General features: G+C 47.0%; 2 protein-coding genes, 2 long non-coding RNA genes, 1 other non-coding gene and 1 pseudogene across 7 annotated transcripts; 5 read left to right on the top strand and 1 right to left on the bottom strand.

Annotated features, from left to right (window-relative positions):
• Positions 1-306: 306 nt before the first annotated feature.
• Positions 307-58,697, bottom strand: B4GALT1 (beta-1,4-galactosyltransferase 1). The gene is made up of 6 exons (XM_003911605.5): positions 58,058-58,697; positions 25,772-26,007; positions 10,968-11,155; positions 5,688-5,810; positions 3,458-3,562; positions 307-3,258 (listed from the first exon to the last, which is right to left on the bottom strand). The coding sequence occupies exons 1-6, from the start codon at positions 58,467-58,469 to the stop codon at positions 3,126-3,128; spliced, it is 1,197 nt and encodes a 398-aa protein (XP_003911654.2). The 5' UTR covers positions 58,470-58,697; the 3' UTR covers positions 307-3,125.
• Positions 58,698-58,839: 142 nt separating this feature from the next.
• LOC116270034 lies at positions 58,840-60,552 on the top strand. 2 transcript variants are annotated; one of them, XR_004177909.1, is made up of 2 exons: positions 58,840-59,456; positions 59,572-60,552. It is a non-coding gene; the product is annotated as an uncharacterized LOC116270034 (long non-coding RNA). The 2 variants fall into 2 exon arrangements; XR_004177910.1 differs by having other exon boundaries at positions 58,840-59,328.
• A 3,869-nt stretch (positions 60,553-64,421) lies between these two features.
• On the top strand, positions 64,422-71,654 carry LOC103878246. Its single transcript, XR_004177908.1, has 2 exons — positions 64,422-64,774; positions 71,069-71,654. It is a non-coding gene; the product is annotated as an uncharacterized LOC103878246 (long non-coding RNA).
• Positions 65,844-65,969, top strand: LOC116270165. Its single transcript, XR_004178091.1, has one exon. It is a non-coding gene; the product is annotated as a U4atac minor spliceosomal RNA (small nuclear RNA).
• A 15,961-nt stretch (positions 71,655-87,615) lies between the features above and the next one.
• LOC101021934 lies at positions 87,616-89,951 on the top strand (annotated as a pseudogene). Its single transcript, XR_162636.5, has one exon. The product of XR_162636.5 is annotated as an echinoderm microtubule-associated protein-like 2 pseudogene (transcript).
• A 42,857-nt stretch (positions 89,952-132,808) lies between these two features.
• SPINK4 (serine peptidase inhibitor Kazal type 4) lies at positions 132,809-139,682 on the top strand. The gene is made up of 3 exons (XM_009188636.4): positions 132,809-132,869; positions 138,069-138,109; positions 139,566-139,682. Exons 1-3 carry the CDS (start codon positions 132,809-132,811, stop codon positions 139,680-139,682), a joined length of 219 nt encoding a protein of 72 aa, XP_009186900.1.
• Positions 139,683-143,721: the final 4,039 nt, after the last annotated feature.

The raw sequence follows: 143,721 nt of genomic DNA on the forward strand, positions 1-143,721 counted from the left end.
GAATGTGGCCTGAGAACTGCTAGGGGGAAAAAATTCTACTTTGAAATGGCACTAGCTACATGTAGTGAGTACTTGTGAGGCATCAGTCATTGTTTTAGAAATATCGTCACTTTTAAGCCTCAAAAAAGTTCCTATGTGTTATTATTCCCATTTTACAGATCAGAGAATGAAGTTCAGATGGGGAAATGTCTGATTCCAGGGAGGCATGTGTATTTGTGTGGGTCACAGGCCGGGGAAAGACCCTGACCCCACCCCATCCCACAGCCATGACACCCCTTACACCTGGCAAAGAGAAACCACCTGCAGTTACAAAGATAGGGTCATTTATTCACGTTATATTATTGAATTTTAAAGGCAAAAATACAGTTCTGTTTTGAACACCAAGGTCAGACACAGCCCCCTTCACAATGGTAAATACACACATTTGCATACACAGGAAATCAAAATACACAGCACAACAGGTTTCTGGGACATGAAAGCCACCATCCTGGCTATGCGGAGCCCCTGCCCCCAGCCTGGCAGTCAGCAGAGACCCTGTCCGGGCTGAGGGCCAGCACAGCATCTCCTTTACCCTCCTGTGCCACCTCTGCCCTCTCTGATCTTTCCCAAAGGCCAGTTCACACAGGGTCACCAGCAATAGCATGCACAGAAACAGAGAAGGGCGCAGTACACGACAACTTCATGATCATAACTCCCAGGAGAAGGAAATGCTCCCTGAACCCCCAGCCCTGGAATCCCCAGTAAGGAAACAGGACCCGCAGCATCTCACAGACCAGGCAAACGTCTAGGCCTCACTGGGCCCTGGCTGTGCCTTGGGCCCATGTGGGCCCATGAGAGCACTACGTCAGCAAATGGGGGGAGCAGTATTTCCCTTGGTTCTGAGAACGAACCACATACTTGACTACTTGACATAAATGAGAAGGTAACAAAAAAAAAAAGAAGAAGAAAAGGTAGATTTGGTTTTAAGAGTAAAGTAACACAGAAGTTACCACTCAGGGCATTTGTTTGTTTTCTTTTAAGGCACTTTGGAAAAGTCAGGATCTGTGGGCAGAAAGAGAGGCCTTCATTCTTTGTATTTCCCAAAACTCCCTCTCAGTGCGGTCATTTCTAGTTTTAATAACATCCTTGGTATAGAGTGGGGAACTGACAGAGAAACACTTTTTGCATAGTCCAACTGCTTCTGCAATGGAAAATAATTTTTAACCGATACAAAGGCTTCTGGAAAAAGAACCAAGTTAGCATCTGAGATGCTCAAAGCAGTAAAGGCACAGATAAGACTGGGGCCAGGCACCAGCACAGCCTCCACACTGAGGGCTGGTACCCAGGAGGGCAGTGGTTTGGGGTCTGCCACGAGCACAAGGCTCAACCCTGGGATTAGGCAGCTGAATCTTGGGAACTGAGCCCAGGCTGGACCTGGCAAAGGCACTCAGTGGTAGGAAGTGCCTTGCGCCATCTCATCCCAGGTGGCTCAATAGCTCCCAGCAGAGGTGGGTTTGTGACAGACAGCCCTGTGGGTGGGAGCCTCAACTGGGGTGGGAGCACCTGCTGAAAACCTGAGGTGGAACAGGAGGCTTTAGGCACCGAAGTTCTTGGGAGGGCATCAGGGTGTGGGTTCGGCTGAACTTCTTTCTAGATCACTAATTAAAAGGCACATTCATGCTGGGGAATGGATAGTCTGTTTGACCCTGAGTGCCACAGTCAAGTTTTAGGGGACAGGCAAGAGGCAAAGGAACAAAAAAGGGAGAGGAAGGAAGGAATGAGAAAGGCAGGGGAAAAGAGGAAGGAGGAAGGAGAACTGGTAACATAGGGTGGGCCAGAGAGTGTGGCTAGCAGAGCCTCTGAGGGAGGTGGCCCCCACCAGAACAGAGGCTCCCTCTGCCTGGGGAGTACAAAGGGCTGGTAAACAACCTGACTGCTGTTATTTACAACCCCCCAGCCTAGGGGCCTGAGGGGTCAGTCTAAGGAGGCTGAGGCTCCCTCTGCCCTGCCCACCTGGGGAGGGTTGGGGAAGTGGGGAGCTGCACAGTAGGGGCAGAGGCTCCTGTCTCCCAGGTATCCGCCCCGAGCTCTGGCGGGATAATGCTGACCGGGAGGCCTTGCCTGCCAAGGGGCCAGAGGGTGATTTTGCTCTTGAGAAGACCTGGCCTGCCAGCTAAATCATAGGCCTATTTGTGGCCACTACAGCATATATTTATTTATTTTTCCCTAAAAAATGCTCAATCCCCTCCCCATATTTAAAACACTACAATAAAAATACATAGGAAATTCAAGTTTACATAGCATGCCAAGAAAAATAAATGTCATGACTTAACATTAAACAGCTATGCAAATTTGGATCAACACAAAATCAAGCTAGATCATAATTAGAACTCGATCTGTTCTTTCTTTAAAATACTACAAACTGCTATTAAAAAAAAAAAAGAACAAAAAAACTTTACATTCAGAAATCAGACAATCTGGAGATCGGTCACTAAATGTGAGAACACCCAAGGCTTTTGCTCTGATGCTAGAGTTGCCTTGGAATCCACACATTAGTAGGACAAAAGGTCCAAGGCTCAAGTTTTAAAATCCTTTTGCTAAGAAAAGACATATGCACAGTGATTGTAATAGTTGCATACCACTGAAAGAAGTGGGTGAGGGGAGGACGTAACATTAAGAATGGTTGAAATTTTGTGTTTTTCTGTTAAATTACAACTACCAAAAATATCACACCAATCCAATTTTAGCAGCACTCTCCAAATTTTCACGAAGTAATAAGAACCATAATTTAAAGAAAAATTCTAACCTATTTCACAACAATTTAGCAGTTCTATCACCGGGAATGTATTCCACGGCCACCAAATTTTGGGATGTGTACAGTTCTGACTCTGGGGTGACACTGCGAACACACCAAGAAACCCCCAAAGGCACAAACATCTTGCAGAGCTAAGAAGTCACAAGCCGAGCCAAGTTGGGGGCAAAATGTCCCACTCGTCCTGGTCATCTGGAAAGCCATCTGAATGATGAGCGAAGGGGACCTGTCACTCAGACTGGTAAAAATGAGAGGGACCAGCCCAGCAGATTGGCAGAGACACACAGCAGAGGTCCCTGGCTAATTTCAGGTCTCTTATCCGTGTACTGAAACGCTAGCTCGGTGTCCCGATGTCCACTGTGATTTGGGTATACAATGGGTATCTCTGTACGTCCAGCACCTGGTAGGTGAGTGAGTTCAAACCATCAGAGAGCATTGTCTCCTTTGTGTGTGCAATTCGGTCAAACCTACAAGGAAAAGAGCACAAGGAGATTGTCTTAAAACAAAAATCTTAAGAAGAAACCATTACACGTACTTCCTCCTCCCTCTCCACTGTAACCTGACCACCTCAATTTCCCTCTAGGCCCAGAGCCCTCTGCAGAGCCTCAGACCTGCAGCCTACCTCATCCTAAAGGGGGAAGGAGTATGAATAAACACAGAACGCACCTCTGAGGATTGGGTTCATTTTTCTTGTCTCTTGAGTGGCGGATCATGCGACACCTCCCGACCACAGCATTTGGGCGAGATATAGACATGCCTCTAAAAACTAATCTGCAAAGAGTAAGGGGAAAGTCATTATCACAGAGCTGTCATACACTTGGCCTGATAGCCCTGGCTGCAAGACTGTTGCTCCATCCACCATCATCCTTGCTGTTCTCACTCAGCCCACAACCCAGCATCATGCCAGAACCCAGCCCAGCATGACCCTGGTTAAAACTCACATTCCTACTCCATGTCCTTTTACAACTGGTTCTGCAGTTTGTGGTGTTGACTATCATGTGCCAGATGCTGGGGGCGTCTACCCCACAGAACGTACAGGGTGAATGCCTCAAACATAGGGCCTTCAGGACCAGGATGGAGGTGAGAGGAGGAAGATGAGGTTGGAGACACAGGGGAAGAAGCACAGAGTTTGTAAACTCTGCCGGAGCAAGCCTAGGCAGAGTCCAGTTGAGGATGAACAGGTATCTGCCAGAGCATTTTGGGCAGCCAGGATGACACAGGCAAAGGCATGGAAGTGAGAGCAAGCCTAGTGCCCTCAGGGAGCAATATAAGGAGCAATATAAGCTCCTAGGTGACAAGGGTCTGGGGTAGGATGTGGCAGGTCATGGGCTGAAAAAGGCAAGGCTAAATCACAGAGGCCTTCTCAGAGCATCCCACAAACGGTTGCCAGTATCTGAAAGGGGCCTAATATACAATATTTCCAAAATGTTTTTAGTCATGGGGAAGTCTCCCTAAAAGTAGTATAAGAATGGAGGGCTTCAGAACATGTGGGAAAAGGCAGAAAAAAACAAATGGAGGGCTGAGAACAAGACTAGAGGCAGCCGGAACAGGGTGGAGGATTCTGTGTTGGTCCAAGGAAAAGGAATGAGGACCAAAATGAAAGCCTGGAGAGCAGGAACAGCAAAGTTAGTTAAGGGGCAGAACTGGTTGATTCCAGACCACTTAAACATTCCTGGCCTTGCCTGGCACACAGTAAGTAGGTGCATAGTAAGTGTTAGGTCCTTTATCTTTCAAGAAAGTTGCTCCACACACCACCCATCCTTCTAGTGCCACCGCCTTAGCATGGGACTAGATGCCTGTGGACACTCCCTCCCTCCCCCAGCTGTTCTGACTATTCAGCCCTGTGGTATCCTGTCAGCCCTGCACACTGTCATATCGGTCCAGACCGTCTGCCCAGGAGTGCCTCTGTGGAAGCAGGTTTGCTTCTGTCTGGACCCTATGTCCAGGTTTTCAGTGTCCTAGGCCTGCCTGGCACAGTGCTCTGTATGAAGCAGAGATTCAATATGCACACACTTGATACCCCATCTACATACTCTAAAACTGGAGTTTTCTTCAAGGTTTATATTGAAGATGTGGGTCTCTGTTAAGTTTGCACACAATGATAACTTGAATGACTTGGGTGTTGCTCTGACAGACACCTTCTGTTAACTGGTACTCCAATTCAGAAAGGCTGCACCAAGGTGTATTCTGATATTAAACTCAGTAATGAGTTCAGACTGGCTCCTGGAGGGAGAAGGTGCTCATCGGTGGCTGGTGGGGTTGAAGCCTCTACGGCCAGAGGACTGAGCAGAATGTTCTTTCAAATGCTACTGATAGATGTTTTTTAACACTGTAAATGACAACCCACATCATAAAGATTTACCAGCTTAAAATTCTGTCCCAGGATGTGGATGGGACAGAACTGACCAGGACATAATGGCTGCTGGGCTGGATGGGTCCTCAAAGGTTTATTATACTACAGTATCGCTTTTGTATATGTGAAAAATACTCCAAAATAAAAATATAACACAAAGCTTCTGTGAAGACAGTTAGGATTCTGCTCAAGGAAACTTGTTTCACAGTGAAAGGGGACCACAATGAGATAAGGGATTTTTACAAAGGACATTTGTTTACTCCTTGAGTATAAAACGGCATGTGGCAAGTCAAAGTAAACTTGCCCCGTCACTTGGTTCCCATTTGACATTTTTCCAGGCTGATACAAAAATCTCAGAAACTCATTTTCCTACAGATCCCGTTCAGCACCTACAGGACCTGTAGGAAGCCACACCTAAGAATCTGGGCTGAGTGGGGGTGCATCCCATCTGAGGGTCAGTCCTTGAGGAACAACCAAGCATTGATTCAAAAACTGGAAGTGAAGGTTGACAGAGGAGAAAGATATCTAAGTTATGACCATTACCTGTTAAAAATGTCATCATCTTCTCCTCCCCAGCCCCAATAATTATTAGGAAATCCATTGATGGTGAGAAACTGTTGTTTACTTAGAGCAGAGACACCTCCAAAATACTGAACATAAGGTAGGCTGGAGGAAAAACATACACACAGAAGAAGCAGTGGTTAGTTAAGTTCTGACATCCCCAAAATGAAGCTTGCTAAGAACATAAACACTTTTAAAGTTATTCTTTTTGCTTCTGTAGAGTTTTTTGTGTTTTTATTTTTTATTTATTTATTTATTTATTTTTTTGAGACGGTCTTGCTCTGTCGCCAGACTGGAGTGCAGGGACGCGATCTAGGCTCACTGCAACTTCCACCTCCCGGGTTCATCAAGTAATTCTCCTGCCTCAGCCTCCCGAGGAGCTGGGACTACAGGTGCCCACCACTACGCCCAGCTAATTTTTGTATTTTTAGTAGAGACGGGGTTTCACCATGTTGGCCAGGACGGTCTTGATCTCTTAAACTCATGATCCGCCTGCCTTGGCCTCCCAAGTGCTGGGATTACGGTTGTGAGACACCAAGCAGGGTCTTTTTTTTTTTTTTTTGAGAGAGAGTCTTGCTCTGTAGCCCAGGCTGGAGTTCAATGGCTTGATCTCCACTCACTGCAACCTCCACCTCCCAGGTTTTCTTTTTTTTTTTTTTTTTTGAGACGGAGTCTCGCTCTGTCGCCCGGGCTGGAGTGCAGTGGCCGGATCTCAGCTCACTGCAAGCTCCGCCTCCCGGGTTCCCGCCATTCTCCTGCCTCAGCCTCCCGAGTAGCTGGGACTACAGGCGCCCGCCACCTCGCCCGGCTAATTTTTTTTTATTTTTTAGTAGAGACGGGGTTTCACCGTGTTAGCCAGGATGGTCTCGATCTCCTGACCTCGTGATCCGCCCGTCTCGGCCTCCCAAAGTGCTGGGATTACAGGCTTGAGCCACCGCGCCCGGCCAACCTCCCAGGTTTTCAAGCGATTCTCCTGTCTCAGCCTCCCAAGTAGCTGGGACTACAGGCATGTGCCACCACGCCTGGCTAATTTTTGTATTTTTAGTAGAGACGGGGTTTCACCATATTAGTCAGGCAGGTCTCAAACTCCTGACCTCAGGTGATCCACCCACCTTAGCCTCCCAAAGCGCTGGGATCACAGGCAGGAGTCACCACGCCCAGCCTCTCTAGAGTTTTTTGATGGTGGGTAGGGTGGGAGGGAGCAGTTATGAGGGTTTTGTCTGTTTTGCTTTTTTTTTTTTTTTTTTTTTTTTTTTGAGACGGAGTCTTGCTGTGTCGCCCAGGCTGGAGTGCGGTGGCGCGATCTCGGCTCACTGCAAGCTCCGCCTCCGGGGTTCACGCCATTCTCCCGCCTCAGCCTCCGAGTAGCTGGGACTACAGGCGCCCGCCACCTCGCCCGGCTAGTTTTTTGTATTTTTAGTAGAGACAGGGTTTCACCATGTTAGCCAGGATGGTCTCGATCTCCTGACCTCGTGATCCACCCGCCTCGGCCTCCCAAAGTGCTGGGATTACAGGCTTGAGCCACCGCGCCCGGCCTCTGTTTTGCTTTTGTATCAGGGCTCAGATGACCTTATATTAGACACAGATATCAAAAAGTATGATCTTCCTCTTTCCACAACACAGCGCTGTTTCCGTGGTTATGTAGAAAGTCAGTCAGTGACAAGGGCGGGCCTAAGCCCAGTTCTTCCTGAGTGGCTCAGGCATCTGCTTCCCCTGGGCTCTGTTCCTGCACATGAAGTCCTTCTCCGGGAGCTCCTGGAATCTGAGATTGTTTTAGAGCCTCCCTGTACCCACCCAGTCACGGCCCCCCTTCCACACCCATCCTATCGACCAATCTAGCTTTCATGCTTGCGAAGGCATACTGACTAGAACACCAACCCTAACAGTTGAGGCAGCGTTTCTGGAAATTTGCTAAAATAAAAATTCTTTGAAACTTCGGACTTTATCCTGATTTGGCAAAATGTATAATGATGAACGTACGTTTTAACATATTTTCAAGTAGTAGAGCATCTGGGCTCTCATCCTTCCAAAACTTTTTGTATTTTAATAATTGTGAACTCCTAAGGGATACAAAGTCAGCACTGATGAGAAATGTCAAGAATCAGGACGTGCCCCAAAGTCTTCCTGTGGGTTCTCTAAAGGCTGTGGTTTTATGTGACTCTGAGTGTAGCTCCAAACCACACCCAGCTCTTTCTGGAATCCAAAAAGACCAAACCCATCACATAAATTAAGGAAAACTCTAACTCAGACTTTGAGGGGGATGTCAGCCAAACCATATAGAACATATGAAAATAAAGATGCAATTATTATTTTCAAATATATTCAGGAATTCTGACTGCAAGGATCCTCAAGCAAAGGTCCCTAGGGGGTCTGCTTTAATGAACCTATTCATAATTAGGTGTCATCACTTAGGTGCCGAGTCATCCACCTTTGGCACACCTCGTACTACTGTCCACATTATTAATGTGAGGGTTTGAACCAGAGGTGGCCAGGCCAGTAAGGTTTTTTGATAATCAGTGCTTTTACAGAAATGGCTTCTTAGCTATTTCAAGGGGAAGTACATGCCAAGCTGACATGATTTGGTTTTGCTGTCTCTGCTGCTTTCTCTTCCCTATCTGCCCCAGGCTCAAACCTGCCAGGCTCCTTGTGAAACAAACATGGTGCTGTGGCAAAGAATTAGGGCATCACGGCCCCTTCATGGTTCACCACCATGCTTCAAGGGAGGAATCAAGAGGGGTCAGGGTATATATCTGTGTGTTACAAGAGAAGAAGATACACACACAGAGAGGGAGGAAGGGTAGAAGCAGGGATGGAAGGGTATAGAAGGACTTCTGAAGAGCCTAAAAGTAAGGTTACATTCAAATTTTCCTCCCTTTAAGAATAAGACAACAAGTTAGGAACTTTGATCTGGGAGAAGGATTTCATACATTCCTATATTCCCATCACAGCTCTCACGCTCCCAGCAAGGGAGGACAGGAAGAAATGATGAGAATAAAATGAGTCTGACAGAAAGCTGTTGCATCTCAGTAGGTGCAGTAGTTCATGCCTGTCATCTCAGCACTTTGGGAGGTCAAGGCAGGAGGACTGCTTGAGCCCCCAGGAGTTCAAGACCAGCCTGGGTAACAGTGAGACATCTCTTGAAAAAAAAAAAAAAAATTTTTTTTTTTAGAGTGAGAGGATCACTTGAGCCAGGGAGTTTATGGCTATAGTGAGCCATGATCATGCCACTGCACTCCAGCCTGGGTGACAAGCAAGACTCTGTCTCAAAAAAATAAAAGAAAAAGAAAAAAAGTTGTATCTAAATAAAGGGTCTGCTGTCTACATGGGCCAACCACACTGTACTAGTCGGTCTAAACCAGGGGTACCCAACATAGAGGGTACCTGCAGCACAGCTCCTGGATCTTCAAATTCACTTAAAGCAAGGAAGGCAAGGGTTATGTTATTCAACTGATTAGGTTTTGTTTGTTTGTTTGTTTGCTTTTCCCGAGATGGAGTCTCGTTCTGTTGCCCAGGTTGGAGTGCAATGGCGTGATCTCGGCTCACTGCAACCTCCGCCTCCCGGGTTCAAGCAACTCTCCTGCCTCAGCTTCCCAAGTAGTTGGGATTACAGGCACCTGCCATCACACCCGGCTAATTTTTGTATTTTTAGTAGAGACAGGATTTCACCATGCTGGCCATGCTGGTCTCGAACTCCCAACCTCAGGTGATCTGCCTGCCTCGGCCTCCCAAAGTGCTGGGATTACAGGTGTGAGCCACTGCGCCCAGCCACTGACAGGCAATTTTTTTTTTTTTTGAGATGGAGTCTCACTCTGTCACCCAGACTGGAGTGCAGTGGCGCGATTTCGGCTCACTGCAAGCTCCGCCTTCCGGGTTCAGGCCATTCTCCGGCCTCAGCCTCCCGAGTAGCTGGGACTACAGGCACCTGCAACCACGCCTGGCTAATTTTTTGTATTTTTAGTAGAGATGGGGTTTCACCATGTTAGCCAGGATGGTCTCGATCTCCTGACTTCGTGATCTGCCCGCCTCGGTCTCCCAAAGTGCTGGGATTACAGGCGTGAGCCACCGCGCCCAGCACTAACAGGTAATTTATAACACTTTTATGTTAATATAAACATGGAATTAGGAAACAATATGCAAGTTTATTTATATATTTATTTTTAAGACGAAACAATGGACTATAAAGCCATTTTCCACCAATGACAATATGTTTTGGATAATACCCTACTTGGGCATCTGGGCTGGCCTCTTCACTAACGGCATTTTGGTGGAAAAATTTGGGCTTTGTATTTAAGCAGAAGTTTGTGCCCTGCTGGAAAACAGAATCACGTTCCTTCTTAAAGGGCCAAGGGCAGGAGCAGTCACACCTGTAATCCCAGTGCTTTGGGAGACTGAGGTGGGAGGATCACTTGAGCCCAGCCTGGTCAACATAGCCAGACTTCATCTCTACTAAAAATAAAAAATTAGCTGGATATGCTGGCTCATGCCTGTAGTCCCAGCAACTCAGGGGGCTGAGGCTGCCATGATTGTGTCACTGCACTTCAGCCTGGGTGACAGAGCAAGACCCTGTCTCGAAAACAAAACAGGCCGAGGAACATCTGCTGAGGTATACAAGCTAAATAATTCAGTGGGGAAAAACTATTCCAATTTGCTTTCCAAAACTTGTGGGGCAACAGAAAGAAAAAAGCAAGAAAATACAAAATCTGTTTGGAGCCTAAAGATGAGAGACCCTCCCAGATGCTAAAAACTGTTCTTAGGCCAGGCATGGTGCCACATGCCTGTAATCCAGCACTTCGAGAGGCCGAGGCAGATGGTTTGCTTGAGCTCAGGAGTTTGAGACCAGACTGGGCAATATAGCAAAACCCTGTCTCTATAAAATATACAAAAATTAGCTGGGCATGGTGGCACATGTCTATAGTCCCAGCTACTCGGGAGGCTGAGGTGAGAGGATGGCTTGAACCCTGGAGGCAGAGGTTGCAGTGAGCCAAGATCACGCCACTGCACTCCAGCCTGGGTGACAGAGCCAGATCCTGTCTCAAAAAAAAAAAAAAAAGAGAAAACTTGTTCTTGTCTGGATATGCAGAGACTACAGGCATTTCTGGTCTCCTCTTTCCATCTCAACTAATACAAAACACCCATTTCTCAGAGGAGGCATTCTGCTCCAGAGCTTAAAAAGGCCACTCCTAGGCTGCCAGGACTGCATTTCCTAGTCAACATATGACAGAGAAACATGGTTACCATGGACTCCGACTCAGTATTTCTTACCTGAATCCAAACTTATCCATTGCAACAGAAATGTGCCGTGGCTGTGAAAAACACCTGTAGGCATTACGGTCATTCATTGGAATGAGGTCCACATCACTAAACACAAAGCAGGTGTAGTCATAGTCCTTCAAGGCTTCTCGAAAGCCAACATTGAGGAGCTTAGCACGATTGAACATAGTGTCTCCGGCCTGGTGCAGAAACAAAAATAGTGTTATCAAATGCCTTAAAGCCTTTGGGCCAAACACTCACAGGGACTGGTGACTTATCCACTATACATGGTCACTAGTAAACCCTTGAGCCTCACTTTTCTGCCCTCACTTTACAATCAACACAGAGTACCAAAACCTCTGAGTCAGCAATTCCCCTCTAGGAATCTATCCTGCAGAAGGACTTGCATGTGTGTGAATGACTATGAACAACATTGTCACTGTGGAATGTTCCTCACAACAAAAGACTGCAAAAAACAGAATTAGTAGGGAACTGGTTCAATAAGTCATAGTACATCCACACAATGGAATGGAACTGTTAAAAAGAGGCAGCTCTAAAAGAAAGGTGAAAAAGGTATTTAAACACATACATCATTTATTTATATACACTACAAATAAACTCCAGGACAGGTATCCAGGAAACTGGTGACATTAGTTGGGTACCCATGGGACTTTTCAATTCTACCTTCCTTATATGGTTGACTGAGGTTTGATGACCACATTGTGTGCCTTCCATCTACCTGTCAAGCACAAACCTAGGCACCTGAGAAATACAGCAAACCCAACTCAACCTCTGTCCTCACAGTGCTCACCATGAAGTGTAGGAGGCCATCCCATACACACCAGGATAGAAGCAAGGTGCACAAGACAGAAGAGGGACACCTGCTTCAGGGTGCCAACCACGAGGTCCCCAGGCACCAAGTGTGCTGGTGCAAAGGGATTGCATATTTTTATTTTTTATTTTTGAGACGGAGTCTTGCTTTGTTGCTGAGGTTGGAGTATAGTGATATGATCTTGGGTCACTGCAACCTCTGCCTCCAGGATTCAAGCAATTCTCCTGCCTTAGCCTCCCGAGCAGCTAGGATTACAGGCAAGTGCCACCATGCCCAGCTAATTTTTTTTTTTAATTTTCAGTACAGATGGGGTATCAAGTTGGCCAGGCTGGTTTCAAACTCCTGACCTCAAGTGATCCGCCCACCTCGGCCTCCCAAAGTGCTGGGATTACACTGTATGTTTTATTTGTCTTCTTTCAGTAAGAATGTAAGCTCAATGAAGGCTGAGATGTTTTGGTTTTTTATTCTCCCAGTTCCTTGAATACTGCTTCTCATACAATAAGAGCTCAGTAAATAGTTGCTGGTTGGCTGAATGAATGAATGAATGAATGGGGTTCAACATACAATGGCAGATGGTAATCCCATCTGGGAAGCTCAACCAAAGAGCCCTGTGAGGGGTCACCACAGGGATCACATTGTGGTGGCGGGCGCCTGTAGTCCCAGCTACTCGGAGGCTGAGGCAGGAGAATGGCCTGAACCTGGGAGGCGGAGCTTGCAGTGAGCCGAGATCGCGCCACTGCACTCCAGCCTGGGTGACACAGCGCGAGACTCCGTCTCAAAAAAAAAAAAAAAAAAAAAAAGTTGGGATTCTGGTCTTATCAACTCCCATGGCCCCAGGTTAGTAAGGACAGACCCAGCACTGACATTGCCACCCCTCACTCTCAGCAATTCACAAAGCCTCCTGCACACACGCTGTCATCCTAAGGGAATCCTCACAACACCAACATGAGGAAACGAACCAAGGCCCGATACTTTGGAATCATTCAATGCTCTTTCCCATCTCTCTTGGGATCAACACAATCAGAGCCCTCTACTTTGGGGAAAAAGTGTGTCATAGGGGCTTCTGACTGGTACACAATCTCAAAAGTGGGATGCTCAAAGTCTTCTCTCCACGCCCTCAAAAGATGACCTGGGCTGGGTGTGGTGGCTCACACCTGTAATCCTAACACTTGAGAGGCCAAAGTGGGCAGATCACTTGAGTCCAGGAGTTCGAGATCAGCCTGAGCAACATGGTGAGACTCTGTCTCTACAAAAAATTACAAAAATTAGCCAGGCATGGTGGTGCACACCTGTAGTCCCTAGTACTCTGGAGGCTGAGGTAGGAGGCTCACCTGATCCCGGGGAAGTTGAGATTGCAGTGAGCCATGACAGCACCACTGCACTCCAGCTTGGGCGGCAGAGTGAGACCCCCATCTCACACACACATACACAAAACAAAAAAAACCCAAGACTTGGAAACTGGCACTCCACAAGGCTGCCTGTGTGCGTACAGAATGCACAGATGTGCCACAGCCACCCAGCCTCAGGTGGGGAACTCAGGGAAGCAAACTACTTAGAGGAAGAGAGGCACCAGGAAGAGGATTAAGGAAACATTTCACACACAAGAGCTCCTTTTTAAAAGCCCCTGACAAAGTTTTCTAGCCCCGCATGGTGAGTGAAAAAGGAGCCCAAAGGCACACTGTGTTCTTTGGCTGTCCCACAGGCTGAGTTGATTTGGAATTCTGCGTTCAGCTAATTCTGTGTAAGTCATGGGTTCAAAGAAATTCAAAGTTTAGGCTGGGCATGGTGGCTCACGCCTGTAACTCCAGCACTTGGGGAGGCTGAGGCGGGCGGATCACTTGAGGTCAGGAGTTCAAGACCAGTCTGGCCAACATGGTGAAACCCCATCTCTACTAAAAATACAAAAAATTGCTGGGCACAGTGGCTCACGTCTGTAATCCCAGCACTTTGGGAGACCAAGGCAGTGGATCACCTCAGGTCAGGAGTTTGAGACCAGCCTGGCCAACATGGCAAAACCCCATTTCTACTAAAAATACAAAAATTAGCTGGGCGTGGTGGTGGGCACCTCTAATCCCAGCTACTTGGGAGGCTGAGGCAGGAGAATCACTTGAACCTGGGAGGCGGAGGTTGCAGTGAGCCGAGATTGCACCATTGCACTCCAGCCTGGGCAACAGAGTGAGACACTGTCTCAAAAAAAAAAAAAAAAAGTTCAAAGTTTAGAAATTGCATATGAAAATTATGAAGTTGTTGGAATTATTATAATAGAGTATGAATATTCACTGGTGGGGATACCGTACACAAGGCACGGATAAGTGTTTCAAATGGCATTTCATTTAATCATCTTGACAATCTTATAACAACCCTAACCCCAACCCAGACTTACACTGTCCAACACAATTCAGCCCCATTGAGCACTTTCCAACAAGCAAAGGGAGGTATACCAATAGAGCCTTTCTACATCTGTGCACTAGACCCCCAGGGCTGGCTGCCCAGCTCAGGATAAGGCTCCCTTATCTTGGTACACTCCCCAATAACTGGGGCAGAGGGCTCTTTGAGGCCAGGTCTCTACCATAGGACTGGGCCTACTGCCTTGGCTGTTTGATCTAAGCAGAGGCCTGAGACTGAACTAAGCGTTTTTCCTCTCCCAGGAACTGGAATTTTGGAACCATGAATGAGCACCTCTAGAGCCAAGGCCCATGAGCAATGGCACCCTGGAGGAGAAGCCCAAGAAGCAGACCTGGTTCCAGCCCCTTTTACCATGGGGAGTGCCTCGGCCCTTTCAACACGGTGAGATGCCCCAGTGTCCGGCCCAGACAGTTTTCCAGAGTAATCTGAACTACATATCCCTCCCTTTCTCCCTCCTCCCAGCTTGGCCTCATCTGTGGGATGCAGCAAGACAGAAGGGCCTGGTGCACTTTAGCAGGTGCTCTCACCTATCGGGGGCTGTGGGAATACCAAGCCAGCAGAACGGTGGAGGAGGAAAGTGTCCTCCCCAGGAATGACAGAAAAGTCAAGCATTTTCTAGGCTTGTTTCGGTGAAATGCTGTAACACTGGGGCACACACCTTCTTTGATAAGAAAGACAGGCCCTGGCAAGCTCACCAAGCCCCACCACTCGCAGGAGGTGGGAAGATGCCCAGACTCACTCCTGCCCGCCTCACTGAGCACACTCGTCTGGTGCATCTGCCGCTCCATTTGCTCAAGTAAACATCGATCAAGCACCAAATACACCACGGTGACAGACACATGCAGTTTTAATCCCGGGAATGCTGGCTTCTTTACTTATTAGCTATGTGACTTGGGACATATCACACCTCCAGGCCTCAGTTTCCTCTTTTGTGTCATGGGGTAGACAATGTTGTCTACCAACATAAGATTAGGTCCACCCTTTAAAAGCTGGGTTTTTCAGAATTAAGAAGACCCAGCCCGAGGAGGCTGAGGTTGCAGTGAGCCATGACAGCACCACCGCACTCCATCGTGGGTGATAGAGTGAGACCCCATCTCAAAAATGGGGCCTGTGGCTGCCTCATTGCCTGGCAACAAATGTCGGCTACTATCATTATTACAGGAAGAGGCTTTCCCATCCGTCTTGAACAGTCAGACCACTCCAAATGTCTCTTAGCTATCCTACCTGGCAACTCTGCCTTCTGTAGTGTTTGCTTCAAAATTCCTCCCAAATCCTGCTTCTCTGATGAAGGGGAAATTACTAAAAACATTTAAGGTTCAAAGGAATTAGCCTGTGGCTTATATGATTAGAGTTTCTCACAGCAGAAGAGAGTCAGGGGGACCTCTGGAGGCCTGTGAAATGCGTAGGAAGTCACACTTGGTGAAGAGGAGCCAGCATGCTGGGTGCAGGTGTCCCTTTGAAAGACCCAGCTTTTAAAGGGCGGGCCTAATCTTATGTTGGTAGACAAGAGTTACAGTTATCCCTTCCTTCTAGGTCAACTGGCTGCTTTTAGAGGGAGAAGACAGGCCCCCTAAAGAAAGGCCAGAAAACATATAAAATCTCCAAATGATTGAGCAGAGACTGATACAGGACAGGGACTGGAGACAGCAGACAGAAGACACTCCAGAGACATAGACTCTGGAGGCGGTGGTGGGAGAGAAGGCAACTGTAGGAGTAGAGAAAAGCATGCATGGTGAGAGCATTTGTAAAGGCTGTTAAGGAACAGAGAACAGTCAAGGAACTAGAAGAAATTCCGAATAAGTGAAGCCAGAATGAGACACGAAGGCAGACATGAGCCAAATCACAGAGGCCGGGGAGGAGGGTTAGGTGCTTGTTAAGATACTTAAGCTTTATCTTTACTTAGGTCACAGGGAGCCTTAAACCATGGTTTGTATGTCAAGGAGGGATCTGTGCCCCAATCCAACTGAAGGCGAGGAGACCAGTTACAAAGCTGTTGTATGATTCCTGTGAGGCAACAACCGTGGGTAAGTAGATAGTGCCTCCCACAAGGGCTAAAGGCAGGGGCTCCACTTCCACTTCCCCTTCCACGCCTCACCTGCTCCCTGTGTATGTACACTACACTTGCAAGCAGCCTTTGTTGGGCCGGGTGAGGTTCAGGACAGGTGCTAGAATCTGGTCTAATCCCCAAGAAAATCCTAACTGTGGTTAAGGAAGGCAAGTGTGGCCTTTCCCTGATTGCAACAGGGGACAGATGACCAACTACAGAAAGTCACAGGCCCCTCTTGTCCAAGTCCCAACAGTTTCTGGAAGAACTGTTCTGTCCAATCTCCCTGCCTTCCTTGGATGTCAGGTCCATGTGTGTACATCAGCAGACACATCCCTTGTCCATAACAGCTGAGGGACCAACTGCACCCAGCCTCTCCTGCACCAAAAGACACAGCAGCAATGTGGTTGGAACCATCAACCCAAAGCCAAGACTCAGAATGAGTCAGAATTTCTACATGATAAGAGAGACACTGTTGCTCCCATACACGTGCCCTGGCTCTTCACAGAGACACACCCCTCCCCGCCACGCAAGAATATAGCACTAAGCTCTCAACACGACAGATCCGACAGATCCGGGGGCAGGTCTGCAACCAGTGGCAATGTTTGCTGAAACACCCTCTGTACGCTTTTCTGTGCCCACTGAGACAGTAAGAGGAAGGAACTAGGCCGAGTGGGTTGCATGAAACAGTAACAGATTAGCGGCAGCAGAAGCTCTGACTGGGCATTCCTACAGGCCTAAGTGTGGATCCTGGAACAGTGGACAGCCTGGGAGGTGATCCCCAGAGAATTACTGGAAAGAGCCTGGGATTATACAAATGCTGAGTTTGTGGAGGGCTAATAATATCTACTCACCCATGAGTTCACAGCAGTTGGGCTCTAGTTTTGCTTTTGTTGTTGTTGGTTTTTTGCAGGGGATACAGGATCTCGCTATGTTGCCCAGGCTGGCCTTGAGCTCCTGGGCTCCAGCAATCTTCTCACCTCAGCCTCTTGAGAAGCTGAGACTGTCAGCACATGCCACCATGCCCGGCTGGGCTCTAGTTGTTAACCATAACAATATGGTAGCTCAGAGTTCTCAACAAAACTTGGATCTGAGATTTAAACTCTTCACCCCAGTGAGTGAGAGAAATGGGCCTTCGAGGGTTAGGGACCAGGCTATGGGAGTGGTTCTCAGTCAACCAAAGTTACCACTCTCAAGAGTGAGCATACCCTTGGCCCCTGCCACACAGGAACACAGACTGGACTGAGCTATAAAGTTGCTTTCAGAGAGAACTGAGCTCCTGGAAGAGCCCAACAGGGATTCTGGGTGAAGTGAGCACAGAGGAGACTTTCTTTTTTTAAATGGAGTCTCGCCCTGTCACCCAGGCTGCAGCGCAGTGGCGTGATCTCGGCTCACTGCAAGCTCCGCCTCCCGGGTTCACACCATTCTCCTGCCTCAGCCTCGCGAGGAGCTGGGATTTTCAAGCACCCACCACCATGTTCGACTAATTTTTTTGTATTTTTAGTAGAGACAGGGTTTCACCATGTTAGCCAGGATGGTCTTGATCTCCTGATCTTGTGATCCACCCACCTTGGCCTCCCAAAGTACTGGGACTACAGGTGTGAGTCACCGTGCCCAGCCAGAGGAGACAGTTTTACACCAAGCTCCAAGGAGCCAGCACAGGATGCCTGCCTCTCCCAAGGGCCTGATACACTAAAAACTGGAGACATGGCTTTCCGCAGATACATCAGGACAGTGGTGCTAAGCACGTTCAGAATGTTTAAGATACAAGTTGAAGAAAAATACTTAAGAAAAGCTTCTCTTTCAGAAAGCAATTTGGCCATCTGTATTAAAACTATAAAAATGTGTAAACCATATCTGAACCCATAATCCCACATCTGAAAATCTAGCCTGGGAAAAAGATCCTAAATGTGGAACAAACCAACACAGAACAAACTTCAGACTCCAAGATGTTCATTATGGTATTATTTACGCTCATGGAAAATTGGACATTATCTAAAGGACTTCTAAGAGAAAAGACAAGTTAATTATGATGGAATTCTATGATCAACTACTATGAAGGTATGGAAAGTGATGATGATGAAGACTATGAAATAACATGGGAAGATGCTGATGATAAAAAATTTAAGGAAAAAGCAGGATACAAAAGTTTATACACACACAGCATGAGCTCAACTGTAGTTTAATTTAAAAGAAGTTAAACTCTCAGACCCTGTACGACAGGCTGGCTTCCAGTAACCTCGGCATTTCCAAGAGAGCCTACAGAGGCCCTGGTCTTGCCTAGGAGACCCCAGGGCCTGAGGATGACACACTCATGGGATTATTTACATAGCCTCCCCCTGACCAGTAGGGCCCTGGCTCTGGGTTGATTTGAGGACATGTGAACATTACCAGGGACTGGTGGTGGCAGCGGTGGTGGCAGCAGCAGTGGCAGCGGTAGTTAGGTCAGCATTCCTCTCTCTCTCTCTCTCTCTCTCTAGGAGGCGGAGAGTATGGAAGAGAAGGTAGGTGGAGAATAAGAAGCAGATCAGAGAGGAACTCCTCCTTCCACTTGTTTTTTTACAAACAGGATTAACAAGTAAAGGCAAAAGGCCCCTGCTAGAAGGAAAACAAAAAAGAAGAAAAAGAGAAAAGGGTGGATGCAAGGGAGAGAGGTGAGGAAAAGAGAAGCAAACGTCAAAGCTGCAAAGGAAAAGGGGCCCATTCTGATGACCAGTGTTCCAATGCAAAAGCAAATTCCTAATAAGCTGTCACTCCTTGTCACAGAGTCATGGGTGAGCAGAAAAAATGGCGTTTCCCAGAACAACATCCATGGAAGCAATTCACCAGCAAATCGAGTCCCCAGGAGAACAGAGAGACACACATCCTAGGTGGGGCACATAGCAAAGGGACAACACTCAAACAGTGATGGCGCAGAGACACTCCCTGGCCTTCCCACTCCCACTCCCACTCCCCACCCCCAGCAGGCTCCAAAGGGTCCAAGTGCCAGAAGGAAGGGGAGGCTGCAGGACAGGACCAACTCTACCCCACTCCTCCCGAGCCCTGTTCCCACACACATCAATCTGCGCACTGACAGCTCAGGTAGAAAATGGAAGGCAGGGATGGGGGGATGGTAGAGATGATCAAGATAGAAACCAAACCAATGGGGCCATAAGCCCAGGCAGCTGTCCTCACTAATGGGACAGACCCAGGGGTCTGCTTCTCCCCAGTTGATCTTGACCTTGTATAGGAATCAGCTGCTCGGACCAGTGACAGAGACAACTGCTGAGGTAGGGTGACAGATGCTCTTACTCACTGAGGGTACAAAGGACTATCTCCAAATTCATCCTCAACCAGCCTGGAACTATCACCCCATCATCCTAAAACAGTGCATAGAAGAAAAGGAAACAGGAGAAAACTTCAAAGCCAGACAGAGTCCTCCGGGCAGCTGGCTGAGCCCCCACTCCATTTCTCCACAGCCTTTCAGGCAGGCTCCGGCTCTGCTTCCCAGCCATCACCTTTGGAGCCTTCCCTCCGCAGGCACAACCAGAAGACCATTTGCCTCACTGGGGCGGGGGGCAGGTGTGTGTGTTAAAATTCAAAGTGAGACCCTAAAGGTGCTGAGTCCAAAGACCCTAAAGGAGTTTTGTGACCATTAACAATCACAAGGCTAAGGTATTAATAGGTTTTCTGCATTTTTCCTGATAAGGGAGGTCACCCCAAGGACTGTCACAGGCAGCCTGTGCTCTGGTCAGCATTGAGCCGGAAGCTTCGGGGGAGAAGTTTAAGGGAGGGGCCCTGCAAATTCCCAAGGGTGATGACCTGGGAACGGAGGCTTCACTTCCAAGAGGCACAGATCTAGGCAGAAGACCAGGAGTAGGGCTCCTGAGACTAGGTATAAACAAAGAAGCAGGAATCCCAGGAAAAAGCCCCATGCTCCACTCACTGACTACATCTGTACTGACTATGCACCAGCTGTGTGGTCAGGGAGAAGGAAGGGAGGCAGACATGAGGGACTGGGAGTCTGGGGGCTGGGTTGAGGCTGGAACTCAGATAATCATCCATTTCCAGAAAGTTCTGAGCAGCCTGGGAGCAGCAGGGAGGGAGAAGTCAGCTCTATTCCAGGGACTCCACAGAGCTAATGAGGTTGGGGAGGGAAGCTTAAAAGATGGCCAGAGACACACCAGGAACAGAAGGGACAGCATAAGCAAAGGCACAAGGAGGGGAGAAGAGAGGTATCTGGGTGGAGAGGGGGAGTCCAGTGAAGTGGAGAGGAGGAGGAAGTGGCTGGAGGTAGGTCGGGGTCTCAGAGGCTAAGCTTGGGCCTTCCAACCATTTAGACCCTTGCCTGTGCGCAGTCATGAAATGCTAACAGGTTTAATAGAGTAAGTAACATGGTCAGAACTAGAAAAATCCTGGGCAGCTGAAGAAGAACAGAGGTGCCAGAAGATATGCAATCAGAATTGGAGAGACCAGTTCCGTGTACTGGCTGTGGGGCAAAGGGCTGCCATGGTTGTGACAAACACACCTGGCCAGCTGTGCCTGCATTCCTTACTCATTTTGTAATTTTTATGATGGGCAACCCACAAACATCCTGCATTCCGTAATTTAGGGCTAGTGCTGCCAGGTGGCGAACTGCCCTCCCTTCACCTTGAGTGGCTTTACAGTCTCATTTCCGGGTTCGAGTATTAGGAAATGCAGCATACATCCCTGTTTGCTATGGTATCTTCTCCTCCTCCTTTTCTCGCTGCCGTTGAAGTTGGAATGCTGTATCTTGACATCCACATCTCAGAGTACAAGGAGCCAAATAGTATTTTCCCATGCTGGTGAGCTAAGGTCAGGGATGGGAGGAGAGGCCTTGAGGACAAAGAGAAACTCTTGTTCTTCTCTATCTCAACCAGGAAAGCCTCTCTCCACTCATTCCTTCAATATCCTTATTTTGAGATATAAGTTATTACGGTAATTACAGAGGCATAAGCCAAATGGGAGGGGTTAACAGCTTACTATAGACAGAGTATGAGTCATAACAACTTGTGAAAGTTCATGCCTGTGTGTGGAGCTTGATAAGTGGCCCCACTCTGAAGAGGCCTACAGGCCCAGGATGGCCTCTGAGTCCTCTGAGATTCTGCCACCTGGCTCGTTCCACTATCCGTTATCCTCTGACTCCAAGGAGTCCAAACCAATAGAAGGAAGGGTCCTGATGCCGGCCCTGAGTGGGGGTGCAGCAGGAGGTGGTGGGAGTCATGAAGAATTCACCACCACAGAAGCAGGCAGAGGAAACAGGCAGGACGAATGGAGAGTGCAGAGGCAGGAGTGGACCCTCCCAGTAACGGCTGGTATTTACTGAAGGTTTACCATGAGAAGAATGCCTCACAGCCCTCCCCACCAAGGAGGAAACTGAGGCCTGCAGAGCTTAAGTAGCCTGCCTGAGGTCACTGACTGGAAAATGGCAGTGCCAGGACTGAACCCAGGCAGTCTGAGCACACAACACACTCTTGGACCTGGATACTGGACTGTGAGCAACACTGAGGGCACCCTGGCCATGAGGAGCATCACTGACGCCCTGAGAAGGCACTAAACCTGGAATCAGATGCTGGGGTTTGAGCCGCAGCCCTGATGTTGTCTATGAGACTTTCAGAGCCTGTCCCTCTCTGAGACTGTTTTCTCACCTGTGACATGGAGCAGAAGTTTCTACATTGTCTGGCCTCAGGGGTCTGAGCAAATCCTAGAAGAGACTGAATGGGAAGCTAAGGAAGTGGAAATGGGACATGGCCCCTACTTCAAGTAGAATGAAACCCTTGTGACCTGCTATAAGCGGAAGGTTGTGTAGCATTTCAATGGGCAGAAAGAAATTCGATACTGAAAAGCCTGCTTGGGAACCCCTGTACTAAATGTCTTAGAAGCCACTGCTATTTTGAGCATTCTTTCTGTCTAATCTTAAATGGTGTGTGTGTGAGTGTGTGTGCATGTGTATGTGTGTGTGTGTGTGTGTGTGTGTGTGAATGAAGAGTCAAAATGACAGCAGGGTGTCTGGGCCAGGGAGAAGCTGAGAGGCTATAAAGAGGGCTAACAGCCCATAAGGTTTATTTGCTCAACAAACAGGGCAGAAAGGTCAAAACCAGGTGCTACAAAATCCCTTTCTTCTTCTAGAATATAACCATAAAACGGAGAACACAGGCAGTTCCTAATTTGTAGACAGGATGTGCTCCAAATGTTTCTCCTTCCACCTCTTTTTTTTCAGGGCTCAGGTTTCCCATTACCATTTTATTATTTATTAGGTAATATTCTTTACTGGAAAGGTAGGGCAAAGTTTAAGCATTTCTTGACTTAGTTATCTGGACTCTGACCATATTTTCCCAAAATGATCAATTAGGGTGAGATTGGAGCAGATGATAAGAGAGTAGCTGGGGAAGTGGGAGAAAAAGAGGAAAAGATTATCCTAAGGTAGAAAGTTAACCCTTGGAGGAGAAGGAAAGGATGAAGAGAAAAAAAAAGTATGAGGAAAAGAAAAGAAAAAGAAAAGATGATACTGACAAGATAAGAAAAAAGGAGGTATATATGTTTGAAAAACCAAAACTAAAATATTCCTGATGCTAAGTTGTGAAGTGGAAAGAGGAGGGAGGATGGGTAGTTCCTAGTGTTCCAGGGAAAGCAGAGAGGCAGTTGGGAGGAGACGCTAACTTAGGCCCGCTTTCCCCAAAGTGTGACTCACAAAACACTCATCACTTGAGACAGTTCTTGGAAAAGGTTTCTAGTCAGGCAAGCTCAGGAAACACTTCTGGGGTTACAGTGTACCCCGGGGTACCGAAGGCTCTGCAGGAATGAGACCTGCTTTACATGGTTCAACCCAGCAATCCTCAAGCATATTTGGCTCCATTTGGGGAAGCACACTTTTAGAGGAGCACTCTCTTAGGTGGTGTCCAGTGTTAGCCAGCACAGCTGTGCCACCGGTCTGAGCTGGCTTGGTTAGTTGTTCTGTCTACTTGGATTGAGGAGGGCAGGAGCATGTAGCTGGTAGAGGACATTCAGAAATCTACTGTGTTGAGCCTGAGGAGTATGTAAATTGTATTACAGGAATTTAAGCTGGTGGCCAGATTTTACTGGTCCAATATTTGTTTTGATTTCAAAATAGGGAAGTCTCACATTCACCTAAACTGCAACATATCTAGATGTAGCATCCCACGCTCCAGTCTTCACTGAAAACAGCTACCTCAGTTCAAAAATTCAGCATCATCACTAACTCTCTTTTACCCTCTTTACCCAAGTATGTATTTTATATATATATATATATATTTTTTTTTTTTTGAAACAGTCAGTCTCACTCTGTTGCCCAGGCTGGAGTGCAGTGGCACGATCTCGGTTCACTGCAACCTCCGCCTCCTGGGTTCAAGAGATTCTCCTGCCTCAGCCTCCCAAGTAGTTGAGATTACAGCCGCCCACCACTATGTCCAGCTAATTTTTGTATTTTTAGTAGAGAAGGGGTTTCGCCATGTTGGCCAGGCTGGTCTCAAACTCCTGACTTCAAGTGATCCGCCGGCCTTGGCCTCCCAAAGTGCTGGGATTACAGGCATGAGCCACTGCGCCTAGGCCCAAACATATATTTTAACCTACCTATATGGCACCCAGACCACAGCTGTCTGCCTTCTACTCAGGCAGATTTGTGGGATGCTGTCAGATGCCCTGCTGGATAAGATATGACAGCACTGTATCCACAATACATCCCTCATCTACTGGCATAGCAACTGTCAAAAGAGAGAAACGAGATGCAGCTGGCATGGCTTGTTATTAGTCATCTCTGCTGTCTCCTGGTGATGGTGGCCGCCTCTTCCAGGTGCTCGCTGCCACTGCTTTAATAATAGGCTCCTGAATCTTGCCGTCACTGGTATGTGCTCACTGGCATCAGACAAATGTTTCTCAATAACAGGGCTTTTCTTAAATGAATACTTGTTGGGTTACAGTGACCTGCACTTTGCAGGACATTTACCTATTCTCTCTTGCATTCTCCAATATTCTTTCAAGGTGACCCATAACTGCGTGGCTGACTTGCTTGCAGGTGTTCATAGGCCCCCGGTCTGTACCTCACTTGGTCAAATAATTCAAACAGCCTCAAGGGGTTTGCCCACCACCTGCTGTCCTGCTTCAGTTTCCTTATAACAGGGCTTGTTCTGCTCTCTCCTGCCTCACAGGCTTAGCTGTGACACCTGGCCTCAGAGCTTCTGGTGCTTTCCTACCTCAGCGGGCATCTCGATTTCCAGGAACATGCAAGGTTCCTTTCTGCCTTGAGGTCCCTGCTCACTGGCCCTAGCTGAGAAGCCCATCTCCCTGCAGACTTTAGAACCTAGTTTATATCCTGGTCCTTCCAAGCCATTGCTCTCTCTCCTTCCTCTGAGCTTCCAAAGCATTTGGCAGCCACCATCCAATTACAGGCTATTTGGGACTGTTAACAAATCGTTCCCTGGGAGGGTCCCACTTGCCAGAAGTGGGTTGGAGGCTTCGGGACAGGGCAGGACCAAGACCTTACACTTCTTCAGAATCTCCCTGCAGTGAGTGATGCAGCACAGTGCCACAGCAGTCCTCAAGGGCTTCCCCTGGGGTCCCAGGGAAGGTGCACAGAGTCCCTTGACTTTGATGGAAGCAGTAAACTGCCAACAATCCTCCCATGTAAAGCAGAGTTTATCTCAAAATGAAATGGACATTTGGCTTTGTAGAAATGGGCGTACTCAGACTCTTCAAATGAATTTCAATGAAATTGGGTGCCTAGATAAGTTAGATGTGTCATTGCACCTAGGAGGTTACAGTCTAAAGACATGAATTTTAGGGATAATCTTGAAATATCAAAGTTATACTCTTGGGAAAATAATGCTCCTCAAATACATTGAAAAATTTACTTCAATAAAGATGCCTCTTAGATCAATCTGATCCTCCATGCCATGGTGATGAAAGCTGGCCTATCCTTAGCATTACTTTCCTAAGCAGGGCTAAAGTCCAACACATATGGATCAGATGAGCAGTGAGAAACTTTTTCTCAGACTCGGCCCAGTCCACATGACTCTCAGATGGCCCACGAATCAGACTTCTCCAGATATTTCACCAGGGGCTGAACCAAGGGCACTGTCTCCAGGTGCCCCAGGAGACACAGTCTGACTGACTGGATAAACTTTGAAGTTACCTAAAAGTCTGATATCTAAATGATGGTTTTATTTTTAAAAGGAAAATACACAGCTACACAAACCCAGGGAATAATCAGTGTTTACTTTGGAATAATTAGGGTTGTCTTTTTTCCCAATTTTGCTAGAAGGCTACTTCCAGAAAACAAAAACAGAACAATGAAAACACTCCAGCATTTCCTGTGGCTAACAGAGTTGACAGCAATAGGCAAGCACACTGTTTGGCGTTTAGCTCATCTGCACTGGCGGTGATTGGGGGGCTGGCTCCTTGCTCTAAGTGCCAGGTGTCTGTGAAATCACTCCCCTTCCCCTGCTCTCATTACACACACATCTGATACGCAGATGCACGCACACACACCCTCTCTCATTCCACCTTCCCAGGCCTCACCTGGTTGATAACATAGATGCCGTAGTCCAGCTGCTGGCGCTGCAGGATGGGGTGCAAGTAATACAGCCAGTACTTGAGGTGCTCCTGCCGGTTGCGGAATGGAATGATGATGGCCACCTTGTGAGGAGAGACGCAGTCCCTGGGGGTGTAGCGGCCACCCATCTTCACATTTGGGTTCTGCTTCGCCACGAGCTCCAGGTCCACAGGCATGTTAAACTCAATCAGCATGGGGCCCACTAGAGAGGTGGAAGAAGGGAGAAGTTAGCAGGCCACAGGACTTGCCACTGCTCCACAGGCTGCATCAGACGGCCAGGCTGCAGCTGCAGAGGAAAAGTCTCCTCCTGGGAGGCAACGTGGCCACGGAGAGGGCCCTCTTGCCCAGCATCAGGCACCACATCCAGCACTAGGTGACCAACCATCCCCAGAAATCCCCTTCAGTGTGGGGCAAACCTAGATGGTTGGTCAATCTGTGAAGCACTCGCCTGCCCAGAACCCTCCCCGCTCCGACTCCACTGTAAAATAGAAATAATTTCTACCCAGAGTTCCTGATAGGCTGTTGTAGAAATCAGTGATCATGGATGAGAAGGCAGTTTCTCAAAACCCCTGAGATTGAGACTTAGCTCTGCCACCTCCCAGCTGCGTGGCCTTGAACAAATGACTGACATCATCTCTCTGATTCTAGCCTAAGAATGGGGAAGGATGTGTGTGTGTATGTGTGTGTGTGTGTGTGCACACACATGTGCACACATGTACGTTGGAGACATCAGCGTGGAGGGAGTTAGCTCCAAAGTGGAAGGTAGCAGGAGTGGCATGAGTGACCATGTCTCAGGAAGGGACTCGATGGAAGGTGAACCAAGCTCTGGGAGGGATGGAGGCAAACAGACCCCAGAGGAGACTGAGGGAAAAGAAAAGAAATAGCTGGAAAGAACACAGAAGAATGCTTAGTAACAGAGGGGATAAAGCAACAAAGAGGAAGAAGAAGTAACAAAGAGGGAGGGCTGACTCCCAAGTTTCTGGCCTAGAAGAACATGGATGCAGATGAGGGAAGTAAGTTAGTATGAGAGTGCTTCCCTCAGAAGAAAATTGGATGAGGTGCAGATTGTGGATTGTGAGGTAATGGCAGGTGGGAAGAGGGACGAGGAAAAGGTCACATACAAGGTATGTGGTACGCATGGTACAGTCCAGGCAACACAGGGAACCAAAGCTTTGCTGAGAGTCAAGAGCCAACACTTGAACCCAGGCTCCCCACACTCTCTGCAGACTAGACCTCCTCAAAACGAGTTCCAGAAAACATTAGACCCAGCAAGATGCTTAATGGAAAAACACGTCCTGTGGTCAAATAAGAATGGGAACGCTGCATTTTAAATCCTGCTTCTGCAAAGTCACGACACACACCAAAGGCTCTGAGAAGTTGTGCAGTCAAAAAAAACCCCTCCATTATATTTAACCCACCATTTCCCAAACTTATTTGGCTACAGAACCATTTTTCCAGGGAACACACTTTGGGAACTGTTACTCTAGTGTAACCGGCTTCACCTGTGAAGCAAATGAGCCACAAGAACAAAGGAAGGAACCCAGGGAACAGGTAGCAATACCAACCAGAAGCACAGATCAAAACCTGAAACCCGCCCAGGGCCAGTGAGCAGGCCTCAGCCTGCCCTGTTTATCAATAATGTGTGGCTCTCCGAGCACCCCCTACTCCCGGAATCACTCACCCTTCTGAATTGAACAGGCTGAGAAAAAAAGCTGTGGGCCTGGTTCCTCTCACCAGATAGCTGCCTCTTCCATCCCCTTCCCCAGTACACCACTCACATCTTCCCTCCCTCCACAGCTGACCCAGGTCCACCATCACAGGACCTGTTCCCATTAGTCCGTTTTCTTCTGAGATACAGCCCTGACCATGTTACTTTCCCACTAAAATCTCCAATGGCTCTAAGGCTGTGTGACCCTGCACAAGGGAAGGCCAAGGCCCACAGCTGAGCAACAGGCCCTTCAATGTCAGCTCTGTCTGTCTCCCTCCCCATCCCTTAAGCCATGCCTATCCACACTTTTCTCTTTGCCAGAAATGCTCTTCCCCCTCTCCTCTAACCAGCAAACTTTTGCATTGAGAGGCCTCAACCAAGCTTGGTCCTTTTACTCTCTGTGCTATCACAGAGCTCAGGCAGCAGACCCTCTGGGGCAGGGAATAAGATCCTCAGGGCTCCCTCTATGAAGCCCTGCTCCCTCTCTCTGGCCATGCACCTACCTCCTGGAGGGACAGAGGCCTTGAAGCTCAGTCCCTTGTAAGACTGCCTGCTGAGCCAGCTCCCACCTCCCAGGGTGCCCTGAAGTGAGCAGACATTGTGCTCTTCAGAGAAGACCAGGACTTAGCCAGCGATCACCCTGGACAGGTTTTTCCCAAACCTATCACCAGAATTGCTTGAGGAAGTTAGTACAAATACAGAATCTCGGGCCCTTCCCTTAGAGAGTCTGTGGATTTTGGGAAAGACCTAAATGGCTACCTAACAAGGAGTCCAGATGATTCTCACTGGGCAAGCTGGGTAGTAGGGCTCTGATGGGCCATGTGATGGGCATCTCTGATGTCAAGCTTTAGAGCTTTCGGGCAAAGTGGGCCTTCGGGGATTCCCACCATTCACACCCTTCCCCACAAGGTCGGCCAGGCCTGGGCTGCCCAACACCCAACCCTGGGCAAAGCCCCCTGGGGGGCCCTGCTGCACAGTGAACTTGTGAAAAACATGAAGAAAAGATCTGTCACAGGGCTCTTTTCACTTCAGAGGGCCCCCACAACATCTACAGCCCCCACCCCACCTTTGGTTCTGAGGATGCTGCTAAACATAACCCCATTTTGGGGAACCCAAGAAGCACCTGGGCTGTCACCCTGCCGACTTGCTTGTATCTTCTGAAACCCACCCAGGAAACAGGAATTCACACGTGGCCTGCCTCGCTTCCGCGGGACAGACACCTGCAGGCTGGAAAGTGTCCTGGTGTTGCCCCATCATGCGTTTCAGAAAGGTGGTCCTGAAGTCAAGAGCCCCGGACAGGAGAAGAGATGCCTGGGCCCTGGTCCAGCTCCACCAGTGACTTTCCAGATGATCTTTGGTATCCTGAAAGTGGAGAGTACAGCCACTCTCAGGGTACTGGTTTCCTCATTTGTAAACTGCAGGGATTGGATTGGATGATCTCTAAGGTCTCAGAACGCCCTGACGTGCCCAGTGACACTTGGTAAACCAGGAGGAGTGCAGGGATCCAAAGCGAGACCTTTAGACAAATCCTTGCTCTTACCTTCCCTGCCCTCAGCATGAATGTCCAGGCAGACAGGAGACGTAAGTGTCCCGCATAGGAGAGGTAGAAAGAAGCCTTGATCACCAAGCATCATATTTACCTATGCCTCCTCTTACCTCAATTCCCAGGCTTTCTCAGCCTCTTTCTAGGATGTCCATCTTTGCCCCCTTCTCTTCTCACTCTCCCTACACCCAGGTATTTAGTTTAAGCACATGACAGTTCCCAAACCTCTGTTTCCATCTCATGTCTCTCTCCTGACCTCACAGCCAACAGAACATGGCTAGCCATATGCCATGGGCACCTTAAACTCAACCTGCCCCAAATGGACTCTCATGCAACCCCATCACCATCGCCACCTACAGCCAGACCTGCTTCTCCTCAGGATTCCCTCAGCAACTGACACCACCGTCTCCCCAGGGCAGAAGCTGCTACCCTGGTGGTCCATCTTCTATTTTTCCTCCTCTCTCCCCAACCCCAACACACACACTAACACTCTCTCACCCTCACATACACACACACGCCCACTCACTCCCATGCCGGGGGTGTCCACAGCATGCTGACAATCCACAGAAGCTGATCGAGTACCAAGCCAGAGAGTCTTTACTCTGAAATGTCAGTTAAATACAAATTTGCCCAGTGATATGTGTCAAGACCACTTTCAATTTGTTTCAATTGATACTTTCTGGGTACCTACTGTGTGCCAGTCCAAGGAGGACTGGGTTGAGGTAGGGAGGGAGGATGAACAAGACAAATCCTGCCTTCCAGGAGCTCCCTGCTGAGTGTGTGGCAGAACCTAAATGAAAATTACCCTGGTTTAAGGATGGTCAAGGAGCTTACTCCTCTAATGGCTCTGTGCAGAGCTTTATCACTGAACAGCCTCTTCTCGCTCTCCTGTTCCCTTCTGAACTCGCTGTGCCTCTTGTATAACCCCCATCGTGCTTCCAACACATTGAGACACCTTGACTCCCAATTCTGCCCTTCTTGCCCAATCTGGTAAGTTTTTCTCCACCTTCTCTCTCTGAAGCCTCCACAATTCTAAGGATCTTGCAGCTTACACCTCTGAGACAACAGAGAGCAGCCCCAGACCTGGAATTGAATGACTAATTGGGTCGAGTGCCGGCCAGGAGGCCTTCTGAGTGCCCTGCACACCTCCTGCCACACTGCAGGGGCCATGCTCTGCTACACACCTGGCTCTGTCCCAGTGAGAAACTCCAGAGAGCTGAGACTCCAGGAGGGCAATGACTACCTCTGTTCAGAATCATGCAGACCTGCGACCAGGTTTCAGAGCCACTGCCTGGGGTCGCAAGGAGAGGCTCTGGGAGGAGGCAGAGGGCTGAGGACTTCATGACAGTCCTCAGGATGAGCCAAGGCGCCCTTGCTGTGTGGCGCATGGCGTGTGCTACCACAGGCTCTCGGCCCCGCTGGGCTGGCTTGTGTGTTTTCTTGGCTCTGGAAGCTGGGAGGCAGGGTTACGTAAGCAGATGAGCAGATGTAAGCTGTCCTCGGCTCCCCCAGCTCAAGCCCCGCCACGTGGGCCTCTCGGCTGGGAGTCCAGGTCATGGCCTTGCATGTAAGTCGCTCAATAACTTCAATGTGTGAGCTCAACTCAGACCAATTCCACTGCTCCCCTGCCTGGCACAGCAAACCCAAACACAAATATGCCCCTCCATCAAAGGCCCTGCTAATCTAAGCCAACACCAGCACAGACTCCTGACTGGTTTTCATGCTGGCTGAAGCACTAGTTCAATCCTTTAGCCTCAGCAAAACAGGCTGAAACATCTAGTCACTGCTTGTCAACTGATTGGCCAGTGGGTGGAAAGAAGCATTGGCCTGATGCTTTATTGTGACAATGTTTCACCAGCCCAGGAATGAAATCATAAAAGTAAAGACCATGAAGGTGTTTTTTCATTAAACTAAAGGTAATCAATGTATAGGAATGCCCTTTCTTCCAAGATTAAGTGCTTCTTACTCTTTGAATATTAAAATGTCCTTTCTCTTATGAAATCATCATGGTAGATTTTCATACTGGACTGATTTTTTAAATTTAATTTTAAAAAAATCCTTCCTTGGCAGCCATGGGGTCAGGACTCTAAGTTTCTTTTGAAAATTTCCTGGACAGGAAATTCAAGTATTCAGGAAACATTTGGGAACACGTGGAACTAGGCAGTGCCTAGAGCTCTGTGGTTCTGAGAGCTGGGATGTTGGAATTTCCTCCTGGGTCTCAGACCTGACAGTACACTGCACAGTCCCTCTTCACAAGCCAGCTCCCCCACCAGTGCTGCTCCACAGGCTCATGTGGGTGGGCCGCTTCTCTCTGTACCAATCTTCCAAAGGCCAGGTGCGCACCGCAAGCTGAGCCAGGCATTACCACCAAATTCACCAGCTTGAGAAAAGATTTGCTTGCAGCATTCTCGTGAAATCACGGTGCCCCTTGAGGCCCCTTGGGCTAGAAATGAGAAGCACCATTTACTGTACGTGGCTCACCCGTCATTCCGGGAAGAGTGCAAGCTCTCTAAGTCTCCAAGGGCTTCAATATCACCAAATCTAACAGCTGCCTGGCCTTAGCTCAAACATCACCTCCCCTAGGAAGCCTTCCCAGACCACTCAAGGTTCGTTCTTAAGCACTTCACCCACATCCCGTAAGCATTCACAGCACCACATTCATTCATATTCAAACATGTACCCAGTTAGTATGTATCACGTACCAGGTGATACAGGGCATGCGGGGCCGGGGGTGGGGGAGCGGGCAGGCGGCCGGGTGAGCAAGTAAAGAAGAGGTCTTTGAGGCTGGGTGTGGTGGCTCACGTTTGTAATCCCAGCACTTTAGGAGGCCGAGACAGGCAGGTCACCTTGAGATCAGGGGTTGGAGATCAGCCTGGCCAACATGGTGAAATCCCATCTCTACTAAACCCCATCTCTACTAAAAATACAAAAATTAACGGGGTGTGGTGTAGCTGTAATCTCAGCTACTTGGGAGGCTGAGGCAGGAGAATCTCTTGAACCTGGGAGGTGACAGCTGCAGTGAGCCGAAATCACACCATTGCACTCCAGCCTGGGCGACAGAGCAAGACTGTGTCTCAACAACAACAAAAAAAGGTCTTTGCCCCTAGCAGTCAAGGAGACCAGCAAAGCCAACAGTACTGGGTGAGTGTGACAGGTAACAAACAACAAGCTAAAACTAGCACAGAAGAAGGGGAATCAACCAGGGGTGAGGGAAGAGAGTCAAGGAAAGCTTTGCAAAGCAGCAGCCTCCATCAGGGCCCCTCAGTCCTCTTGGGAGGATTCATCACAGAGCTGTGTCCACTTGGCTGCCATGCACACGGGAGTACACCAACAAATCCTAGTTGTGTGGGTGACGCGCAGCTATCCTCTCCGCTTCTCTGCCACCAGCACAAGTAACAAAGGTGTCCATAAACCTACAAGAAAACTTGACAGAAGAGCAGGGGATGGAGAGTCACCAGAAGGGACTCTCGATTCTCATGTGAAGCATTTCTCACTGAGTTTCAAAATCTAACTCATGAAGGTTTCGAAGGTGCAGGAAATGATTTCTTTTTTTTTTCTTCTTTTTGAGACAGAGTCTCGCTCTGTCGCCAGGCTAGAATGCGGTGGCGCAATCTCGGCTCACTGCAACCTCTGCCTCCCGGGTTCAAGCGATTCTCCTGCCACAGCCTCCCGAGTAGCTGGGACTACAGGCATGCACCACCACGCCCAGTTAATTTTTGTATTTTTAGTAGAGACGGGGTTTCACCATGTTGGCCAGGATGGTCTCGATCTCTTGACCTCATGATCTGCCTGCCTTGGCCTCCCACAGTGCTGGGATTACAGGCACGAGCCACCGTGCTCGGCTGATTTGTTTCTTAAATCAGATGTTTGTGGTATTTTTCTTTATACATTAGGTTATATCTTTAAACTTGAACAATAAATATTTTAAAATATGACCCACAGATGGGAAAGGTGACCCCCTCCTTAGTCCCATTCCTAATAAGGAAGTATCTTCCAAAATAAGGATGTCAAAACACACAATTCAGTGACTAGAAAACAGAATTAGTTTATTCTTAATGCTGACATGATATCTCTTGGGTACACTACACACAAACACAAGTTCAACACCCCCAACACCCACTGTTCTTTCCACCAACTCACCATCCAAGCCACTATTAGGTCCCAGGGAAAGAAACACTTTTTCTTTTTTTTTTTTTTTTTTTTAAGAGACAGTGTCTCGCTCTGTCACCCAGACCGGAGTGCAACGGCACGATTATCGAACTCCTGGGCTCAAGCAATCCTCTCACCTCAGCCTCCCGTGGGACTACAGCACGTGCCACCACACCCAGCTAAGTGAGAAACGCTTTTTCAACAGGAAACAGAACACATCTGTGGTCTCAGTACCCTGCATTTGGGAACAGAGAGAAAAACAAAGAATTTGCTGCAAAAAAAATAGTCCAGGTGCAGTGGCTCACACCTGTAATCCCAGCATTTTGGGAGGCTGAGGTGGGCAGATCACCTGAGGTCAGGAGTTCGAGACCAGCCTGGCCAATATGGTGAAACCAAATCTCTATTAAAAATACAAAAGTTAGCTGGGTGTGGTGGCACTCGCCTGTAATCCCAGCTACCTGGGAGGCTGAGGCAGGAGAATCGCTGGAACCTGGGAGGTGGAGGCTGCAGTGAGCTGAGATCACACCTCTGCACTCCAGCCTGGGCAACAAAGCAAGACTCCGTCTCAAAAAGAAAAAAATAATAATAAATAAAAAAAAACTAAAGGAGACTGCCAGACAAGGTCCACACAGCAGAGCGTAGGTGACCAAGTGGGAAGCTGGACCAACTGGACACAGTGGGGCCAGCTGCTCATCCATTCATCTGTGCTCAGGAACAGTCCTGCCACACGCCTGAACTGCCACCCTTGGTAGTTCTTCTAAAACATGACTTAAAAGTGACCTCGTGCCGGGCGCGGTGGCTCAAGCCTGTAATCCCAGCACTTTGGGAGGCCGAGACGGGCGGATCACAAGGTCAGGAGATCGAGACCATCCTGGCTAACATGGTGAAACCCCGTCTCTACTAAAAATACAAAAAACTAGCTGGGCGAGGTGGCGGGCGCCTGTAGTCCCAGCTACTCGGGAGGCTGAGGCAGGAGAATGGCGTAAACCCGGGAGGCGGAGCTTGCAGTGAGCTGAGATCCGGCCACTGCACTCCAGCCTGGGCAACAGAGCGAGACTCCGTCTCAAAAAAAAAAAAAAAAAAAGTGACCTCGTCAGCAATGACCCACTGACTGACCTCAGTGGAACTGCCATTTCTCATGCCTTGCTCTCTCCCTCATTAAAGCCCCACTCAACCTTCAAAGGCCAAGCACTCAAGCTTGCTTTCAAATCGTGGTAGGTTCCCGTCTATTGCAGGGGCTTTCACACTGTGGAGTGCAGGAAGAATCATCTGCAGAAGTATGTGAATTTGCAGATTCTTGGGTCCTACTTACCAGATTGATTTGATAAGCCTGGGGGCAGGGGCCCAGGAATCTGCACTTTAAGAAGCACTCTAGGTAACTGTAATTTTGATGCAATTCCCTGGACTACATTTTGAGAAACACTGGTTTACAGGTTCACTTATTAACTACCACTTCCTTCCCACCCCCATGAAGCTATTTAAGAATGAGGTCAAGAAAAACAATTTACACTCAGGAACTACTGTGTATTTTCCTCTCTGACAATGTGTAACATGTTTTGCTTTAAGCTTTTGCAAACGGTCAAATACAGTAACTATGTTGGGACCCATGGTTTGAGTATCTTTTTTTTTTTTTGAAACTGGGTCTTGCTCAGTAACCTAGGCTGGATTGCAGTAGTACCAGCTCATTGCAGCCTCAAACTGCTGGGCCCAGGCGATCTCCTGGGCTGTGGTCTCGGCCTCCTGAGTAGCTGGATCACAGGCACGAGCCACACAGCTCAGCTAATTTTTAAATTTTTTGTAGAGATAAGGTCTCACTTGAGATGTTGCCAGGCAAGTCTCAAGCTCCTGGTCTCAAGAGATTTTCCTGTCTTGGTCTCCCAAAGTGTTGGGATTACAGGCACGAGCCACCGTGCCTGGCTAAACATCTATCTTTTCACTCTTCCTGTTAATTTTCTAAGTTCCATTTTCTCTTTATTTATTTATTTTTGAGGAGGAGTCTCACTCTGTCACCCAGGCTGGAGCACAGTGGTGCGATCTCGGCTCACTGCAACCTCTGCCTCCCACGTTTCAAGCGATTCTCCTGCCTCAGCCTCCCGAGTAGGTGACACTACAGGCACATGCCACCACACCTGGCTAATTTTTTGTATTTTTACCAGAGCCAGGGTTCCACCATGTTGGCCAGGATAGTCTTGATCTCCTGACCTCATGATCCACCCACCTTAGCCTCCCAAAGTGCTGGGATTACAGGCGTGAGCCACCTTGCCCAGCCCATTTTCTCTTTTTCTGACTTTAAGTTTATATTGGTCCTTTTTATGGTATGTGTTCTTATAAGCCACCTCAAAAACTTTGGGAAAGAGGTAAAGCAACAATTTTTTGAAGTTCAAACCAAATGTCATTCCCTCTTCAAAGCTTTTCCCAGTCCCCTCTTGGGACCAATCAGTCCCCATTCCATATGCCTGCAAAATCCTTCACAAACCTTGGCTGCAGCCCTGCAGTGATGAGGTACCAGTTGACCTGCCTGCTTCCTCCCTTAGACATCATGAGGGCAGGGGTTGTGTCCTATTCCTTTCTATGCTGGGACAGTTCCTGGCAGCAAGAGCAGCAATCGTGTGTTGAGCTACACTGCACCTGTTCAACTAAGAGATGAGAAGCTGAGCTCACAGAGCTGGGAGCCATCTTGCCTTTGATGTTTTAGAATCTAAGATTTTAGTCCTAAATTACAGTTAAGATCAAGGTGGGGCAAAAACACTGTCATTTCTGCCAGACGAGGTCTTCACAGCAAGCCTAGGTGGCCAAGTGGAAAGCTGGACCAACTGGGCAAAGTGGTGCCAGTTGCTCATCCATTCATCTGTGCTCAGAAACAGTCTGCCACATGAGGCCTTTTGTTTCCAGGTTTAGCACCTGATTCATGAGCTACAGCCACCACCCCCCAACCCCTCCAGCACCCCAACAATTTTAAAATAAGTTTTCTCCAGGCTCTAGGCCTAGAATCTGACACTTTGTGGCAATGGATGGCCTAACCTCCTAATAAAAATGTTGCATTTTTTTTGGCTAAGCCTCACATAGCCACAGCAAACAGGTTCTTCACCAAATGTCACTATTTCCTTGAGAGAATAACCCTAAAGCTCAAAGTCTTACATGGGTCACAAAATCACCAGAAAAACGTCAGGTGGTCACTCAGCCCAGGATGCTGTCACCAAGGGTATCAAGGCCTAAATCTAAGGAAACAGGGCCGTGATCAGATTCTGCCACCTCGAAGGGCCAGGATCCACCTCGAACCAGACCCTAGAGAATCCTGGAAGACCAGGTCAAAGGAGCCTTGGGAATTATGTGTTGGCCCCACGGTTTCACAGGAAAGAAACTGAAGGCCAGAGAGGAAGACAGACTTCCTCAAGAACACTCTTGGATTGGCAAAAAAGCTGTCCTAACTTCCCCTTGAATAATCTTCCAGGGTTCTGATATTCCTGGATGCACCCACACAGTGGACAGCAAATCACAGCACATGTGGCTTTACTGTCCCTGCACTGTACCCATGGGGATTCTGTCTCAGCATCTTTCCCAATTTAGGCACCTGGGAGGCCTCCAACTGATGAAGGTGACATAAAAGTGAATCTTATTTGACATCACTGATCTAAACCATTCTCAAGCATTACTTCTGTACCATATGTGGTCACAGATCCCCAAGTCTGTAGGGCATTAGAAGCAAGGAGAGGGCATGGGAAAACCTCTGGGAGACCCCAGAACAGGCAGCATGACAGTTCCACTTCTGTCCAGTGGGGAAGCCACGGATTGCAAAGCCTTGGGGTCAAGAAAGAGTGACTGGGGGTCACAAGCTTTTAAAGTCCAGTAAACAGTCTCCTAAGTGTTTGGTCTCCAGAGGAAAAAGTCCCAAGAGGAATTTCTGCTTTCTTTGGTCCTCACCCAAAGGCAGATTCCTCCTTCTCACTACTTCCGCTGGAATTTCTGGAAACTGTGGAAACTGTGCCTGCCCACAGATATCACTACCAGGAAAAGGCTCTGAGGCCTACTTGCCTGCAAACCCCATATTAGCCCCAGGAAGATCTTGCTGTGTATCTGTCCTTTTAGAACTACAGCACTTCCAGAAGGGGTAATTTCAGCTTCTCAGAAAGGATTAGAATAGTATAGTATAGGCATCTGGCATTTTATTTTAAGACTTTCACCTCCAGGCTGGGGCAGCCACCTGCCTCCTCTGGGCTCTCCTCTCCACCTGGAGCCAGCCACTGACAAGTAGCCCAGGGGCTGCCACTGGAGAACTCCAGAGTCACACTTACCACTACTCCCTCCAGGGTCCCACGCCTCACTGCCAACTCAGGATGCTGGTGAGGATGCTTTGCTTTGCACCTCCTTAGGCCATTTGTTAGAAGAGATTTAGACATTTGACACACAGTCTACAGGAACTAAATGCAATTTTTTCTTTTTTGAGACAGAGTCTCGCTCTGTAGCTCAGACTGGAGTGCAGTGGTGTAATCTCAGCTCACTGCAACCTCTACCTCCTGGGTTCAAGCGATTCTCTTGCCTCAGCCTACTGAGTAGCTGGGAACATAGGTGCATGCCACCACATCCAGCTAATTTTTGTATTTTTAGTAAAGATGGGGTTTCACCATGTTGGCCAGGCTGGTCTTGAACTCCTGACCTCAGGTGATCCACCCGCCTCAGCCTCCCAAAGTGCTGAGATTACAGGCGACAGCCCCCGCATATGGCCCCCAAATGCAATTTTCAAGGGAAGGCAACACAGTAGGAAGGAATCACAGGCTAGGTTTCGAATCACTCCTCCACCTCTAAAAAGCTACAGGCAAGTTTTATAACCTCTCTAAACTTTGTTGGTGACAGCATAGTTCCTAACACACAATAGGCCTATGACATACATTTGCTGAATAAATATAAGAATAATATTTGTATGTAGACCTCATACTCTAAGAGGAAGACAAGTCATTCTTTTTTTTTTCCCCCAAGATGGAGTCTGTCACCCAGTCTGGAGTGCAATGGTGCCATCCCAGCTCACTGCAACCTTCCTTTCAGGTTCAAGCGATTCTCCCGCCTCAGCCTCCCAAGTAGCTGGGATTACAGGCACCCGCCATCATGCCCAGCTAATTTTTGTATTTTCATAAAGACGGGGTTTTACCATGTTGGCCAGGCTGGTCTTGAACTCCTGACCTCAGATGATCTGCCCACCTTGGCCTCCCAAAATGCTGCGATTACAGGCGTGAGCCCCCATGCCTGGCCAAGTCATTCTTAATAGAGAGAATTCAGTAGAGGATAAGGTGTCATAAAAAGAGACTGTTTGCTGAGGAGGGTCAGCAGAGTTCAACTATACCAGCATACCTAACATATGGAAGAACAAGGGGCATTAACATAGTTACAGAAAAAGAAGAGTGCTGGTGAGAGATTGCACAAAACAATGGGGAAAATAGTTTTATGTTCCAACAAAATACAGCATGAGCAAAGTGAACATATATATAATAGATGCAGAAGGCTGAGGTGGAAAGATTGCTTGAGGTCAGGAGTTCAAGATTGACCTAAGCAACATATTAAGACTCCCATCTCTAAAAAATAAAATAAAATTAGCCAAGTCTGGTGGTGCACACCTGTAGTCCCAACTACTCAGGAGGCTGAGGTGGGAGGATCACTTAAGCCCAGGATTGTGAGGCCACAATGAGTCATGATCACACCACAGCACTCCAGTCTGGGTGACAGAACAAAACCCCAACTCTTTAAAAGAATTGTAAATAAATAAGTAAATAACAGATTCAGAAGATATGTGCAATGTCTGAGACCAGGAAGGGATTAATATCCAGGATGTATAAGGAATTTTCCTGCATATCTTCAAGAAAAATATAAGAACTCCAGGGAAAAACAGGCAAAGGATTATAATGAATAAGGAATTTACCTCAGCGGAATCCCAAAGACCATCAAGCATACGAAGAAATGCTCCAGTTCATTAGTAATCAGAGAAAAGCAAGTTAAAACAAAGAGTTATCCTAGCACATCTATTAGTTTGGCAAAAAATAGGAAGCTGGTTAATGCTGATTATTCACGGAGACACAGAGCCTGTTATGCTCTGCTGGTGGAAATGTAAACTGGGGCAGCCATTCTGGAGCTGTGTCTGGCACCCCTGAATCAACATAAACATGCTCACAGGTTGCCCACAAAGGAAATGTCTAAGGATGTTCCTCACAGCAATATTTGTGAAAGTAATGCTGGAGGCAGTCCAGGAGTCCCTCATTACAGAAGGGAAAAAGAAACACTGGGATGGATGACAATCATGAGGTATTATTCAGCAGTTAGAATCAACACGCTGGACATATACACGGCAACGTGGATGGACCTTAAAAACAAAGGTGCATTCTTGGCACCCAGTTCTTGTTTTCTAATTATGATTCTCTACTAAAAGGAACTAGAGCTCATTGGAGAAGTGACTGACTCTAGGACTGAGTTGGGGAAAGAACAAGAGGACCGTGGAACTTCTTGCTGTGCCTGAAAGTAAAAAAAAAAAAAAAGAAAAAAAAAAAAAGGCTCAAAGAATAATAGTGTATGTCAAAAGAAAACAGGAACCAGGAACCTCTAAAGAGGAATCCCAAGGACCGTCCCCCTGAAGGGGACCTTATTGGCTAAATCTGGGATAGTCCGAACATCAGAATACATAATGATAGTAAAGGATTATGATTTAATGAAGAATCCATAGGTCTGCATTAATATATGAATTAATTAATAGGGGAGAAGGGTAAGCTCTTCCTTACAGAAGAATGCCAATTAACAAACATAGAAGGAATAATGGAATCAGAAAACCATCAACTACCATAATAACTGATTCAAGCAAGAATCATTTGTAGATGCTAAAACCCAGTGGATATCAAGAAAACAATGAAAGGTAAGAAAAAGAATTTGTTTTTAAAGTGGATGAAAGTTTGAGGAATAACAGGATATTTACATAATCTCAAAGTATATGCCCATAAGATACTTTTTAAAGTTTTTTATTTATTTACTTTTTTTTTTTTTTGAGACAGAGTCTCAGTCTGTCACCCAGGCTAGAGTGCAGTGGCACCATCTCAGCTCACTGCAATCTCCGCCTCCCAAGCTCAAGCAAGTCTTGTGCCTCAGCCTCCTGAGTAGTGCACCACCACGCCAGGCTGATTTTTTGTATTCTTTATAGAGATGGCGTTTCACCATGTTATACTGGCCAGGATGGTTTCGAACTTCTGACCTCAAGCAATTCACCCACTTCAGCCTCCTAAAGCGCTGGGATTACAGACATGAGCCACTAGGCCAGGCCAGATAGTTTTAATTTAAAATGGTAAAATAGTAACTATAACGGAGTAATGGCAAATGCCACTATAATGAAATGCTCAACGTTCACACTGCCAATAAGGAACAAACTGACAGTGTGTGACTCTAGATCTGGTTACAGCGAGAAGAACTCAGCATCATTTCAGTGGTGTTCCTGTCAAAAGTGAATAACCTGAATCTGATCATAAGGAAACATCAGACAGATCTAAACTGAGAGACCTTCTACAAAATAACTGGCCTGTACTCTTCAACAATATCACTGTCATGAGATCCAAAGGACTTGGGAATTATTCCAGATTACAAGACACTAAGAGACATGACAACTGAATACAACACATGGTTTTCTTCTACAATAAAGGTTATTATTGGGGCACCTGACAAAGTCTTCCTAAGGCCTGTAGTAGAAATGTTTCAATGTTGATTTCCTGATTGTTTATTACACTATGTTTATATATATATTTTTTAATTATCTTGTTAGGAAATATATACTGAATATTTAAGGGTAAAAGGATATATATATATGAGAGATCTATATATATCTATCTAAAATCATATTAATATCTACCTATCTACAGGTAGATATATACACACACACATACACACACACACACACACACACACACACACACAGAGAGAGAGAGAGAGAGAGAGAGAAGGAAAAAGTAAATATAGCAAAATGTTAACATTTAGGGACTCCAGACGATATCCAGGAACTCTTTGTATTAGTCTAACAACTTTTCTGTAAGTCTGAAGTTACGTCAAACTTTAAAAAAAAAAAAACAAAAACAGAACTGGATGAAAAACATACAATCAAAATGAGCTATAAAATGCCATTTACATGTGTTTTAAAAATGTATATATACTGTGTGACTCCATTTATGTGACATCTTCAAAAAGACAAAACAATAGTAATGAAGATTAGATCAGTGGTTGCCTGGGATTAAGGGTGGGAGGAGAATGTGACTACATGAGGGATTCTTTTGGGGTGATGGAACTGTTCTGTAACCTGATTGTGGTGGTGGATATACAAAAATATATATGTGTTAAAATTTACAGACTATATGCCAAAAGGTCAATTTTATTGTAGCTTAATCTAAAAAAAAATTTTTTTAAAGAAGACATCTATATATAAAGCAGTGGCTTCCATTTTGGCAAGAGGAAAAACATACACAAACTATAAATACAATAGAATAGTTGCCTATGATACACCTGGGAAATAGAAGTGGGAATAAGGACAAAATAAAACAAATACATAAGGCAAGAGAGTCCATGAGTAGACCCCAATGATGATTACTGGCCATGAAAGGAAGCTTGATAGCTGGATGGAAAGGAAGAAAGAAGTAAGTAAGTAAGGGAGAGATGGCAGATGGAGCTGGATATGTCCTTCCAGGGCTGTACAAAGGACGGGGAACCCAACCCCTAGTCCAGACAAAGGTCCCTAAGGCAGGTATACAGTATTGTGGGGATGAATTCATCAACCAGACAGCCTGACCTATCTAATGTTAAATTCACTTCCCTGCTCTGACTGCTGACTCACCAGCTGTTAGCTTATCCTGTGGCTTCCCTTGTAGTGCTGCCTTCAGCCAGAGAATTCTAAGCTACTCAACAACAGTTCTAATCTTCCCAGTAAAGCAGCAATTTTGCATTCCAGCATGTAAGTAAGTCTCCTGGGAGTTTTATTACTGAGTCAGCTGCCCCTCTAATCAGTTTTGGAGCCCTGACAGATTTTCTGGAGCTGCAGTGCTGATTAGGAGTACATCCTTCTCTCTCCAGCTAGAACCAGACCTTGGGCTGTGGAGGGCCCACTGCCCCTATGGGCCATCTGGGCACTCAGCCAGCCATGTACTCCTAGCAATAACTCTCTGGTGTCAGGACTACTTTAAATGTAGCCAGCTCCAATTTCCTTCTCTAAGGAGTGGGGATAATTATGCCTTCCTTTCAGATGTAAGTGAGATAATACATATACATACTATTGCAGTGCTTGGCACTAATAGATGTTCAATAAATGTTACTTTCCCTTCTCCCGACTCCTCAGAACTTCAAAGCTTACAAATTACTACAGCTGCATCAGCACACATGGCTAAATTTTCACATTTCTACTCTTAGCCACTAGAATCAGTGACGGGTTTGGAGGAAAAGTCTGGGACCTTAAAGGGTCCCTGGAGTATTACATAAAGCTTCTTGCAGCATGAGAGTTGAACAGAAATTCTGTTCATCTTTTGCTGTCGAAGCCAAGTTGGTGGCTTTTAAAGAACCAACTTAGAAGAAAACTTAGGAGAAAAATTTTATTTTGGGATGGTGAAGACCTGCTTAAGTATGAAAGCAACCTGAAGTCATAAAGGAAAACATAGATTTAAACACATAAAAATTCAAAATTTCTGGCCGAGCGTGATGGCTCACGCCTGTAACCCCAGCACTTTGGGAGGATCATTTGAAGTCAGGAGTTTAAGACCAGCTTGACCTACATAGTGAAACCCCGTCTCTACTAAAATACAAAATTAGTCAGGCGTGGTGGTGGGTGCCTGTAAACACAGCTTCTCAGGAGGCTGAGGCAGGAGAATCACTCAAACCCAGGAGGCAGAGCTTGCAGTGAGCCGAGATTTCACCACTGCACTCCAGCCTGGGCGACAGAGCAAGACTCCCTCTCCAAAAAATAAAATAAAATAAAATAAAAACAAAACTTCTATATAGCTAAAGATATCAGAAATAAAGAAGAGTGACAGACCATATTTACAAATGATGTGTAATAAACAAGTAAAATCCACAATATAAAAAGCTACTGCAAACATATTTTTAAAACTAATAGAAAAATGGGTTAAAAGAAAAAGGGTGGGCCGGGCGCGGTGGCTCAAGCCTGTAATCCCAGCACTTTGGGAGGCCGAGGCGGGTGGATCACGAGGTCAGGAGATCGAGACTATCCTGGCTAACGTGGTGAAACCCCGTCTCTACTAAAAATACAAAAAACTAGCCAGGCGTGGTGGCGGGCGCCTGTAGTCTCAGCTACTTGGGAGGCTGAGGCGGGAGAATGGCGTGAACCCGGGAGGCGGAGCTTGCAGTGAGCCGAGATCATGCCACTGCACTCCAGCCTGGGAGCACAGCGAGACTCCATCTCAAAAAAAAAAAAAAAAAAAAAAAAGGGTGAAAAAAAAGGGGGGACAAAAAAAGGGTTAAAAAAAGAAAAAAAAAAGTCAGCTGGGCACAGTGGCTCATACCTGTATTCCCAGCACTTTGGGAGGCTGAGGCAGGTGAATCACTTGAGGCCAGTTTGAAACCAGCCTGGCCAACATGGCGAAACCCCATCTCTACTAAAAATACAAATATTAGCCAGGTGGTGGCACACACCTGTAGTCCCAGCTACTTGGGAGGCTGAGGTGTGAGAATCGCTTGAATCTGGGAGGCGGCTGTTGCAGTGAGCCAAGATCAGACGACTGCACTCTAGCCTGGGCGACAGAGTGAGACTCCGTTTAAAAAAGAAAAGAAAATTTATTCACATAAGAAATACAAATGGCCAAGCTAGGCATGGTGGCTCATGCCTGTAGTCCTAGCTACTCAGGAGGCTGAGGTGAGAAGATCATTTGAGTCCCGGAGTTCGAGTCCAGCCTGGGCAACATGGCAAAGACTCCCATTTTGAAAGAAAGAAGGAAAAAAGAAAGCCAATAAACACGTGAAAACTTGCTTAACTTCATCAGTAATCAGAGAAGCATATTGAAACAAGATACCATGTCTGAATACGATACTGGCAAATATATAAAGGTTAGTAACATCCAGGGCTGGTATGAGTGTGAGGAATAAGCACTCTTATACACTGCTAATGAGAAAAAGCCAGAGGGCAAACTGACAGTATCTATCAAAATGTTTAAAGTGCATGATCTTTAAATCTCAAATCAATAACCTAACCTTCTACCTTAAGACACCAGAAAAAGCAAACCTAACCAAAAGCAAGCAGAATGATAGAATTAATAAAGATTAGAGAAGTTAATGAAGCAAAAAAATTAGAACAAAGAGAACAAATAATGAACTCAAAGTTGGTCCTTTGAAAGATCGGCATGCATGCTGCGGCCTGCCTGTAATCCCAGCACTTTGGGAGGCTTAGACGGGAAGTGGATCACGGGTCAGATCGAGACTATCCTGGCTATTAACACGGGTGAAACCCCGCCTCTACTAAAAAAAAAATACAAAAAACTAGGCCGGTGGAGGCATGGCTTCGTAGTCCCAGCCACCGGGAGGCTGAGGCAGGAGGAATGGGCGAAACCCGGAGGCGGAGCTTGCAGTGAGCCGAGATCGCTACTTCACTGCACCTAAAAGCGTAAGATGGTTTCAGACTGGCCCCAAAAAAAAAAAAAGATCGAGAAAATGACGTAAGCTTTACTAGATCTAAGAAAAAAGAAAATAATCAGTAATGAAAAGGGGACTATCCCTACGCCAACTTTAACAGAAATAAAAAGGATCATATGGAATCACTATGACATGTGTGCCAACAAATTAGATGACTTAGATGAAGCAGACAAACTCCTTGGAAGACACAAACTATCAAAACTGACTTAAGAAAAAATAGAAGGTCTTAATAGACCTATAAGAAGAAACTGAATTAGGAATCAAAAAGTTTCCCATAAAGAAAAGAGCAGGCCCAGATGGCTTTACTGGTGAACTCTACCAGATATTTAAAGAAGAATTAATAAAAACCCACCACAAACTCTCTCAAAATACAAAAGAGGAAGGAACACTTCCCTCCTCATTTTTTGAGGCAGTATTACCCTGATACCAAAACCAGACAAAGATCTCACAAGGAAAGAAAACTAACAGACCTTTTCTGACAGTGGTAAACAACTATGAGAGAAGAAAGGGAAGGGGAGGGAAGGGTAGGGGAGGAGAAGAAAAAGAGAGGGAGGGAGGGAGGGAAGGAAGGAGAAGGAAGGAAGGAAGGAAGGCAGGCAGGCAGGCAGGAAGGCAGGCAGGCAGGCAGGCAGGCACCACAGACCACTATCTGTTATGAATAGAAATCAACGAAATACTAGCAAACTCAATTCAGCAACAAATAAGAAGAATTACACACCATGACCAAGTGGGATTTATCCCAGGTATGCAAGATTAATATCTGAAAAATCAATGTATAATATACCATATCAAAAGAATAAATGACACAAAACACACGATCATCTCAAAAGACACAGAAAAGTATTTGACAAAACCCATTATCTTTTCATGATAAAAATACTCAGCCAAACCAGGAATAGAAAGGAACTTCCTCAACCCGATAAAGGGCACCTAGGAAAAAACCACTGCTAACATCATTCTTAATAGTCAAAGACTGGATATTTTCCCCCTAAGAAGACAAGTATGTTGTCTCTCAGCGTATCTACTTAACACTGTACTAGAGGTTCTAACGGGGCATTTAGGAAGAAAAAGAGCTGCTGTGAGAGTTCATGAAAACAATGCATCTGAAGTATTTTTCCCATGGTTGGCAAGTAATAAGTGCTGAACAAGCACTATCTTTTGTAGGGTGATGTAGCTGGTTGTTGATGGAGCCTAGAACCCTGCATCTACAGTGACTCCCGCTGATTACTTTTTCACACTGACCAACTTATCTATTCATCTTGACTTCTGATTTCCTGTTTAGAGACTAGAATTGTTGGAAGGTCTAAAGCACGCGTGTCCAACCCATGGCCCATGGGCCATATGCGGCCAGGATGGCTTTGAATGCAGCTCAACACAAACTCGTGAACTCTCTTAAAATACTGAGAATTTTTTTTAAGCTCATTGGCTATCATTAGTGTATTTCACATGTGGCTCAAGACAATTCTTCTTCCAATGTGGCCTAGGGAAGCCAAAAGATTGGACACCCCTGGGTCTTAAGTTTAGGTGGTGTGGATTTCTCCAGTAAGACAAATCCTGGCTCTTAGGGCCCACTGACAGCCACCCCAGCATTACATAGCTGACCCTAATGGAGGCACTCAATGGTCCTACCACAAAGCCATTTAGCGATGCTGAGCAGGAGTACATGGCTACGTCAGAACTCCAGGCAGGAAGAGACTCCGGAGAGCATCCAAGTCAATCCTTCATCTCATTTTATACATGGGCAAACTGAGGCCCAGAGAGAAGACATGTTTTCTCTCGGATTATTCAATAGGTTGGAAAGAGAGCTAGACTTTAGGGTCTGGCATCCTGGATTCCAACACCAGCCCGGAGGGAGAATAAAGTAGGTTATCTACAGGCTTGTGCTTTAGTTTTTCTACCAACACACCAGGCACACAAGACTGAGCCCGCCTACATCCATCATTTTGTTTTAATGACATATTTTCTCACCTAAGACTCAATCAAACATCTAATGCTCCCTCTTCAGCTCCTTTTCCTAATCATTCAGCTGTCTATAGTTTATGATGGCCTCTTGCCCAGGATACTGATGAACAACGTCCACCTGAAGGGAAGAATGTGAGCAGCCATAAAATCCCAGCGTAACTGACACAGGGAAACACACACTGCAAGTTTCCAGTGCTGTGGATTCAACAAGATAGCCGCCTTCTCCTTGTGGCCTGGGGTACTTGTTTTGGGCTATACTGTCCCTAAGTTGTGGTCACAGCCTCACGCCTCTTCTTCTTCTTTCTCTTGACTCTGCCCCAAGGCAGATGAAAAATGTGCATTTGGACGAATTTTACTATGTGGCCTAAGGGTGCTGACTGCATGCCTTTTGTGCCCAACAGGATGAGTTAGCACTGATCAAAAGACATTCAGAGTACTGATATTACCACATAACTAATCTCATTCACTCCTCTTACCAACTCCTTGAGGTAAGAAATTATCTCCCTCATTTTAAGTAGTAAGAAAATCTTGCCCTATAGGTCTCTAGGAACAATATACTACTAGCAGCTCTGACCTAATTCAGTGGGCCCAGAGTGCCATATTAAGTCACAACTGACTGCTGCAGAATGCAGTCAAAGGAGAAGACGTATGACATAGCTATAAGGTGAAGGGGGTGCCTGTCACAAGTTGAATATGCCCCATCTGCTGGATCTGTAAACTTCTTTTTTTGAGGGGGCAGCCGGGGCGGGGGCTGGGGGGGGGGGGGGGGGGGAAACAGAGTCTCACTATGTCACCAGGCTAGAGTGCAGTGGCCTGATCTCGGCTCACTGCAACCTCCACCTCCCGGCTTCAAGCCATTCTTCCACCTCAATCCCGAGTAGCTGGGATTACAGGTGTGTGCCACCACACCTGGCTAATTTTTGTATTTTTAGTAGAGACGAGGTTTCACCATATTGGCCAGGCTGGTCTTGAACTCCTTGCCTCAGGTGATCCACCTGCCTTGGCCTCCCAAAATGTTGGGAGGACAGGTGTGAGCCACTGTGCCCGGTCAGGATCTGTAAACTTTTAGTCACTGAAATCACTAACTCTAAAATCATTCCATCATTTATGCAATTCAGTGGGCTTCTGAATCTACAAGAGTCTACAAAAGAGGCAAGTACATTGGAGATGACCACAAGGACAGAACTGGCAATTCATATTTGCAGACTTTGGGCTATTGTAACAACTTATTTTTATCCAACATAATTTAAAAGCCTTTCTTCATTAGGGCCCTGCTTCTTGATCCCATACACCAGGGCTATCACATAGAAGTTCATCCACATGAGTTACATGATCAGGCGCCCAGGCTAGCCCAACAGAATATAACAGTTTCTATGGACGGCTACATGCAGTGTTTCCAAAAACTGATCCACAAACTTTTTGATCAACACCATTATTTTTAAGTCAGGTTTTTAAAGCCAGAGCCTGCCTGCCCCATGCTATAGGTTTAGTGCCACATATCAAGGAAGAAGGAAAGAATGTTCTTACTTTCAGGTGGGGTGTTGAAAGAGCCACAGTAAGGCTTCTTTTGTGGACACAGAGTGAATTCAACAGGAACTGCCCTGAGGCAATCACTTACAGGAAAACTCTAATGTCCAGAAAGGCCACATGGTATCCAGCATAGGGAACTACACACACACACACACACACACACACAGGCTGGAAGTGTCAGTGTGAGGCTCCAGCTAGATCCAACTCGCCCTTAGAATCCACATACTTCAAAAGCCAGGAATTTCCAATTTAGAACCTGTGAATGATTCCAAACCTCTTGGAAAGCAATGCGGCAATGTGAATCAGTATTGTTAAGATGACCATATCCTCTGGCCTAGAAATTCTTCTCCAGGAATTTATCCCAGGAAAGTAATTCAACTGAAGCAAAGAGCTACGCACTACAAAAATGTTCATCTCTAGATTATCTACAATAGTGAAACCTGGAATAGTGTATACTAATGGAATATCTATAAGGATACTAGACAGCAACAAAAGATAATTAGGATAATTAAGAACATAACATTTTATAAGATAATGTTGGATAAAAATGGCTGCATGCAAACAGTTTCACTCTACAACTGCATTGGAATATATGCACTGGAATATGTATGCATTTGAAAAGTAATAGTAAGTTCTGTTACAGGAATGGGAGCATGTTCTGTTACAATGGTAAGTAGAATTTTTTTTTAACATTTAACATGGTAACATTGTATTTTCAACTAAAAAAAAAAAAAAAAAAAAAAGGTCCTATAAAGCAAAAGCCAAAATCTTCACAAATAAGTATTATACTACCAATAATAAATAACATATATTCACAACTTATTCTGTGTTAGGCACTGTTTTAAGCCCTTTCGTGGCTACTACCTATGAGGTGGATACTGTTATTGCCATTTTACAAGTGAGAACACCGAGGCACAGAGAGGATAACAACTTTCTTAAATACCATAGCATGATAGAAAGAAACATTCCTTGTGCCATTTCTATGGGTCATCCACCTGCTAAAATTTTTATGTCTGCTTAGACAGACATGAAATCCTTAGCAGAAGCCTCATGGGTAGTGAGCTTCAAAAGGAATTTCAGAGGCCTTTCATGTTGCAGATATAACCAGGTTTTCCCCTCACTCGCCAAACTGGAATCTAGGAGGTAGAGAAAGACAGAAGCTAAAGACCAGCAGGCCCAGCCCACTCAAATTTCAGAAAGACAACAGAGACCAAAGGAGTTAGGATTTGCCTAAAATGATGTCATGAATTAGAAAAAGAATGAAGACCAGAGCTCGGAATCCTCACTCCAGCGGCCTTCAAGGCTTGCTCCTACCCTCTGCAGACCACGAAATTCCTCTCTGCAGCTCTCTTCCCTTTCAACTGCCTCCCTTTGATCCCTCAGTCCAGCTACCCTCAGACTTCCTCTGTCCAGAACAGTCGCAACTGCACCTTCTCTTTCTTTCATCATCTTCAGCTCACTCTGCCTCCACTTCCTTTCCTCTCCTGCCCTGCTGGGTAACGGTATGCAACTTTTGGAATTTCAGCTATAGTGTTCTTCCCATATGACAGCAATGAGAGGAAACTGCAGGTTTCTTTTAGCAGTAGACCCCTGCCCTTCCAATAAGGGAGACTGTTCAAACATACTGAGAGACAGAGATGCTAAAATCAGTGTCTGGAAGAGAAGTCCTTCATTCTGACTCTGGCCCTGGCCCAGACCACCCATTTGGCTCCCTGTACCTCCTCAGTACCCTCAAAGCACCCAGGGTTGCTCCCTCTGACCACACCATATTGCCAGAGTCTGTCTACTACTACTAAGGGACTGCCCAAGAGTGGGGGCCTCTCTTGTTCATGTCTATCTCTCGCACTTCATATAGTGTAGTTACCAATAAAAGTTTGCTGAATGAGGAAATGAGTCCCTATTCTTTCTCTTCCTGGGGGGTCTCTCCTGACTTTAGTGTGAAGACTCAATTCTAGCTATTCTTGGGCAGGCAGAGACTCTGCCCAGAGTACTCCTCTAAATGTCAGGCGCTACCCAACACCTCAATGCCACGTCCCCACACTCCCATAACACAAATACCAGCTTCCCTAAGACACAGCCTTAACTCCACATCCTTTCCCTGTTTTTTTTTTTTGTTGTTGTTGTAGTTGATTTTTTTCAAACTGGCAGTGTCCTGCAACACCAACGACAGCTCTGCGGTTTCAGGATGTCAAAGGCAAAGGCCATTATGCAAAACAGGAAGAAACTTTGAAAGAAAAAAACTTAAGGCATTTTTAGAATATACCCTGTCATGGGGCCAAGCAATGATTGAATCTCCTGCCAGAGACCCTCCCCATGACCTCTAGGACCCCGTGGTGGGGCAGGAAGGAGCCTGACCTCATACCATATCCGTCACACTGCTGACATAATCCTGCCCCTTCCCTCAGTGCAACCTCGCCCTTCTACTCCAGGCTCTGTGCCAAATGAGCCCGGCAGGCAAAACTGCTCCTCAGAGAGAATTTAGCTCCAGTGAGGACATTCTAAAGGGAGTAACTTCAAAGTATACTCCTTGGGAATAGCCTGGCACATTGGCCTGGGGCTTTATTGATCTAACCCACCTGAACCAGCCCCAACTGACACTCACGCTCTGCCTCTCCCTAAGAGAGCTTCTCCCTAAGAGAATTCCTAGAAACCTGAAGTTTCTCACTATGGTCCCTCCCTAGATCTCAGGACCACCTGGAGGTGGGAGAGCTGTGTGCTGTATGTTTCAGAATCTGATTTGCAAGCTTGCTCCCACCTTCCTGTGCGTCACATCTCAATGATGTCAATAGCGCTGGCTTAGCTAGCTGTTGTTCACCCACCACCACAGCCCCAGAGCCATAGTCGTCACAGAAGTCCAGCAGAGGGACTTGGCTGCTAAGGAAACAAATAGAGAAGTTACTGAGAAAGTATCACCCCCACCGATTCTGTTCACAGCAGATTTCTGCTAAGCCAGATCCTAAGAGCCTATCCTGCAGCCTGGCCCTTTGCCCCTGCCCCCAGGCACTTCCTGGACCTAGTTTCTTTTTTAATCAGAATTCTAGACACATCATTCAGCAATAAGCGATACTCATCTGCCAGCACTAAGCAAATCTGGAATTTCCAGTGAGTCTATCCTTTTGTAAGACTGGCTTGAAAACCTAGCCCTTCTCAAAAAACTTCAACACTTTTTTTCCTTTTTTAGAAAGCTCTCCTACAGAAACAATCCAAAAAGTACATAAAGCTTTCTGCACAAGCATCATCACTACATCACTAAGAAAAAGCAAAAACTATATATGTGTGTGTTCAGCAACAGTTGAATGATTTTTTTTTAAGTTATACCATATTCAGGTAACAGAATATGATACTGCCTTTGTGATTTTTAAAGGTATAGGTCAAGTCTGTGACAGAATCTTAAGTGAAAAATGCTGAACACCAGGTTATCTACATGAATCTATTTCAATCTATCTGTCCATCTATAAAGAAAACAGCTATAACACTGGATGTGGTGACTGACACCTATAATCCCAGTGCTTTGGGAGGCCAAGGCAGGTGAATCACTTGAGCTCAGGAGTTTGAGACCAGCCTAGGCAACATGGCAAAACCCCATCTCTACAAAAAAATACAAAAATTAGTCAGACATGGTAGTATGCACCTGTGGTCCCAGCAACTAGGGAGACTGAAGTGGGAGAATCGCTTAGCCCAAGAGGTCGAGGCTGCAGTGAGCTGTGATCACTGCACTCCAGCCTGGGTGACAGAGCAAAAACCCTGTCTCAAAAAGAAAAAAAAAAAAAAAGATATTAGCTATATTCTTAAACATGAAAAAGACTGGTAGAAAATATGCCAGTATGTTTCTTTTGGGTGATAGGAATTTGGGTGTGCTTTTATGTCTCTTTCAACTTTTCAAATTATTTTCAATGAGCCTGCATTACTTTTTACTTTTAAAATGAAGGAAGAGATTATCCCCACTCAAAAGGCAAAGACCCATACCCCTATCCCCAACATCCCTGCGAGGCAAGTTGTTCTCTCTCTCTCTCCCCCTGGGCTTTGTGAAGGGCTCTGGAGAAGCAGCAGGTGGGGGCAGTGGATAGAGAAGCAGCTACATAACACACCCAGACCAGACTTTAAAATCACTGCCAAAGAATTCAGCAACAGCCAATTATATAGCCCCTAGCCTTCATTTGTGTAGGGAAGGGGCGGGCTGAGGTCGAGCTACAAAGTGGAACCTGAAACACTGAGTGTGTGACTCACCCCTCCGTCTTCTAAGGACAAATCCCTTTAGGCCACATTCACCCAGAATCAGCTCCCCACTGAACCCTGTCCCCTATCCCCAAGCCCCACTGTCCAACCTGGAGGTCTCTGACTTACAGAACAATGTCCTGAGATCACTCCTCGAGCTAGTGACCGCCTCACCTCACCCTGCAATGGCCCAGATCAACACAGAGGCCCCCACAACTCAGGTCTCAGGTCTCTACAGTCTCAGTCACAGTCTGGCTCCCAGGAACCCTCACCAAGTTTAGGGACAGGAGTGGACCCTGTGAGTCTAATCCCATGCCTTGTTAATTCCCCTAGGAGCCAGGCTCTGGCTGGTTGGCCTTACAGTGACCTCACTGCCCAGGGACCATACCAGTCTATACCAAAGCCAATTGTAAAATTGTCACCGTGCCAGGCCCTCAAAGGATTTAAGCTTCAAGGGCAGACCATTTGTCCTAAGACAACTGGATTGCTGCTCCACTGGATAAGAAAAACTGGAATTTCCAGGTAGATGTGGGTTCAAGCAGAATTCCAGTCTCTGCTTCTTCACAGTAAGAGCAGAGAACAAAGAGTAAGAAACAAGGTACAGGAGGCACTGGGTAAACAGAGAGCGGGGAAATCAGCAGGTATAACTATTGAATAACCTCTTTCACAAACACACACACATAGCCCAGCTGAGTGCAAAGGGGATGAGCCTGCCGGCCTTGTTCCCTAAGTCTGGATGGTCCCTAGGGTGGAATCTGTGGAAGGCTCAGACTGCCTTGCCATTAACTGCCCCATCATTCCCAACCCATAAATTAACTTAGTCTCAGCCTCGAAATCCCTACCCTGCTGCTACCCAAAGACCATAATACCCAGTGATATCTCATTATAATCATTATAAAGCAGCAAGTTAAAGATTACCCAGCAGAGCTAATGCATAGCTTCAGAAATTAGAGGAAAATTTTCACAAAACCAAATAAAACCAGGGCTGGAGAATTTTGATATGAACTTGGAGTTTCTGAAAGAAGAAAGGAAGAAATGAAGGAGGGAGGGGAGTGATAGGGAAAGGGATAAACACACACTTTGGTTCCCTTAGATGACGTCAGCACTGTTTAATTATGCCTCCCCTGCCTAAATTAAGAGTTCCTGAAGAGGAGGCATTTTGTTTTCTTCTTTGTAGCTCTAGTGCCCAGCATAATACAGGAACATTGCTGGAACTGAAGGAATGAAGTTATCAGACCCGCCTTAGCCATCATGAACATCTATACAAAACCACCATACAAGACCTTCAGAGGGACCCAGAGACACACCTTGCAGGGATCTTCCTCTGAAACTCTAGGGCATATCAGGTCACCTCTGAACCTGTGCACTAGCCAACTACTGAATAGTAACCTCCAGGAAGAGCACTAGAGAATCCCACCATGGGATGCTACAGTTCTAAGAAGCTGCAGTTTGAGACCAATCCCACATTTGGCTCTTGTTCCCCATTCCCCAAGGAGTTTCCACTTGGGCCATCAGAGGCTCCACTGCAGGTGGAGGAGGCTCCTTGCATTTGCTCGAAGTCTGGAATGAATTACAGCAGCCAGGGATCACTTTTATTGCCATAGGCTGTGTCTAAGAAAGCGACCAAGTTTCACCATGAAAGCAAACCAGATAGTCATGGAGGGTATTTCTCAATCTCAGACTGTTAGACAAGGAATGTCTGTGTGTATGTCAATACGTTATTTTCCACAAAAAACACAACAGGACAAAACTGGCTTACAAGACTAGTTATCTGAGCCTAAAGCTTCAATCCCCAGGAAGAAGCTCCACCCTAAGCCGGAAGGTGATGAGGTTCCAAGGCTCATCCCCAAAGGGGCGAGAAAGAGTCCTTTCCCAAGTCTCAAAGTGCACTCTGTCCTGGGCAGCCTGCTTGTGTCCACATGTGTGCGTATGAGGAAGGTGGAAATGTGCTGGTAGAGAAACACCTTAGAGCCCAGCAAAGACCAGCTAGGGCACAAACCCTGGCAGAGGCTCAGCGACAGCCCCCATAAAAGCCAGGGAAACTGGCTCATGGGCAAGTGCTCCTCAGGTGCCCTGGCTACCTGTAGCTGCTGTTTGCTGGTCCAAGTGCCCATCTCTAGATCAGAGTCTTCCCTTTTGAACAAATGAAGAGGATCTCCTCAAAGCATAGGTGGGCAAGAGCGGCCTCTGAGGCTTAAGCAGTCTAACACTCACTCCCCTGCCCGCTGAGGGGACTGCACCATCCATCCCAGGCCCCAGCTGAGCCTCCAGGCCAGCCATGCCTCTCTCACTAGTTCAGCCTCAGGTACTGCCCACCTCCCGCATCACCCAACTCATCTCCGGACTGGCCATGCCACAGCTGGTCAAGTCCCATTGAGCTGCTGCCCAATCTGAGTAGAGATAACCATGACGGGGGAAGAAACCCAAGGCCACTGTTCCTCCCATTTCAGCAGGCAAACACCCAGGTGGCCAGAAAAGAGGGCCTTGCTGCAGGGTTATAAGTAGATGCTGCATGGCCCCCCTGAGGACCTGAGACAGTGTTAGGAAAGAAGGACAGCATAGCATCTGCAGGCCTAAACTGCATGGGAGAATTCCCTGGAGAAAGCTGCAGAATCCTCAGGAAAGGCCCACCTTCCCACTGCATCACTCCCTCCTACAAGCCTCACATTAGCCCACAGCAGGGTGCCCAGTGTGAGGGCAGGGGATACTATGGCTCCAAACCTGCAGCCTGCCCCAGGTCACACTAACCCAAGTCTATCTGAAGACTATTCCAAGGCCTTGACAGCTCCAACGGCAACCTATCAGCCGTCCAATCTGGTGCCTTATGTCCTCCAGGGTAGGGCCTGCCCATAACCCACACCTGTCAGCCGAAAGGAATCTCAGCATCTGGCCCAGACCCCTGGACACCAGAAAGTAAAGCCAAGTCGGGGAAAGGAACTGCAAGTAGTGAAAAGGCCACAACTCTAAACCCCACGGATGCTTTCTCCCACCAACCTCAAAACCACCCGCAAGGGCTTTGGCTAACACCTGCCCATGAACAGATGGGCTCAACTCCCCCCACCAACACACTCCCAAGGAGACTTTCTGCTTTCTCAAGGCCTCATAGCCAGGAACCTCCACTCTGAGAACTGTACCTAACCATCCAAACCTACAGGCCCTATTAAAATGAAGAGAAGACCTCTCGACCCCCATTTCTGGGGCTGCCTCAGCAGCAGCCTAAACGTCATGGTCCCTTGCATGTCACACGAAAGCAGCCAAACTAGAGAAGGCACTCTCTCCTCGACCTCCAAAATGTTCTCTCTCAGGAGGTCCTTTCAACTAGGCAAATATAGTCCATTTAGAAACACCAGTAACTGGTGACAAGCCGATCACTAGCAACACCATTACAAAACAAAACTAAGCAGAGCTATGGTCACCACCTTGTCTCTTACGCTTCTGAGAGGAAGATGTGATACTCAAATACCAATCTAATCAACTCTGCAGTACTTTTCTTTAATTTGTTAATTATTTTTTCTTTCTGTGCAATATCCAGGCAACAACCAAAAACAAAAGCAAAAAACCTGGCCTTTTTCTGGCCTGGAGACTCAGTCTCTCTCCCACATCACTCTGCCCTTCAGAGCCATTTCCGTGGAAGTCTGAAAAAATGGAACTTTATAAAGGTCCTAAGCAAGTATTATTACTATATTATTATTATGCGGTGTATTGAGTGCCCGTACTTTTTTTTTTTTTGAGACAGAGTCTTGCTTTGTCACCCAGGCTGGAGTGTACTGGCATCATCTTGACTCACTGCAACCTCTGCCGCCCAGGTTCAAGCAATTCTCCTGCCTCGGCCTCCTGAGTAGCTGGGACTACAGGCGTGCGCCACTACCCCCAGCTAACTTTTTTGTCTTTTTGTAGAGATGGTGTTTCACCATATTGGCCAGGCTGGTCTTGAACTCCTAACCTCAAGTGATCCACTCCCCTCAGCCTCCCAAAGTGCTAGGATTACAGGCGTCAGCCACCGTGCCCGGCCTGAGTGCCTGCATTTAATGTACACAATCTCATTTAGTCTTAAAAATAACCCTGTAAGGTAATCATTGACAATCACATTTTACACATGAGGAAGAGATTTTGAGAAACTCGATAGCATGCCTCAAGTCAGACACTTAGCAGCAAGGCAGAGTCCATTTCATTTTATGGGACTAGTCTGCTTCCCAGAATCATCATCAAATGCAAAGGAATTTAATTATCTGCTTAAAAAAATAGGCCCCCATCATTACCACAGTTCATGTCTGACCGATTCCAAGATGTCCTTCCCAAACTTGACATGAACTCATTGACGCAATTATTGGCAAAATTGAGCAAGAGTATGTAGTAGCCAGGGCTCTGTGGGAAAGTGACAGAAAACTCCTGTCGACAAGATGTCATCCTGCCTGCCAGGGCCCCTCACTCACAACAATTCTCTAAAACCTGGCATTAGAAATGAGAGAGGACCTGTGTGGTAACCCTGGAAGCAACCGGTGGTTGCCTTGGGCCTGTGGGCCTGTAGGTTACAGGTCAAAGAGAAGTCCCGACTAGGCGCAGCCTCCTGCTATGACGAATGCAAACCCACCTACTCAAGCTATCTGCCTAAGCTGAAACAGAGGCTAGAGGTCAGAGTTCAGATCATCTGGGCAAAATAATTGAGACTCAGCCTGCTGCCGGAAGTACCAGAAATGGGCAAGGTGGTGTTGACTGGTTATATTTTAGCCCTCTAGCCCCTGGAGCACACAAGCTCTCTGCCCTTGGGAGAGATTCCTGCTCACCTAGGTTTTGGGTACCCATACCGGGAGGAGGCTAGAGGGAAGGGCTCTCGGTGACGATCCACACAGAGGAAGAAATGAACACACAGTGACAATTCACTGAGGGCTTACCCTCATTAATTAAGCCCTTATTTACATTGTTCACATAATCTTCCAAAACAACCCCTTGAAAGGGTGACCACTTATTATCCCAGAAGAGAAACCTGAGGTTCACAGAGAAGTCACTTGGCACAAACGATCAGGAGAAAACCCCACTCTCAGGAGAGTGGCTCTATGGCAAGACACGTGAACCGAGAGGTCAGTCTCCTTCCCCACCGGGAGCCTCACGTCAGTCCCCGAGTGGATTACTCGAGGTCCCTACCAGAGTTTTTAGTGCAAGGCTGCTCCAAGCCCTAAGCAGATCCAAACTCCGAAACTTCCTGAGCCTCGGGCCAGAGCAGGGAAGTCTCCAAGGCCTTCTCTGGTTCTGGGGCTAGAGGGGCCTCGGGACTTCCCTGGGCGGTCCCGGCCCCAAGCCGCCTACATGATTCCCCAGGGACCCACTTCCCAACCCTTCTCTCCCATCCAGTCCCGAGCCTCTGGGATTTAAAACTCTAATCCAGAACAGGGAGGCTGGCTCCCGTAGAAGAGCCAAAGAGCCAGCCTGAGGGAATGTCTGGGGGATCCTGTCGGGGAAATCCGGGGGAGTCTCAATCCTCAGACTGGCGCCGACCCGAGTCCTTACCGAGCAGCGGGGACTCCTCAGGGCAGGCGGGCAGCGGCAGCGAGGTGGTCTGGGGCACTGGGACCGAGGTCAAGTTGCTCGCGGGGCCGGGGCCAGAAGCCGCGACTGGGCTGGAGTCGCCAGCCGGGCGCGGCTGGGAGGAGGCGCCTAGAGGAGGCGGCGGCCGGGCCCCTCTGGTCCCGAGTTCCCCGGAGGGCTGCCCGATGGCGGCGGCACCGTTCGAGCCGCCCTGCAGCGATGTGGAGACTCCGACCAGCTGGGGCAGGCGGCTCAGGTCGCGGCCAGCCAGGTAGTAAACTAGGGTGACGCCAAGGTGCAGAGCGCAGACGGCCACGAGCAGGCGGCAGGCCCGCTGCAGCGACGCGCCAGGCATCGCGGCGCTGCCGCCCAGGAGCGGCTCCCGAAACCTCATCTTCCCGCCGCCGCTTTAAGAAGGGTGTGGGCTACAGGAGGGGAGGCGACCCGCCCGCGGGCCGCCAGCCAGGCGCTGCCCCACAGCGGCGACCGGGGGAGGGCCCGGAGGGAGGGCGGGCAAGCGCGGCGCCAGGGGGCGAGCGGCTGAGAGCTGAGACTCCTCCGGCCGGCCCGACCTGGGAGCTGCGAGAGGGCGCCCGAGGCGCGGGCGGGGAGGGGCGGGGCCCCGGCGGAGGCGGGGGCGGGGCCGGGCGCGGGGTTTTCGGGACGAGGGCGGGAAGGCGGGGCAGCCCGTGGCGGGACGGGCCCGCTGGGCGGGGCCTCGGGAGGGTGGGCAGCGGGCGGGGCGGCCTCGCGGGGTACCCGGAGTCTGACTCGAGCTCCGACGTTTGGCCGCGCACCGCCCTCTTCCTCTTGAGCCTTTGCGGCGGAGCTTCGGTCGCGTTGAGCCGCGCCTTCTCTTCCTCCTCCACGCTGCCCTCAACAGGCCGCGCCACTTCCTGGGGTGTGAAGGGACTCGGGTGCGAGCCTGGGCCTGCAGCGCGGCGGCGGAGAGAACGGAGAGGACAGCAGGCGGGTGGTTGGTTGTCTGGGGTGGTTGGGGCCGCGGCGGCGTTCCGGCCAGTGGGCCTTGGTGGGCAAGGAAGAGAGGCAGAAAAAGGTTACCCAGGAAACGGGCTTCGACGTCGGGCGAGAGGTGGCACGTTCGAAACCCCCTCCCTAACTCAGCCCGGCTGGACCCCGTTGCTTAACGAGGGGCCTGCGGCAAAGAAAGTGGACAGGTTGCCATTTCTGTGCCTCCCCATCAGGGAATCTGGGCGATAAGGGGTTCGCAGACCAGACCAGCTTGGTTTCAGGTGTGTGTGTGGTGGGAGTCCTGTATACTTTGAGGAGGAGAGCAGCAAGAAGCCTCTAACTCCCAGGCCAGCGTGCAGGAGAGCAGCCGGCGTTACAGTCTACACTGGGCTACACACGGTCCCATGAAGTAGGAGTTCTCCCCATGTCATAGAGTGGGGCCCCGGAAGATTAAGAAACTTGCCTAAGAGCCCACAGCTGGCAAGAGGCAGAATTGTGGCTCCAAAACCCGCATTTTTCCACAGGTTTACCCTTTGTTGATTTGCAAATAAGGGATGAAGGCTGTGTGGGTCAGAGACTTAAGCACTGAAGCCACTTGACCTCGATTTGACCCAGAGGCCTCAGACCCTGAGTGAGCAGAGACTCCTCACCCCGGAGAAAGACTCATGGAGGTGCTGTCAGTAATGTGGATAGGGAAGCTGTGGGCTCTGGCAGCCAACCAGCAGGGAATAATAGTAGCTACCTTATTTTGAGAGTTTACTATGTGCTAGTACTACGCGCCATGAAGTAGGTGGTGTTACGGTGTCCATTTCACAGATGAGAAAATGAAGGCATATGAGTTGACACTTTGGTTGTGATCATACAGAATCAACTTTCCTCACTTGACTTCCTGGACACCAGATCCTTCTGATCTTCCTCACTTCACTGGCCATTTCTGTCTCCTCTCTGGACTTCTTCCCAAGTTGTTGAAGGCCCTGGCCGTAGTCCATGATGTTCTTTTGTGTCTACACTCCCTCTGAGTGATTTATAATATCCATATGCTGATCACTGATCTGTCTCCAGCCCAAATCTCTTCCCTGACCTCCAAATTCAACTGCTTATTTTACTGGCATCTCAAACACAATACATCTTGCCCCCAGCAACCTACTCCTTACACTCCTTACGCTCCACTCCCATTCTTACCTCCTTCGGAGAGTGATACTCTTGTTCATTCAGTTCCCCAGAATCTAAAAGGTGTCCTTGATGTGCTTCTCTTACTCTCAAATGCCATTTGCAAGCCCTCAGCCAGCCTTGTCTGTGCTACCTTCAAAACATCAAAATTCACCAACTCTGATGTAACCATCCTCGATCAAGCCACCATCATCTTGCCCTGGATTATATAGCAGATACTAATTGGTCACCCTGTTTCCACCTCCTCCATTCCTCCTCCCTAGTCTGTTTTCCACAGAGCATCCAGGAAATCTTTGTAAGCATAAATCAGATCATGCCATTTGTTCAGAACCAAATCCGTAGAAGCCCTGTTCAATCTGGTTCCTATCTCCCTCCCCACCCACATCTATCACTACCATGCTGGACCTGCCTTAGCCACACTAGCCTGAGAGCTATTCCTTGAACTTGCCATATTTCTTCCTGCCTCAAGGCCTTTGTACTTGCTGTTCACTTTGCCTGAAACACTTGTCCCCAATATTTCATTCAATTCAGGTCTCTTAAATGTCACCTTATGACAGAGACCTTCTCAGACTACCTTATGCAGAATGGCCTCCTGCCTGAATCTGCTTAACCTGCTTGTTTTGTTTTTTTGTTTGTTTGTTTTGAGATGAAGTCTTGCTCTTGTCCCTCAGGCTGGAGTGCAATGGTGCAATCTTGGCTCACTGAAACCTCCGCCTCCCGGATTCAAGCAATTCTCCTGCCTCAGCCTCCCGAGTAGCTGGGATTACAGGCACCTGCCATCATGCTGGGCTAATCTTTTGTATTTTTAGTAGAGACGGGGTTTCATCGTTGGCCAGGCTGGTCTCGAACCTCAGGTGATCTGCCCGCCTCGGCCTCCCAAAGTGCTGGGATTACAGGTATGAGCCACCGTGCCCAGCCTTAACCTGCTTGATTTTTTTCAGAGTGGGTATCAACTACCCAACATTATGCATTTCTTTTCTGTTGTCTTGCCTCCCTCATTAGAAGATTAGCTTCATGAGAACGGGAAATTTCTCTCTTGTTCACTACTGTATCTTCAGCCCCTAAAACTGAGCCTGGCACGTACTTGGCGCTCAATCGATATTCTTTTGGGTTTTTTTCTTTGTTTGTTTGTTTTTTGAGGCAGAGTCTCACTCTGTCGCCCAGGCTGGAGTGCAGTGGTGTGATCTCAGCTTACTGTAAGCTCCGCCTCCCAGGTTCAAGCCATTCTCCTGCCTCAACCTCCCAAGTAGCTGGGACTACAGGCGCCTGCCACCATGCCCGGCTAATTTTTTTTTATTTTTAGTAAAGATGGGGTTTCACCGTGTTAGCCAGGATGGTCTCGATCTCCTGACCTCGTGATCCACCCGCCTCAGCCTCCCAAAGTGCTGGGATTACAGTTGTGAGCCACCGCACCTGGCTGATATTTGTTAAAATACTTTTTAAATACCATGATCATCTTGATGTGGGAAGGGGAAAAGGGAAAAAATATTGCTAACTTAGTTCAGAACATAAAGTGGAGTTCTCTAAGGAGTTGGTAAAGGTGAAGCTGACCCCAGCACCCTGTGTTTAGGGGTAAAGTCAGCCTGGCCCATGAGTGAGGGTGGGTCAGATTAGTTCCACAACTGAAAATTAAGTGGAAGGGGAAATGGGGATGTCTTCCACTGGTATAGATGATGGCCAGGAGATAGGACTGCAGGGGGTATTAGGAATCACAGACCTGTCCCAGGACACTCTGTGGCCAGAAATCGAGGAAAAGGAACAACACTTGCTGATTGCCTATCCCTCAGGAACTTGCAGAGTCCACTGAGGCCTGAGCACTAGTCTCAGCAGCCCCTGATCCACAGGCAACTAGAATTAGTAAATTACAAATAATACAGATGGCCCAGAAACCTTTGGGACAACATTATCTAGCAGTCCAGACATGAACTGGTGCTGGTGAGACAGACCCAGACAACCTTCCTCCCCACTGTCTCCAGCTCTTTTCCACTCGACTTCGTCAGGTGAAAAATTAATCCCATCCAGTGAGACAAATGGAGGAGGAAGTTGCAGTGCTGATTGGCCAAAAGCTGGCAAGGGGGCTTGGCTGTTGGCCCATCCATGTGCTCATCTGCCCAGAATCACCAGCTCCCTGCCTCTCCCTGCAGCTGGCCTTCCTCTGCCCTCCCCTGGCGCCCTCTTCTGCACCTGTCAGGTTACATTTCTGTTTTTACCCTCATGGATCAGAAGGGCATCAAATAGTGCCTGGCACATAGTAGACAGTTATTTCAGTCATCTATTGCAGTGTAACACCTACCCCAAAACTTAGTGTTTTAAAACAACACTTTCTTGCAGTTTTGCAGTTGACTGGGCAGCTTTGGTTCACATGGTGTCAGCTGAGGCACTGGTACAGTTGGAAGTTCCAAAATGGCTTCACTCATGTGCATGGTAGTTGGTGCTGGCTGGGGGCTGGAAGCTCAGAATGGGTTGGGTCATGGGGCTTTCATTCTCCACTTGGACCTCTCCACAAAGGACTCTCCATGTGGCTGCGTGGGTTTCCTCACAAACTAGAGGAAGCATTCCAAAAAGGAGCACGTCAAAAACACAGAAGATGCGGATCCCTTAAAGCCCAGCCGTAGCATCACTTCTAGGGCATTCTTTTGCTTAAAACAAGTTTATAGGGCAGTCCAGATTCAAGGGGAGTAAAACTGTCTCTGCCTCTTGTTTTTTCTTTTTTTTTGGATTAGATCTTCCTTTGTCAACCAGCCTGTAGTACAGTGGTGTGATCGTAGCTCACTGTAACCTCAAACTCCTGGGCTCAAGTGATTCTCCTGCCTCAGCCTCCCGAGTAGCTGGGACTACAGGGATGCGCCTCCATGTCAAGCTAATTTTTAAATTTTTAGTAGAGATGTGGTGTTGCGATATTGCTCAGGCTAGTCTCGAACTCCTGAGCTCACGCAGTCCTCCTGCTTTGGCCTCCCAAAGTGCTGAGATTACCAGCATGAGCCATTTCACCTGACCAACTCCATCTCTTGATGGGAGGAGGGGCAAAGAATTGTCAGGCACCTTTAATCCACAGTAGTTTGCCCAATGGCCACAAATTATGTAGATTCTTCCCACAGGTAAAATACATTAGTGTCTTCCTAAGATCCCCCAAAGGTTCGACTAATTAAGACTTCAGGTCCAAAGTATTATCTAAATCAGATCCAGGTGTTACTGACCAAAGAGCAAAAGCACTCACTGCCCACTGTTCTAGAAACCAATACTGTGACACCAGGTTTTTAAGAAAAGAAAAGCTTTATACTGCAGGTAGGCCAACAGGGAGATAGAAGAGTCCAGCTGAAATCTCCCTGTGGTGACTTTAGGTCTCCCTGGGCTGTCTCAAGTTTCCCTGGGCTGGCTTTAAGGTAGTGTTTTTATCAGAAAAATTTTTGGGGGTGGATTCTGAGATTAATAAGTAACTGGTGGAAGGAAAGGGGAGGTCTGGAACGTCCTCAGGCATGCACAATTATTTCTTCATGCCTCTTCATGAGTCACATGTGCAATTCAGGGGGATTTAGAATGTAACATGTGGTGGAAATTTGTGACACCAGAAAGCTCTTTCTGTGCAAGAGCCCAGTTGCCCTATTGGTTCCAACTAATTTCAGCCAGTTCTTTTATCTCAAGCAGAGGGAGTTTTGGCATTTCAGCACATTGATTCTTTTCTTATCTGCCATCCTGCAAACTCAGGAATTTGTTAGTCATTGGTTTCTTTAACTCTTTGGGACACAGTTTCACAGGTATATTCCTCAGGTTCAGGGACGGGAGGTATGGATAGCCGGGTGCAGTGGCTCACGCCTGTAATCCCAGCACTTTGGGAGGATGAGGTGGGAGGACCACTTGAGCCCAAGAGTTTGAGACCAGCCTGGGTAACATCTCTAAAAAATAAAGATAAGGCCGGGCGCGGTGGCTCACGCCTGTAATCCCAGCACTTTGGGAGGCCGAGGCAGGCGGATCATGAGGTCAGGAGATCGAGACCATTCTGGCTAACACGGTGAAACCCCGTCTCTACTAAAAATACAAAAAATTAGCCAGGCATGGTGGCGGGCGCCTGTAGTCCCAGCTACTCGGGAGGCTGAGGCAGGAGAATGGCGTAAACCCCCGGAGGCAGAGCTTGCAGTGAGCCGAGATCATGCCACTGCACTCCAACCTGGGCGACAGAGCGAGACTCTGTCTTAAAAAAAAAAAAAAAAAAAAGATAAAAGAGGGACCCGTGGATTATAAAGACAAATTACCTTATTCCTTTTTTTTTTCTCTCTCCCTTTTCCTGAGAAATTTAGTTAAAAAGTCACTAGGTAGGGTTGAGCAACATAAGAGTCCAAACAGCATAGACAGGGTGTCAAAGCCCAACCAGGATAGGGAGGGGTAAGGGAGTGGCGGGGAGGATAACAGCCCAGCAAAGAGGGTCAAAGCTTAGGAGAGTAAAAAGGTCCTCAGGACCTGAGCATGGTAGGAAGTCTCCTGTGAAGGGCAACTGAGTACGGGGTGTTGAAGCCAAGACGTGATGAAGAGAGTGTTGAACACAGGAACACTGATTAAAAAGTAAGTATATGGCCGGGCATGGTGGCTCACACCTGTAAACCCAGCACTTTGGGAGTCCAAGGCGGACAGATCACCTGAGGTCAGGAGTTAGAAACCAGCCTGGCCAACGTGGTGAAACTCCATCTCTACCAAAAATACAAAAAGTAGCTGGGCTGGGTGGCACATACCTGTAATCCACAGCTGCTTGGGAGGCTGAGGCAGAAGAATCACTTGAACCTGGGAGGCAGAGGTTGCAGTGAGCTGAGATTGTGCCATCGTACTCCAGCCTAGTCTACAGAATGAGACTCCGTCTCAAAAAAAAAAAAAAAAGTAACTATATATAGATGAGAGTTACCCAAGTTTCTGACAGTCAGAGGAGTTACAAATATAGACAGGGAAAAAACTAAACTGAATCCTTTGATACATTATTTAAAGTTGAGAAATTGGTGTGAATTCATGATTTTCGATATAGTGAAAAATGATGAAATAAGAATGGTGTGTGTGTGTGTGTGTGTATGCGTGTGTGTGTATTGTCTGGGAGCAGAAATTTTCCAAGGCCATGAGCACATCTAGCAGCCAAGTCTTGGTTTCTAAACACCATTCTCCAATAAAAGGACTTAGGTATTCTTGGAGAAAAGGCTGATTGCTGATTCCAGGGATTGGCTAGGAATATTACAAGATGAACTTGGAAAGTCTTGTGTCAGAAAGTGAGGAAGAACTCAAAGAATGATAAGATTATGTCAAAAAGGCACAGAAATCAGTTTGAAGGGGCTCCCATTGGCCAAATATAGAAAAATTTGATCATGAAAATAAATATTGATAGATACAATTTATTACCAGTTGAACAAAGTAAACCATGAGTCCATAGTGATATAAATAAGTGGAATTTGATGAGTAACAATATATTTACCTAATTGCAAATACTGCCTTAAGAAATACTAATAATTTTAATGGGAAACATTAGAGAAATCCAAATTGTGAGACATTCTAGAAAACAACCATCCTGAGGTCTTCCAGAATGTCAAGATAGTCAAAGATTGAGAAAATGTTCTCATTACAATTGAAGGAAAATAAAGAGAAATAACAACTAACTATCCTTTTCTTGGGGTTACACTACTGTCCAAAGAGCGTGTAGTGAGGGCAGTACTGCCAATGTCTACACAACACACCTGCATCAACTAGAGCTTTGCTTTAGCTTGGTGCAATTTTTGGAAAAATGAAAAACTGAAGGAAAAAAACTAAATGCAACATGTGATTCTAAAGTGGATCCTTCTATTATAAAGAATATTCTCTGGGCATGGTGGCTCACATCTGTAATCCTAGCACTTTGGGAGGCCGAGGCAGGCAGATCACCTGAGGTTAGGGGTTCAAGACCAGCCTGGCCAACATGGCGAAACACCGTCTCTACTAAAAATACAAAAATTAGCCAGGCGTGGTGGCATATGCCTGTAATCCTAGCTACTCAGGAGGCTGAGGCAGGATAATCACTTGAACCTGGGAGGTGGAGGTTGCAGTGAGCCGAGATTGTGCCACTGCCCTCCAGCCTGGGTAACAAGAATGTGACTCCGTCTCAAAAAAAAAAAAAAAATATATATATATATATATATGTATATTATTGGGGGCCAGGAGCAGTGGCTCATGCCTGTGATCCCAACACTTTGGGAGGCCCAGACAGGTGGACCACTTGAGGCTAGGAGTTCAAGACCAGTCTGACCAATGTGGTGAAACCCCATCTCTAGTAAAAATACAAAAATTAGCTGGGTATGGTGGTGTGCACCTGTAATCCCAGCTACTTGGGAAGCTGAGGCAGGAGAATCACTTGAACCTGGGAGGTGGAGGTTGCAGTGAGCCAATATCATGCCACTGCACTCCAGCCTGGACGACAGAGCAAGACTCTGTCCAAAAAAAAAAAAAAAATTATAATCTTATGGACCCATCATCCTATATGCTGTCCATTGTTGACTGAAATGTTGTTATGTGGCACATGATGGTATTTGAGAGTAAATTTCTCATGTATATAATTAAAGTCCTAGTGTGGTTCATGCCTCATGCCTATAATCCCAGCTCTTTGGGAGGCCAAGGCAGGAAGATCGCTTGAGGCCAGAAGTTTGAAACTAGCCTGGGTAACATAGCAAGACCCCTGTCTCTACGAAAATTTTAAAAAATTATCTAGACATGGTGGTGCATACCTGTAGTCCTAGCTATTCGGAAGGCTGAGGCAGGGAGATCATTTGAGCCCAGGAGTTTGAAGTTATAGTAAGCTATGATCAAGCCACTGTACTCCAGCCTGGATGACAGTAAGACCCTGTCACTAAAAAATAAAAATTAAGTTAAAAAAAGAATATTATTGGGATGACCAGTGAAACTGGGATGGGGACTAAGGATAAAATGATAATAATGTAGCCATGTTAACTTTCTGTGTTGATGATTATATTGTGGTTACACTGGAAATATACACAAAAGGGTTTTGGAGTAATAGGGCATCATATCAGAAATTTACTCTCAAGTACCATCATGTACCACATAACGCTTCAGTCAACAGTGGACAGCATATAGGATGATGGGTCCATAAGATGATAATAAAGCTGCCCTGTACAGGTATACTATTTTTTATATTTTACACTGTATTATTACTGTACCTTTTCTAGGTTTAGATATGTTTAGTTACACAGTTACCATTGTGTTACAGTTGCCTACAGTGTAGGCAGTAACAGTAACATGCTGTGCAGGTTTGTAGCCTAGGAGCAATAGGCCGTACCATATAACCTAGATGTATAGTGGGCTGTACTATCTAGATTTAGGCTCACTCTATGATGTTTGCACAATAACAAAATTGACTAACGACATATTTCTCAGAAAAAAATCCCCATGATTAAGCTGTATATGACTGTAGTCTAAAAAAATTATTTGTACTAAACTTGCAACTTCTCCTTAAGTGACTTTTTCCCCACACATCTAACATATAATGGAAATACAAGGACAAGAAAACCACAATAGACACTCCCATTTAGAATAGGAGATTAATAAGAGGCACATAGCAGTCATTAGCAAATCTGAGAACTAACCATGCACTTGTCACCAACTCCACCTGCTCCAGGGGCAGGGAATGTGATTCTCTGTGGCTCTTATCTCTACCCTTGGATGGAGCTCTTGGCTCCATCCTTTGAGTCATTCCTCCTTTTCCAAAAGAAATAGGCTTTGTTCACAGTCGTTAACTTGTTCAAGATGCTTCACTGGGTACCCAGTGTGCTCTTTTCATGTTGAACTATTGTCTGTTTTAGCTCAAGCCACTACTGCTTACACTGGTACAATTCTTGTAGGGGAAAAAACTGGACTTTCCATGAATTTTATTTTTAATCAAACCATACCCCCAAATCTCGAGATAAGCCCTTCCCTCCTTTAGGCTGTGAATTACAGTGCTGTGGACCAAACCTTTAAGACTCTTAGAAGCACTTTAGTCTACATGAGAGGTTTAGGAGGCACTGTTTTAAGTCTTTCTGAGATCTCAACAGTCTTACAACCATAAAAAAGAACAAAATTATGTCCTTTGCTGCAATATGGATGCAGCTGGAGGCCATTATCCTAAGCAAATTAATGCAGGAACAGAAAACCAAATACCACATGTTCTCACCAATAAGTGGGAGCTAAACATTGAGTACACACGACACAAAGGTGGGAACAATAGACTCTGGGGACTCCAACAGAGGTGGGGGGACAACAGTTGAAAAACTACCTATTGGGTACTACCTACTGGGTGATAGGATCAATAGAAGCCCAAACCTCAGCATCATGCAATATACTCATATAACAAACCTGAACCTGTACCCCTGAATCTAAATTTCTTTTTAAATTGCTACCCATATATTAGTATATGCCAATAATATACTAATAGAGTGCAAAAAATAACTAATATAACATTTGAGAAACAACAACAAAAGTCTTACAGCCACATCCTTGACCTTAAGTCCCCATTTTACAGGGAAGATCTTGGAATTAATATTCCCTCTAGGTTTTAATTTACTTTGAGCATTTTTTTTCTGGCTGTAGATAATGCCCTGGACCCTCTATAGTTTCTCAAAATTTTGCTTGAAACAAAATAGTTTCTTCTTCCTGTACTTTTTCACAGGCAGCTAAAGGGGATAAGTTGGCATTTTGAACATTTTGCCTAGAAATCTCCATACCAAGGCGGCAAGTTCAATTATTTTATCCGCGTTACTACGTTACCGCTATGTCACTTAGGTCCTGAATAACCTCCCAACAACTTCCTCACTGTGCTGTCATCCTCCTTCCTACACTTCAGGACTCTGAAGCTTCCTGATTCCAAAGTCAATGTTATATGTTTTAGTTTTTTGTTATGGAAGCTCCCCACTTCTGGGTGTTAATTTGTGTTAATTATCTATTGCAGGGGTTGGGAAACTAGTTTGCATGGCCAAACCTAGCCCACCATCTGTTTTGATAAGTGAAAATGCATTAGAACTCAGCCATGTTCTTTTGTTTGTGTATTTTCTATGGTAGTTTTCATACTGTGATGGCAAAGTTTAGTAGCAACAGAGATCATCTGGCCTGCAAAACCTAAAATATTGACTATGTGATCTTTTATGGAAAGTTTGCCAATGCCTGATTTATTGCTATGCAAAACAAAGCAACAAAAAAACTACTCAAAATGAATCTCTTAAAACAACAATTTATTATTTCTTACAATTATGTGTGTTACCCATTAACCCAATGGTTTTCTGCTTCACAGAGTGTTGGCTGGGGTGGTAGAAAGTCTGGAGGTACAAATGACCTCACCCACATGGCTGAAAGTTGGTGCTAGTTGCCAACTGGAAGCTCAGCTGGAACTGTTAGCCAGGTGTCTCACTTCTCCTCCTCTAGGTGGGCCCCCACAGAGTTGGTTGGGTCTCTTCACAGCTTTGCAGCTGGGTTCTCAGAAGGAGCATTCTGAATGCATAGGAGAGAACAGAATACTTTGTTGTTGTTGTTGTTGTTTTGAGACAGGGTCTCGCTCTGTTGCCCAGGCTGGAGTGCAGTGGTGTGTGATCTTGGCTCACTGCAACCTCCACCTCTTGGGCTCAGGTGATCCTCCTAACTCAGCCTCCTGACTAGTTGCTACTACAGGTGTGCACCACCCTGCCCAGCTAATTTTTGTATTTTTAGTAGATATGGGGTTTTGCCATGTTGCCCAGGCTGGTCTCAAACTCCTGGGGTCAAGTTTTCTACCCATCTCGGCCTCCCAACGTGCTGGGATTGCGGGCATGAGCCATTGTGCCTGGCCCAGAAGATCTCTTCAGGCCAAGCCTCAGAAGTTATACAGTGATACATAGCTACATTCTATTGGTCTGCATAAGTCACAGCACCAACCTAGGTTCAAGGGGAGAGGAAATAGACTCCACATATTGATAAGAGATGTAGGAAAGAATTTGTGGCTGTTTTTAATCCATCACAACACAAATAAACTGCCTGTCAGGATAGTATTACCATCTATATGAGTGCTCAACTATACTTGTTCTCATGACCCGAAGTGGGTCTGCTTCCTCCTCTCACCGCTTTATCCCAGCCTGTACAAAGGTGCCATAGCACTGGGTCCAGGCCCTGCTCAGTGACTTTGGTCATCCATTTCCAGCAACATCTATACCCAACATATATATCGAGACTGTAGACAGGATATATCTACAGTCTGCTGGGATGGGTTATTTGCCTCAAGGGCTGCTTTCTCAGATCCTAGAAAGGCCAACAGAAGCCTGGTAACTGCCTTCAATTGCTGTATCTTAAAATTGTTGGAATATCCCATAACTAATTGCTAATTAGTTATTGCCATAATAATGCTGCTTAGCAAATAACCACCAAATTGAAGTGCTGTACAATAATAAAGCATGTATTTCTCTCTCAGGTGTCCATGGATTGGCTGGGACAGCTCTGATTAAGGATGTAGTAGCTCTGTAGGTTGGCTAGGTTAGTCTATGCCATGTGTCTCTATGTCTTCTGTGATACCCACCAAGGGCATGTTTTTCACATGGCACAAGATGGGTGAGCAAAATGCCCCAATATTTCATAAGGCCTGTGGTTGGAGTGGTCACTTCCACCCACATTCTATCAACCAAAACAAGTTGGCCAACCCAACATTATCATCTTCTGCCTCTAGTGGGAGAAATTTCAAAGTTACATGGCAAAGGGACTGGATATAGGGAGTGGTAAAGAATTAGGAATAATGCAACCCTCCATGACTTTTTCTTTTTCTGGCGCTAGAATGGTGGTTGGGAATTGTGCTCCAGAACAATTCACAATTTGTAATATCTCTGGTCTCTTTTCCTCCAGTTTCCTGCTGTTCCCAGCCTGCACTATGGACTTCATCAGATTTCAGCATTAGAGAGAATATGGAAGGACATCAACCTAACTTCATCCAGTGAGGATTTCCACACACCATACACTCTCTGAGAGTTCTCCTGGCTTTGTGTGCACACCACCAGTGACAGGGAGCTCGCTATGTCATGAGGCTGCCTGCTCCCTTGTGGCTATCACTGACCCAACTATTAAGCCTTCTTATACAGACAGTCCCTGACTTGCCATTAGACTTACGACTTTTTGATTTTACAGTGGTGCAAAAACAATATGCATTCAGTAGAAACTGTATTTCAAATTTTGAATTTTGATCTTTTGCCAGGCTAGCAACATATGAAGGCCAACCTTTTGTTTTTAAAATAGGCTTTGTGTTAGATGCTTTTGCCCAACTATAGGTTAATGTAAATGTTCTGAGAATATTTAAGGAAGGCTAGGCTAAACTGTGATCTTTGGGAGCTTAGATATGTTAAGTGCATTTTCGACTTACAATATTTTCAACTTACGATGAGTTTATTGGGATGAAGCCCATTGTAAATAAAGGAACATCTGCATTAAGCTAAAATTCATGTCTATAACTTCGTCAGTAATATCAAGTCTGTTCCTCAGAGCCAGAGAATAAACTGAATCATTTTCCACATGATGGTCTTTCTGCTGTTTAAAGAGATCAGCCATGTACCTTCTCCCAAGCTGAAGACAACTCCTCACCAGGCTACCTATCAATTCTACCTTTTTTTAAAAAGAGATGGGGTCTCACTATGTTGCCTAGCCTGGTCTTGAACTCCGAGCTCAAGTGATCCTCCCACCTCAGCCTTCTGAGTAGCTGGGATTATAGCACACACCACCATGCCCAGCTCCATTTCCATTGTTCTTCATGCTTCCTTGTTAAGTTCCTTCCCTATCCTGATTATTATTCTTTGATTGAGCTTTGACTCCCTGGGCATTTAGTAGGGTCCATAACTGAATGCAGCATTCCAGCCAGGGTCTAAGCAACAGAATAGAGCAGGACCATCATCTCCGTAATGTCAAATATCATACTTTCATCAATGTCTTCTGAAACAATGGTTTTGACTATGAAAACAGTCAATTATAACACTGCTCTGCCATGGCCACCACTGCCCATGATTATTTAACACCACTGCTACAGGACCGTTCATGCTGCTGCTGCCTCCATGAATAATTTCTACACCACTCCTGCTCTTAGCATCGCTCCTAAGAATTCAGAGTCTTCAGTGGGAATGACTGAGCCAATTCACATGCTTGAGCCCTAGCTGCCAGGTAGGGGAGGAATGAATCTTCCCCTTTCTGCCTCCATGGTGGGAGCTAGGGCATTGCAGCCCTCCAGTACTACATACACTGGAAAATTCTTCCTAAATAAGATGGGGGATTGCATGCTGAGTGGACAAGTATAATGGCAAAGGTTCGCTCCAGTCATTTTAAAAAGTTCAATTTCCCTTTAATTGTACTATTATCCAACCCATATTTTCCTCTTTAGTCACAGGAATAATATGCCACAGATTGTAAAAGGCCGGCTCAGTTTGCCAACAGACTATCAAATGCAGCTCTGTGATCTGGCAGTTTAGGGACCTGTTAAAAAAGGAAATATGATAGTCTTTGCTCTGGCTTGTTCTGAGAAATCTCCACTTCCTTTACATCTTTAAAAGTCTATTCTTGGCCAGGCACAATGACTCACGCCTATAATCCCAGCACTCCAAGAGGTCGAGGCAGGAGGATTGCTTGAGCCCAGGAGTTCAAGATCAGCCTGGGCAACATAGTGAGACTTTGTCTCTATTAAAAATAAAAAAATTAGCCAGGCGTGGTGGTGGTATGTGTCTGTAGTCACAACTACTCATGAGGCTGAGGTGAGAGGATTGCCTAAGCCCAGGAGGTTGAGGTGGCAGTGAGATGTGATTGTACCACTGCATTCCAGCCTGGGGGGCAACAGAACAAGACCCTGTCTTACACATTACACACACACACACACACACACACACACACACACACACACTATTCTTAGATAAGAGTGTAGTTTGCAGAATCAACTTCTTCCTGTAATGGACAGGTATTGATTTTGTCTGCTTCCTCCTTAATATTACTCCTTCTCTTAGAGATTCCCACTCTTCCCTATGTGATTAGAAGAGGCTAACTATGGGGTCTCTATGGCCCAGGTGACTTATATCTGGCCAATCAGAACACTATACCCTTCTGGCCACAATTGATTGGTTCAGGGATCAACATATGGCCCAAGAAGGACTAATGAGCAATGTCCCTTCTTCTCCCAGGACTTCTGCTGCAAATGTTGAGTAAAAGACTTTTCCTTTCATCTGGAATGGCCAGTCTGGAGTTAGCAAGGGTGCTATATTAGTTTCCAAGGACTCCTCTAACAAATTGTTACAGACTTCGTGGCTTAAAACAACAGAAATTGATTCTCTTACAGTTCTGGAGGCTAAAAGTCCAAAATATCAAGGTGTCAGCAGGGACATGCTTCTTCTTTTTCTTTTCTTTTCTTTTCTTTTTTTTTTTTTTTTTTGAGATAGGGTCTCACTCTGTCACCCTTCCTAGTAGCTGGTATCACAGGCATATGCACCATGCCCAGCTAATTTTTTAAAAAAATGTTTGTGGAGACGAGGTCTTACTCTGTTGCCCAGGCTGGACATGCTCCTTCTGAAAGCTCTAAGGAAGAATTCTTTCTTGCCTCTTCTAGCTTCTGGTGGCTCGCAGCCATCCTTGACATTCCTTGGCTTGTAGTGGCATCATTCTAATCTCTGCCTCCATCTTCACATGGCCTTCTCTCTGCCTATGATTTTCTCCTGTTGATGTGTCCTCTCCTCTTGTAAGTAAACCAATCACTACACTTAGGGCTCACCCTAATCCAGTATGACCCCATCTTGACTTAACTAATTGCATCTGCAAAGACTGTTTCCAAATAAGCTCAATTCTGAGGTTTCGGATAGAAATGAATTTTGGAGGTACGCTATCTATCTCATTACAGCCATTATGTGGAAAGAGCCTGTCTGAGAATTAAGCCAACAAGGAAGCTAGAGGGTTGCGCCCTGGTGTGCTGTATCAGACTCCCCCTGGGCTGACCAGTTATGTGACCTGGTGAATTACTCCTCCCTTTTTCCCCCCATAAGCTGATTTGAAGTGACAGAAAGAAACTGATTACCACTCCTCCTTTTGCAAAATTAGAAAAGCATTTACACATGACTAATGTTCCAAACTTCTCCCCACTGTATTCATCCTCCAAAAGTCTCTGACAAGGATTGAGCAATTTCATTTGGAAATTCTCTTAGTGCCTTAGATTTACTTCATTTGGCTAGGAAACTAACTTATTTTGAGAAGCGAGATGATCTCTTACAATGTCTTCAACCATTCCTTTCTTATAATTTTTATTGTGGAAAATTTTAAAAATATACAAAAATAGAGAAAATAGTGTAAGTCTCCAAGTTCCCATCACCTCACTTCAAAAAAATCAGTATTTAGCCATGTTTATTTCATCTATACCCCCAACTTCCCTCCACCTCCTGCAGGATTAGTTTAAAGCAAAATTCAGATAACGTGTACAGTAGTACCTGCTTATCTGTTGCTTTCTGATGTCTCAGTTACTGGAGGTTAACCGTGGCCTAAAATATTAAATGGAAAATTTCAGAAATAAAAAATTCATAAGTTTTAAATTGCACACTGCTCTGAATGGTGTGATGAAATATTGCCCCATTCCTTGCCATCCTACCGAGGACATGAATCATCCCTTTTTCCAGCTTATCCATACTGTGTACCTTTCCTGCTTATTAGATAGTTACCCATTAGTAGCTATCTGTTTTGGTTATCAAACAGATAACCAAATTTTGGTTATCAAATAAAAAAACATAGGATGTATGTAGGGTTCAATACAATCTGCAGTTTCCAGCATCCACTGGGGGTCTGAGAACACATACCCAAGGATAAGGGTGGACTATTGTAATTAATTTACCCTCTTCAACCACTATCCTGAGCTTAAAATTCGCTCATAACTGCATTTGATAAGCTCTGTTGCCTGCAAGACAAAGCAAGGTACTTTACACATAGGAAGTGGACAATTGAGGTTTGCTAAATAGAGTCCTTGCTCTCAGAATTTTCAATCTAATAAGAGAGAAAAGACAAGAACCTCCTCCAGGTGCTCACCAAACTTTAATGTGAATCACCTGGGGAGCAGTTAAAAATGCAGATTCTGCTCAAGTAGGTAGGAACTGCATTCTGGAGTTCCAACAAGCTCTTGGGCAATACCAGTGCTGCTGATCCATGGATCACACTTTGAGCTGCAAGGCCCTAAACCATCATGCAAAGGAGATAATGATTGAGTGCTGTATAAGGTAGAGATAATGGGCCACACTGTTTAAGACCTGGCTTGTTAAGTAGCTTACCACAGTTATCCAAATTAATTTTTTAAATATTCCAGAGTGAAACTAACATCGAGCCAACCACCAGGGAGCCACAAAAGAAATTTTATAAACTCTGGGAAGAGAAGGCACAGTTACCTACCAGCTCAGGAAACATATATGACAGACAGCAAACATGTCTAGCCAACTCAGGGCGACTCCTTTCTCCACAAACTTGCCCCTCTTTAGGAAGGGTCCTGTGTAGCCATGTCGGTACTGCTTGCTCCCAGCACCCAGCCACAGCTGTCTGAGCCAGGGGTGAGCATCTGACCCAAGTTGGTCTAATCAGATGATTTCTCCTGAGAATTTAGATTTGAGATTCCGGAAAGCTAGTCGGCCCCTGGGTGTGGCTGGAATTGAGATGATGTAAACATTCCACCTTCTGCCAATGCACAGAGAAGCAAAGAAAGCTGAGAGAACGAAACAGACCACAGAAAGAGAAGTGGACATAGAAATGAAAGAGAAATGCCCACGTTCCTGAGGCTTCCTTGCCCCCATTCTGGTCTTTCCTGAAGCCTATTAGCATTTGGTTTCTGTGCCTTAGAACTCAATCCCCTTATATTAAAAATCTTCCAAGTGTTGCACCAGTGAGTTTCAGATCTTCAAAAGCAAAGAGACTGGCTGGGCGCAGTGACTCACGCCTGTAATCCCAGCACTTTGGGAAACTGAGATGGGCAGGTCACTTGAGGTAAGGAGTTCGAGACCAGCCTGGCTAACATGGTGAAACCCCGTCTCTACTAAAAGTACAGAAATTGGCCGGGGGCGGTGGTGGGCACCTGTAGTCCCAGCTACTCAGGAAGCTGAGGCATGAAGATCGCTTTAACCTGGGAGGTGGAGGTTGCGGTGAGCCGAGATTGGGCCACTGCACTCTCCAGCCTGGGCGACAGAGTGAGACTCTTTGTCTCAAACAAACAAACAAAAAGGAAAGAAACTGAGAAATAAACACAGTTCTACAACAAGCAGGACGAAGTCAGAGAGGAAGAGAAGGGTAAGAGCCTAGAAATGCAGGTCAGTGTGGGTCCCCCAGGTGGGTAGGTAGGAGACAGGCTATTCCTGATAGGAATGAAGTTTCAGGAACCAGCAAAGAAATGTCCTTTCTGCAGGCAGAGTGGAAGCCACCTGGTTCATGCTCCCTGCCTGTCTGGAGAGCCTTACCTGGGAATTCCCCTCAGCCTTCCTGTTTGTGTGGGATCAGCCATGCCAGAATGCACCTTGTTCCAGTCAAGCTCTGGGGCCATGGTAGCCCTGCTTTCCTGCCACCTGTGGTCACAGCCTGGCCCTCCCAAGTGACTTGGGGAGCTGTTCCCAGCTGGCTGCCACTCTGCCATTTCCCTAATCAGCATGCCACTCCCCAGGTCCCCAGCCTGGGGATGTGTGGCTTGGCTGAGCTGCAGGTGGGTCCTGAAGTCCATGGCGATGATCTGTGCCTGGTCCTTTTGTTCCAGGTAGACGACCAACTTGTCCTGCCTTTTCCAGGACCATCCTAGTTTTAAAACAAAAAGTCCCAAATCCCAAGAACCCTCTCAGTTCTGGGGAAACTGGTAGGGTTAGTCACTCTAATTATAGAGCCCCCAGGTCCTCAGTGGAAACTGCCTGAGCATTGTGCCCTGAAGATAGCATCCCAACCCTGAGGACCCCAGACCTCCAAACCCTACCCTCTTAAGGATTCCCACACAACTAGATATTCCTGAAACCCCCATATCTCTCCATAGGCCTGTGTGCAATATGAGTCAGATTAGATTCTGAAGCCTCCCAGTCTTGAACTGGGTGACCTGGGCATGTTGTCTAACTTCACAGTGTCTTATCTGGAAAGTAATACCAAAATAGCACATGTGCCTCATGGGATCATGGGAGTATTGCCTGGGAATTCCCCTTGGCTTCCTGATTGTATTAGGACCAGCCATATGCCAGAAGGCACCTTGTTCCCATCAAGCTCTGGGGCCACAGAGTCCCTGCCAGCTGAGGCTATAGTCTGGCCCTATAGAAAGTTTTATTCTCTCAGCTTTAATTTTTAAAATATTCTGACCATATAAAAGTCAGCAGTTACTTTCACACCCTTACCCTAATCTAGTCATTGCCTCCTCCTTCCCATGGCCCACCTCCCGCTCTGTTGGGTACATGTCAGAGCACCAGTGATATGACCCAGTTTCTGCACAGGCAGTGGGAGGACCCAGGCTGCCTGCAGAGGCTTCACCTAGTCCTTCCTCTCTCTGGCCGTAGATCAGGGCCCGACTTCTGTAATCTCCAGGCTGAATCCCTGCAGGGGAAAGCTCATGGAGCTAGTTTGAAGGGCCTAGCAGGAAAGGGGCTGTCAAAGGACTTCAGTCACTTGGCCAGCCCTCTGATATGAGCAGAGGACCCTGTGTCTCTGGTCCCCATGTTCTTACACCTGTCAGCAAGAAGTTCCAGGCCAGGAGGGACTGTCCCCTAAGAACCCTGCAAATACGGAAGAGGCATGAGCACGTTTTGTGCATGCACAGTGCGGGCAGCTGATGGAGTCCTTGCAGCCAGCTCTCCCACCTGACAATTGTCACATGGGGGTGAGGGCTGTCTGCTCACAAAGGCAACCTGGCCCACATAGATTTCTTAATCGCTGTTCACCACAGAGAGGTGTATACACTAATGCGGGCATTGTATGTCCCAATGACAGCAAATCCCAAAGCCCTGGTGCTGGGTTTCAGGCCCTCTACGGAGAAAACCCCAGGAGTGCATGGAAGTCTCACCACCTCTTCTATACCAGCCACACTGAGTTGGCTCTTAAAGGCCTCTTGTGACTGTACTTTCTCTCATCTTTCCCCACTTTGATAAACGTCCTGGGATTAGCCCTTCTGTGTTCATTAGATGCGCAATTTGTGTCTGTCTGAAAAGCTACGTCTGAATACTATTTGGCATGAACTGAAGAAATGTGATCTGCTGCGTTCCCCTCTAGCCAAATCTCTGGAGCTAGCCCGCCTCCTGCCAGCAGGGCCTACAGCTCTTCAGCGGGGTCTGGCAGCCTCACACGTTTGCTGAAGGGAGTGGTTGCACGCAGGAAGGTGGAGGAGGTGCCTGGGGTGGGACCAGGAACCCAGAGAAACAGAGGCAAAGCACCTTAGCAAATTGGCCAATAGATCTAGAGCCCCTATAATAATTTAGGGACATCACAGATGCCTGTAGTGGGCCCCAAACCCTAGGGACAGGAAAAGCAGGTCCCCCACGCAGCTCAGGAGCCTGACTGGTTACCTGAGCCCAGTGTCCTGGGTATAAACTGCAGCAGAGGTGATTCGAGAGAGTCCAGGGGGTAGCATTCCAGATCCCAGGTCTGGGAGGGATTCGTGTTGAGCTCTTGAGACGTGTGTGTTTCTGTATGATGAAATAGGAGAGAATGGGTAGTAGGGTTGGGGAGGGCGGTAGAATAAGCTATACTGAGGCTATTCAAATGTTTCCTGACTCCATCAGCACAGGTCCTGGAATTGGGAAGCCAGAGCTTGCAGCTATGGCAATCAAGGGCCCAGTTAAAATATGCTGAGGAGCGTAGGGGAAGATAGAATTTAGTTGGTATGGATGTGGGTGTGTCAACAACTTTCCCTAGCCCATATTCTCCAACCCAAGCCTTCTGCTGTGACCCCCTCAGCACTCTCCCTGCTCCTCTCTTAGGGCCACATCACTTCTCCTTGTATCTCATCACTCATGTCTTCGTCTTCTCTCCACCTCTTCCCGACCCTCCCCAAGTCAGGGATCCCAAGGCAGGACACCAACCTTTTGTTCCTGAGACTGAGCATTGAACTGGCCACCAATGAGGCATCAATAATGGTTTCCTGAATAAAGGAATAAATGAGAGAGGCTGGGAATTCAAACTTCAGTGGCCACAGGTTCACAAGAAGATGGCAAATGACAGATTAGACAGAGGTAACAATGCAGGAGATCAGCTCAGGAGTGAAAACACCATCCTCAGAGTGCACTGGGCAAAGGAGTAGGTAAAGCCAGCTCATGACAGGAACTCGGGCATTTCAGCAGCCAGAATCCATCTGATGAATGGCAAATGGTGTTTCACATTGTTCCAAATAGTCAGCAAACAGCTTTTGAATCCCTACTTTGTACCATACTCCATAGGATGCCATCTGTTTCCACAAACAGAAGAAAAATATGTGCACTCCTAAAAAGGTAGGAGCCATCTGTGCTCTAACAGAGGTGTACAGAGAGGGTTATACAGATTCAGAAAGGAAGAAGTTAATTTCACCTGGAGAAGCAAGAAAGGTTCCTGGGGATGGGGGTGATGTTAGACCTGAACCTGGAACAAGGTCTGCAAATGCATCCCAAGTGTGCTGTTTCCCCTACACACACACACAATCTGTGTGTCTATGGTGGATTTTTGCAAACTGATCCTTTTACTTTTTACTCTTTAGACTTGTGGGTGAGGTTTGTGAATGGAGAACAGTGGATGGTGTGGCTGAGAAAATAGGTTGAAGCAAACCTGGATTAGGATTTTGTCAGGCTAAGGAATGTGGGCTCAGGCCTGCAGAGGGAGAGGGACTTGCATAGCTGTGTTCAGGAAGACATTCTGGCAGCAGCGCACAGGGAGGGCTCGGGTGGAAGACAGGCAGACCAGTCAGATGTCTGTCCCAGGCAACAAGTGACGAGGCTTCCTCGGAGCTCCTGCCACACTTGGCTGAAACATCTGTTCAACACTCATCCCACTGTCTCTCTTGGAGCTGCCTTTTGACAGCATGACAGCCCCACAAGCCTGCGGGTTCCCCACACACCAAAAGACAGCAGGAACTGTTTGTGGTCCCAGGCCTGACATGGTTCTTGGCAGGTGCTCATTATATATTTGTGGAGTTACTGAATAGGGCAGTGAAAAAAGCACAAGAGGCATACAGAGAAGGGCACCGATTTCCGGGATAACATCCTGTTTAGCAAGCGCAGTTCCCAAGGCCTGGGCATTGACACAGCTGTCTTTTGGTGTGTGTGGAGAAGTAGAGGCATGTGCAGGCAGCTCAGGCGGAGCAGGAGCCACAGCTCCCTCCAGTTGGAGTGGGAACTACTGTCATTCTATGTGTGTGTGTGTGCATGTGTATGTGTGTCTCAGAGACGGGCTTGGACAAAGTGTTTGGCTCTTCAGAGAGACCTGGACAGACAGATGGGAGACTTCGTGACTTACTATCCTAAGATGTCTTAAGAGGTATATTAAAACTCTCCTTTTTTTGTTTTGTTTTTTCATGAGACAGGGGGTCTCACTATGTTGCTCAGGCTGGATTCGAACTGCTGGGCTAAAGCGATCCTCCCACTTCAGCCTCCCAAGCAGCTGGGGTTCAGGCACATGCCATTGCACCCAGCAAAAGCTCTTTTTTGGTTGCAAATGAGTAGAAACTCAACACAAGCAAGCTTAGGGAAATTTGGATATTTATTGGCTGGCCCATAGGATGCATTTGCGGGTAGCTGGAACCAGCAATTTCAACAATGCCAGACTCTAGCATCTGCTTGTCTCTCCACCCATTAGCCTCATTCTTGCAGCCTGGCTTCCTCAAGGCTGGAAACACGGCAGCCAGTAGCCTGGGTCTCACATTTGAGAGCTTCCTCACCCAAGAGGCACCAAAAGCTTCCTTTCTCAAGTCCCAATGTCAAAAGTCCCAGGAAAGGACTCTGGTTGACTCTCCTTGTGTCAGGGACCTGCCCTTGGCCTAGGACTAAGAACAGTAGATAAAGAAGCAGGGTCATGTAAGAAGGAAATATCTTCCACCAAAGCCTCATTATTGGGGTGGGGAAAGGAGCATTTTCCAAAGGCCTCTGTCCTTTACTTATGTTAATTTGCAAAACTCCAATGGGTATTACCATTGTAATCTTTATTATCCTTGAGAATTATTACCTCAGAAAACCAAGGCACAGAGAAGGTTAAGCAACTGCCATAGATCACCCAATTAGTAAATGACTAGAACTTTTTTTTTTTTTTTGAGATGGAGTCTTACTCTGTCACCCAGGCTGAAGTGCAATGGTGCAATCTCGGCTTACTGCAACCTCTGTCTCCCGGATTCAAGCCATTCTCCTGACTCAGCCTCCAAAGTAGCTGGGATTACAGACATGCGCCACCACACCCAGCTAACTTTTGTATTTTTAGTAGAGTCGGGTTTTCATCATGTTGGCTAGGCTGGTCTTGAACTCCTGACCTCAGGTGTTCCACCTGCCTTGGCCTCCCAAAGTGCTGGGATTACAGGCGTGAGCCATCGCGCCTGGCCAAATGGCTAGGGTTTGATAAATGGCTAGCTAATAAATGGTTAGGCATTGATGGAGTTCGGAGTTGAATTCATTCAATTGAGCTTCCCCTATATCTTCCTGTTGTGTTATAGTGCCTATTCACTATGGGAGGGAAAAAAGCAAGGTGCAGGGATGTGAGGAAGGGACAAAGATAATTCTCCTAGAAAAATACAAGGGCTGGACTGAGGAGCCTGTGGGAAGTGATTGATTCAGTGTCACCAGGGGAATCAGGAATAAGAAACCCCACCACCCATCAATCTCATTGGAGAGATCTGAAAAGGGAAATTTCTTGCAAACTTCATCCTTCTTCCATCTTAACTTACTTAAAGTAAAATTTGATGAAGCCAAGAAAAGCAAATAAAAGAACAATGAGGTCCCATTTTCACCTATTAAAAATTTAAGCAGGAAGGTAATAGTCGTGCTGGCAGGGGTGGGGAAATGGCTTGCTTCTAAATGGCTGGTGACAAGATAAAGTGGTCCAACATGTGAAAAACTATTTGATCATGAGGGTTAAGAGCTACAAAAACTTTCTTTACCTTTGACCCAGTAATCTTACCTTTTAGAAACAACTCCTGGAGTCACAAAATAAAATGCAATTAGTGTCGCGTGCAAGAGATACATCTAAAACAGTGTTCCTCAGAAAGAGCGAAAGTAAAAGGACAGGAAAAAATAGAAAACAAAAATAAATGCTGTACATGCAAATACATGCAGCAAGAAAACAGAGGTTACTGCCAGGCGCGGTGGCTCACACCTATAATCCCAGTACTTTGGGAGGCCAAGGCGGGCAGATCACCTGAGGTCAGGAATTCAAGACCAGCCTGGCCAACATGGAGAAACCCCGTCTCTACTAAAAATACAAAATTAGCTGGGTGTTGTGGCGCACGCCTCTAATCCCAGCTACTTGGGAGGCTGAGGCAGGAGAATCGTTTGAACCCGGGAGGTGGAGGTTGCAGTGAGCCGAGATTGTACCATTGCACTCCAGCCTGGGCAACAAGAGTGAAACTCTGTCTCAGAAAAAAAAAAAAGAAAAAGAAAACAGAGCTTACAATGTTAATATCAGACATGGCTGAATTCACCAAAAAAAAAGAAAAATCAGAAAACAAGGCCGGGCGCGGTGGCTCAAGCCTGTAATCCCAGCACTTTGGGAGGCCGAGACGGGCGGATCACAAGGTCAGGAGATCGAGACCATCCTGGCTAACATGGTGAAACCCCGTCTCTACTAAAAATACAAAAAACTAGCCGGGCGAGGTGGCGGGCGCCTGTAGTCCCAGCTACTCGGGAGGCTGAGGCAGGAGAATGGCGTAAACCCGGGAGGCGGAGCTTGCAGTGAGCTGAGATCCGGCCACTGCACTCCAGCCTGGGCGACAGAGCGAGACTCCGTCTCAAAAAAAAAAAAAAAAAAAAAAAAAAGAAAACAAGACACAGAAGAACACCTTGTAATGATAAAAGCTGAAAGCTATGATGAAGATGTTATGCATTTTTATGCATAAAATAATATAGCATCAGAATTCATAAAGCAAAATATGGGAAATACATGGAGAAATAGATATATAATAATGGAAGGAAATTTTAATTCATTTCTCTTAGCCCATGACTCATCAGTAAACCACACAGTAAGTAAGGCTATAGATGACTTGATTTGTTAATTAACAAGGTAGATTGAATTAAAATATATTAAACTTCAAGGTCAGGCTTGGTGGCTCTGGCCTGTAACCCCAGCACTTTGGGAGGCTGAGGTGGGTGGATTGCTTGAGCCCAGGAGTTTGAGACCAGCCTGGGAAACATGGTGAAACCCTGTTCTACAAAAAAATACAAAAATTAGCTGGGCATGGTGGCACCACTGTGCCGTGACACCCTCAGGGGGTCTACATGGGCAGCAGCAACTCCATATCCTTTGGTGTGTTTTTCCTCCTGCACCTGGCAGATGGCACCCTTCATGCCTGATAACTTAATCAACTAATTCATTAATCCGTGACAGACCTGTCAACAATTACAAAAATAGCTCTAGAGAAACATGCAAAAATGCAGTGAGGGCCCAGGAAGAGGAGCATCTAAGCCTCACTGGCTTGGAGCTGGACTTTGAGTGAGTAGGAAAATGACTTGGGGCTGAAGAAAGATAAAGGAGTTTAGAGTAGAGCTTGAGGCCCCTGCAGCTTCTTGTAAGGCTGAACCACTATTTTCCCCAAGGCCATGCCCAGTGGCTGGAACACAGCAACTATGAACCTCCTCTAGAGGGTTCTCTGCAAATCCTCCTCTCTGCCTCAGCCTTCCCAGCCTTAAATCATTGGTCAGAGCTTTTTCCCTAAGGAGCACTGAGATTTGCCAGAGTCCTAGAGTGAGCAGTAATGGAGCAGAAATTAGGAGCCAAATGAGTTATAGTCCTAGCTTTTCTATTCTTAACTCCTGGGCTTTTATGGAGCTCTTAGGGTTGAGCTGCATTTTAAAAGCCCACACATGGAACACATGGTAGGTATAAGTGACTCACCATTAGAAAAAATTAAGTTAGGGCCCCAAGTCATGGCTGACACTAGAATAAATTCCAGATGGCTTAAAGATTTGAATGTAAAACATGAAATCGTAAAAATAGTAAAATAAGAAAATAGGTGAATATTTATAATTTTGGAAGGGAGGGAGAGTACAGAAGATCATTTTAAGTTTAACACCAAAGGCAGATAAGAAAGAAAAGATTGACAGCAGTGCAAAAAAAGTCCTGCACCAGAAGGCTATTTCAAAAGTGCAAAAATAAAAGTAGAAATAGAGTTAAGAAAGAACTGTACCCTAATGTTAGAGTTATTGGATACAAAGAAAAGAGGGACTTGGGCTACTTATTGGGGTGGTTAATTGAGCAACCGTATCTAGAGTATTTGTGTCAACTATCCCCTTACTTCTGACACTTGTACTAATCAGCCAGCTGCAGTGGAGATTTTCTCCACACCAAGCCAGCGAATGCCCCAGTAAGAAACTGGATATGCTCAAAGACACGACGGGTTCTCTTCTTCCCGACATACATCCCCCATGTATTTGTCCAATCAACACATTCTTCTTCCCACAAAGTTACTTTCTTTTTTTTTTCCTTTTTCTTTTTCTAGTTAGAGACAGTATCTCACTATGTTGTCCAGGTTGGTCTCAAACTCCTGAGCTCAAGTGATCCTCCTGTCTCAGCTTCCTTAGTAGCTGAGATTATGAGCACACTACTGGCCCAGAACCTCCCACAAAATTATGACATTCAGGCTCAGGAAACAGAACAGATGAGAACAGGAATGCACTAGATTCATACAGTGACTCATACCTGTAATCCCAGCATTATTGTAATCCCTCATAGCTGTAATTCCAGCACTTTGGGAGGCTAAGATAGGAGGGCCACTTAAGCCTGGGATGTCGAGGCTGCCGTGAGCCATGATTATGTCACTGCACTCCAGCCTGGGTAACAGAGTAAGACCCTGTCTCAAAATAATAATAATAATAATAATGCACAATTTAAAAATGAACAAACAGATTGGGCACAGTGGCTACCACTTGTAATTCCAGTACTTTAGGAGGCCGAGGTGGGCGGACCACAAGGTCAGGAGATCGAGACCATCCTGGCTAACACAGTGAAACCCTGTCTCTACGAAAAAAAAAAAAAAAAAAAAAAAAATTAGCCGGGCTTGGTGGCATGCACCTGTAGTCCCAGCTACTCAGGAGGCTGAGGCAGCAGAAATGCTTGAACTCGAAAGGCAAAGGTTGTGGTGAGCCAAGATCGCACCACCGCACTCCAGCCTGGCAACAAAGCGTTACTCCGTCTCAAAAACAAAAACAAAAGCAAAAAACACAAATATCTAGAGTTACTAAGCGATTGAGTAAAATTAACACTGTGAAACAGAGCCATCAAAATCCATCTGTAGGCCGGGTGCAGTGGCTCACACTTGTAATCCCAGCACTTTGGGAAGCCAAGGTGGGAGGATCGCTTGAGCTCAGGAGTTTGCAACCAGCCTGGGCAACATAGGGAGATCCCATTTTTACAATTCTTTTTTTTTTTTTAATTAGCCAGGTGTGGTGGCACACACCTCTAGTCTCAGCTATTCAGGAGGCTGAAGTAGAAGGGTCACTTGATCTCAGGAGTTTGAGACTGCAGTGAGCCACAGTCTCACCACTGCACTCTAGTCTGGGCGACAGAGTGAGACCCTGTCTCAAAAATGAAAAATTAAAAATCCACTGTGGGAAACCAGAATATGCCATCCCAAAACATGCCACTTTGATGTAAGGATTATTTTGAGTTGAAGGCCCTTGAGAAGATTTACAAAGATAAAGACCCGCTGTATCAGGAAAGACAAAAGTTAACCACCAGAGACAACTTTAGAGCTTAACAACCTGGAGATGGCACCAAAGGAATCTACATAGCAAGCTCTACTGAATAGCCTGTAACTGCCATTTATTTGCTGTTCCACAATTTGCTGCCCTTAGAAAGTCAATGTCCTTGTCCCTTGTCTTGCCACTTCTCTAAAAATTACTGTTCTTTGCTGAAGATGCTATATGAGCTGGAATTCCAAGCCATCTCTTTGAGGCCTGTTCATTCCCTGGGTATTTCCCATGTGTATATGAAATATACATGCTAATACACTCATTTGTTTTTCTCTTGTTAATCTGTCTTTTGTTATAGGGGTTCATTCCAACTAAGAATTTATAAGAGTTGCTGAAAAAATTAATTTTAGTTCCCTACGCTGCCATCTGAAAAACAAACACCTAAGAATGAGAATTAATGAGTATTTACAGAGCAAGGCTTTAGATTAAGCATAGTTAATATCTCGACAAGATATGTGAAAAGATATTTCATTTACTAAAAGGAATTAAGCCAGGCATGGTAGCTCACACCTATCATCCTAGCACTTTGGGAGGCCAAGGTAGGAGGATTGCTTGAGTCTGGGAGTTTGAGACCAGCCTGGGCAACATAGCAAGACTCTATCTCTACAAAAAAATTTAAAAATTATCTGGGTGTGGTGGTGTGTGCCTGTAGTTCCAACTAGTCAGGAGGCTGAGGTAGAAGGATCCCTGGAGCCCAGGAGTTTGAGGTTGCAGTGAGCTCTGATCTTGCCACTGCACTTCAGCCTAGGTCACAGAGCGAGATCCTGTCTCAAAATAAATTAAAAAATAGAATGAACTAAATATTGATTTAGAATTCAGTTTCCCAAATAAAAATTCAAAGGTCTTAATAACAAAATAGATACAGCTGAAGAGTGAAAAATAGAGTTGAAAGATCAAGCAGCTAGGAAATTCAGGAGACTAAAAAACAGCCAGGTGTGGTGGCTCACTCCTGTAATCCCAACACTTTGGGAGTCTGAGGCGGGCGGATCACCTGAGGCCGGAAGTTCAAGACCAGCCTGGCCAACATGGCAAAACTGTCTCACTAAAAATTAAAATTAGCTAGGCATGGTGGTGCATTCCTGTAACCCCAGCTACTTGGGAGGCTGAGGCATGAGAATTGCTTGAACCCGGGAGGCGGAGGTTGCAGTGAGCCAAGATTGCACCACTACACTCCAGCCTATCTCAAAAAAAAAAAAAAGAAATTCTTATAAAATGTAGTTCGAAAGAACAGAGGTGAGAAGCATAAAAGAAAAATTAGGAAGTATGGAGGATGAATCCAGAAGTTCTATCATACTATTTAACAGGAATTCCAGCATAAGAAAACAGAGGAAATGGAGGGGAAAAAATAAAGAAATAAATAATGAAATATTTTCTGGAGGTGAAAAAACACAAAAGCTTTCACATTGAAAGGACCCCCTGAAGACCAGGAAGAATAAACAAAACAAAACAAAACAAAAAAGACCTACACCCAGATTAACTATGATTAAATTTCAGAATACCAAACATGAAGGAAATACCAAGCAACTTTGTTTTATTCCCTTACATTTGTAAGTGAATTTTTCTAGGAAGAGGATTCACAACAATTATTCAATTCTCAAGTAAGTAACCAAAAGGAAAGTTTAAGAACCACTGCCCTCCCTGAAGCTCCGCCAGCCGCGGCCATGAGTAGCTTTGGAGCTGGCAAAACCAAAGAAGTTATCTTCAGTGTGGAGGATGGCTCTGTGAAAATGTTCCTGAGAGGCCGCCCTGTGCCCATGCTGATCCCAGATGAGCTGGCACCCACCTATAGCCTGGACACACGCTCGGAGCTGCCTTCTTGCCAGCTCAAGCTGGACTGAGTCTATGGCTACCGTGGCCGAGACTGCCGGGCCAACCTTTATTTGCTACCCACCGGGGAGATAGTATACTTTGTGGCCTCTGTGGCTGTGCTATACAGCGTGGAGGAGCAGAGGCAGCGACACTACCTGGGACACAACGATGACATCAAATGCTTGGCCATCCATCCAGTATGGTCACCATCGCCACGGGACAGGTGGCGGGCACCACTAAGGAAGGGAAGCCGCTGCCACCCCACGTGCGCATCTGGGACTCAGTTTCCCTCTCCACCTTACACGTGCTGGGCTTGGGGGTGTTTGACAGAGCCGTGTGCTGTGTGGGCTTCTCCAAATCTAATGGGGGCAACCTGCTGTGCGCAGTAGATGAATCCAATGATCACATGCTCTCGGTGTGGGACTGGGCCAAGGAGACCAAGGTGGTGGATGTTAAGTGCTCCAACGAGGCTGTATTGGTGGCCACCTTCCACCCCAGAGACCCCACTGTGCTTATCACCTGCGGGAAAACTCACATCTACTTCTGGACCTTGGAGGGGGGCAGCTTGAGCAAGCGGCAAGGCCTCTTTGAGAAACATGAGAAATCGAAGTATGTGCTGTGTGTGACCTTTTTGGAAGGTGGCGACGTGGTCACGGGGGACTCTGGGGGTAACCTCTATGTTTGGGGCAAAGGTGGGAACCGTATCACACAGATGGTGCGCTGGGCGCCCATGACGGTGGCGTGTTTGGGCTCTGCGCCCTGCGGGACGGGACGCTGGTGTCCGGAGGGGGCCGTGATCGGCGGGTGGTCCTCTGAGGTTCTGACTACAGCAAGCTGCAGGAAGTGGAGGTCCCCGAGGACTTTGGCCCTGTGCGCACTGTGGCAGAGGGCCACGGAGACACACTGTACGTGGGGACCACCCGCAATTCCATCCTGCAGGGCTCCGTGCACACGGGCTTCTCGCTGCTGGTCCAGGGCCATGTGGAAGAGCTGTGGGGCCTGGCCACACACCCCAGTCAGGCCCAGTTTGTGACCTGCGGGCAGGATAAGCTGGTGCATCTGTGGAGCTCAGAGTCCCACCAGCCCCTGTGGAGCAGGATCATCGAGGACCCTGCCCGCTCAGCCGGCTTCCACCCCAGTGGCTCTGTCCTGGCTGTGGGTACAGTGATTGGCAGATGGCTGCTGCTGGACACGGAGACCCATGACCTGGTGGCTATCCACACAGACGGCAATGAACAGATCTCAGTGGTCAAATTCTCCCCAGACGGAGAGTACCTGGCCGTGGGCTCCCACGACAACTTGGTGTACGTGTACATGGTGGACCAGGGCGGCCGCAAGGTCAGCCGCCTGGGCAAGTGCTCGGGCCATTCCAGTTTTATCACCCACCTGGATTGGGCCCAGGACAGCAGCTGCTTTGTCACCAACTCCGGGGACTATGAGATTCTGTACTGGGACCCGGCTACCTGTAAGCAGATCACCAGTGCAGATGCTGTGAGGAACGTGGAATGGGCCACAGCTATTTGTGTCCTGGGGTTTGGGGTGTTTGGGATCTGGTCCGAGGGGGCGGATGGCACTGATATCAACACTGTGGCCCGCTCCCATGATGGGAAGTTGCTGGCTTCAGCTGATGACTTTGGCAAAGTTCACCTGTTTAGATACCCGTGCTGTCAGCCTCGAGCCCTCAGCCACAAGTACGGTGGACACAGCAGCCACGTGACAAATGTGGCCTTCTTGTGGGATGACAGCATGGCCCTGACCACGGGGGGCAAGGACACCAGTGTGCTACAGTGGCGGGTGGTCTGGTGAGGCCAGGGAAGAGTCAGGTGTCAGGGCAGGAATTCTATTTTCGGGAGATGTCTATTGCCGAGTAGAGTAATATATACCCAGAGTATGTCTACAGCAGAGGGGTTTATGGGGGCGGGAGGGTAGACTGACAGAAGTCTCTATTTATCCGGGTGGGATGAGGGAATCACATTGCTTTGGGGATCCACTGGTGTTTGGTTTGGGGTGTTTTTTAAGTTTTTTCTTTTATATCATCCAGAAATAAAGACACGTGCACTATGGTGGAAAAAAAAAAAAAAAGAACCACTGCCCTCTATGAAGTCAGCTTCTCCAAGAAGGTTATCTGGAAAGAAGCTTAACCCCTAAGTGAGACCTTCCCCCAAAGGTTGCAAAGGTTGCTCCACACATCTAGTTCTGTTTACTCTTTTTTTTTCTTCACACCTGAAGAAGGAAAGTTTAGCCACACTCAAAACCTTACTGTCCTTAGTTCAGACAACACATTATTACACTTTCTTCTTTCTGGGAAAAACATGTGCAAAGATTTTCCCTCGGAAATGTGCCTGTTTTTAAAAGTCTCTAAAACTCAAGAGTGCTAGCATTTGCTACTCTGAAGATCTAGCCAGGAAAATGGGGGCAAAGGGAGGGCCATGAAAGCCCACTGTGTCCTTTTAGTGTTGGGGACCTGAAGACATGGGCCTGATCAGTGTACAAGGCCAGGACTGGGAGGCTGGAAACTTGGGTTAGAGCCCTGGCTCCATGACTTCCAACTGTGTCATCCAGGCCAATCCCTTTTACTATTTCCTTGTCAGTGAAATAGGAACATACTTGTTCTGTCTCTCAGAATAGTTCTGGGGCTAAGATGGTAAAACAATGAAGACACTCTCTGAGACCCCAAGTTCTAAACCAAGGGTCACTTAGGCAAGTGCCTTCCAGAGCCAGATAGCTAATGCAACTTTGTGAATTGGCCACATTAGAAAATGGTGGGGACCCACAAGTGATTTATGATATGGTTTGGCTGTGTCCCCACCCAAATCTTGTCTTATACTTCCCATATGTGGAGGGAGGGAGGTAATTGGATCATGGGGAGCAGTTTCCCCCATGCTGTTCTCATGATAGTGAGTGAGTTCTCACGAGATCTGATGGTTTTCTAAGCTTCTGGCATTTCCCCTGCTTGCACTTCTCTCTCCTGCCACCATGTGAAGAAGGTCCTTGCTTTCCCTTCACCTTCTGCCACAATTGTAAGTTTCCTGAGGCCTCCTCAGCCATGTGGAACTGTAAGTCAATTACACCTCTTTCCTTTATAAACTACTCAGTCTCGGGTATTTATTTATGGCAGTGTGAGAACGGACTACTACAATTCATTGTTGGACATGCTGAATCTAAGGTGCATACAGGGAAATATGGTATTTCTAAAGTATGCTCTAGGAACCTTAGTTCCAGGAGACATTAATATCCCAGGAAAAAAGGTGGGGGACTGTTGAGGGTTGTTCAGGTTCCCTAGAAAACAAAGCCTGGGGCAATGATTATATGCTGATGCTTTAAATGAAGGCACAAATCCAGAGCCTCAAGAGTGATGTAAAAGGGAGGGCTGGGAAATGATGCAAGATGCTTGGAGGAGCCAGAGGCTCCTGGCAGCAGCTGGCTAGCCACAGAACGCCAGAGTTGGCTGCAGTGGCAACAGTTAAGGAAATGCAAAAGGCTAGGATCTAGGACTTAGGCAGGCTAAGAGAACCTATGAAAACACATAGAATGTGTCCAACATAAATGTCAAACAAGATTAAGAAACTCTAGGTACTACATGCCCCGTCTTAGAAATCTGCAATGCATATTAGCACATTAACAGTTCTAGAAGTATCTCAACAAGGAAACCAATTTCATTCTATTTAATCCAGCATTTCCCAAGCTTATTTGACCGCAGAACCTTTCTTTCATGCACTGCTCATCTGTAGAACTCAGTTCTGGTCAGCTATGAATACTGGAATTTGGGGCTCAGGAAAGAGGATAGATTGTAGATATGAATTTGAGATTAATAGTGATTAAAACCAGGAGAATAAAGGAGATCATCCTGGAAGAGTTTCTAGAATGATCCTAAGCTTGAGTCCTGGCATACATCAATATTTAAGGGACAAACATGGGAAGAAGATCCCTGAAGAGAGAAAAGAGAGAAACCATTGTAGAATTAGGAGAATCAGAAACCATCACTCAGTAGTAATGATGGTTAATTTCAGGTGTCAACTTGACTGGATTAAAAAATTCCTAGAAATCTGGTAAAGCATTATTTTGGGATGTGTAAGTGTGTGAGTCTGAGTGAATTCGGTGGAGAAGATCCACCCTTAATGTGGGCGGGCAGCATTCAATCTGCTGAGAACCCAGAGAACAAAAACAGAGAAAAGGTGAATGTGTTCATCTGTCTGCTGGAACTGGGGTACACTGTTCCTCTCCTCTCCTTGGACAACAACTCGGGGGCTCCCCGACCTTTTGATTCCAGGACTTATACCAGAGGCCCCTGGGTTCTCAGGTCTGTGGCCTTAGACTGAGAATTATGCCTTCAGCTTGCCTGGGTCTGAGGCCTTTGGATTTGGATGGAGCCACACCACCAGCTTCCCTGGTTCTCCAGCTCGCAGACAACCTGTGGCAGGACTTCTCAGCCTCCATAATCATATGAGACAATCCCCCTAATGACTCTCCTCTCATATGTCAATGTAAACTAAAAATAAAACCCTAACCCCCCCAGCCTACTGAACAGATCCCCTCTTGGCCAAGGGGACACCAGAAAAACCTTAAAAATGGAGTTCCCGGTCATGACAGGATAGGTCAGACAAGCCTCATTATAACCCCCCTCTTTTGCAATGTAGACAGAACCACTGATCTGCATTAATATCAAAATTGAGACCATAAGGCTCGCAGAATGGACTCTTTGTAGGAATAAGAGACCCGACAGGTCACCCTGACCCGGTGTATTGTGTCTTGCTCTTGCAGCCCGACTCTGGCATAGCATCCCATGATGGTTAGCAGACTTCTTAACTAATGTATGTTAAAATTAAACCTAAACATTCCTTCATGCTGACTCCAAGATTTTAAACAAAGCCTTACTCCTTTACCCAAATGCAAATTAAAGAATCTCTCAATCTACTTACGACCTGCAAGCCCCCACTTCAAGATGTCCCACCCTTTTGGGCCAAACCAAAGTATAATCTCCATGTATCGATTTATGACTTTGCCTGTAACTTTTGCTTCCCTGAAATGTATAAAACAGAGTTGCGTTCTGAATGCCTTGGGAGCACTTACTCGAGGCTCTGGGTTGGTGTTTTCCCCAGGCTGCAGTCACTCATACTGGCTCAAAATAAACCTCTTTAAAATATATTATATATTACAGAGTTTTTTTTTTCCCATTGACAGTTTCTCTCTATAGATACAGATATAGATACAGTAGACATTGATATATATTGATTCTGTCTCTCTGGAGAACACTGACTAATACAATAGTTAAAGCAGAAAGGAATTTATGACCAGGTATACGTGAGCACAGGACACCCCAGGCTTGAGTTACTAAGAAATCCATCTTCCCAATCAGGCATTACCCTAGAGCTTGTTAGAGATGTAAAATCTTATATGTCATGGCAGATCTACTGAATCAAAATCTGCATTTTATCTAGATTTTTCAGGCCATTCATATGAACATTAAAGTTTGAAAAGTTCTGGCTTACAATATTACTAGAGGGCTGGAGGAGTGGACTTAAAATGGAGCTTCCAGAAATAATTGCAAACCCTCAGAATCATCACGGGTCTGCCATCACTGATCATGAAAGAACCTGCCACCACTCCTGCCACAGGAAGCTACTGGGCCAGAAACCAGTACTGGTTGGGGACTACAAAATCAATCCGCCACAATCCACATCAGCAAAACTAATGCCCTACCTGCATCCTCTCTCTCCACTTAACTTAGTTTCAGATTCAAGTCACATGCAAGTTTATAGAATGACAATTCCTAAAGCTTATTTGGAATGCCAGCTGCAACGGAGTCTAGGAAGTGTTGCATCCCAGCGCTAATGCACTGGAAGGAGATGGGAAGGGATGTTATGTGAACCAGTCCATAGAATCCACCATTGGTGGTGTTGTGGAAGCTCTAACATGGGCCTCTTGTTATCCCTCCATATCTGTTCTCCCCCTCATTCATGGTAATACAATTTTTAGCTAAATAAGGACTACATTTCCCAGCCTCTCTGCAGATAGATATGACCATGTGACTGAGTTTAGGTCAATAATATAAAAGTGGAGGCCGGGCGCTGTGGCTCACGCCTGTAATCCCAGCACTTTGGGAGGCCGAGGCAGGTGGATCACGAGGTCAGGAGATCAAGACCATCCTGGCTAACACGGTGAAACCCCGTCTCTACTAAAAATACAAAAAATTAGCCGGGTGTGGTGGTAGGCGCCTGTAGTCCCAGCTACTTGGGAGGCTGAGGCAGGAGAATGGCGTGAACCCGGAAGGCACAGCTTGCAGTGAGCCGAGATGGTGCCACTGCACTCCAGCCTGGGTGACAGAGCCAGACTCCGTCTAAATAAATAAATAAATAAATAAAGTGGAAATGTCCCAGCACTTTGGGAGGCCAAGGCGGGTGGATCATGAGGTCAGGAGCTCGAGACCTGGCTAACACAGTGAAACCCTGTCTCTACTAAAAATACAAAAAAATTAACCAGGCGTGGTGGCACGTGTTTGTAATTCCAGCTACCTGGGAGGCTGAGGCAGGAGAATGGCGTGAACCTGAGAGGCAGAGGTTGCAGTGAGCTGAGATCACACCACTACACTCCAGCCTGGGCGACAGAGTGAGACTCTGACTCAAAAAAAAAAAAAAAAAAAAAAGGCGGGGGGGGGGGGGAAATGTCACATAGCAGCTTCTAGAATTCTTTGAGAGAAAGTAGGAGCATGTCTTTTACATTTGTCTTTTATCCTCCCTCCATTGTGCTGTTTGGAGCATGAGATGGAACCATCTTAGACTAGGAGGTTGAGGGCTACACCCTAGGAGCTGGCAGAGATTTGAGTTAGAAAGAACCTGAGGCCAGGTACAATGGCTCACATCTGTAATCCCAACATTTTAGGAGATGAAGGCGGGTGAAGCGCTTGAGTCCAAGAGTTCGAGACCAGACTAGGCAACATGGCAAAACCCCATCTCTACTAGAAATTAAAAAAAAAAAAAAATTAGTCGGGCACATGCCTATAGTCCCAAATACTTGGGAGGCTGAGGCGGGATCGTTTGAGCCCAAGAGGTCAAGGCTGCAGAGAGCCATGATCACAGCACTGCACTCCAGCCTGAGCAACAGAGCTAGACTTTGTCTCCAAAAAAAAAAAAAAGAGTATAATCAACAGGCAATAGCTGATAGAAAAAGTAAAGGCTGAGTAGTGGCCCCTGGATTTGGCCCCAAACTGTTGATGACATTAGCAAGAGCAGTTTCAGTGGAAGGGGCAGGGCAGAAGCTAGACTAGAGAGTGCTGGGGGAACGAGAATCAAAAAAGTAGAGGGAGCAAGTACTGTCAACCATTTTGAGCAGCATGATATGGTGGCCAGGAGACAGTGAAGGCTGTGGGCTCCATGGAGGGTTTTCCTAGCTTTTCTCTACTTTTAGGACCAGAGCAGACAGAGCAAGGGTGGCCTGGGATATCCAACGTCATTCAGTGTTGCAGCCCATCTGGTGGCCTTGGCCTTCATAATCCTGGAAATGCTGATGCTGTCTCAGAAACAAGGGGAGAGTGGGAACCTGGAATAGAAAACACGTCTGAAGAAAAGGAGGCTGGAGGATGATTTAGGCTCAGCCAGAGTAGATGCTGTTAAGTCCTTCCCTTTGGGCTGCTCCACACTGGGGTGCCTCTGGGCATCCTTCAGCGAGAGGCCCCTACCATCCCCTCCCTCCCTGCCTCTGGTGCTGCTGTGGCTTCATCCCAGGCCTGCAACAAACATGCCCAACAGCCTCAGCACATCTGCATAGCCGACGTCAAAGCAGACCACAGTTTGTCCTCTGGGGAGGAAAGGGAACCACAGTATGTGTGTTGGTTTCTCTTGTATCCTGAAAGCTCTTTCACCCTTTTCTGTGCTCAGTCCCCTGGCTAGCTTTCCTGGTGTGCCTCTGGGATTCTTCCCCTTGGCACCTCCTCAACCACGCCCTGCGATCCCAGGCTTATCCATTTCTTGTCACCCTGTGCTCAGCCGGGACCCCCTCCCTGCCTTTTCACATCCCTTGCATTACTCCCTGAACACATTAGTCACCTACGTCCTCTCCTTCTTTAACTTTCTTTCCTCTCAAATGATAAAACCACCTTCCCAATCAAAGATTTATTGTGCAGGGAAGCTTCCCCAGCTCCCCACGGTAGTGAGATTAGACAAAGGCGAACCACATGGGGGAAACTGGAGAAGGCAATGGTCCAGATTTACACCAGAGCTGTGGGGAGCAGAACCAGCAGTCAATCACAGAGGATCCTCCCTGAGTGGCTGACTCTTTATGAGGACACAAAGTGTCCATTTATCTCCTATCTTGGGAGGAAGTGAGGGTCCTCACCAGGGCCTGGTACTTGCCAGTCTGCCAATTGCTGGGATGAATCTCAGGTTTTATTAGCCCCTCAATGGTCTCAGGTATCCAGGGAGAAACTGAGGGTCCCAGGTCTGAGCCCAAGTAGGGGTTGCTCTCGCCTTGGCAGCTCCCCCTCTCCAGGATGTGCTCTTGCTACTCTGGAATATGACAGCCTCTACAAGGAATACTGGGCTTACAACACGGAAAGTGTCTCCAAAAACTTGTAAACATCCCTCAGAAACCTCTCCTGCTCCCCACTCCTGGGCCCTATCAAAACCCAGCTTCCAGCATTTTAAATCAAAATATAGCAGCCACAGAAAGCCTTCAGGATTGCTAAGAGTTGAGCTGAGCAGATTCAAATAGCAGTAGGTCTGGTACCCTACAATGGTCTTGTCCTCCTCTGACCAATATGTCCTGGATGAGGAGGAAGAATTCAGCAAAAGGAGCAAACTTCCCTCAAGGTGCTTAGGAAAAAAATACACACTCTGGACACTGAAAAGCTTGGGGCCGATCCTATCCCTGCCACTGCTGACTTTGGGTTCTTTTTTTTGAGACAGGGTCTCATGTTGCCCAGGCGGGTGTCATGAACTCATGGGCTCAAGTGATCCTCCTGCCTCAGCCTCCTGTGTGGCTGGGACTATCGGCATGAGCCCACTGTACCTGACTCCTCTGGGTACATTTTTAACGTCTTTGAGTTTCCACTTTCTCAATTGTAAAATAAGACTTATAATTCCTTTTACATAAAATTATAAAAAATTAAATGAAATTATGCATGCACCGTTTCTGACTTTTATTAAGTTACTAACCTGCTTGAAGGTAAAGTTTCTGAGTAACTTCTTATTTCCCATTTCAGAAATTCTCTCCTCTCTACTTTCGGCTTACCTTTCTCTTCTTTTATTATTTTCTTCCCCAGCACCTGGAAGGTGTCTTAGGTCCCTGCTACTCAAAGGTTCAGGGCAAGCAGTATCACTTAGGACCTTTCTGGAAATGCAGAATCTCAGGCCCTGCCCCAGACCCTCTTTGAATCTGAATCTGCATTTGAATAAGATTCCCAAGTTTTTCTCTGTGCATACTGAACTTTGAGACACGCTTATACTAGATCATCCCTTGCATCTTTAATTTACAACATCAAATAGCACTGGTTTCAATAATTCACACCAGGAAACAGGAGTTTCCCCCCAGTAAATTGCATACTACTTACTAATATCTCCTTAATTATGACACTGGAGTAACAATAAATCATAATATTAATGAAAATAATAGCACAATGTAACATGTGTTTAATGCTTTTGGTATTTACAACATGCTTTTATACCAACATAGTCTATCTGATTCTAGAATATGGAATGGTTATCAATCAGTGAATGAATGAATGAATGAATGACTTGGAGCTATTTGGTGGAGAGAAACTGGAATACAAGAGGGTTTTGAGGTTATATCAATGAAGAATTTTGCTCAGCTGCTAGTAAGAGAGATCCAAGTTAACGGTGGCCTAAGTAAGACAGGGTCTTAGTTTTCTCCTAGGAAAGGCTAGGCTGGTATGGGGACTGTATCTACAAGGTCTCTAGATTAGAATTATTTTGTCTTCTGCTCTGCTATCCGTGGCACATGACTTTACTCCTTAAGATCACCTCATGGAAAAAAGATGACTGCTAGGGCCTTGCCCATTAAGTCCATGTCCCAGGGAGGGTGAAGGAAGAATGATGGGGGTAAAGATGAAGTGGTACTTGCTACCTGAGTTAGCCTCTTTTGTACAGATTTCTCAAAACGCCACCCAATCACTTCCCCTGACTTCTCATTAGCCATCCCAATCTGCAAGGAAAATGTAGTCTTAGCTAAGACTAGGCACATTGCTGCCCCTGATATAGGAGTAAGGAAGGTGGGATGTGGCTATTAGGAAGAAAGCTAGCATTCTTCCTATGGCATGACTGACAGAAGCATGAATGAAAGGGAGGTATTGACATACAAATCATGTTCAGTGTGCCAAGGCCTTTCTGGAAGTGTTTTATATTTCTCCTTATGTAATAGCTCAACAAGGAATAGAAGAGTCAGGACAGGATGGAGTGGTCTTTGCCGGGCTGCTTCTGGGGAATAGGAAAGTGCCTTTCACCAATGTATTAACTGAGGGCCCAAAGTGGGGTGAAGTGAGAAACCAGGACCCTCAGCTGGCCCAACTCAGCTGAAGTATTGCTCTCTCTTCAAAGGATGCTGGTTTCATGATAGAGTTATCATTACTCATGCTCTTCTTCCTAGATGGGATGCTCCCCTCACTCTACCTCTGAATTCCCAGCTCCTTCTACCCAACTCTCACTCAGTCCTTCAGTTCTTAGCTCATATGTTCTTTTGTTTTTTTTTTTTGTTTTTTTTTTTGAGACGGGGTCTTGCTGTGTCACTCAGGCTGGAGTGCAGTGGCTTGATCTCTGCTCACTGCAAGCTCCGCCTCCCAGGTTCATGCCATTCTCCTGCCTCAGCCTCCCAAGTAGCTGGGACTACAGGTGCCCACCACCATGCCCGGCTAATTTTTTTTATTTTTAGTAGAGATGGGGTTTCTCTGTGTTAGCCAGGATAGTCTCGATCTCCTGACCTCATGATCCGCCCACTTCGGCCTCCCAAAGTGCTGGGATTACAGGCATGAGCCACCATGCCTGACCAAAGCTCATATGTTCTCATAACCTTGTTACATGTTCTCATAAACCTGGAATTTGGTAGGGTGTGGTGGCTTACGCCTGTAATCCCAGCACTTTGAGAGGCTGAGGGAGGAGGATTGCTTGAGCCCAGGAGTTCAAGACCAGCTTGGGCAACACAGTGGTATCCTGTCTCTACAAAAAAAATTAGCTGGGTGTGGTAGTACACACCTGTAATCCTAGCTACTTGTGAGGCTGAAGCAGGAGGATTGCTTGAGCCCAGGGGGTCGAATTTGCAGTGATCCATGATTGTGTCACTGTATTCCACCCTAGGTGGCAGAGTGAGACCTTGTCTCAAAAAATAAAAACCAAAAAAACCCTGAAATTTACCTGTATAGCACTTGTTTGAGGTCTGTTCCTGCCCCAGTCTTTTATTCTACCTCCAAGTAGAAGGTCCCTGAGGGGAGATACCATATCTACCCTATTCATCGTTGAATTTCAAGCACCTTGTACAGTACCCAGAATATAGTAGTTGCTCCACAAATATTTTCTGAATGAAAAAATATATTTTATAATAAGGTTCATACTATTTCTTAGCAATCTTTGGATTGTAATTAACAAAAATCTACCTAAACTAGTTCAATCAAGAAGGGGAACTTAATTATAATGATACTGGAACATCTTATAGAGACAAGGGACTAGATTATAGCCTAGCCTCAGGAATGGAGTAGAATTAGAAACTCAAATGCCACTGGGAATCTTTCTGACTTTTGTTCTCTCTCATAAAACCGGATTCTTCTGCTTGTTACTCCTATATAGTAAGGAAAATATGGCTGCCAAGAGCGCCTAACTGTTATATGTTGTTGGGCCAATCAGCTGGAGGGGAGTTAATATAGCCCTGTTTTCTCTCTCTTCAATATTCCAGCATGGCTCAGGTGCCTGACCCTGGACCAATCAAGTGACAAAGGGTCAGGGTCATATTGTAGAAACATGGCAGCTCCCACTACAACTTTATGGTTTGGGTATGGGAGAGTTGATTCCTGGAAAAGAGGTTTTAGGAAGACAAAAAACTGGGAGTCCATTGGAGGGGGCATCACTCATCCCTGCCCCAGCACTGGCTCCTTGACCATAGCTCTAGAATTTCATTAGATTGATGCCTGGATCCCTAGCACCTCCACTGGGTCTTGAGGGCCCTTGCCAGAGGCCTCTGATAGTTTCTAATATCTGGCTTCTAATTCTTTGTTTACTCCCCTGAACCCTTTTCCCCCAACAATGCCAGTATTTAGAGATACCATAGGTGCTTGAAACTTCACAGGGAGGAAGAGGCAGCCTGGCCTCCTCAAGATCCAAGAGATCTTGCTGGGCTTTATTGCCTGCAGAAGGTGACAGTGGAGTCAGGAGAGCTGTGGGACAAGGACAGACCTCAGGTGAGGGCAGCTCTCTTCATGATTTCTCTCAACTAGCATCCTATTCCTCTTACATCTGGTCATCATGCAGCTGTGAGGGATTGGCCACCATAACCATCTGACAAATGAGGAAACTGAGGCCCTTAAAGGGGGCAAGACATGAAGATGGTCATTCAACAGATGTCTCAGTTCATTTTGTGTTGCTATAACAACATCTCAGGCTGGGTAGTTTATAAAGAAAAGAAATTTATTTCTCACAGTTCTGGAGGCTGGGAAGTTCAATATCAAGGTGCCAGCATCTGGTGAGGGCCTTCATGCTGCATCATCCCCTCATGAAAGGTGGAAAGGCAAGAGGGGTGAGAACAAGAGTGCAAAAGGGTGCTGAACTCACTTTTCTTACAGATCCAATCTCTCAAGAACTAATCCACTCCTGAGATAATGACCTTAATTCACTCATTAGGGCAGAGCCTCCATGACCTAATCACCTCTTATTCAGCCCCATTTCCAACACTGTTGCATTGGATATTAAATTTCCAACACATAAACTTGGGGGACACCTTCAAACCATGGCAATAGATAAATAGCAAATAAAACACTTGAACTTAAGTTTCCCTTCTTTATGCTCCAGCTGTAGGGACTGGATGAGCTTAACATCTCTTCTGCAGAGACAATGCTGTGTTCAACAGATACAGACTACGTTTCCCAGGATCCCTTGCATGTAGGTATGTTGCGTGATTGAGTTCTGCCAATGGAGAGAGGTGGAAGAGATCATACCACTTTCACATTTGGCCATGAAATATTCTACACACTTAGGCTGAGTACAGTGGTTCATGCCTGTAATCCCAGCACTTTGGGAGGCCGAGGCAGGTGGATCACCTGTGGTCAGGAGTTTGAGACCAGCCATGGCCAACATGGTGAAACCCCGTCTCTACCAAAAACACAAAAAATTAGCCAGGCATGGTGGTAGACGCTTATAATCCCAGCTATTCTGGAGGTTGAGGCAGAAGAATCGCTTGAACTGTGGAGGCAGAGGTTGAAGTGAGCCAAGATCGTGCCACTATACTCTAGCCTGGGTGACAGAGGGAGACTCCGTCTCAAAAAAAAAAAAAAAAAATTTCTACACACTCTCTCCTCTGCCTGTGAGGCTGGAAGCAAAAGGCTCTGGGAATGGTGAAACCTCCTAATGGAAGAAGGCCAAATCTCTGATTTCACCACTTGGATGAGAGTTACCCAGGAGAGAGTTCCCTATCAAGATCTGCATTGGATTTTGCTGAAGCAAGTAATCAATCTTACTGTTAAGCCACTAAGATTTGAAGGCAATAAGTTCTTATGCCTAGCCTAGCATACCCAGACTAGCACATCTCTGACGGAACCCCTCTTTTCCACAAAGAGTTAGACTTGATCTCCCACAGCACTGTATCTTCCCCAGCCCTCCCCACCTTCTCCCCTGACAAAGACCCAAAGTACAGTTTTGCAATTAGGAACACAGACCTTAAGTCTCCTCAGAACTGAGGCTGAACTCCAGGTCCACCTCAGAAAGCAGGTTTCTTGACCTCTTTAAGACTATTTCTGCATCTGTAGAGAGGGTACCCATGTCAAAATGTGGTTGTAAGGATTAAACGAGATATTATATAATCAATAGTTCACAATAAGATGATGCCACTCTCTGGGGACAGGGGGTTAGACATTTGTAGGGCCACTTTTAGTTGTAATGATGACTGTGGAACCCTTCTGGCTAGGGATGCTAGAGGTACTGTGACACTTAGGGCATTCCCATGCAATGACAAGTTGTTGCTTGGTCCCCACACCTTTCAAATGGTCCATCATTCATTTGTCTGACATTACAATTACGTGAGCCTAGAACCTAACTCTTACATATAATCATAAAGTATTGTCGTGTGGTTTTAATTTACTTTTAATTGATTTATTTTTATTTTTTAATTGCAATGGGGTCCCTCTGTGTTGCCCAGGCTGGTCTTGCACTCCTGAGCTCAAGCAATCCTCCTGTCTCAGCCTCCTGATGCTGCCACACCCAGCTGTGTGGTTTTAAGATATATTAAATAGTCCAGGAATATCCAAGGGTGTGGACAAGGATGGGGAAGACAGAAGGGATATGGCAGAAACCCAGGTCTGGCAGGAGCAGATCTATCACCACCACCATGCCCAAGGAGTGAGGGGTGGGAGATGACTAGAACCTGGAGGAAGAGTGTATGTTGCAGAGTGGGCGGAGTGTTGCAGAGAGTATTCATTTCCTAGGGCTGCCATGACAAATTACCGCAAACTTGGTGACTTAAGACAAAAAAAAAAAAAAAAAGATTCTCAAATTTCCAGAGTCCAAAAGTTTAAAACCAAAGCAAGGTCACAATCCTTTCAAAGACCCCAGGGAAGAAATCTGCTCTTCCAGCTTCCAAGGGCTCCTTGGCTTGTGGCTGCATAACTCCAATCTGTGCCTCCATCTTCATGCAGCCATCTCTTCTTCTCTGATTTCTCTTCTGTCTCTTATGAAGATACTTGTGATTAGATTCAGGGCCCACCCAGATCATACAGCATGATCTTATCTTGAGATCCTGAATTACATCAGCAAAGATCCTTTCTCCAAATAAGGTCATGTTCACAGGTTCTGGGAGTCAAAACGTGGGCATATCTTTTTGGGGGCTTCCATTCAATCCACCATGGCTACTGTATTAGTCTGTTCTCACATTGCTATAAATACCTAAGACTGGGTAATTTATAAAGAAAAGACGTTTAATTGACTCACAGTTCTGCAGGCTGTACAGGAAGCATGATGCTGGCATCTTCTTGGCTTCTGAGGAGGCCTCAGAAAACACAATTTTGTAGAGACAAGGTGTAACTATATTGCTCAGGCTGGTCTCAAACTCCTGGACTCAGGTGATCCCCTGTTTCCACCTCTGGATGGAGTTATGAGTCACCTATACCTGTAGTTCTCAACGTTATGTGACCTAAGGCCCCTTTCTTATAATAAACATTTTGCAACACCACCTTTAGCATACATAGATAATATAACCAAACTACATCATGATTTCATAAAATTAGGCCATAATATGTCACAATTAATGTAAAGGTGAATTAAAAGAAATGTATAACACAAGGATGTATATTTCAACATGTAAATGCTTGGACAGACCCCTGCTAGAAGATATAATAAGTAGTCATAAGCTTGTACCTTACACAGAATCTCCATGAATGTGTAACAGTTACAAGTGCAGACTGATACAGGTGTGTTACATAAACAGGCAAGTCACATGGCCAGCGCAGGAGCAAGAGAGAGAGGGGAAAGGTGAGACACTTTTAAACCACCAAATCTCGTGAGAACTCACTATTTTTAGAACAGTACCAAGAGCATGGTGTTAAACCATGCATGAGAAATCCATTCCCATGATCCAATCACCTCCAGGCCCCACCTCCAACATTGGGGATTACAATTCGACATGAGATTTGGGTGGGGACACAGATCCAAACCATATCAGCCACCTTGAGAGCAGCAGTGATCTTAGTTTGAGGTATATAGCCAAGGAGGTAGCCAGAGAAATAAATGTCCCAATCTTCCATTCTTCCGTTGGTCCATCTCCTACCAGGACTCTCATAAACCAGAGGGCATGAACATGGTTGGTGAGCCAGGCTTCCAGGGCTAAGAGCAGAGTAGAAAGGGAAGGAGCACGTATCTGGAGGGACAAACAAAAGATAGTAGCCCACCATGTAAATCAAGGGAAGATTGGGTTTTTATTTAGAACTTTAGTAAGAGAGTTCTCTTGCAGTAAATCATAACTGAATGACAATGGGACTGGCAGTATTTGAGCCAGTCATGTAACACACCTGTATCAGTCTGTACTTGTAACTGCTGCACATTCACAAGGATTCTGTGTAAGGTACAAGCTTATGACTATTATATCTCCTAGCAGGGGTCTGTCCAAGCATTTATATGTTGAAGTATACATCCTTGTGCTATACATTTCTTTTCTTTTATTTTCTTTTTTGAGATGGCGTCTTGCTGTCTCCCAGGCTGGAGTGCAGTGGCATGATCTCGGCTGACTGCAACCTTCGCCTTCCAGGTTCAAACGATTCTCCTGCCTCAGCCTCCCAAGTAGCTGGGATTACAGGCATGCACCACCACACCCAGCTAATTTTTGTATTTTCAGTAGAGACAGAGTTTCACCATGTTGGCCGGCTGGTCACAAACTCCTGACCTCAGGTGATCCACCAGCCTCAGCCTCCCAAAGTGCTGGGATTATAGGTGTGAGTCACTGTGCCTGACCTATATGTTTCTTTTATTTCACCTGTATGTTAATTATGACATTTTATGGCCTAATTTTATGAAATCGTAATGTACTTTGGTTATATTATCTGCATATGCTAAACGTGGTGTTGTAAAATTTTTTTTGTAAGAAAGGGGCATTGGATCACATAACATTGAGAACTACAGGTGTAGGTGACTCATAGCTCCACCCAGAGCAAGCACTAAGTGTTCAATGCATAGTATCTATTGTCACTAAGGCTGTTATCACCCTTCACTTCCAGGCACCATTAGGTTTACTATCTTGGAGACCAGTCCTGCTGTGAGTCATCAGAGAGGAGCAGGCACAGCTTGCAGCCAGTTCCCCTGGGGAGGGTGGCACTGAATGACGCAAGGCTGGGTCCCAAGAAACCCTGGCCCTGATGCTGCTGCCCCCTCTCTAGGAGCAGGAAGTCTCCAGGGGAAAGGATTATTTCTCTAGAGCCCTGGAAATCCCAGATGAACCCTCCTACTAGGTAGATCTACAGTGTTCCCTCTGAGCATACCAGCATCCCAAGCTTTCCCCTAAAGCAGGGGGCTGGGCCAGGCTTGGCTCCAGAGCTGCGAACCAGTCAGCCTGGACAGAGCTGACATCAGCGGTTAGGCCAGGTTGGGGAAGGCTAGGTTTAGCCCCCAGCAGCGGGGCTGTCTCACCCACAGGAGAGGGGAAAAGAAGAAGAGGGAGCAGCAGAAGAAGGGAGGAGGGAAAGCAGGAACAGGAAAGTGAGCCCAGGGAAGTTTGCTCAGGACCGGCTTTTGCTGTAGGGTGGAGAAATTTCTCCAGCTGTAGTGTAGCACTACACTTCAGCCTGGGAGCAGGATTCCTCCAGCTGTAAAGTGGAGTAATCTGATGCACGTTATCTCCCTGCTTAACAACTGACATTCAAGACCCCTGCCTACATCTCCGTCTTTATTTTATCTCAGGCCATTTCCTGCCATGCACCGACCTTCCCATAGAATCACTTATAGATCCTTCCAAATGCCATGCTAATCCATTACTATATGCCTTTGGGTATACAATTCTCTATTTGAATTGCCGTTCCATGATTTATCTAGCTGGAAATTTCCTTAAAATATCACCTTCTCCATGAAGTATTCCCCTATTCTGATAAAATTATTCTTGCCTCTGTGTTAAAATCTAGGTGTCTAAGATACATTAGACTGACCATTCATTAATCTAGTAAGTGTTCTCAAACTTCAGTGTGCATCAGAATGACCTGCAAGTCTTGTTAAAACACAGATTACTGGGATCCAACCCCAGATTTCTGGTTTCATTTCTGACCTGCGGTGGGGTCAAGAATGTTCACTTCTGGCTGGGTGCAGTGGCTCACACCTGTAAATCCCAGCACTTTGGGAGGCTGAGGAGGGTAGATCACTTGAGGTCAGGAGTTCGAGACCAGCCTGGTCAACATGGTGAAACCCCACCTCTATTAAAAATGCAAAAATTAGCCGGATGTGGTGACTGGCGCCTGTAAGCCCAGCTACTCAGGAGGCTGAGGCAGGAGAATCGCTTGAAACCGGGAGGCGGAGGTTGCAGTGAGCCAAGATAGCGCCACTGCATTCTAGCCTGGACAACAGAGTGAGACTCTGTCTCAAAAAATAAAAAAGAATGTTCACTTTTAACAGGTTCCCACGTATTGTTGATCCCGCTGGTCCAAGGATTACACTTTGAGAATCACTGATTTACTACAAGAAATTCTCAACCCTCAGTATGGTCAGTGCTTACTTATTAATTTATTTAGTGAATGTCTACTGAGGGCCTGCTATGTGCCAGACATGGACCAGGTGTTGAGTATTCAATGATAAGCAAAGCCCACATTGAACTTGCCCACACAGAACTTGCCTCCATGGAGCTTCCAGTCAACTATGAAGACATATTAAGCAAATAAAGATACCATTAAGTATATAATAACAGGCCAGGAGTGGTGACTCATGCCTGTAATCCCAGCACTTTGGGAGGTAGAGACAGAGGATCGCTTGAGCCCAGGAGTTTGAGACCAGCCTGGGCAATATAGTGACACCTCGTCTCTACAAAAAATTTAAAAATTAGCCAAGCACGGTAGCACACACTTGGAGTCCCAGCTACTTAGGAGGCTAAGGTGGGAGGATAGCTTGAGCCCTGGAGGCAGAGGTGTACTGAGACAGCACCATTACACTCCAGCCTGGGTGACAGAGTGAGACTCTATCTCAAAAAAAAAGTACATAATACTTTGGGAGGCCAAGGCAGGCAAATCACGAGGTCAGGAGTTCGAGACCAGCCTGACCAACATGGTGAAACCCCGTCTCTACTGAAAATACAAAAAAATTAGCTGGGCATGGTGGCATGCACTTGTAATCCCAGCTGCTCAGGAGGCTGAGGCAGGAGAATCACTTGAACCCAGGAGGCGGAGGTTGCAGTGAGCTGAGATCATGCCATTGCACTCCAGCATGGGCAACAGAGCAAGACTCTGTCTCAAAAAAAAAAAAAAGTACATGGTAACAAACTGTGATAATTGATCTGAAAGAAAAGAATATTATGAAAAAGAATAATAACAAGAACCTATTTCAGATTGTGTGGTCAGCTAAGGCCTTTTTGGGAAGGGGACATTTATACAGGTAGACATCCAGCATTGTAAACAAACTTCTATGAGGTGTATTTATTGCACTGTATTGTTACCTAGGTTGAAGTTGTCCAGCTAACCATCAGACTGTGTACTTCTTGAAATCTAGAATCTTGTCAATATTTCTGCCCTCAGCATGCTGCACAGAGAAGGGCCTTGGTAGCTAGTGAAAGAATGAATGGAAAGTTGGAGGGATCATGGGAAGAATGAACAAATAAATAAAGGAAACATCAGGTGGCTGTATGAGTGCATACTTGCATGGATGGATGATGGATAGGTAACGGAGGGATGGGTGACTGTCTCCAGCAGCAACACTGACAACCAGGATTCCTGGTGGTAACAGTGAGACAAGAGTAGAAACTGATAGAAACTTAGCTGATTCCTTTACTGTATTTCCAAATCCTGTCCATCATTTAAGGTGACCACTAATGGCCTCTCCTCTCCGAAAAGCCCCTTGATTACCATTGCTAAACCCTACTCTACATGTGAATGAATTGCTGTCACCTCCTGTACTCCCACACATGCCACACCGCACTTAACATTGACAAATATAACCGCCTTGCACTTGCCACCCACTGATCACCTGTGGTGCAGGTTTCTCAGGGCAAGCCATGCTCTCTGTGTCAGTCTTAGAAGGGAAAAGGGATAAAGAGAGGAACAGAAGAAAGTTTCTCTCCTACATCTGAGCCAAAGAAGATACAGAGCTCAGTGGGCGGTGAGGAGATTCCTGCTCTGATAATTCATCACATGACTTCAAAAAAGCACTTTAAATGACATATTTTCTCTAAATCTGTGTCTTAGGCCTCCTAAGAGGAGTTTATTTAGAGACCCAGTTTGAGTCACAATCAGGAGTTAAAAAAAAAACACCCAGGGTCCCTCTGGGATATTTAAAAAAATGGACAGAGAAAAGAAAATTATACACAGACCACTCTCTTCCCTTTAAACAATCTCGCCTGAAAATGAACGCTCATCTGTCTTTGCATTCCCCACCTGAGGACGAACGCTCACCTGGCTTTGCATTCCCCACGTGAGGACGAACGCTCAGCTGGCTTTGCATGCCCCACCTGAGGTCGAACGCTTATCTGTCTTTGCATTCCCCACCTGAGGGTGAACGCTCACCTGGCTTTGCATGCTTTAAGACTCCCATACACTTGTTTGCAGTCTCATCGAAGCTGTTAGCTACCAAAGCCCAGTCCTGCGTCAAAGGATCTTGAATTCAGAAGAGAATTTCCAGAGGGCTTGAAGGAGGGAATAGAGTCCCTCTCTATTCAAAAGAGGGCAAGATAAAGAATCTGGGACATGACAGTCCCCAGAGATTGAAATAAAATACTTAATTGTGAAGGGCCTGAATAGACAATTCCTAAAAGAGGGCAAGGAATTAACAAATATGGGCATGAATATCTAACCCCAAAAGTAACGAAAGAAATGCAAATAAGGCAAGATTGTCTATGTCTCCATGTATATATGTATACACACATACACACATTTTACACCGTAAGACTCTATGTGTGTCAGGATGTCCTGAAATGGTTTCTCATGTGACTGTAACTGGTAATACGCTTCTGAAATCCTCGGGCAGTAGGTCTCAAGTGTCTCTAAAATGTTCATATTTTTCCCCAAAAAATACAGGAGGAAAGGATTTGATATCAATTTATCCCTAATTCTGATAATCTATCCTAAGGGAATCATTTGAAATACAAAAAACAAAACGGCAAAAAGAATACTGATCATGAACATGAATCACAAAGATGTTCATCTCTGTGTTATATGTAATAGCCAAAGGCTGGAAATAGCCTTAAAGTCCAGCAATCAGAAAATGGCTATTGGTTAGACATTCATAGAAAAAAAAATTTTTTTTTTTTTTGAGACAGAGTCTCACTCTGTCACCAAGGCTGAAGTACAATGGCACAATCACAGCTCACTGCAGACGTCACCTCCCAAACTCAAGTGACCCTTTTGCCTCAGCCTTCCGAACAGCTGGGACTAAGGGTATACACCATCATAGATAATTTTTTATTTTTTGTAGAGACGAGATTTTCCTATGTTGCCCAGGTTGGTCTTGAACTCCTGGGCTCAAGCAATTCTCCCATCTCAGCCTCCAAAGTGCTGAGATTATAGGCATGAGCAACCGTGCCTGGTCTTAGAATATTCTTTATCAATGTCCCCTTACGGGTTCTGCAGGGTTCTTCCCTGGGGAATGTGCTAGCAGGCTGTTGTCTAGGGTGCAGGCTCCAGATCCTTCAGGAAAGTGCCTTGATTGAGTCTCTCAAATCCAAAACCTAGTTCTCAGCTTCTCTGGGTCAGAAACTGGATTTTCTTAGTGTACCAGAGAAGAGTGCTGGTTTCTTTTGTCTTTTCCCCTTCCGCACAAATCACATGGGCTGGTTATTTTCCACCCGCTTCTTCAGATCCATGGTCCACCGTTTTCCACCCTGCTTTGTGCACTGGGAGGCCGCCTTTCTGCAGAATATACTTAACTATCTGCCTCCCATTTCAGTTCTGCAAATGGGAGGCACTGGAAAGAACATGAGGGCAGGAGAAATATGCCAGAGTATTTATTGCCCTAGCTCCCCCTCTGCCAGACCACAGGTAAGAAATGGCTACATTTCTCCACCTAAATTCCTGTCGAGCTGTCCCTCTCCCATCACTGCAGTTTGTATTATTGCTCCTTTGGGCCTCAGGGTAGCGATGCTCTGCCACATTTCTAGTCCTTGAGTGCTTTGCCATTTCTTATTCACTACCTTAGCCTTGCCGGCACTTTCATAAACAATGTCTTCATTAAACCCTTCAATGACCACATTGAGTAACCTATCTGTTTTCTGCCGAGAACCTGGCTAATTTAGCATCCATGGGGGAAAAGGGAGGGCAGGGATTGGAATTTACTCCAGAAAAAATGCAAAGAGAAAGACTGAGGCTTCTGACATACAAAATTGGAATACATAGAAAAACAAAAGCCTTTGCCAGGCGTGGCGGCTCACGCCTGTAATCCCAGCACTTTGGGAGGCCGAAGCGGGCAGATCACAAGGTCAGGAGTTCGAGACCAGCCTGACCAACATGGCGAAACCCTGTCTCTACCCAAAATACAAAAACTTAACAGGGTGTGGTGGCAGGCACTATAGTCCCAGCTACTCAGGAAGCTGAAGCAGGAGAATCACTTAAACCCTAGAGGTGGAGATTGCAGTGAGCCAAGGTCACGCCACTGCATTCCAGCCTGGGCGACAGAGTGAGACTCCGTCTAAAAAAATAAAAATAAAAAATAAAAACAAAAGCCTTAAATACTGGCTATTTAAGTTATTGCTTCAGATTTTTCTTTAGTTAGGCCCTTTGTCATTTTTCCCTATTAACCAGTGGGTGGGACACTGTGAAGGAGACTACATGAGTTAGGGAGAAAGAATATAGAAATCACAGTTTCTCTGCACATTCTCAGTCGAAGTGTGATAGAAATCTGTCACCACTCTCTGGGATGTGACTAACTAACTTAGAGGATCATAGGGTGGAATATTAATTATGATTACAGCAAACGTTAATGAGTAAGAGCTTATAACGTACTGCTAAGTCAAAAAGTAGGGCATGAAACGTATGGTCATTATGATCTGTCAACTGTGTTAAATATGTACACAAATATACGTAGGAAAAAAAACTTGTAAGACATTCACCAAAATGTATAAAGTGGTGCCTTTAGATGGTGGAATTAGGGGCAGGATTTTTTTCCTTATATTTTTGTGTATTTTCTAATTTTTCTGTAATGAACATGAATTACTTTCATAACTATAATTTTTCTTTTCTCTTCTTCCTTTTTTTTTTTTTTATGAGAGAGGGTCCTGCTGTGGTGCCCAGGCTGGAGTGCAGTGAGTGGTGTGATCACAGCTCACTGCAGCCTTGACCTCCCAGACTCAAGCAATCCTCCCCTTCAGCCTTCCAAGTAGTTGGGACCACAGGTGCATGCCAACACATGTGGCTAATTTTTTAAAATATATTTTGTAGAGATGGGGTCTCCCTATATTGCCCAGGTTGGTGGCAAACTCTTGGGCTCAAGTGATCTGCACACTTCAGCCTCCCAAAGTGATTACAGGTGTGAGCCACCGTGCCCAGCCTCTTTTTCCTTTCTGATTTTTTTTTTTCTTTTTTGGCAGGTCAGTTGTTACACACTCCTTAGCAGATTCAGACTTTCAGACTTATATGGAACACCATCCTGCTTATTTTATTCTTTGTTTTTGCTTTATTGTTTTTTTTCTTTTTGAGACAGGGTCTCGCGCTGTCACCCAGGCTGGAGTGCAGTGGTGAGATCTCAGCTCTCTGCAGCCTCCGCCTCCTAGGTTCAAGCGATTCTCCTGCCTCAGTCTCCTGAGTAGCTGGTATTACAGGTGCATACCACCACGCCCAGCTAATTTTTGTATTTTTAGTAGAGACAGGGTTTCACCACATTGGTCAGGCTTGTCTCAAACTCCTGGCCTCAAGTGATCCGTCCACCTCGGCCTCCCAAAGTGCTGGGATTACAGGCCTGAGCCACCACACCCAGCTTTCTTTTGTTTTTTAAGAAAACACACACATTATGTTATACTCACGTTATCAGGAACAAATGAGACCAACCCTGGCAAGTCCCAGCCAAGCAATCTGCCTCCAGATATGCCTTGGCCAGGTTAGACTCTTGGAGTTAACCCTTCAGAAAGCAGGAGGCAGAGATCCTTCTGATGAGGGCTGCCTCTAGGAGTGGGACTGCTTCAGCGGATCCAGCTGAACTGTCCTGAGCAACTATTGTAGAGGTATGGGGAGTACTTAGTCTTCCAGTTGAGGCCAGGTTGGGCCACTGTGCAGTGGGCTGATGGAAGACAAGTTGAGTCCGAACTAGCCCAGTCCTTGAGGAGCAACCACGTGACTCTATCACCATGATATGCACAGGTTGTGACTGGTGTCCTCAGACTGGAAAACACAGTAGGGCTAGCTCAATCAGGATAGGAGAGAGACGCATACGTTAATGTTTCTCTTCCTATCTGGATGAATGTGGTCCTGCCTTTGGGCCTTTCCTTGGGCCCTCCCTGCTACGTGAAATGCCATCTCTACTAGCCCATCTCTGTCAACTAGATTCCTGCCTAATTTATTTATTTAGGTAGAATAGCAAGAAGTCTACATCCTGGTGATCCTGGGCATTGAGAGCTCACCTCACCTTCTCTTGGACTCTGGAGGGCACGCACAGATGGCCCCTGCTGGGGGATGCTTCACACACAGACCATCTCCTAGAAGCAGGGGCAGGGCAACTGTTGTCAGGTGGTGTTGGGATCTCTTTATATTTAGTGTTGTGCTATGGTTATTGATGTTGCGGTTTTCAGTTTCCTTCCCTCTTAGTTACCCCCCACCTGGGCTAGCCACTCTCTACCCATCACAGGCCCAAGTGTGTGAGAAGGGGCTTCTCCTAGGTCCTCACCAAGGCCCCTTCCCAAGGCCCAACCTGCCCGCAGTCTCACCAAAGCCAGCAGGTCCCAGGTCTGGGCCCAGGTCCAGTCCCAGGCAAGGGTGTTGTGTCTGCTTCCTGATGGTCAGGCTGCCCTGAACCCTCCAGGTACATTGGCCCTAAATGTGTCTGCTTCCTGATGGGTCAGGCTGCCCTGAACCCTCCCTGCACTTTCTCCTGTGACCAGTGTTGAAGATCAAGAGGAAGAGGAAGAGGCCAAGAATTCTCCACACAGAGCCCTGGGCTCCGAGGCCCCGTGGCTGGTCACTCATCTGGTCCACAGCAGAGGTGGTGTCTCTAGATGAGGATAATGGGAAGCATCCTTCGCCATCCCCCGCTCCCTTCCTCTGAGCCGCACCCATTACACTGAGCCAGTCATGGCAGACATCTAGGCAGGAGGGACCACAGGGGTAGCCTCATTGCCTGTCCTTGCTCCCTGCACACTGCATACCTGCAGCCTAACCTGCTGAATCACAGTCATTGCTAGGTGAGGGCCAGGGCAGGAGAGAAGACGCTTCACTTGTTGCCGCTACCGGTCTTTCTATACCTTATCTTCCTGTTCCTTCTGCCTGGCCTAGTATGGAGCCCACTAGGTCAGCCTTTGACCAAGATACCACACAGAAATATGTTTTGGTTCTGTTTACATTCTTGTCAGAAAGCGTGCTATTTTAAGGCAGCGCCTCTCAAACGTGAATGCGCATAAGGATCACCCGGGAACTTGCCACAGCATAAGTTCTGATTTGGTAGTTCTAGGTCAGGACATTCTGCATTTCTAACAAGCTCCTGACACCGCAAAGATGGCAGGGGCTCAGGCTTATATTCTAGGTTCAGATGAGGTCTTGCTTGTTCTGTGAAGATTATCAGAGCGCTGCTGTCAGAATTAATCACTTCGTCCATCATTTCCTGAACACCTGGCTCAGCCGTTGTCCCAGGTGCCAGCACAGTCTGCCCACACCTGCTCCCCAACTAGTCTGGGGGCTGCTGGGACACGTAGTCTTTGTAGCCTTACTCCCTAGCATGGTGGATGCTCAGCAGTTTTTTTGAGCAAATTAATGAACAAATTAATGGCATTTGAAGGCGATTTGTAAAAGGTATAGGTTGTTTATATATGTATATATATATAGAGAGAGTGTGTCACTCTGTCACCCAGGCTGGAGTACAGTGGCACAATGTCAGCTCACTGCAACCTCTGCCTCCCGGGTTCAAGTGATTCTTCTGCCTCAGTCTCCTGAGTAGCTGGGACTACAGGCGTGCACCGCCACGCCTGGCTAATTTTTTGTATTTTTAGTAGAGACGGAGTTTCACCATGTTGGCCAGGCTGGAAGGGTGTTAATATTTAAGACATCTCCAGCTGGGCACAGTGGCTCACACCTGTAATCCCAGCACTTTGGGAGGTCGAGGCTTGTGGATCACCTGAGGTTAGGAGTTCAAGACCAGCCTAACGGACATAGAGAAACCCCGTCTCTACTAAAAATACAAAAATTAGCTGGGTGTAGTGGTGCATGCTTGTAATGCCAGCTACTTGGGAGGCTGAGGCAAGAGAATCACTCAAACCCAGGAGGTGGAGGTTGCAGTGAGCCAAGATCATGCCACTGCACTCCAGCCTGGGCAACAAGAGCGAAACTCCATCTAGAAAAAAAAAAAAAAAAATTAAGACATTTCCTAAACCATGTTCCTTGGGACACCAATTCTGACACCAATTCAGAGGGGTGTTATTAGATATTTGTTAAATGTGATGGGGGGAGTGGGAAGTTTTTGTAATCACTTAATCCAAGAAATACTGGAAGAAAAATAGACTCCTGAAAAGCTTCTCACAGCCTTTAATAGACTAGTGGTCAGTGCCAGTGTCCCAGAGAGAGATCCACTGAGCAGCATTTCCCTCACTTCCTTGACCATGGAGAGTATCTCTTGAGAAGTATCTTGCAGAGCTAGTACGCTGGGGAACAAAGGTGAGGGGCACAGTGAGCACTCTAGTGTTCACCCAAGTCTTCTAGATAATTAAGTTACAAAGGTCTAGAGGATTAACAGTCACTTGATGAGGGGAGAGGGATGTCAGAACTGAAAAGAAGAGGAGGATGTTTCCTTCACAGACTGACTCATCACACTTTGGAGTTTTGTTTTGTTTTGGGGGGGTTTGTTTGTTTGTTTTTGAGATTTGGAGTTTTGCTTTGTTTTGTTTTGTTTTGTTTTGGGGGGGTGGTTATTTGTTTGTTTTTGAGATGGAATCTCACTCTCTCACCCAGGCTGGAGTGCAGCGACATGATCTCGGCTCACTGCAACCTCCACCTCACGGGTTCAAACAATTCTCCTGCCTCAGCCTCCCGAGTAGCTGGGATTACAGGCACCCGCCACCATGTCCAACTAATTTTTGTATTTTTAGTAGAGACGGGGTTTCACCATGTTAGCCAGGCTGGTCTCAAACTCTCAACCTCTGGTGATCTGCCTACCTCAGCTTCCCAAAATGCTGGGATTACAGGTGTGAGCCACCGCGCCCCGCTTCTTCAGAGTTCTTATCACACCGCTGTGGGGCTCTCTCTGCTCTTCCGAGTTCCTCTGGGAGGGGAGCACAGGAGAAATTCTGACTCCCTCTTCTTCCTCTGACATCTGCAGTAGCTAAGAGAGGGAGGTCAGGAAACCTAGAGAGAAGCGAACATTGAAGACTGCTTGATGCTCAGTCCGCTAAAAGATGAAGGACTCCAGAAAGTATCTGGAGATAAAGTGTCTCCAGGAGGAGCTTTATTCCAGCTAGAAAGCAGGGGAGGATGTTTTTTAAACGGCCATGTAATACAAGTCTATAGCCGAGATTAGGATTGAAATGAACTGATTAAAAGAAAGGAAACATTAGACAAAGACCCCAAATGAATCCCAGACTTCACTTACCTTAAAACACTCATTCTCAGCTGGAGTGAATTTTGTTTCCCATTGGACATTTGACAAGGTCTGGAGACATTTTTGGTTGTCACAACTGAGAAGAGGTGCTACTGGCATCTAGTGGGTAGTAGCCAGAGATTTTGCTAAATATGCCACAATGCACAGGGCAGCCCCTTATAACAAATAATTATTAGGTCCCAAATGTCAGTAGTGCCACCATTGAGAAACTTTGCCTTAAAAGTTGTTTTTAAATACCAGCTTTAATTTACAACTTACAATGGTGCACAAATTCAGCTGCTATACCACAAAAAAATAGAGAGAAATTTATTCAGTATAAAAAAATCCAAATTAACAATTTGATCACCTCCTTTGAGAATGTAAAAATATATGTGTGTGTGTGTGTGTGTGTGTGTGTGTGTGTGTATATGGAGATCCAAATCTTAGTCAACAATACTATTTTGTAAATTTAAAACACATCGCAAACAACACTTGCTACTTTGCAAAGAGAGAAGTAAAAGGATTCACGGCAAATATTCCCTTTAATTTAAAAATTAGCCGGGCGCGGTGGCTCAAGCCTGTAATCCCAGCACTTTGGGAGGCCGAGGCGGGCGGATCACGAGGTCAGGAGATCGAGACCATCCTGGCTAACATGGTGAAACCCCGTCTCTACTAAAAATACAAAAAACTAGCCGGGCGTGGTGGCGGGCGCCTGTAGTCCCAGCTACTCGGAGGCTGAGGCAGGAGAATGGCCTGAACCTGGGAGGCGGAGCTTGCAGTGAGCCGAGATCGCGCCACTGCACTCCAGCCTGGGTGACACAGCGCGAGACTCCGTCTCAAAAAAAAAAAAAAATAATAAATAAAAAATAAAAATAAAAATTAAGGACATTGCTTAAATATATTTAATAACTTTTAGCACAAAGATTTTGAAGGAAATTTATTTTTTATGATGCATCTTTTTATTTGTAAAAATTTATGGGATACATGTGAAATCTTGTTACATGTATATATAATGCATAGTGATCAAGTCAAGGTATTTAGGCTGTCCATCACCCAAGTACGGTACATTTTTGTTTAACTATCGTCACCCTACTCTGCTATCAAGCAATGAATGTATTCCTTCTATCTAACTGTTTGTACACTTTAACCCACTTCTCTTCATCCTTCCCCCTCTCCTCCATTCATTCTTCTCAGTCTCTGTTCTCCTATTTCCTCTCTTTACCTCAATGTGATCAAATTTTTTTGGCTCCCACATATGTGAGAACATGCTACATTTGTCTTTTTGTGCCTGGCTTATTTCACCCAAAATAATGACTAGTTCTGGAGGAAATGTATTAAGTAGAAGGGGATAAAGTGATACAAATAAATAAATATTATGAGTAGGGATGGGGAGGATCCCACTCTTGGCTATATAATTAAAGAGATTCTCACACAACTCCATAAAGAGACATGTAAGAGGAATTTTTTTTTTTTTTATCTTTTGAGATGAAGTTTCGCTCTCGTTGCCCAAGCTGAAGTGCAGTGGTGCAATCTCTGCTCACCGCAACCTCCACCTCCCAGGTTCAAGCGATTCTCCTGCCTCAGCCTCCCAAGTAGCTGGGATTGCAGGCAGCGCCACCATGCCCAGCTAATTTTGTATTTTTAGTAGAGACGGGGTTTCTCCATGTTGGTCAGGCTGGTCTCAAACTCCCGACCTCAGGTGATCTGCCCACCTCGGCCTCCCAAAGTGCTGGGATTACCGGCGTGAGCCACCGCGCCTGGCCATAAGAGGATATTTTATCACCAAGTTATTTGTGATGGCTGGGGAGCTGGATGCAATGAGGCACTCATCATTGGGGGAATAAATGTAAGTAAAATGTGATATAACCACACTACAGAATATTCTACCACAGTAACAAGCAATGAACTAGATATACACAAGGTCAAGAAATCTTTAAAACACGGTTCTGTCCGGGTGCAGTGACTCAAGCCTGTAATCCCAACACTTTGGGAGGCTGAGGCAGAATGATTGCTTCAGCCCAGGAGTATGGGACCAGCCTGGGCAAGATGGTGAGACCCTGTCTCTACAAAAAACAAATAAGAGCCAAAAAAAAAAAAAAAAAAACGCCAAAACTCCACGATGCTAATGGGGTAAAAAAGAAGAAAGGAACAGAAAGAGGCCTCCAGCACAATACCATTTTTTGAAATGAAAAATACCCACAAAACAATGCCACATGCTTTTGAGAATACTCGCAAATAGAATGATTTATGAGTCTTAGTCACTGCATATATTTTACAGTTGAACTCTTGGAAATTATGCATCAGTGCCACCTGGTGGTAGCACTTCAAATTTGTGGCATAATTCAGTTTTGTTTTTAACAAGATAACATTTACATACAATGAAATGCACAGATCTTAATTTGATGATTTTCGACAAGTATATACTCCAGTGTAATCCCCACTCTAAATAATATTTAGAGTATTTCCACCACCCCAGAAGGTTCCCTCCTACTCTCCCCATGCCCTACCCTGAAAGCAACAACCGATCTGTCTCTGTCACTAAATTAGCTTCCCCTGTTGGCCAGGCTCGGTGGCTCACACCTGTAATCCCAGCACTGTGGGAGGCCGAGGCGGGTGGATCACGAGGTCAGGAGATCGAGACCATCCTGGCTAACACGATGAAACCCCGTCTCTACCAAAAATACAAAAAATTAGCCGGGCGAGGTGGCGGGCGCCTGTAGTCCCAGCTACTCGGGAGGCTGAGGCAGGAGAATGGTGTGAACCCGGGAGGCAGAGCTTGCAGTGAGCTGAGATCCGGTCACTGCACTCCAGCCTGGGGGACTGAGTGAGACTCCGGGAAAAAAATAAAAATAGAAATAAAATAAAATAAAGTAAATTAGCTTCCCCTGTTGTGGAACTTACATATGTGGAATTATACAGTACATACTATTTTGTGTTTGCCTTCTTTCAGGGATCATAATGTTTTTGAGATTCAGTCATGTTGTGGCACGTATCAATAGTTAATTTCTTTTTATTGCCGGGTTGTATTCCATTGCATAGCTGTATTCCAGTTTGTTTATCTGTGCACCAACTGACTGACATTTGGATCATTTCCACTTTTTGTCTAATACAAGTAAAGCTTCTATGAATATTTATGAATAAGCCTTTGTGCAGACATACGCTTTTTATTTACTGTGGATGGAATTGCAAGTCATAGCATGGATGGATGTGTAATTTTTTTAATTGCCAAAAACAATTCTCCAAATAAGTTGCATCATTTTACACATCCACCAACAATGAATTTATATCAGCAATAAAAAGATGAACAATCCAACTTATCTGAATAGGCAAAAAGCCTTGAATCGACATTTGAAGATATACAAGTAACTATAAAGTGCATGAAAAAGTGCCCACCATTATTAGTTTTCAGGAAAATGCAAACTAAAACCACAATGAGATATCACTTTACACTCACTAGAACATTAAAATGTTGAGAATGTGGAGAAACTGGAGGCAATTGGAAATCTCTCTCACACACACACACTCCAGCTCTCTCAGGTTACCAGCTCAATTCCTTCACAAAAGAAGGATTCTGCTTGTGACTTGCACATTTCTGCATAGGCTACTATTGGTCAAGCCTGGAAAGTTGAAAGGCAGAAAGACAAATCTGCCGCTGTGCATTGGTGGCATGGAGCCACAGGAGTGCCAGAGGCGTATACCAGGGCAGGCTCTTGTACCTGATTTTACTGTTGTTCTTCATTCAGTAGGGAAAGCTTTCACAGGGGTCTATTAGTAGAGGTTGGCCCTGACCCTTCTAAGGGAGATAAGAGTGTCCTGTCAAAATGAATGAAAACCAGCTGAAGAGATGGGCAGGTTTCCATGGGCCCCGCATTGCCTGGGGCTGCCCAGAACATGGGGCTAGCTGTAGCTTCACCACCCAATTTCTCTCTTCCCTCTTCCTCTTTCTGCTTCTCCTCACCTCTCTCTTCCTCCTTTTCATAACAGCATCATGTATTAAGTTTTGTCATGAGCCAGGCGTTTAATATGGTTTTTTGTTTTGTTTTGTTTTTTGTTTTTTGAGACAGAGTCTTACTCTGTCACCCAGGCTAGTGTGCAGTGACACAATCTCGGCTCACTGCAACCTCCCTTTCCGGAGTTCAAGCGATTCTCCTGCCTCAGCCTCCTGAGTAGCGGGGATTACAGGCGCCTGCCACCATGCCAGGCTAATTTTTTTTTTTTTTTTTTTGTATTTATAGTAAAGACGAGGTTTTACCATGTCAGGTAGGCTGGTTTCAAACTCCTGACCTCAAGTGATCTGCCTGCCTCGGCCTCCCAAAGTGCTAAGATTACAGGCATGAGCCATCGCACCCAGCCCCAATATATACTTTTTAATACAATACTTCAAGGTAGGCATTATTATTGTTATTGTTATTGTTGTTGCTGTTATTTTTGAGACATGGTCTCACTCTGTAGGCCAGGCAGAAGTGCAGTGGTGCTCACTGCAGTCTTGACCTCAAAGGCTCAATTGATCCTCCCACCTCAGCCTCCCAAGTAGCTGGGACTATAGGAGTGTGCTACCATGCCTGGCTAATTTTAAAATTTTTTGTCAAGATGGGATCTCACTATATTGCCCAGGCTGATCACAAACTCCTAGGATCGAGCAATCCTCTCACTTCAGCCTCCCAAAAATGCTGGGATTATAGGCATGAGCCCTGGCACCTGGCCATGCATTATTATTCCTATTTCACAGGTGAGGGAATGTGGGCTCCCTGGTTGAGGAATTTGCTTGAAGTCATAGCGCTTGTGGATTCGCGCCCCATGGCTGCAGTCACAAATTACCACAAATGCAGAGGCTTCAGACAACATCAATGCATTCTGTTCCACTCGGGGGTCAGAGTCTGAAATGGGGCACAGGCTTGCTCTCCCTCTGGGGGCCTTAGGGGAAAAAACGTCCCTTGCCCTTGCCAGCTTCTTGGGGCTGCCTCTACCCTGGGCTCCAGGCCTGCATCACCCCCATTCTGCCTTCATCATCACAGCTCCTTCTCTGACTCTCCCGCCTCCCTCGTTATGGCCCAAGCTCACCCAGGTCACCCAGGACAACTTCCCCATTTCAGGATCCTTCCTTTGATCACAGATGCAGAATCCCTTTTGTCATTTGAGGTAACATATTCACAGGTTTGGGGGATAAGGAGGTAGGTATTTGGGGGGATAGGAGCATCAGTCTGCCTATCACAGTGAGTGAGTGGCCAAGTAAGGGTTCAAACCCATTTCTGTCGTATTCCTGAATCTGGGATCTTTCTCCAAACCACACTGCCCCTTCCTTCAGTCCTTCCTCTCCTTGGAGCTGTCCTGGGTTTCCAGCAAGCACAGATTCTCAGAAAGGGACAGCAGAAGACCCTAAGGCTGGACACATCAGGAGGAGGAGCTCCTGGTGAGAGTCCAAGGACTTCTTTTCAAATCTGGGAGGGAAGAGGAGAGGAGACAGCAGGAGACTCCATGCCCATACCCCATTCACCATAAAGGGAGGGCAAGGTTGGCCTTGAGGGCCAGACAGGAGAGGTTCTGCAACGGGAGCAGTGTACCCTCTGAACAATGCTGAGGACAACACAGGTACTATGTGAATGTTGGTGAGGAGGGTGCAGGCTGCTGGGGTCGGTGGCAAGGTGAGTAGCAGTATTTTGGACCCCATGTCTAAACTCAGCCTGGCCATAGATACTGTCAGTGGCTGTGTCTTGGAAGATGCCAAGCTGGGGTCACGTGGTCCTGCCTGCTGAACCTATAAGTGCCGTGGGGCATGTGTGGCAGCTCCTCCCACCTTCTGCCTGGACTCCCCTGGACTGACTGCCTTCTGGAGAGGGTCTATATTCAGGGACCTCTAGACCTTAGCTGGGCCCAGATGCCAGATGCAAGGAGGTTCCACCTGTGGTCCACACCTGACTATTTTGGCAACTTCCTGCCAAGGCTGGACCACAGAATTTTCCATGAAACTCACTTCAAATTGTGCGGCTCCTTCAGCTCCTGCTATTTCAGTTACTAGGCCAGGATGGGCTTCTGGGTGTATATATTTGAAACCAGAATCTATGGTGGGCAGAGGAATCTGGTAAGTCTGAGATTTAAAATCAGATATTGGTTTGAATGCCGGCTCTGCCACTTACAATGCTGGAAACTTTGAACCTGTCATTTAATCTTTCTGAGCCTTAATTTTCTCGTCTGTAAAATGGATAGAATTACAAGGCCAGGTTAAGAGGCTAAGAGGGGGAGCCCCTGGTGCAGAGCTAAGGACCCCTGCCCGAGGCTGGGAAGAAAGAGATGGGCAGGAGACCCTGGGCAGGAGACCATGCCCAGATCACACCCATCACAGGGAGAGGGGAGCAGTCAAGGGCCAGGCAGGAGACAATCACCAGGGAGGGGCAGACAAGCCCTGAGGCCTAACCTGTCAACACACTGACTCACTGCAAATATTTACTGAGTGCCTCTGAGCAGGAGAACAGGACCTGTCCCTAGCCTGCCCTGGACCAGTGCCCATGCGCATGTTGAAAGCGCCTGCCTGGAAGGGAGTCTGCCTTGAGAGGGTGGCTACCAACCAGGACCACCGTGGATATGAAAAGCAAGCGTCACGAAAAGGAAAGAATTTCCAGGGCTCCTGGAACCGACTGAAGACTAGCCTTTTGGGCTCTGAGGTTGTGCCACTTGCCAGGCTCCAAAATCACTAATCATTTTATCCTGTTCCTGTGGCAACAATAGGGTACATGTGATCTCAGCCCAGCCCATCATAGATACCCAATTTCCAGGCCATATTGATTGGTCCAAGAGATGAGCACATGACTTACCCAACCCAATCAGAGTCTTCTGTTGGGTTTTTATACACTGAAGGAGGCTGTGGGGAGAGGAGAAAAGTCACCTCTGTTCTTTAGTTCACAAAGTTGGGAAAAGCGGTCTGCAGTCATACCTCCCCATCCCTAATAGGAAAGAGTAAGCCTGTCTATAAGTGGGAGAGCATGATGACAGCCCCCAAAGAAAAGTATGAGAATGAAAGATTGTGAACAAAACTTTGGTTCTCCCCAGCACACCCCAGGATCCTTTGGGCAGGTTGCACAGCCTCTGAACTTTGCTGCTGGATACCTTACCTGCCCCCACTCCAGTTCAGTGCTCACTACAGCACCCATGGAATCTAAGGGGAATGGCACCCCCAGGAGATGAACAGAACACGTTCCACACAACCACATGCAGCAGCCCTGATTACAGATGAGCAACTGAGGCTCAGAGGTGCAATGACATACCCAAGGTCACACTGGCAACGTGTCCAGACTCCAGAGCCCAGGTTTTGATGGCATGGCTGCCTCCTGGCCCACCCCTGGCACAGCCCAGAAGAGAGACAGCACTCTCTCTTCTGCCGTTACTCTGCATAACAGCACCCCTGTGTCCGGGAGCCATCAGGAGGCCCTTGTTGGCCCAGCCTTATGAAGCCCCGGGCTCTTGTGAGTGAATTCATCCTACAGGTGAAAGATCAGCATGTGGCCATGGTGAAACCCTGTCTCTAGTTAAAATACAAAAATTAGCTGGGCATGGTGGTGCGCATATGTAATCCCAGCTACTTGGGAGGCTGAGGTGGGAGAATCCCTTGAACCCGGGAGGTGGAGGTTGCAGTGAACCGAGATCGTGCCACTGCGCTCCAGCCTGGGCAACAGAGCGAAACTCCGTCTCAAAAAAAAAAAAAAAAGTAAGCATGTGGGGAAGGTTTAGTGACATCTGTGGTTTTTGTCTGACCAGCAACATTCCTCCTTTCGGTAATAGAATCCCGAGTTTTCTTTGGAGACCTACTTACCTTCATTGGATACAAATAAGGGACTGTCCATCAAAATGTCATCACTTCCCTGGTCAGAAAGTAGACACGGGTTGGGCACGGTGCTTACACCTATAATGCCAGCACTTTAGGAGGATCACTTGAGCCCAGGAGCTCGAGACCAGCCTGGGCAACATAGGAAGACCCTATCTCTACAAAATAAAAATAAAAAATTAGCTGGGCATGGTGATGCGTACCTGTGGTTCCAGCTACTTGGGAGGCTGAGGAGAGAAGATCGCTTGAGCCAGGAAGGTCAAGGCTGCAGTGAGCTGTGATTTCACCACTGTACTCCAGCCTGGGCAACAGAGCAAGACCTTGTCTCTAAAACAAAAAACAAGAAAACAGAACGTGGACACATAACTCTAGGTTTTTTGAACCCAGTTCTTTTGGAGCATAGTTTTTTCAGCTTGTCACCTAGTTTTTTGTGCAGATGTGGTAGCAGGCACTGTCAGTGTCCCACCCACATTGTTTACTCCTCCCCATGCTTGTGCATACCTGAGGCTTCCCTGCGGCAACCCCTGCAATCCTTTGCCTGGAGGCTTTCTCTAAGAGCCCAGAGACATGAAAGGAGCTGGCCAGGGAGTTAAGGGTCTCTATTCCAGCAGTCCTCAATCTGCGACTGTGGGGAGTTGTTGGATATATACCCCAACTCCTCCACCTCTCAGTGGGATAACTCTGACATATGTGCCACACAGCGTCCCAGCCATCCCTGGTTGGATTGAGGCCCCGTTTCCCTCGTGGTAACTCAGTGATGCACACTTTATTAGTTCCCTTCCCTGCCTTCCTTATTCCCACTCTCCTGCAAGTGTTTCATGGGATTGCCTCCCAGAAAATGACTTGGAATCTAATGTGCTTTTCTCAGGGTCTGCCCCTAAGTGAGTCCAACCTAAGATAACACCACATCCTTCTGGAAAATTATTATTCTGCTGAGGTTTGCCAACGTCTGCTTCTGTTGCTTGCGACCCAAGGACCCTATCAGAATTCATGGTGGTCTGGAGTTGTGTCACATTGCACCAGCCTGTGATAATCTCTGATTTTTCTGAAGGCCATCAGAGCTCTGGAAGGGAAGGGGATATCAAGAGACTTTGTTCTAAGCTCTTTTGTATTTATGCTCAGAGGACTTGAGCCACTGGTTATGTCCATGAATGGAGATGTTTGAATGGCACAAGGCCCCAGAACACCAGCTCTATTGCACAGCCCCACTTATTGGTGAGGTCTGTATGATAATCCCTCATGGTTGGAGGTGATCAAGGCAAGAGTCCATGCACCAAGAGAAAAGATGGGCACTGAAGCTTTTTCCTGTGAGTTCAGCAGATGGTCTTGAGGTAGCTTATGGAGATAAAGCACCACACTCAGGTCTTAGAGGAGATACTAAGTTCTTAGGTCCCCAGCCAAGTTGGCTAAGAGGTAGTAGAAAATGTGGTCCTTGAAATAGAGTGCCACCTCTGTTCCTGCCTATATGGACACAGCATAGGATGTCACTGGCTGGACCCAGTGGACCCACTAGAGTTCAGCTTGTCCTCAGAGCTTCCTCAAGCCCTCAGTCCAGCAGACCAAGCATCTGAAGCTGGGATCCTTGCTGTCCTGAGATTTCATCCAGTGCAGGATGGATTCATATAGTCAACACACATCTGCCAGGCCCTGGGCAGAGCACTGGGGGTATGAAGTGAATTAAATGTCCCCCTGTCCCTCTAAGGAAATACGGGAGATACTCACATAAGCAAGATACGGTCAGGAAACATTACAGCTGCTGCTGGAATAGAGGTCTGTGCAAACCTGGGCCCCTGGCCGGGCGCGGTGGCTTAAGCCTGTAATCCCAGCACTTTGGGAGGCCGAGACGGGTGGATCACGAGGTCAGGAGATCGAGACCATCCTGGCTAACACGGTGAAACCCCGTCTCCACTAAAAAAATACAAAAAACTAGCCGGGCGAAGTGGCGGGCGCCTGTAGTCCCAGCTACTCGGGAGGCTGAGGCGGGAGAATGGCGTGAACCTGGGAGGCGGAGCTTGCAGTGAGCTGAGATCCGGCCACTGCACTCCAGCCTGGGCGACAGAGCAAGACTCCGTCTCAAAAAAAAAAAAAAAAAACCTGGGCCCCAAACTGGAGTGGGCTGAGGGTCTGAGAGGAGAGCCCAAGGGGAGGTAATTAAGGGGCATGCCAATCAGAGAGAACAGCATGAGAAAAGGCTTGGAGGCATAAAAGCCTGCAAGTGGTTCTATCGGATGGAGTGAAGGCTCAAGTGGCCAGAGGTGAAGTTAGAGAGGCCAACAGAGGACCAGTCATGGCGGAACTTACATGTCATACAAACCAAGGAGCTTGGTTTTCATGCTTGAGTCAATAGTGATTGAATAATTTTAGTTGAATTGACTAATCGTAATTGAATAATATTAGGCAGAGGGATGATGTGGTCACTTTTGCATTTCAGGAAGATGGCTCTGGAAGCAGAATGGATGGGAGGAGGTGAGACTGGAGGCAGGGAAACACCATGAGTAATGAAGGTGAGAGGTTGCGGAGGCTGAGCTAGAGGAAATATAGAGGAGGTGATGGATATGAGAGGTGATGAGGAGGTGAAATCAGTAAGACCTGGTTCCTGGAATGTAGAGGTGAGGGAGAAGTTCAGATGGTCCCCAGATTAGCCTAGGGCACTGGGATGATGGTGGTGTTGTCCACCCAGATCGGGGAACTGGGAGGTAGGGCAGCTGTGGGTGGACAGAAGATGCAAAGTTGACTTTTGGACATATTGAGAAGGAAGTGCATAGGATAATGGGGTGGAAGGAATATCTCTATCGCTATTTCTATCACGGCTCTCACCACAGCATTTTATAGATACCTGCTCAAGCGTCCATTCCGCCTCTCCACCACTGGTGAACTGCAAGCTCCTTGAGTCCAAGTCTCACTCATCTCTGGAGTCCCAGGCACTGGCATAGTGACTGGTGCCCCACAACAGGTGCTCAATAAGTGCCCATTGAATGGTAGAGTGGATGCCCCCATGGAGGGATGACTTCAGCCCATTTCATCACTGAGTATTCCTTGGAGTGAATCCCAAAAAAGTAGATGAAACCTCTCCTTAAAGGAGTGTCCTCCCATTGCCTGCCCCCTACAGCTCTGGACCAAGTGGAATGGGCAGATGGGCTCTAGAACTGGGACATGGAGTTGGGTGGCTGAGAGACCCAGGACAGGCTGTGGAGCTGGCTCAGTCCAGACCAGGTCTCCCTGGAGGGGACGCCCACACCTGGGTAGCTCACACAGGTTTCCAGGCAGGTGGGGGCACTTCAGGCTGGAGGAAGGGTGGAGCAGGATGTGAGCTGGAGGCCAGGGAAGGTGGTCCCAGGGCAAACTAGCCATGCTGGCCATGCCATCTGGCATGGCCCAAGCTCTGCTGGAGCTCAATCTACCCACCTTAAGCCAAACAAGGCCTCTGTCCCCACCACCCATCAGCAAAACTCATGACTCAGACCTGATGGATCCAGCATTGCCGTCATCAAGGAGTGGCTGTTTTCCTCAAGGAACTGGGCACCAGTCCAATCTAAGCAGATGTCATGAAGGCTACTGGGTGAGGCTGGGGAGTGTTGGCCCAGCCAAGGCACAGGACCCAGGTCTTCACACTGACCTGGGGCAGGAGATGCAGGAATTGCCCAGCTTTCCTGCCTGAGCCCAGTTTGAGGTCACCTCTGTCCTGATTGTGTTGATTCCAGGACCTGTGCAGGTGCCCAGGCCATTTAGGTCTTGGCCTCTCCTCTGCTTCCAGGAATCCCCACTTAAGCCCTTTCCTTGGTATCACAGCAGCTACACACATCTCATCTCACATTCTCCTCTCCAGGGTCCTCACAGCTGCCCTGGGAGTCAGGCTGGTGGTGGTACATATTGGTGAACCCAACATGGGAGATGGAAGAACATGTGCAGGCCCAAAGATGGGAAGAGATGCAGCCAAGCTCACCTAAGAAATTGGTGGCTGGGCTGGGAGCTGAGTATATAATGTGACCCTCACCTCCTGCCACTGACTTCCTTGTTCTTTCCATTCTGGCTGTACTGGACTCCTTGGTGTTGTAGCTGCCAACCCTGTTCCCACGTCAAGGCTTTTGCACTTGCAGTTCCTCTGCTTGGCAGGCTCTTCCCCCGCCATCTCCTGAGGACTCGTTCCTTCTCTGCTCATGTGCTACTATTTAAAGAGAAGCCTCTCCTTTATCACTCTCCTCTTAGACCACTTGATTTCTCTTCCACATCACGTCATGTGTTTATTGTTGTATTTCTTTGTTGTCTACCGCTCCACTAGAATGTAAGCTCCTTAAGACAGGAACTTTCTCCATCTTATTTATAGCTGACTCCCTGATGACTCGAACAGTGCACGGAATATGGTAAGTACTTCATAAATATTTGTTGAATGAACACACAAACCCAGGTTGCCTCACTCCTGGTCCCGAGCTGTCTCCTGTACCTCTCTATGTCTCAGAGAAGCCAGAGGAGGAAAGAGTGAAGGAGGGGTTGGCTTAGCTGGAGGGTGGCAGCCTTGCCCCTTTGCCAGAGACACAACAGGCACTGTGACCCAGGCCACGCCACCTGGGGCCTGTGTGTATCTGAGGGCTCTCTCGGGCACTCACAGCATCCCAGGGGCATGGAGGGATCAGCATTTACCTCCCCTTTTCCCAAAGCAGACACCATCCCTGCCCTTGGGCCCACTGTGTTCTTCCCGTTCTTGGATCTGTCATGCAGCATTTTTTTGAGACAGGGTCTGGCTCTGTCACCCAGGCTGAAGTGTAGTGGTGTGATCACAGCTTACTGCAGCTTCTACCTCCCGGGATCAAGCAATCCTTCTGCCTTAGCCTCCAGAATAGCTGGTATTATAAGGCACATGCCACAGTGCCTGGCTAATTAAAAAAAATTTTTTTAGACATGGGGTCTCACTACATTGCCCAGGCTTGTTTCAAACTCCTGGCCTCAAGCAATCCTCCTGCCTTAGCCTCCCAAAATGCTGGGATTACAGGCATGAGCCACCATGCCTAGACTCAACATTTATTGAGCACCTACTGTGTCCCACGCTCAGGACAGGGCACCAGGGCGATAGAGATAATTGAAACATTGTCCTCTTTCCCAGACAGCTTGCATCTTAGTCAGCAGATGGATAAGCAAGCACCACCAAAGTGCAGGCGGAAGACACAGATGGAGGAGACAGAAGGCACAATAAGAGTGGGGCATTCGGGGTAGGTGACAACAGTCATGACCTTGTTGGTGAAGGGCAGTTAGGAAGGTTTCAGAAGAGGGAATGTGTAAGCTAGTTTCACAGGATGAGAGTTGGGGGATAGACATGGGAGAGCCAGCAGTGCCAGCAGACAGAATAAATTGTGCAAGGGGTTCAGTTGAACTGAAGGAGTGCAGGTCCAGGGTGGGACAAGGTGAAGGTGAAGCTGGAAAGATGGGTTGGAATCAGATGTTGAAGGGGTGTGAACACCAGGCTAAGGAGGTTGGGCTTCTTCCTGTTGGCAGTGGACACCATTAAAGTTTTTTGGGCAAGATGACCTGGTCAGCTTTGCTCTTTAGGAAGCTTGTCCTGGACGCTGTGTGCAGAGTGATTTGGAGTGGCAGGTGGAGAGCCAGGGATATGAGTCAGGACACTATTGAGGTGTCCAGGTTGGAGACAACAGTGGCCAGGACTAGGGTAGCATGGGGGGTGTGGAGGGGCAGGGATGGATTCAAGAGCTATGTAGGAAGCAGGACCTAGACCCTCCACGGGAAGGCAAACAAGGCTGAAGGGTCAGTGCCTGGGATTCCAGTGACGGAGGTTGTTGGGATGTGAGGCAGAAGAGCAGAGATCAAGCCTGATTTAGCCCCCACTGACCATTCCAGATTCCTCTCACGGCCCTCCCCGGCTCCCTGACCCCACCTTACCTGCATGGCTTCTCTGTTCTTCAGATGGGACAAGCTTCTTCTTGCCTCACGGCTCTCACACATTCTGTTTCCTCTACCTGCAGCACTGTTCCCCTTGGCTACAGCCTGCCCTGCCCACTCAGCCCTTGGCGCCTCTGATCTCAGATGGATAGGTCACTCCTGGATCCTCTCACAGAACGGAGCATGTGTGGTTCATAGGACTCACTCCAACAGTGATGACACAATGCTGCTGCCCGTTCAGTACTGTCGCTCTACTAACCAAAGCTCCTGGAGGACAGGAGCTCTACCCGACTCACTCTCTGCCATATCCAAGCACTCAGCATGGAGCATGGCACTTAGCTGCTCATTAAACTCTTACTGAATACATGAACAGTGAATTAATGAGTGAAGTTTACCTGGATGCACTGACATCCTTAGTGGGCTGTTCAATAGCAGTTGGATATAGGAGTTAAGTTCACACTTTGATGAGATGACAGATTAGGAAGTTTGTTACTATGAGTGAATCTAGAAGTTATTTGTCTGAAGAGGAGACCTTGGGGTGGGGTGGGGTGGTAGGTGAGCTCAGCACTCCACAGGCTGCCCCTGACTTTACTCTGTGCTTTGAAGGATGCAAAATTCAAGCATCCTGGCTCCTTGCAGCAGCTAGAATGTTCAGCAGCCATTCCTGCCACATGGATAGAGGTCTAAGGTCCAAAACAAGGACGGGGTCAAACCCTTTTGCTCCCCTCTGTCCCTTCCTCACTATAACCTGGGACACTGACAGACAGACCTGGGATCAGATGAGAAATGAAGAGAGGCCCAGGAGCTTCACATGTACAAGGGTAGGAGGCAGGCAGATGCCAGACCTGCTCAGCCTAGAGGTGCTCGTGCAAGTACAGGAGGTTCATGCAGGTACAGGAGGCCAGAGACAAAGCTGCGACCCCCAAGGATTCTCAGGGAGGCCGACCTCTTGTGTGAGGAAGGCCTCTCTTTTTTCGAAGCCATCCAACAATGAAACTGGTAGGGAGTGAACTCCCCATAACCACGAATGGCCTCCCAGTGAGGCTGCTGTAGAAAAGCCTGCTGGAAGAAGGCAGATGAAACCCAGATGACCATTATTTTTGATTTTATTATTTTATTTTATTTATTTTATTTTTTGAGACAGAGTCTGGCTCCATCACCCAGGCTGGAGTGCAGTGGTGCAATCTCGGCTCACTGCAACCTCCATCTCCCTGGTTCAAGCAATTCTCCTGCCTCAGCCTCCCAAGTAACTGAGATTACAGGCGCACGCCACCAAACCCAGCTAATTTTTTTTTTTTTTTTTTTGTATTTTTAGTAGAGATGAGGTTTCACCATGTCAGCCAGCCTAGTCTCAAACTCCTGACCTCAGGTGATCCACCTAGCTTGGCCTCCCCAAAGTGTTAGGATTACAGGCATGAGCCATCACACCAAGCCTATTTTTTGTTTTTACTTATTTATTTATTGAGACAGTTTCTCACTCTGTCACCAGGCCGGAATGCCACGTGGCGCGATCTTGGCTCACTGCACCCTCCGGTTCCCAGGTTCAAGCAATTCTCCTTCCTCAGCCTCCGGAGTAGCTGGGATTACAGGTATGTGCCACCACGCCCGGCTAATTTTTTGTATTTTTAGTAGAGATGGGTTTCACTATGTTGACCAGGGCTGGTCTCAAACTCCTGACCTCAAGTCAAGCACCCCCCTCAGCCTCCTCCCAAAGTGCTGGAATTACAGGTGTGAGCCTTGGTGCCTGGCCCCAAGATGACCTTTAAAGTCCAACTCCCCTTTTATAAGATGACGTTTTTGCTTTAGGACAGGAAGTCATCATTAAATATTTGCTCTTCCTGCCTAAGCAATGGAAAGATAGCTGCCACCTGCCTCAGAGGCATCCCTGGGACTGTGCAGTTTCCTAAGGAGGAACAGAAGGATCTTGAAGCTGAGTCAAGGATCACTGGGGGCCTCAAGCTAGTCTTGGCCACAAATCTGGGGCTTCTGTGGGTCTGTAGAGGTAACTGACTGGCTTGTGTCCCCAAAGAGACTGTTCTTTTTTTTTAATTAAAAACAATTTTTTTTTTTTTTTTTGTAGAGCTGGGGTCTTTCTATATTGCCCAGGCTGGTCTCTAACTTCTGGGCTCAAGCAATCCTCCTGCCTCAGCCTACCAAGTGTTAGGATTACAGGCATCAGTCACCGCACCTGGCTGGGGCTGTCCTCAAACAAGAATCCTTCACCTTGTCATTATAATATTCTTGCAACTTATCTGTAGGCTTGAAATCTTTCGAAATAAAGTTTTTCTTTAAAAAATAAACACAGATTCTGATTTAAGTATTTCAGAGCGAAGCTCAGCATCTGTATTCCCCCTTGCCCCGCCCCGGGAAATCCAATCTGCAGATAGAGCTGAAAAACACTGATCTAGATGAATTAGAGAAATGTGTATGTAAATAAAATTTATTTTATAAATCAGAAATTCTTTGAGAGCAAATACCAAATTACTTATTAATGTATACTGTGTAAATATGGGGGAGTTTTAGATATTGATTTTTCTTTAAAAGAATCTTGTCTTTATTTAACCTATGAAGATGCAGATGAGGCCGCGTGCGGTGGCTCATGCCTGTAATCCCAGCACTTTGGGAGGCCAAGGCAGGCGGATCACGAGGTCAGGAATTCGAGACCAGCCTGGCCAACATAGTGAAACCCAGTCTCTACTAAAAATACAAAAAATTAGCTGGGCAGGTGGCAGGCGCCTGTAATCCTAGCCACTCAGGAGGCTGAGGCAGGAGAATCTCTTGAACCCAGGAGGCAGGGGTTGCAGCCAGCCGAGATCATGCCAGGCACACCAGCCCGGGTGACAGTATGAGACTCTATCTCAAAAAAAAAAAAAAAAGAAGAAAATGCAAATGAACACATAATACCTGCAAAACAAGAAGGCATCTTCCTTTTAATGTTTTATTTTGCCTTTGTTTTGCGTGTTAGTTGTGCCCACTTTGTGGTACAAAAAAAAAGTGAAATAAAAGTAAGTAAAAACAATCATTTCTGCTTACATTTACAGCTTATTTCATATTCTGCAAAATGTTTTCCCATCTGCTATCACCGCCCCCGTCCTCACAGCAGCCTGGGAGAAAGGCAGAGCCTAAACTATCATCTCTATTTTGTGCATGGGTGATCTGAGGCCCAGGTAAGAAGAGTGGCTCTACTGAGGTCCCAGAGTTGGTTGCTGGAGGCACTGGCAAAGGAATCCAGGCTCCAGCCCCCTTCTCTGCCTCCTGTCATCTTCCAGTTGCTTTTTTCCTCTGTCTTTCTCTATCCCTTTCCATTTCTCTCTGCCTTGAACTCTCTCTCTCTTTCTCTTTCTACTTCAACTTTCCTCTCCTTGCTCCAACCCTCAGACTGGAGTCAGCTTTGCAAGTTGTCCAAACTTTTTGTTACTCTGGAAACCTGCCAGCCCCATGGCCACGGCCCCATCTCATCAAAAGCTCAGCATCTCTACCTAGAGCAAGCCCTTTCCAGATGCCCGTGTGCAGAGATTAACTCTGGCCTCTCCATCTGGCCCTAGATAAGATTAGGGGAGCGGCACTATAAATAGGCACCCATCCTTCCCCAGGCCCAGGTCCCAGCCAACTCAGGCTACACCATCCCGGGATCAGCATGGCCATCCACCAGTGGGTAGTCACCCTGGCCTTGGCTGCCCTCCTTGTTGTGGACAGGGGTGAGTGGGCAGAACCTGGATTCTCTGTGGCTTTGTGTTGGTAGGTGAGCTTGGGGTGAGAGCAGAAGCAGGGCCTGGAGCACCCTGTGAGGCCCCAGCTTTTTCCATGTACCTTCATTCTACATATGCACCCCCCACTGTGGTGGGGGAAGTTCTGGGCTGGGAGAAAAGAAACGGGTCCAAATCCTGACTCTGGCGCAGAGTTGCCAAAGTCCCCTACCCTCTTGGGGCCTCAGTTTCTCCAGCTGCAAAGGAGGGGATTGTTCCAGTTCAAAGCTGCACTGAGCAACTATCGGGCTGGAAGTTGTAGGGGCAGAAGGGAGCAGGTGGGTACCAGCTGTCAGGAGAGATTGACAAGTATGCTGGCTGCAGGGTGGTGGGTGCTAAGAGAGACCCGGCCTAGGTCTTCTGAGCTCCCAATCTCTCTGAAAGGCTGTGGTTTGGGACTTGGGCAGCCATGTGAGCATGACAGAGCCCTTTCCCAGGACTGGACACATATACCTGGGGTGGGGCCCCCTCAGGGTCTGGGCCATCCCTGCAATCTCACAGCTACCATGTCAGGCACTGTTCTGAGCCCTTAAGATAGATTAGTGACCCAAACAGAAAAAGCACGGTCCTAATGGAGCATAAATCCAATGGGGTAGAGGAAAAGGGGAAAGGCAATAAAGAAGATGGTTACAATGTATGTTGAACAGTATGTTAGAAGGTGATAAAAGTTAAGGAAAAAACACTTGGCAGGGTGATGGGCACTGGAAGGGGGTTGCAATTTCAAATCAGGAGAGGTCTCTCTGAGAGTCCGATGTTTGAGCAAAGCTTAAAGGAGATGAGGGACTAAGCCATGTGGATATCTGGGAGAAGAAGCTTCCAGGCAGAGGGAACAGCTCAGGTGCAAAGGACCTGAGGCAGGAGCATGCCTGGAGTGACTGAGATACTGTAAGACCGCTGTGGCAGGAGGGGATGCGGTACGGAGTGATAGGAGAGGAGATGAGAAGGGCAACTGGGAACTATACCCAGAAAGACCTTGTTGGCCAGCGCAGGAACTTGGCTTTTCCTCTCACTAAAATGGGAGGCACCGAAGGCTTTGAGCAGAGAGTTATGTCTTTCAAGGGTTGCTCTGGTCGGTATATTGAGAATAAACCGACAGGGAAGCGCGGAGACCAGTTAGGACCCATCTGGACAAAAGCTATACGTTATAAGGCAACGCCTGGCAGGATCCCAGGGCCACTGACCTCATGGCCAGTCCCACATCCATTTCCCCAGCTGGAAACAGACCTGGGCATGGGGGAAAGGGAAATGGGTCTGGGGGCCTGTTCAGGAGCAGCCTGCTTACACCCAGCCTGCTTACGCCCAGCCTGCTTACGCCCAGCCTGCTTATGCCCAGCCTGGCACCTACACCTACGTACTCCTTGAGCAGCTGGGAACACTGAAGAACCTGGTCTGAAGAAGTTTGGTTTTTGTTTGTTTGTTTTTGTTTTTGTTTTTTGCATATTTCAGATTACTGCCTGGGCTGAGTGAGGAGGGGGCACTTTGGGTCAAGGTCAAGGGCAGCCTGGGGGTAAATGCAAATTTCCCCCACATCCCCCAGGAAGAAACTCTGACATCATAGAGTTCTGAACACTCCCTCCTCCCAATACACTTTAATTTTTTTTAATTAAAAAAAAATTTTTTTTTTTTTCAAGACGGAGTCTTGCTCTGTCACCCAGGCTGGAGTGCAGTGGCGCAATCTTGACTCACTGCAACCTCCACCTCCCAGGTTCAAGCAATTATCCTGACAGCCTCCTGAGTAGCTGGGATTATAGGCATGCGCCATCACACCCAGCTAATTTTTGTATTTTTAGTAGAGACGGGGTTTCACCGTGTTGGCCAGGCTGGTCTCGAACTTCTGACCCCAAGATTTGCCCACCTCAGCTTCCCAAAGTGCTGGGATTACACCAATGCACTTTAGTATTCAATTCCTGAACACCCACAGTGTGGGACATTGAACCAAGTGCTGCACAAGGGCAGACATAAAGGAACCCCAAGGAGCTCAGGTGCATAGGGAGGCGGGGTGACCCAGTGAGTGGGACAGTACATGGTGGTGTGAAAGAACCCTCTATCCAGATCTGCTCAGGAAACTGCGAGACATAAAGGCAGCTTTACTGAGGGCAGCATCAAGCCTTGAAAGGAGAGTACAATTCGGTGGGAGGAGAGCAGAGATGAGGACATTTCAGGAAAGGGACATGGCATGAGCCAAAGCAGAGCCCAATCCAGGACCTGTGAGCAGAGAGGAATAGCTGGGGTGTGAAGAGGTATACTAGAAAGTGAGCCCAAGAAGTAAGTTTGGGGTCAGCTCACACAGTGCCCTGAACATAAGACTCAGCAGCTCAGGTCCATAGGGAGGCTTAGTGATCAGGACGGGGAACCATGGAAGGGCTTTATATTTTTTAAATGATTTTCTTTTCCCTAACAGTTAAACAGCAAGAAATGCACAAATCTTATCACTCGCTGAATCTTATCAATGAGTCTTGACAATGCATACACTCGTGTAACCCAAACCCCCATCAAGATACAGGACATCTTGAGACAAGGACTTGGGGAAGAAAAATAAATACAAAACATTTCCATAGCCCCAGAAATTCCCCTATGTCAGTCAATCCCTGTCCCCATCCCAGTGCTCTGACTCTTTTTTTTTTTTAAGAGACAAAGTCTCACTCTGTTGCCCAGGCTGGAGTGCAGTGGTGCAATCATAGCTCACTGCAGCTTCAACCTCCTGGATTCAAACAATCCTCCTATCTCAGCCTCACAAGTAGCTGAGACTACAGGTGCGTGCCATCACACTCAGCTAATTTTTAAATTTTTAAAATGTTTATTTATTTATTTATTTATTTATTTATTTTTGAGACGGAGTTTTGCTCTGTTACCCAGATTGGAGTCCAATGGCACAATCTCGACTCACTGCAATCTCTGCCTACTGGGTTCAAGTGATTCTCCTGCCTCAGCCTCCTAAGTAGCTGGGATTATAGGTGTGCATCACCATGCCCAGCAAATTTTTGTATATTTAGTAGAGATGGGTTTCACCATGTTGGTCAGGCTGGTCTTGAACTCCTGACTTCAGGTGATTCACCCGCCTCGGCCTCCCAAAGTGCTGAGATTACAGGTGTGCGCTACTGCAACCTGCCCTAATTGTTAAATTTTTTGTAGGGACGGGGTCTTGCTATGTTGCCCAGGCTGGTCTCAAACTCCTGGTTTCAAGTGATCCTCAGCCTCCCAATGTGATTTTTTTCCATCATAGATTAGTTGGCCTGTTCTAGGATTTCTTTTTTTTTTTTTTTTTTTTTTTTTTTGAGACGGAGTCTCGCTGTGCTCCCAGGCTGGAGTGCAGTGGCGTGATCTCGGCTCACTGCAAGCTCCGCCTCCCGGGTTCACGCCATTCTCCCACCTCAGCCTCCCAAGTAGCTGGGACTACAGGCGCCCGCCACCACGCCCGGCTAGTTTTTTGTATTTTTAGTAGAGACGGGGTTTCACCGTGTTCGCCAGGATAGTCTCGATCTCCTGACCTCGTGATCCACCCGCCTCGGCCTCCCAAAGTGCTGGGATTACAGGCTTGAGCCACCGCGCCCGGCCTCTAGGATTTCACATAAATGGAATCATAGGGTATATAATCTTTTGTGTCGGGTTTCTTTTGCTCAGCAAACTATTTTTGAGATTCAGCCATGTTATTGCATGTATCAGTTGCTTGTTTTAATTGTTGAGTAGTGTCCCATTGTATTTATCCATTCTCCTGTTGAAGGACATTTGGATCACTTTCAGTTTGGGCAATTTGACATGGAAGGGTTTTAAGCAGTTCAGTGACAAATCTAGGTTTGCATTTTGATACCCCAGTGCCAGCCTTAAACAGCACATCAGGGGTGACTTAGTCTAAGTTTCTGTTTCCCGCTCTCTGTGGAAATATCTTGTAATAGCATCTCCAGGAAAATATAAAACTACATTGCCTTGCACACCTCCAGTAATGGGAAACTCATTACTTCTGGAGATAGCTTCTTTCACTGTGGCATAGCTCCCACTGAGAGAAAATTCTGCTTCATATGGAACCCAAACCTGCTTCCCTGCAGCCTCCTCACAGAGGTGGGCTCTGCTCTGTGAGGTTGAAAAGAGTCCATCTCTCCCTCAGCCCCAGGATAGCCCTTCAGAGACTTTAGCGAGCATCCTGCCCTTCTGTAATTTACATAAACGCCCTTCCTTCCACCTGTGCCATTAGACATGGCTCTAGTTCCCTCATCCACCCATCACGCTTGTCAGTCACATCACAGTTTGCTCATGTCCTATAAGCACTTCAGCCAGACCTTGAGGGGCACACCGGTGTATGTTGAAAGAGTCAGGCTCTGGACTGCAACAGACAGGTGTGCAAATCCTAGCTCTGCCTTGACAAACTGCTTTGCATCACCTCTGAGCCTCTTTCATAGATGGTTAAACTGACCTATGCCCCAGAAAACAGATTCTCAGATACATGCAATTTACTGGGGAGCGTTCATGGGAGTAACATCCATGAAGGATGAGGGAAGTTGACTTCCATGCAGTGCAACAGAGGCTTCAGATGATCCTACAGGCAGCTCTGGACAAGGGGATCAGGGCCTTTGTAACCACATCAACCCGACATGGGATATCGGCTATTCCTGGGTAGAGGATGTAGCCTTGGGCAAGGCAGCTCCATTCTCTGAGGGTAATTCCTAGGAAGGGACTTGCAGTGAGTGGTCAATATTCCTGGCAGCTGGGGAAATGAGTGCCTCAGTCTTGTGGGAGGGCTCTTGGTGGCAGAACACAGCATCCACTGCTATCTCCTTTCTTCCCTCTGTTATACAGCAGTAAGAGGGATGGAGAGGAGTTAAAATCATGTGTTCTCAATGCCTGGCACATAATAACTGCTGAATTATTATTTTATAATTATTATATGGGACACAACATCTCCAGCGGGATCTAACTAACGAGGAATAGGCTGGACTGTCACCTTCCTAATTTTTTAATTTCTGTCTCTGTTTATGGAACCCAAAATCACATCAGTTTTCTGGCAACCCCATTGTCTGGTGGCTCATCACCTTCCCTTGAGGAATTCCAGGTTGGGTAGTTGCTGGACCAAGCTCCCTGAAGGAGAAGCAGTCCTCAGACCCCTAGACCTGGGGTCTAGAGCTGGTATCATCTAATTCTTGCCTCTTTGTGTTTCAGAAGGGCCAGTGGCAGCAGGAAAGCTCCCTTTCTCAAGAATGGTAAGGCAGCTGCGTGCTGTTCTCACCTTCCCTCTGCCGAGAGGAGTCCTCTCATCCACGCTGAGAAACCAGTTATTCTTCTCCACGATCCTGCTCAGATACCTTCAATGGCTCTCAGGTGTCCAAGGTGGCCTCCTGGCCTGCACATTCCCCAGATTAGCCCCCAAAGCTGAGTAGGCCCAGTCACCTCACCCAAGTCCCAAGATTGGCCCAAAGCCCTTGTGATGTCCCCCACCTGGTCTCCAAGGCCCCTTCCATCAGTGAGATCTCCCTACCCAGGCTTAGCAGGACAGGGTGTGCACTCTGCTCTGTATAGTGCAGACAGGCAGGCCATGGAGTTCAGGCCAAAGAGGGGAGCTTAGCACACTGAAAGCACCTGTGGAGTGTGCCAGCCTCCTCCCACCACATTCCATCTGATTGTCTCAACACCAAGTTGTCCCCGAATCCTGATTCCACCTTGGCCCTCGGTCTGATGCCCCCAGTGACCAGAAGGCAGTGGTGCTGGCATCCTTGAGACCCTTGAGATTGCCCCTTCACATAGTGGAATGAGGAGGGTCGCAGCTACCTTCCCACCCACAGCCTAGCATCCTCCCTGTCATTCCATCAGAATCCAGCCCCACTTATTCAGTGCCAAAAAGCCAAATACTTTACATACATTATTTCAATTAACCCTATGTGGGAGGAACACCACTATTATAATTTTGACAGATGAGGAAATTGAGACTCAGAGAGTGGAAATACCTCAATTAAGGTTATACAGCTAATCAGTGGCAAAATTCAGGTTTCTAGGGTTCGAGCCTTCACAGTTGCACCGCACCACCTTTCTCACCCTATCCCTGTCTCAGGCGCTAATGCCAGTCCTGACTGAGTTCTCACCTTGACCTCAGGCCTGTCCTAAAACCCTTTCAGACAGCCTCGATTAAACCCCAAGCTCTGTCCCCTTTCTTCAGCCTTCCCACCCTTGGCAACCTTTCTGACATGGGCCTGATAGATCATGCAGGCCAGGGAGAGCTCAGGAGCCACCAGGGAGAGAGGGGCCTCCTGGGAATGACGGGTGGTTCTGTATCCTGGGGTCTTCAATGGGATCAGCAGCAGAAGTTCTGATTAGTTCTGACTGGTGTGAACCAGTCCCCAGGTGCTTGAGGGCACAAACTCACTCCACACACATACACATAAACACAGGCATACGCTTGAATGCCTGCACACCCAGGCTCCAGAGACACAGGTACACATATGTACACATCCAGCCATAGGCGCACACGTGGTCATGCACACACATATATAAGCAAACACACCAAGGGGCCCTGAGTGGTTGGTTTCATCTTCACTGGACCCACACTGGGGCCTTCTTGACTCTGATACCTCACTGGAGCCCCTCTGACTCCGAGTAGAACCCCTGTATCTCTCCCCACTGCCTCTGAATCCCTGAGCCCTCTCCCTCCCTTCTCTTCCACAGCCCATCTGTGAACACATGGTAGAGTCTCCAACCTGTTCCCAGACCTCCAACCTGGTCTGTGGCACTGATGGGCTCACATATACGAATGAATGCCAACTCTGCTTGGCCCGGATATAAGTCCACCCCACAACCCCTGCTTGCTTGGGTGGGCCCCATCTCTGGTGCACAGTTTGAAAGGAGCAAGACTTGACCTGCTTCTTCCTTCATACATGCTTGACCTGAGAAGAGTCCTCCAACATGTGCCCCTAATAGAATGAGCACCAGATTAACTCAAAGAAGGCACATGGTTCCAAGCAGAAATCTAGAAGCTGGTGGCGGGTAGGGAGTAGGGGCAGAAACCCTTTTCCTTGTTCTGTCCTGACCAAGTGACCTCATTTGTTCTTTCATTTGTCTATCCAGCAATTATTTATTGAGCATTTACTATGTGCTAGGCACTGGGGCTAGAACAGAGCATAAGTTAGACAGCATCACTATCCTCCTGGAACATACAATTGGTGTAAGGGGGAAGCCAGGCTTGATAGTCAGCCAATTGCAGCACAGAATTTTTTTTTTTTTTTCCCCCGAGACGGACTCTCGCTGTCACCCAGGCTGGAGTGCAGTGGCACAATCTTGGCACATTGCAACCTCCGCCTCCTGGGTTTAAGTATTCTCCTACCTCAGCCTTCCAAATAGCTGGGATTACAGGCACCCATCACCACATCTGGCTTTTTTTTTTTTTTTTTTTTTTTTTGTATTTTTAGAAGACATAGGTTTCACCATGTTGGCCAGGCTGGTCTCAAACTCCCGACCTCAAGTGATCCGCCTGCCTTGGCCTCCCAAAGTGCTGGGATTACAGGCATGAGCCACTGTGCCCAGCCTTCAACACAGAATTCTAAGGGATCAGTGGGGCACATAGGATGTCATGGGAGCAGGGAAGAGGCAAGGCCAGGGAAGACTGCCCGGAGGATGTTAACTCCTGAGCTCAACCCTGAGGAATAAGTAGAAATTAGCTAGGAAAAAGGAGCAAGGGAAGATAATTCCAAGTAGATGAGTTTGAAAAGGTCTACAAGGGAAAGAAAGTTTTTTTTTTTGTTTGTTTTTTTTTTTTTTTGGTGACAGAGCGAGGCTCTGTCACCCAGGCTGGAGTGCAGTGGCCGGATCTCAGCTCACTGCAAGCTCCGCCTCCCGGGTTCACGCCATTCTCCTGCCTCAGCCTCCCAAGTAGCTGGGACTACAGGCGCCCGCCACCTCGCCCGGCTAGTTTTTTTGTATTTAATAGAGACGGGGTTTCACCGTGTTAGCCAGGATGGTCTCGATCTCCTGACCTCGTGATCCGCCCGTCTCGGCCTCCCAAAGTGCTGGGATTACAGACTTGAGCCACCGCGCCCGGCCCGGGAAAGAAAGTTTACATTTGAAGAAATATAAGAAGTTGGACATGTTGGAGTATAAAGTTTAAGGGAGAATGGGGGAGAGGCAAGAAGTGAGTCCAGAGAGATGAGCAGGGCTGGAACATGACCTCGCTACATCAGATCACCTATTGGCTTAGTTTCTTCATCAATAAAACCCATCTTCTATGATCCTGAGAACTAAATGAGACCATGGAAGTGAAGAAAGTCCTCAGAAGCTGCAAAGCGGCCGGGCACGGTGGCTCAAGCCTGTAATCCCAGCACTTTGGGAGGCCGAGATGGGCGGATCACGAGGTCAGGAGATCAAGACCATCCTGGCTAACACAGTGAAACCCCGTCTCTACTAAAAATACAAAAACTTAGCCGGGCGAGGTGGCAGGCGCCTGTAGTCCCAGCTACTCGGGAGGCTGAGCCAGGAGAATGGCGTAAACCCGGGAGGCGGAGCTTGCAGTGAGCTGAGATCCGGCCACTGCACTCCAGCCTGGGTGACAGAGCGAGACTCCGTCTCAAAAAAAAAAAAAAAAAAAAAAAAAAAAGAAGCTGCAAAGCTCTGGATAGACGTGAAAGTTTGTATTTGAGGAAATATAAGGAACATGAGGATGTTGTCCTAGCTTAGAGAAAGATCATGCTAATTAAAGACTCATGGTTAGGAGACACATTGGGAGTGGGATTGACAGGCTTGGTATGTGATTGGATGTAAAGGCTGAGGGGAAGGAGGCAGCATACTGGTTTCTGATTTGTGGGCTTGGGCGGCCAGTGGTTCCATGTGCTGAGATGGGTGGTCTGGGGGTCTGCACCAGTTCTGTGGGGGGCAATGATGTTTGTGGACAGTTGAGCCCCTAGGACATCCCACTGGATATGGACAACTGCATGAACAGGTAGGACAGGTCCGAGCTGGAGACAGATTTGGCAGCCATCAGCATGTACTGGTGGTTGAAACCCCAGGAAGCTGAAATCCCCCAGCGGGAGGGTGTGCAAAAAGGAAAAGCTGTAGAAGGATGTGACCATGGACGCTTGGGATCTGCCCTGTATCCGTACACTGCATATGTGGGCAACGCTCAGCAGGATGTCTGGATAGACTATGCCAGGTCCCTGAATGGTACACTACAGCTCCTGAGAAGGTAGCCTCATGCCTGTCTTCTTTGATCCTAGAAAAACCAAATAGGACATCCAGATCGTGAAAGATGGCAAATGCTGATCCCACAGGAGCACCTCAAGCCATGAAGTGTCAGGCTGGAGAACAGTGGTGGGCGGGGAGAGGATATGACACGAAATAAAAAATCCAGCCCAACTCAGTGAAGTAATCAGTGTCTCTGGGGACACTGGTTGCAGAGGTGATACAAGGTGGATCTCGCATTGTCCCCTCTACTCTGAATTTGATGTCCAGCTTCTCTCCATCCCTCTGGTGCTCCTCAACCCCATCACATGTCCCCTCAGAGGTCCCAGTTATCTTCCGCCTGCCTAAGAGGCCAGTCCCTGACCCCAAGATGCTGCCTAGGACTCCCATCTGCCCCGGCCTGGACTGTCATTCAGGTGAGGAACCTAGGTGAGGTCTGTATCCTCTGCCACTGCTGGGGTGCATGGCCCAGCCTCAGAAAGCCTCTGTGAAATCAGGAACAGTGGCTTACACCTATAATCCCAGCACTCTGGGAGGCTGAGGGTGGCAGGATCGCTTCAGGCCAGCCTGGGCAACATAGTGAGACTGTCTTACCATTTTTTTTTTTTTTAATTAGCCAGGCTTGGTGGCATGCACCTGTAGTCCCAGCTACTCAGGAGACTGAGGTGGGAGGATCGCTTGAGCCTGGGAAGTCGAGGCTGCAGTGAGCCATGATTGCATCACTGCATCCCAGCCTGAGTGACAGAGTGAAACCCTGTCTCAAAAAAGAAAAAAAAAAAGCTTTGTGAGAGTCACCCTGTGTACCCAATGGCTTCCTCCTGGGCTGTGCCAGCACTCCAAGGCATGCACACACAGACATGTGGCACAGCAATGGCTGATATTCAGGCAGTGTACACAGTACAGCTGAACTGCTTGTTGTAACACTGCACTAGGTTTTTTTTTTTTTTTTTTTTGAGACGGAGTCTCGCTGTGCTCCCAGGCTGGAGTGCAGTGGCGTGATCTCGGCTCACTGCAAGCTCCGCCTCCCGGGTTCCCGCCATTCTCCTGCCTCAGCCTCCCAAGTAGCTGAGACTACAGGCGCCCGCCATCACGCCCGGCTAGTTTTTTGTATTTTTAGTAGAGACGGGGTTTCACCATGTTAGCCAGGATAGTCTCGATCTCCTGACCTCGTGATCCACCCGCCTCGGCCTCCCAAAGTGCTGGGATTACAGGCTTGAGCCACCGCGCCCGGCCTGAACTAGGTTTTTCACAATCAAAAACAGGTGCTGCCCCAAGCCCTTTGAGTGCCCCCCCCCATACCCTAGCCACCCAGATTGTCCCCTGGAAACACTTGGGTCTTGGCATCCAGGATCTGGGCTTAATTCCTGGCACTGCGGGATGATTTCCAGATGCTGCTCTGCTCTTTTGGTCAACATCCACTCTGACTGGTTGTCAAATATTCTGACATTAGGCACAGCCCCAGGCATGTACTGCACACATGCACTCACACAGTGTTCCACAGGGACACACAGCATTCAGAATTGTCACCATTGACAGAGACCCCTCCTGTGGTATATGTTGAATACCTCCTCTTTTGGTCAAAGCTCCTAGGCAGAGCCTCTTGATAATGGTGGCAGGAGAAAGGGGTATGGAGAGAGGTCTGGGCAGGTGAGAG

The sequence above is a fragment of the Papio anubis genome, chromosome 13 (genome assembly GCF_008728515.1).
Source record: "Papio anubis isolate 15944 chromosome 13, Panubis1.0, whole genome shotgun sequence".
Lineage (NCBI taxonomy): Eukaryota > Metazoa > Chordata > Mammalia > Primates > Cercopithecidae > Papio > Papio anubis.

Coding starts and splice junctions, on each gene's coding strand:
- B4GALT1 (XM_003911605.5), bottom strand. CDS start 58,469: ATGAGGTTTCGGGAGCCGCTCCTGGGCGGCAGCGCCGCGATGCCTGGC. Junction 26,008..58,057: donor TGAGGAGTCCCCGCTGCTCG/GTAAGGACTCGG, acceptor CCACCTCTCTAG/TGGGCCCCATGCTGATTGAG. Junction 11,156..25,771: donor GCATCTATGTTATCAACCAG/GTGAGGCCTGGG, acceptor TTTCTGCACCAG/GCCGGAGACACTATGTTCAA.
- SPINK4 (XM_009188636.4), top strand. CDS start 132,809: ATGGCCATCCACCAGTGGGTAGTCACCCTGGCCTTGGCTGCCCTCCTT. Junction 132,870..138,068: donor CCTCCTTGTTGTGGACAGGG/GTGAGTGGGCAG, acceptor TTTGTGTTTCAG/AAGGGCCAGTGGCAGCAGGA. Junction 138,110..139,565: donor AGCTCCCTTTCTCAAGAATG/GTAAGGCAGCTG, acceptor TCTCTTCCACAG/CCCATCTGTGAACACATGGT.